Source organism: Manis pentadactyla, chromosome 2 (assembly GCF_030020395.1).
Source record: "Manis pentadactyla isolate mManPen7 chromosome 2, mManPen7.hap1, whole genome shotgun sequence".
Taxonomy (NCBI): Eukaryota; Metazoa; Chordata; class Mammalia; order Pholidota; family Manidae; genus Manis; species Manis pentadactyla.
The window spans coordinates 19,259,922-19,404,100 of NC_080020.1; the positions used below are offsets into that span (position 1 = coordinate 19,259,922).

Sequence of the window (144,179 nt, forward strand, 5' to 3'; positions counted from 1 at the left end):
TTTGAATTGTTTGGGTGTTTTTCTTAGATATTAACTAATAAAATAAGGAATTTCTAATACATGGGATTCTAAGGTTCTGTAGGGTTCTGAATAAGTGAAAAATCCACTTATTCAGTAAATATTTATGGAATGTGAGAAGCAGTAGCCATGTTAAACAGTGATGATAAAGCTGCAGATTGGGAAAGCTTCCATTCACAAGGAGGCTGCCGCCTGGGAGGGGTGCCTGACTGCGACAGGCTGCCGAGTTACAGCGTGGAGAGTGTCACCCTTTCAGAGGGAAGCACACTGATGGAGATTAATCTATAGATCATTTCATCTACAATGTACATAATAAATGGAAACTGGTATTTTAGAATTTAAAATACCTATGTTTGACATACTTTTATGTTAGCATATACAGTGCTCCCCTCCTTCAAATACTTCATAGAATTGTGGCAGCATTACAGGCTTTTTCTGATAAAGTCAAATGTAGAAGGTATTATAGATTTTTTAGCTTCCGTAGCTCTCCTGAGTTTCCACTAAGTCCTTCCTCCACTGTGCTTGGTAGATGGAGTGGGTGGGGGGCAGGGGAAAGGAAAGAAAACTTAAACACTTGCCAACTCACTGATGAGCTGTCCCTTCTTGATTCAAGAAGGTTTCTCTTAGTTTTAAAACCTATCTCCTTGATGAAGTCCGTCTCAGGTAGGTGGATGTGTGGTCTTTCAGGGCTTCTCCCTGTTGCTTTACAGGATGGCTTTCAGTATATCAGAGGGAGGTCAGGAAGGGGTTGCCTTGGGGGTGTCCTCCTGCCGGTCACTGGATTTCCCTGGATCTATACTGGGAGGAGGCCTGGCTGGTGTGGTTCCTGCACACCATGGCTGGTATTCAAAGAGGTGCATCCAGCAGGGCCGGACCCAGTTAGGCATTCTTATTGTCTTGGAATATCTTCACTCCAGCAAGTGTCACACTTCTTAAATATGGCCACATTCTCCCTCCAGCTCCTGGATTAGATTGCCTGTCCACCCCACACCTATCCAGCCTCTGGGGCACGATCTATTCAGATCCTTTAAAAGACCCCATGGAAGGGACCAACTGGTTCTCAGCTTAATGATGCTCTACATTCCTATAAGTTAGAAGCAAACTTGCCCTTTTCTGTGCTGAAACACTACTCCTAGGGGAAATACAGGGTTAAGTTCCTGTGAGCCTCTGGTCCCATTTTCATCAACTGACGAATACAGGACCTTGATTTTTGTGTCTCTGTTCAAACACATCTTATTTAATATATATTGTAAGTTCGTTAACATGGAATTCACATCCAACAGAACCGTAACTCATGCCTGATCAAAGCTTGTCTTACGTACTCATTCTCCATAAGGCATATCACAGCCTTCTTTCTTCAGGAATAGCAGACAGCACTTCAGCACTGTGCTTTGTCAGGGGTGGGTGTGGGTGTTAGGGGTTGGGGACAGGGGGCAGCAGCTATTTTAAACAGTGACATCACCAGCTAAAAGCACACAAATGCTGAAAATGTGACACTAAATAAACTGCAAGAAAGACACTTGTTTACAATATGAAAACTGCAGTAAAAAGCAGAGTGTCATTTTGTTTGACATCAGTTGAAGATGTATATTTTGGGCGGTACAGATTTTCACAGCTCTGGGCAGGTCTGCAGGTGACCTCACAGGACTGTGGGTGTTAAGGTGAAGGTCTTGGAGTGGAGATAGTGATGCAGGGAAGCCAGGTGTGCAGGACCGCCTCTACCTGCTCCACCAGAATCACTCATCTTTGCTTTTCCATGACCACCCCTATTTCTGTGGCCCCACACAGCATGGAATTTCTAGAATGCCAAATAGTGAGCGGATAACAAGCCATCTCTGCTTCCAAGTTTTCCCACAACTTTCCCAATACCCATTTCTAGGGTTGAGATTTAGCTGAGTATTTAGTATATAGTCAGTTATTCACAGATGAATTTATAGACTATTCATAGGTTATGTCCAGGTTTTAACTATTGAAAACAATTTTTCATTGGACATTCCTGTCTGTATTTGGCATCTTTGTGAGAGAAGAGCCATAGGAAAATTCTGACATTGTAACCACAGGATTAAAAAATTATATGCTTTTAAAATTTTCATAAATATTGTAAAATTGTCTCTTGAAGTAATATACCAATTTATTATATACTGAGATTAAAATACATAGAGCAAATTGCAAAAATGCACTAATACAACCTGTGGGTATTACTAATATATATACTCAGGAGTAGAGTATATGGATTATCTCACGATTTTGCCAAAAGTGAATATTACAAATTTTAAGTATTTTGCCAATTAGATAGGCAAAAAGCTAAGCCGTTTTGAAAATTTGCTTTTCTTGACATACGTAACTGAGGCTGAGTATCTTTTCATGTTACTCGGCTCTCTTTGGGCTGCCTTTCCTCATTTTCCTATTTGCCCAAATGTCTCATTGATTTCTGGTAAACTTTTTTTTTACATCAAAATATTCTTTTTCTCCCTTCATATTTAATTGAAGATGTGAGCTATAATATGAACACATTGGGAAAGTGCCAACAACACAAGATAATAAACATAGGTGTCAATTGAGTGGTACAGAAAAGAACTGGGACATTCTAGAGAAGCTTCAGCAGAGCAGTTGAAAATAAAATTTGTGCAAATCTGTGTGGCCCGGATTTGCACAGCCTGTCCTCTCCCATAATACCATAACATGTGATCACTTTACTAATGTGCATCCCATCTGGTGTATATGGAAGCCGTACGGAGGTCAGGAACCTGAGCATAGCCCATCAAACTCCACTGCCCAGCTGCCAGCTTCCATGGATGCAGCTCAGACCACTGACGGTGCACTTGCACTCTCCCCATAGCACCGCAGATCAGGAGGAGTAATTTTATTAGTATAACAGTAGTTCAAAACTCTCAGTAAACTAAGGTGGATTGGACTGGATTGGAATAGGCTGAGCTGGGAAGAAGTTATTGGTAGACATGGTGAGGGGTAGGGTTTCCTGGAGTTGGGAAATGAATAATATGTATGGAAAAAGAATTGATTTTAATAGGAGCAGCATGAAAGCAATACAAATGGAATAAATCTGGACAGTGGTAGGTTGTGTCCAGATTGTGGACCTTTGCTTATCTGCTTATGTATTTGGAAGTCCAAGGAGGAGCTCTCGTGACTTGGCTGGGGCAGTGGAAGTCAAGGCTTTGACAAGCAGCGTGATGTGGTAGTTTACATCTGGCCACTGCAATAGTGGGTCCTGAAGATGCAATTTGGAGACTTCGTCACTTTGGGAAATTTATTTAAACTCTGAAAGTTGGTTTCAAAATCTATAAAATTGGGATAATAAAATAACAATACTAAGATATAAGATTATCAGTAGCCTTTATTTAAAAAGGAAAGCAGTACTTCTATACTGAGATTCTACATTTTAACATATTATTCTCTTACCACATGGCATTTAAATTTTTTTAAGATTTCTAAAATTGTAACACTGGCTAACATAGCCTGAAGCCTCAAATATAATAAATGAGCACCTCTTAAAATACTAAAAAAATCCAAACACAGCCCCCAAACATGTGAAAAAGAGAAGCATCTCATATATAATGATGAAGAATTAAAACCAGCCTTTCTGGAGACAATAAATGAAATAGAAACGAGAGAAGAGGAATACAAAGAAGCTGAGGCACAGAGAGAAAAAAGGATCTCTAAAAATGAAAGAATATTGAGAGAATTGTGTGACCAATCCAAGCGGAACAATATTCGCATTATAGGGATACCAGAAAAAGAAGAGAGAGAGAAAGGGATAGAAAGTGTCTTTGAGGAGGTAGTTGCTGAAAACTTCCCCAATCTGGGGAAGGAGAGAGTCTCTCAGGCCATGGAGATCCACAGATCTCCCAACACAAGGGACCCAAAGAAGACAACACCAAGACACATAGTAATTAAAATGGGAAAGATCAAGGATAAGGACAGACTGTTAAAAACAGCCAGAGGCAGAAATAAGATCACATAGAAAGGAAAGCCCATCAGGCTAACATCAGACTTCTCAGCAGAAACCTTACAGGCCAGAAGGGAGTGGCATGATGTATTTAATGCCATGAAGCAGAAGGGCCTGGAACCAAGATTACTTTATCCAGCAAGATTATCATTTAAATTTGAAGGAGGGATTAAACAATTTCCAGATAAGCAAAAGCTGAGAGAGTTTACCTCCCACAAACCATCTCTGCAGTCTATTTTGGAGGGACTGCTATAGATGATGGAAGTGTTCCTAGGGTTGGATAGATGTCTGTCACCAGAGGTAGTAAAACCATGGTAGGGAGGGTGGAGCAGCTGATTGCGAGGCAAATGCAAACTTAAATTGACTATCCTCAAAGTCATTCAAGGGATAGACAAAAAGTCAGAATTTGATACCTAATATATAAAGAATGAATGAGGAAGAAAAAGGAGGAGAAATAGAAAAGAATCTTTATATTGTGTTTGTAACAGCATACTAAGTTAGACTCTTAGATAGTAAGGAAAGTAACCTGGAACCTTTGGTAACCATGAATCTAAAGCCTGAAATGGCAATAAGTACCTACCTATCGATAATCACCCTAAATGTAAATGGACTGAATGCATCAATCAAAAGACATAGGGTCACTGAATGGATAAAACAAAACACCCATCTGTATACTGCTTACAAGAGACTCACCTCAAACCCAAAGACATGCACAGACTAAAAATCAAGGGATGGAAAAAGGTATTGCATGCAAAAAACAGGGAGAAAAAGCAGGTGTTTCAGTACTAGTATCAGACAAAATAGACTTCAAAACAAAGGAAGTAAAAAGAGATAAAGACGGACACTACATAATGATAAAGGGCTCAGTCCAACAAGAGGATATAACCATTCTAAATATATATGCACCCAACACAGGAGCACCAGCATATGTGAAACAAATACTAACAGAAATAAAGGAGGAAATACAATGCAATGCATTCATTTTAGGAGACTTCCACACACCATTCACTCCAAAGGACAGATCCACCAGACAGAAAATAAGAAAGGACACAGAGTCACTGAACAACACACTAGAACAGATGGTCTGAATAGACATCTATAGAACTCTACACCCAAAAGCAACAGGATACACATACTTCTCAAGTACACATGGAACATTCTCCAGAATAGACTATACTAGGCCACAAAAAGAGCCTCAGTAAGTTCCAAAAGATTGAAATCCTACCAACCAACTTTTCAGATCAAAAAGGTATAAAACTAGAAATAAACTGTATAAAGAAAGCAAAAAGGCTCACAAACACATGGAGGCTTAACAACACCCTCCTAAATAGTCAATGGATCAATGACCAAAATAAAATGGAGATCCAGCTATGTATGGAAATAAATGACAACAACAACACAAAGCCCCAACTCCTGTGGGATGCAGTGAAAGCAGTCTTAAGAGGAAAGTATGTAGCAATCCAGGCATATTTAAAGAAGGAAGAAGAAACCCAAATGAATAGTCTAACATCACAATTATAAAAATTGGAAAAAGAAGAACAAATGAGGCCTAAAGTCAGAAGAAGGAGGGACATAATGAAGACCAGAGGAGAAATAAATAAAATTGAGAAGAATAAAACAATAGAAAAAAATCAATGAAACCCAGAGCTGGTTCTTTGAGAAAATAAACAAAATAGAAAAGCCTCTAGCCAGACTTATTAAGAGAAAAAGAGAATCAACACACATCAACAGAATCAGAAACGAGAAAGGAAAATTCATGAGGGACGCCACAGAAATATGAAGAACTATTAGAGAATACTATGAAAACCTATATGCTAACAAGCTGGAAAACCTAGGAGAAATGGACAACTTCCTAGAAAAATACAACCTTCCAGGACACACCAAGGAAGAAACACAAAATCTAAACAAACCAATTACCAGCAAAGAAATTGAAGCAGTAATCAAAAAACTACCAAAGAACAAAACACTCAGATCAGATGGATTTACCTCGGAATTTTGTCAGACATACAGAGAAGACATAATACCCATTCTCCTTAAAGTTTTCAAAAAAATAGAAGAGGAGGGAATACTCCCAAACTCATTCTATGAAGCCAACATCACCCTAATACCAAAACCAGGCAAAGACCCCACCAAAAATGAAAACTACAGACCAATATCCCTGATGAACTTAGATGCAAAAATACTCAACAAAATACTATCAAACAGAATTCAAAAATACATCAAAAGGATCATAAACCATGACCATGTGGGATTCATCCCAGGGATGCAAGGATGTTACAACATTTAAAAATCCATCAACATCATCCACCACATCAACAAGAAGAAGGGCAAAACCACATGATCATCTCCATAGACACTGAAAAAGCATTAGACAAAACTCAACATCCATTCATGATAAAAACTTTCAACAAAATGGGCATAGAGGGAAAATACCTCAACATAATAAAGGCCATATATGATAAACCCACAGCTAACATCATACTGAACAGCGAGAGGCTGAAAGCTTTTCCTCCAAGATCGAGAACAAGACAGAGATGCCCACTCTCCCCACTGCTATTTATTATAGTACTGGAGGTCCTAGCCATGACAATTAGACAAAACAAAGAAATACAAGGAATCCAGATTGGTAAAGAGGAAGTTAAACTGTCACTATTTGCAGATGACATGATATTGTACATAGAAAACAATAAAGACTCCCCTCCAAAATTACCACAATTAATATTGGAATTCAGCAAAGTTGCAGGGTACAAAATTAACACACAGAAATCTGTAGCTTTCCTATACACAAACAATTAACTAATAGAAAGAGAAATCAGGAAAACAATTACATTCACAATAGCATCAGAAAGAATAAAATACCTAGGAAAAAACTAACCAAAGAAATGAAAGATCTAAACTCTGAAAACTATAAGACACTCTGAAGAGAAGTTAAAGAGGACACTAACAAATGGAAACTCATCCCATGCTCTTGTCTAGGAAGATTTAATATAGTCAAAATGGCCATCCTGCCCAAAGCAATGTACAGATTTGATGCAATCCCTATCAAATTACCAACAACATTCTTCAATGAACTGAAATAAATAGTTCAAAAATTCATATGTAAACACCAAAGACCCCGAATAGCCAAAGCAATCCTGAGAAAGAAGAATAAAGTGGGAAAGTGGCAGGGGGATCTCGCTCCCCAACTTCAAGCTCTACTACAAAGCCATAGTAATCAAGACAATTTGGTACTGGCACCAGAACAGAGCCACAGACCAGTGGAACAGATTAGAGAGTCCAGTCATTAACCCAAAGATATATGGTCAATTAGTATTCGATAAAGGAGCCATGGACATACAATGGGGAAATGACAATCTCTTCAAGAGATGGTGCTGGCAAAACTGGACAGCTACATGTAAGAGAATGAAACTGGATCACTGTCTAACACCATACACAAAAGTAAATTCGAAATGGATCAAAGACTTGAATGTAAGTCATGAAACCATAAAACTCTTAGAAAAAAGCATAGGCAAAAATCTCTTGGACATAAACATGAGTAACCTCTTCTTGAACATATCTCCCCAGGCAAGGAAAACAAAAGCAAAAATGAACAAATGGGACTATATCAAGTTGAAAAGCTTCTGTATGGCAAAGGACACCATCAATAGAACAAAAAGGTACCCTACAGTATGGGAGAATATATTCATAAATGAAAGATCCGACAAAGGGTTGACATCCAAAATATATAAAGAGAACACACACCTCAACAATCAAAAAGCAAATAATCCAATTAAAAAATGGGCAGGGGAGCTGAATAGATAGTTTTCTATAGAAGAAATTCAGATGGCCAACAGACACATGAAAAGATGCTCCACATCGCTTGTCATCAGAGAAATGCAAATTAAAACCACAATGAGATATCATCTCACACCAGTAAGGATGGCTAACATCCAAAAACAAACACCAACACATGTTGACAAGGTTGTGGAGAAAGGGGAACCCTCCTACACTGCTGGTGGGAATGTAAATTAGTTCAACCACTGTGGAAAGCACTATGGAGGTTCCTCAAAATGCTCAAAATAAACTTACCATTTGACCCAGGAATTCCACTTCTAGGAATTTACCCTAAGAATGAGGAAGCTCAGTTTGAAAAAGACAGATGCACCCTTATGTTTATCGCAGCACTATTTACAATAGCCAAGAAACGGAAGCAACCTAAGTGTCCATCAGTAGATGAATGGATAAAGAAGACGTTTTACATATACACAATGGAATATTATTCAGCCATAAGAAGAAAACAAATCCTACCATTTGCAACAACATGGATGGAGCTAGAGGGTATTATGCTCAGTGAAATAAGCCAAGTGGAGAAAGACAAATACCAAATGATTTCACCAATCAGAAGGAACAAAACAGCAGCAGAATCAAAGAACCCAAGAATGGACTAACAGCTACCAAAGGGAAAGAGACTGGGGAGAATGGGAGGGCAGGGAGGGATAAGAGCCGGGAAGAAGAAAGGGGGTATTATGATTAGCACGTATAATGTGGGGGGTGGGGGAAAGGGGAGGTCTGTCCAACACAGAGGAGACAAGTAGTGATTCTACAACATCATACTATTCTGATGGACAGTGACTATAATGGGGTTGTGGGGGGAACTTGGGGTAGGGGAGAGCCTAGTAAACATGAGGTTCTTCATATAATTGTAGATGAATGATAACAAAAGTTTAAAAATTATAAATAAATAAATAAATTAATTAATTAATAATAGAATGCAGCAGCCCAATTTATAAAAGACATGTGCACCCCTATGTTTATCACAGCACTATTCACAATAGCCAAGCTAAGTGTCCATCAGATGACGTAGAGTGAAATATTATTAAGCCATACGAAAAAAAAAATCCTACCATTTACAACAACATGGATGGAGGCAGAGGGAATTATGCTCAGTGAAATAAGCCAGCCAGGTGGAGAAAGACAAGTTTCAAATGATTTCACTAACCTCTGGAGAAGGAGAACCAAGGGAAACTGAATGAACAAAACAGCACCAGATTCACAGAACCCACGAATGGACAAACAGTTACAAAAGTGAAAGGGGCTGGGGTGGATAGTTGGGAATGGAGGGAAAAGGGGAGAGAGAAAGAAAGCACGCATTACGATTAGCATGTATAATGTGGGAGGGGGGGTCACAGAGAGGGCTGTACATCACAGAGAAGACAAGTAGTGATTTTACAGCATCTTACTATGCTGATGGACAGTGACTGTGAAGGGGTATGTGGGGGGATCTTGGTGAAGGGGGAGTCTAGTAAACATAATGATACTAATGTAGTTGTAGACTAATGATAAATAAATAACAAATAAATTAGTAAGTAAATACATACATACATAAAAGAATGCAGCAGCACAGTTAAAAAAGACATGTGCACACCTATGTTTATCAAAGCACTATTCACAAAACCAAGCAAAGTGTCCATCAGTAGATGCATTAATAAAGAAGATGTGGTACATATACACAATGGAATATTATTCAGACATAAGAAGAAAACAAATCCTACCATTTGCAAACAACATGGATGGAGCTAGAGGGTATTATGCTCAGTGAAATAAGCTGGGCAGAGAAAGACAATTACCAAATGATTTCACTCATATGTGGAGTATAAGAACAAAGAAAAACGGAAGAAACAAAACAGCAGCAGAATCACAGAAACCAAGAGTGTACTAACAGTTACCAAAAGGAAAGGGACTGCGGAGGATGGGTGTGAAGGGACAGATAAGGAAGGGAAAAAGAAAGGGGGCATTACGATTAGCATGTATAGTGTGGGGGGGCATGGCGAGAGCTGTGCAACACAGAGAAGATAAGTAGTGATTTTACAGCAACTTACTACGCTGATGGACAGTGACTGGGAAGGGGTATGTGGGGAGATCTTGGTGAAGGGGGGAGCCTAGTAAACATGATGTCCTTCATTTAATTGTAGATTAATGATAACAAAATAAAACATAATTGTAAATTGAATTAAGAAATGGAGAAAAGTGAAGAGATGTTTCATAAAACAAGGTATACAAATGGCCAATAAGTACATGGAAAAACATTGAGCAACATTAGTCATCAAATAAATGCAAATTTAAATAACATTGTGAAATCACAATTACATCAGAATGATTAAAATTTGACAAACTGACACTGCGGGACATCAACTGTTGATCAAACTGGTGGCCATGTAAAATGGTATACTATTTTTGGGAAAAAGATCCGGCACTTTGGATAAACTTAAAAACATACAGACCTTATGGCCCAGCAATTCCACTTGTAGGCTTTTACCCAAATGAAAATGGGTGCTTATGCTTACAAAAAGACTTATACACCAACCTTCTCAGAGACTATATTCATAGTAGGCAAAACTACAAACAGACTTTTTAAAAAATCTGTGGTTTATTCATACAATGAAGTACTACTCATCAATAGAAAGGACTGAATCACCAATACAAGATGATTGAATCTCACAAACATGCTGAGTAAAAAACCTTATGCAAAAAAAATACAAAAAATTTACAATTGTAGGCACGCCGCTCGGGCGGTGGCACGGGCGTGGCTGAGGGCGCCACGGAGCAGAGGCAGGAGGCGGCGAGGGGCGGCCACACCGGGCGCGGGGAGCTGTCAGCGGCCGCTCTCTCAGGGCCGCCCCGCTGGCTGTACACTTTCCACCGTATGAAGGCTTTCAGGGAATTTCGGCGGCGGCAGTGGCGGTGGAGGTGGCGGCGGGCAGCCGCTTCCTGTGGAGGGAGGAGCGTTCGTCTGAGCGAGGCCAGGCAGGAGGCCTACCCTCGAGCGCCTTCCGAGCCCGCGCACGCACCCGCGGGTCCCCGGCCCGGCGGTTCCTCGCGGTCGCCCCGGAGGCGGGCCCTGGTGGCGGTGGCTCGGTAACCAAGCGGCATCAGGGTACCGGGGATGGCTGGGCCGCCGCGCAGGCGCCTTGGGAAAATGACCCCGGGGCACCGTGGCGCGCTGCCTGACGGGGGCGGCCAGGGAAGCCCTGCTAACCCAACCGGGAGAGCGCACCAGCTTGCAGGGACCGGCGGGACGCCCGCCAGGAGCTCACCCTGCTGTAACCCTCACATCTCCGATATTTTTTTTTTCAGGGTCTCATCGTTATCTAGTCAGGAATACACGGCTTTTATTTTCAGTATCATTAATCAACAATTATATGAGCAATATTATGCTTAGTAGACTCCCCGGATCAAGTGCCCCACATACCACATACCCTATTAGAGTCACCGTCCATCAGCATAGTGAGATACTAAGGAATCACTACTTGAATTCTCTGTACTACACTGAATTCCCCAGTGGAACCCCTCCCACATTATGGGAGCTAATCTTAATGCCCCCTTTCCACCCTTCTCCTTCCCTTCCCAACCAGCCTTCCTAGTCCCTTAGCCTTTGGTAAATTGGTGTTGTGATGAGTCTAGTAAACATAATGTTACTCATGTAGTTTTAGACTAATGAGAAATAAAGAAAGAATAAATAAGTACATAAATGAATACATATATACATACATACATAAAAAATAAATAATAGAATGAAGCAGCCCATTTTATAAAAGACATGTGCACCCCTGTTTAGTACAGCACTATTCACAATAGCCAAGCTAAGTGTCCATCAGCAGATAAACAGAGCAATATTAGTAGGCCATATGAAGAAAACAAATCCTACCATTTGCAACAACATGGATGGAGCTAGAGGGTATTATGCTCAGTGAAATAAACCAGGCGGGGAAAGACAAGTATCAATGATTTCACTAACCTGTGGATAAGGATAACCAAGACAAACTAAATGAGCAAAACAGCACCAAATTCACAGAATCGAAGAATGGACTAACATTTACCAAAGGGAAAGGGACTATGGTGAATAGTTGGGAGTGGAGGGATGGGGGAGAGGGAAATAAAGCACGCATTGCGATTAGCATGTATAATGTGGGAGGGGGGGGGTCACAGGGAGGGCTGTACAACACAGAAAAGACAAGTAAGTGATTCTACAGTATCTTACTATGCTCATGGACAATGAGTGCAATAGATTAGCTTGGGGCATCTTCGTGATGGGGGTAGTTTAGTAAACATAATGTTACTCATCTAATTATATATTAATGACAGAAAGAAAGAAAAAGATAGATAGATAGACAAGATACTTAATGGCAAGTATTAAAATTAAGAACTGAACACTAATGAAACATTATTGTTTAGTCTACAGATGTTCAAATTTGCTTAAGTGTCCCAACAATGCCCCTTTTAGCAAAAGAAAACAAGTTTTTTCCTGGCTGCGGATCAGTTGTTTCCATTCATCTAGAAGAGTACCTCTCAGTCTGTCTTTGTCTTTAGTGACTGACAGTTTTGAGGAGTGCAAGCCAGTAATTTTGTAGACTGTCCCTCAGTATGTGTTTGTCTGATGTGCATTCAAGAGGAAATTCCTGCTGTGTGAATATTGGTGATGTTTTAGTACCTTTTCACGAGGCACAGGCTGCCCGTCTAATTTCCAGGAGGTGCTTCTTTTCACCATAGGATAGTGTGTGCCGTGGTTTCCCACCACAACGTTAATATTTCGCTGTTTGAAATAGTACCTGTTGGGAGATACGTGAACACCAAATAACGTAAAGTTGTTTCCAGGGTACTTGCTCCCCCTAGTTTTGCCAAGGTTACAATGACAGTGGCAGACCCAGCGTGTCAGCTCTGGTGGCTGTTTCCCAGGGCCAATTTCTGTCTTCCCCCTAGATTGTATGCCTTGTATTAGCATAATGCCTGGCACACAGTAAATGACAGTTTCTTACCTGATTCATTTCTTTTATGTCAGCAGTTAGAATGTGTATTGTAATTATCTGCCTATATGTCTTTCCCACAGACTGAGCTTGTTGAGGGTAGTCATCACGACTTATTGCTTTTCTGTCCCCAGTGTCGGTCACATATTATTAGGTGCTTGAAAATTACATTTTTCAATTAGTGGCATGCAACAGACGCTAGGAGAGAAGGTAAGGGCTACAAGTCAATCAGCGGACTGCACTTTTCCTGCTCTAAGCGGAAGTGACGGCAGGGGTAGCGGAAGACGCGGCCGGTGCAGTCCGCGTGGAAACCCACACATCTCAGCCGCCACGCTGGCGGTTGGGCCTCAGAATTCCGCGGGTGAGGAGGATAGTGGTGCGGGAAACCGAAAACCGATTTCTATACTCCCAGCATTCCACGTAGACGGTGCTTACCTTTGACCCTTCGCTCCCTTGCTACATATCCGGGCTTCTGCTGCTACTAGTCCGGGGAAGATGGTGGGTGCTGCTGTCCTGCTTCCTGTCGAGTGGATAAAGAACTGGGAGAAATCAGGGAGAGGCGAATTGTGAGTGTCCAGGTTGGAGGCGGGCACGGGCCGGGGCGTCAACTACGCTCTCACCTGTGCTGGGAGGTTGGGAGAGGGGTGGCAGTGCTCCTTCCCCCATCGCGCAACGGGCGGGGATGGTTGTATTGTTGTTTCGAACTCGGAGAGGAGCGGTGCTGGTCACCGCCGCTGACCTCCTTCCTTCCCTGGTCTCCTGAAATTCCCGTAAAAGTCTTTTCCTGCGACCCCCGAGGTGGCGGACAGAAGAGACAGCAGGCACAGGGCTCGCAACAGGGTTTATTATCTGCAAAGACAAAAGTGGCTGCCTCAGAGCTGAAATGAGAGCAGCAGCTAGGGTAGGGGCTCCCTGGCCTATATACTCTCTTGAGGAGAGGAAGTAGGTCAGGTGTTTTCTGAGAAGCGTTGCCTTACAGGGAAATGGAAACAAGTTTGTTGGGGCTGTTTTTCTTGGCAGCTGGCTCTCGGATGTGGGTGTTCTCATTACATTCCCACTGTTTGTTGATGGTATTCTGAGAGGGAGTATTGGTAGTGGGAAAAATGGTCGGGATCGTGTTTTCTTAGCTACTTCTTGCGGGTTTAGGACGGAGGTTCTCTGCTGGTGTAAAGTTCTCTTTTGGTATGGAAAAGAAGAAAAGAGAAGTGGAGGGATGGTGTGTAAGTCTGCACTCGAAGGTCTCTCAGCAATTGGAGGTGGCGCCCGTGTCTGAGTCTCTGTGCATCTGGTCTTCTTGAGTCTTTAACCGTTAGTAGTCTTGGGTCAGCATTTGGTTGATGGTTTCATTGGTGATTTTAGAGATTTGAGTAAGGAGTAAGGCTCGGAGGCAGTTGAGGAAGCAGGGGGCTAGTAGGAGTAGGGCGCAAACAGCTAGTAGGGGTGAGAGAAGAGGTAAGAGAATATTTAGAAAATGGTCAGAAAAAGGCCATCTCGGGCTGCTATTGGGATTTCTTCTCTTATTAAGGAGTTCTTTTGAGAGGTTAGTTAGCTGCTAGATATTGTATTCAATTTTACCTGATTGGTTAACATAGTAGCAGCACTCTTGTAATAAGAGGCATGTTCCACCTTTTTCTGCAGTTAGGAGATCTAAGGCCCTCCTATTCTGTAGGGTAACTTCTGCTAGAGAGGAAAGTTGGAGTTGAAGAGACTGAATGGATTGAGCAGTGACTTCTACAGTACTTGCTAGCTTGTTGGTGAGGTCTAAGAGGTCTTGAGTGAAACGGTGGGAGGATAATAACGAGTGGGCTAGACACCCTGATGGTAGCCCAGCAGCTGTCATAGCTGTGATGAGGCTCGCCCCGACTAATCGGACTCGGTGTCTGTGCGCAACTGCTGCAGCGTTTTTGTGATGATAATTTTCCCTCTCCCGTCGGGGGGGTTGGCGTTGTGGAGGCCTACTGCTGTGATTCGGTCTGAGTGTCAGGATGTGGAGTTGTTAATGGTGAAGGTGACATTGGGTTGATTATTAGATGACACAGGCGGGTGGGATTTATTCCCCAGGCTCCAGTTTGTTTTACAGTGGGGTAGGAGTAGTGCTATTTACAGCTCCACGAGGGGCACCCCACCCACCCGTTGGGATCACTTTTGCAGAAGGCGGAGTCTTGGTCTTCTGCGAAGCAAAGATACCTGGCAAAGATGTTGTGGGCAGAAAGAGGACAGCTATGGTCTACGCAGGTTTCGAGGTCATTAAAGGTTAGGGAGATAGATGGGCAGTTTGAGAGAGGACATGAGGAGGAATTTAAGAGTTTAATTTTTTCTCCATCGTGAAGTTTCCAGACTTCAAAGGTGTACTGGCCAGGGGGGGAAGTACAGTGTTTTGGGATGGATGTGTGAATGAGAAGAGTGAGAAGGAGGGATGAGATTAGGCTAGATGGCATCTTTCTTTCAGGATAGGAGGACGCACGAGAGTGTTTATTCTTCGGCGATGGGTGCACGAGGAGTGGAGCGGATCTTCTTGAGTTTGAGGGTCAACGGTCCAGTAGAAGTAATTGAATGAAGGTCTGTGGGATGAGAGTGGGGAGGAGAGGACTGGTAAGGTTTGACATGAGAGTTATGGAGCCAGTATGGAAAGTTGGCTAACTTTACTGCTGTGGAGGTTGTGAGTATGGCTTGGTAGGAGCCCTGCCATTATTTGGGGGTTAGGGGGTTATGTTTTTTATGAGGAGGGGTGATAGAAACTCTGTCACCTATGTGATAGGTGTTCATGGAATGCTGCACTGGGGCAGGAGTGAGAAAGTTGGCACGAGACCATAGGAGGTTTCTTATAAGTTGGAGAAGAGGTGTCATGTAGGTGGGGGGCAGTTGAGGGGCGCTGGAAGGATTCCTGGAGGGAAGACTGGCCTTACGTATAGGAGCTGGAAGGGAGATAGGAGGGTGGGTTTTTTTGGTAAGCTACGTAATCTCAAGAGTGTGAGAGGAAGGAGTTGAATCCAGTCTAGGTGAAGTTCGAGGGATAGTTTGGTGAGTATACTCTTTAGAGTCCTGTTCGTTCTTTCTACTTCTCCTGCGGATTGGGGGTGATATGGGATGTGGAAATGCCAGGGAATGCCAAGTGATTGGACTAGGGATTGGGTAATTTCGGAAACGAATTCTGGGCTATTATCTGATTGTATGAATGTGGGAATGCCGAAACGAGGGATGATATCACTGAGGAGGAGTTTGGACGCAGTAGAGGCTTTCTTACTGGTAGTGGGGAAGGCTTCAGCCCAGCCGGTAAATGTGTCTACTCGGACTAGGAGGTATTTGTGTTTTCTATCGAGGGCATGTGAGTAAAATCAGTTTGCCAGTAGGAGCCTGGCAGATTCCCTCAGGCTTGGTGGGAGGCAAAAGTGGGTTTGTGAGATGAGGTATTAGGACTGGTTTTTTAGCAAACTTCACACGATGAGGCGAGATGCTGTAGGAATTTGATACTGTTCGGTGAGAGGGGGATGAAAGGTTTCACGTACTGCTGAAATGTGTGCATCTGCATGAAATAGTTTATGTAAGTAGGTAAAAAGGGATTGAGGCATAGGGATTGAAGAGGGGTATTTTTGGGAGTGGTGAAGAGGAGTTTTGCTGCTGTTAGGGTTGCCTTTTTTGTTGCTTCATCATCTTGGTTATTACCCAGAGGTGGTGGATTGGTCTGTTTGGTGTGCTTTGCAATGGACTAGGCCTATAGCTTTTGGGAGCTGTGATGCTTTGAGAAGTGTGGTGATGTGAGGGCGGTTTGTGATTGAGGTCCCTTTTGTGGTAAGGAGGCCCCTCTCTTTCCAGATGGCTGCATGGGAGAGAAAAATGTGGAAGGCATACTTGGAGTCAGTGTAGATTGTAAGAGAAGAATCACTGGCAACAGTAAAGGCTCTAGTTATAGCAATAAGTTCGGCTTGCTGGTTAGTGGTGTTGGAAGGAAGGGTTTGGGCCTCAGTAACTTCAGTGAGAGATACTACTGCATATCCTGCAATGCGGGTGTGTGGTTATGGGTAAAAGAGCTCCTGTCCATGAACCAGGTGTAATCGGCTTGAGGGAGGGCTCCCTCCTGCAGATGTGCGGGGTGAGGGACTCACTTGCTTAGGAGTTGCATGCAAGAATGGGAGTGTAAGGGGATGGGTGTTGTGTAGATAGAAGTTTGGCTAGATTGTGAGGGGGGCAGGTTTAAAAGGTAAGAGGGGGATCTTCAATGAGGGATGTTTGAAGGGTTAGGATTCGGCAGGGGGGTAGCGTTTGAAGTCTTCTGTAAGTGACAAGTTCAGTGAGGTGGTGTGGGGAACACATATGAGTGAAATCATTTGGTACTTGTCTTTCTCTGCCAGGCTTATTTCACTGAGCATAATACCCTCTAGCTCCATCCATGTTGTTGCAAATGGTAGGGTTTGTTGTCTTCTTATGGCTGAATAATATTCCATCGTGTGTATGTTCCACATCTTCTTTATCCATTCATCTACTGATGGACACTTAGGTCGCTTCCATTTCTTGGCTATTGTAAATAGTGCTGCGATAAACATAGGGGTGCATGTGTGTTTTTCAATCTGGGCTGCTGTATTCTTAGGGTAAATTCCTAGAAGTGCAATTCCTGGGTCAAATGGTATTTCTATTTTGAGCTTTTTGAGGAACGTCCACACTGCTTTCCACAATGGTTGAGCTAATTTACATTCCCACCAACAGTGTAGGAGGGTTCCCCTTTCCTCACAACCTTGCCAACATATGTTGTAGTTTGTCTTTTGGTTGGTGGTGATCCTTGCTTGTGTGAGGTGATATCTCATTGTGCTTTAAATTTGCATTTCTCTGATGACTAGTGATGTGGAGCATCTTTTCATGTGTCTGTTGGCCATCTGAATTTCTTTGGAGAACTGTCTCTTCAGCTCCTCTGCCCATTTTTTAATTGGATTATTTGCCTTTTTGTTTGTTGAGGTGCATGAGCTCTTTATATATTTTGGATGTCAACCCTTTATCGGATCTGTCATTTATGAATATATTCTCCCATACTGTAGGACAAGTTTTTGTTCTATTGATGGTGTCCTTTGCTGTACAGAAGCTTTTTAGTTTGATGTAGTCCCAGTTGTTCATTTTTGCTTTTGTTTCCCTTACCGGGGAGATATGTTCATGAAGAAGTCGCTCATGTTTTTGTCCAAGAGATTTTTGCCTATTTTTTTTTCTAAGAGTTTTATGGTTTCATGACTTACACTCAGGTCTTTGATCCATTTCAAATTTACTTTTGTGTATGTGGTTAGACAATGATCTAGTTTCATTCTCTTACATGTAGCTGTCCAGTTTTGCCAGCACCATCTGTTGAAGAGGCTGTCATTTCCCCATTGTATGTCCATGACTAATAGGAGCATTCTTATTCAAGTATCTTGGTGTACACATTGTGTGTTTTGTTAGGTATATATTGAGGTGTACAATTACTGGGTTCTAGATTGTGATTAACTTCAGGTCTGGTGGATACTGTCAAACTAGTTCAAAATGTACTCCCATCAGCAGTGTATGACAGACAGTTTACTTTGCTTCACATCCTGGCTAACATTTAATATTGTCAGACTTGAAATTTTTGGTCAATATGATAAGTATGTAATGGTATTTTATTGGGACTTTTATTTTCATGGGCATCTTATTATATGTTATTGGTCATTTAGATTTCCGGTTTCTTGTAAAAGGCCTATTTATATCTTTTTCCCACTTTTTTGTTGGATTGTTTTGCATTTCTCACATTGATTTGTAGTTTTTATGTAGTCTGTATTTGTGCCCTTTGTCGGTTACATTGTGTGTGGCAAATATGTTGTTATTCTTTGGCTAGCATTTCTGCTTTTATAATAGTGACTTTGGAAGAACAGAAGTTACTCGTTTTAATGTGGCCCAGTTTATCAGACTTTTGCAGTATGATTAGTACTCTTTTGTGTTTAGCAGTCTTTCCCCATTCCAACATTAGTGAACTTAATCCTCTTATGATTTTCTGGAAACACATTATTTTGCTTTTCATTTTTAGGTTTTACCTAACTAGAATTGATTTCACGTCTGCTGGGAAGTGGGAGCAGCAATACATTATCATTGATATATATGAAGAAAATCCACCCTCACACTGATAGTTGTTGGCAGAAGGAATTTAATACCCTTTTGAGATAATTGTAGATACCCTTCTTTGATACCATGTTAAAATTTGTCTAGTGGTAGGTTCTTAATGGTTTGTTGTAATGCCAGATCCAAAACCACATCTGTGAACTTTGTGTACTTTGTTAAATTTAAATGCATTTGTCTCTCTTCTACTGGGTGTCTTCTACCCATGCATTATTTTGCAACATCACTTATCAGTCCTTTGGAAAATACCGGTTCACTGAATGATGCAGCTCTTTCAAATACTGACACAGTACATCGTATTACATTAAAAAAACACATTGAACTAATCAGGAAAGTTGTTACCATCTGGGAACAAATCCATGGCTGCAGATACAAGTTTTCCAAAATTCCAGTTTTAGTTTGAAACCTTACCTTTTATCATTGGCAACAAATACTCTCATTTGCTTTCCTTGAAGTTCCTTTTTGAGAAAATGTCTGCGAAAGAGCCAAGTCTGAATAACCATAGTTTATCAGTTCTTTCTAGTAAAAATGGTATTCTGTGAAAGCAGCTAGTTCAGCTCACAATTCAAATATTGCATAAGTGATTTTCCTGGAGACAATAACAGTATTTTGATGTGCAGCAGAAATTCTTTATGTAATTTCCATTTCATTACATAGAAATTAAAAATGTACTAAAAAAGACGTTTTTAGGGCTGAAGATTTAATAAAATTAATAATTTTTACTGCATTAAAGACATTTTCTTTTTTTTCTTTTTTATTAAGGTGTCATTTATATACACTCTTATGAAGGTTTCACATGAAAAACAATGTGGTTGCTACACTCACCCATTTTATCAAGTCCCCCCACACCCCATTGAAGTTGCTGTCCATCAGTGTAGTAAGATGCCACAGAGTCACTACTTGTCTTCTCTGTGCTACACTGAAAGACATTTTCTTTATTGTAGATAAAACCCATAACAGATCAATCCCTAACAGTTTTTTAAGTAAACAGTGTGGTGTTGTATTACAGACCTATAGATCTTTTTCATCTTGCATGACTGAAGTTTTATGCCCATTGAGCAACTCCCCCATTTCTCTTTGCCCTTAACTGCCTAGCAGCAACTGAAATTCTGCTTTTTGCTACTATGATTTTGACTACTTTAGATCCTCATATAAGTAGAATCATACAGTATTTATTGTTCTGTGACTGATTTCACTCAGTCTCAGGGATCATCCATGTTTTGGTATATGATTGGGTTTCTTTCTTAATGACTGGATAATATTCCATCATATGTATAATCTACATTTTCATTATACATTCATCTGTTGATGGACATTTGGGTAGTTTTTACCTCTTGGCTACTATGAATGATGCTGCAGTGAACTTGGGAGTGCGAATAACTCTTTGAGATACTGATTTCAACTCTTATGTATGAATACCCAGAAGTGGGATTGCTGGATTGTGTGGTAGTTCTATTTTTTAATTCTTTGAGTAGCTTCCATACTATTTTCTGTAGTGGCTGCACCATCCATTTCACATTCCCACCAGCAGTTCACAAGGATTCCAATGTCTGCACATCTTTCCCAATGCCTTTTCTTTAAGAATTGAATTTTTAAAGCAGTTTTGGGTTCACAGAAAAATTGAGAGGAAGGTACAGAAATTTCTTATTTACTCCTTGCCCCCACCATATGTATAGCTTGCTCCATTATCAACATTCAGTACATCAGAATTGTGAACCTACATTGACACATTATAATCACCCAAAGTTCATAGTTTAACCTTTTACTTCACTGTTGATGTACATTCAGTGGGTTTGGACAAATGTCTGATGATGTGCATCCATCATTATAGTATTGGAGTATTTTCACTGCCCTAAAAATCCTCTGTGTTCTACCTATTCATCTGTTCTCCTACCTCCACCTCCTGGCAACCACTCATCTTTTTACTGTCTCCATAGTTTTGCCTCAGCCAGAATGCCATGTAGTTGGAAATATAAAATACGTAGCCTTTTCAGGTTGGCTTTTTTCACTTAGTAATGTGCGTTTGAGATTTCTCCATGTCTTTTCATGACTTGATAGCTCATGTCTGTTTGGTGCTGAATAATATTGCATTGTGTGGATGTACCAGTTTGTTTATCTAATCACCTACTGAAGGACTTGTTTGTTATTTTCAAATTTTGGAAGTTATGTATGAAGCCTCTTTAAAGATCGGTGTGCAGGTTTTTCTGTAGACAGAAGTTTTCACCTCCTTTGGGTAAATACCAAGAAGTGGGATTGCCACATCCTAAAGTAGAGTATGCTTAGTTTAAGAAACCACCAAAATGTCTTCCAATGTGGCTATACCACTTTCATTCCCTCTAGCAATAATTGAGAGTTCCTGTTGCACCACATCCTCACCAGCATTTGGTGTTGACATTGTTCCAGTTTTGGCCATTCTACTAACTGTATAGTGGTGTCTCGTTGTTTTAATTTACATTTCCCTAATGACATTTGGAGCATCTTTTCATATGCTTATTTTCCATTTGTGTATTGATGAGGTGTCAAGGGCTTTGTCCATTTTTAAATTGGTTTGGCTTATTGTTGAGTTTTAAGGTTTCCTTTTATATTTTGAGGAACAGTCCTTTATTATGTGTCGTTACTGTTTTTATAAAAAATTTTTATAATGGCCATCCTTGCAAATGTGAAGTGATAAGTTATTGTGGTTTTGATTTGCATTTCTTTGATGTGGTGATGAACATCTTTTCATATACCTATTGGCCATTAGTATATCTTTGGATAAATGTTTATTCAAATTCTTTGCCAAACTTTTTTTTTTTTTGGTAGATAATTATTTTTTATTGAAGGGTAGTTGACACACAGTATTACATTACATTAGTTTCAGGTGTACAACACAGTGATTCAACATTTATATACATGATAATTCTAGGTACCAGCTATCACCATACCAAGTTATTACCATATTTTGACTATATTCCTTATGCTATACATTACATCCTGATTACTTATTTATTTTACAATTGGAAGTGTGTACTTTTTTGTTGCTGTTGTGAGGGCATCTCTCATATTTATTGATCAAATGGTTGTTAACAACAATAAAATTCTGTATAGGGGAGTCAATGCTCAATGCACAATCATTAATCCACCCCAAGCCTAATTTTCGTCAGTCTCCAATCTTCTGAGGCATAACGAACAAGTTCTTACATGGAGAACAAATTCTTACATATTGAATAAGTTACATGGTGAGCCGTACAAGGGCAGTCATCACAGAAACTTTCGGTTTTGCTCATGCATTATGAACTATAAACAGTTCAAATATGAATACTCATTTGATTTTTATACTTGATTTATATGTGGATACCACATTTCTCTCTTTATTATTATTATTTTTAATGCTGAAGTGGTAGGTAGATACAAGATAAAGGTAGAAAACATAGTTTAGTGTTGTAAGAGAGCAAATGTAGATGATCAGGTGTGTGCCTGTAGACTATGTGTTAATCCAAGCAGGACAAGGGCAATAAAACATCCACATATGCAGAAGATTTCTCTCAGAACGGGGGGGGTGAGGCTCCAAGCCTCACCTCTGTTGATCTTTGCCAAATTTTTAATGTTTTTTTCTTGCTATTGAGTTGTAGATGTTCCTCATATAATTTGGATATCAACACCTTCTCAGATGTATAGTTTGCAAATATTTTCTTCCATTCCATAGGTTGCCTTTTCATTCTGTTGCTGTGCACCCAATTTTTAGTTTGATGTCCCACTTGTCTGTTTTTGCTTTTGTTGCATCTGCTTTTGGTGTCATAACCAAGAAGTCATTGACAAGACAAGTGTCGTGAACCTTTCTCCTTGTGCTGTTTTCCTAGGCATACAGTTTCAGGTCTTATGTTGATGTATTTAATCCATTTTGAGTTGATTTTTGTGTATGACATAAGTGTCCAGTTTCATTCTTTGGCATGTGATTGTCCATAATCTGTTTCATTCTTTTGTGTGTGTGTGTGTGTGTGTGTGTGTGTGTGTGTGTGTGTGTGTCTGTCTGTCTGTCTGTCTGTCTGGATAGTCCTTTTGTTGAAATTCTCATTTTGTTCATGTATCATTTTTCTTAGCTTGTTGAGCATCTTTATGATGAGTAATTCAAATTTTTTATTGGATAATTCATATACCTCTATCTTTAGTGTCAGTTTCTTCAGACTTATTTCGTTATTTTTATTGGACTGTTTCCCCTGTTTCTATTATGTTCCTTGTAATTTTTTGTTGGTATCATTGCATTTGAAAAAACACTCCTCTCTTCCAGTCTTTACGTTCTGGCTGAGTACAGAGAAAGGCCTTTACTAGTCAGCCTGGCTGTAGATTGTGGGGGCTTCGCCAGCCTTTTCTCTGGGTCTGTCTTCTCTGTACCTGTATATGTAGATTCCAAATCAGAGGGATTTTCCAGTTTTTTCTTCCTGCCCTGGAGGCTTGTTCTCTCTTGCATCTTCTGTACCATGGGTCCTGTGAAGGAGCACACTACCCAGCTCTTTTTGTTCCTAGTGGCCCCCAGATAGCTAGAGTATGCCAGGTACTGTTAGCGCCCTAAGTCAGGCTAGATAAGAGACCAGCCCCACAGGCAGTCCCACAGAAAACTGAAATGTTGGACACAGCCACCAGTCTTCCCTTTCTCCCATGAGGGAGAAGTTGCTGAGCTGTATTGGTCTGTTTGTTGTCCCGTGGGTTCTCTGGATCTGTAGTTAACCACCCAACTCCTTTTTTAGTTCTCAGTAGGCCCCAGGCACCTAGGGTGTGCCAGTTCTTGTCTGTGCTCCAAGAAGTGGAGAAAGAAGCTAGTCCCTCAAGCAGGCCCCGCACTCCCCTCCCCTCCCTGCCAAGTTAGGATGTTAGATGTAAAGTCCAGTCTTCTTTCCCTCCCCAGGAGAAATTTGGAGGCCAGTTTACTTCCAGTTGTGTGGTGCTGTGCTGGGAGGAGGGACTATGGGTGTCATGAATTTTCCTACCATCTTTGATGCAGCTGGTTTAGTAGCACCTGGGGTGCAGGAGCCTCTTTAACTGATTTCTGAGTTCTCATAAAGGGAATTGGTATGGGTATTGTTGAACAGGTGTTTCTGAGGGAGGAAGGAAGACCTGGGGCTTCCTGTTCTGCCGTCTTGCTGATGTCACTTCCATCAAGGACATTCTTAAGTGAAGTTGGCTTTTTTTGTGAATGGTCATGAAAAATAAAATGAAACAGTTTGCATCGTACCTGAGACTGGCTTTATTCTCTGATTTCTTTATCACAATGAATCAATGAAACAGTTTGGTGCTACTGCCCTGATACATTTTAAGGTGCCTGGAGTCCTGCCTTCCTTTGTTTTTGAACAATTAGTGTAAATGTAAACAGCAAAAAAGGAAAATGAAGTCTTGGTATTATGGATATAGTTTTGACCTCACAGAACTCCGGGAACTGTCTCTGGATCAGGAAGTTTGTGAAGCACACTGAACTACCGGTTTTCTAAGTGTCTTAAAAATAATAGTGAATGGATATTGAATTTTATCAAGTGTTTTTATGCATCTATGAAACTATCATGTAATTTTAAAAACTCTGTTTAATGTGATGAATTAATTAGAACAAATATTTGGGATAAACCTGCATTAGTCTTGATGTATTTCAATATTATTTTTCCATTTATATATTCTCTTTATATACTTAATACTACATGTTTAAATACCACAAAACACTATTATTATTATTGAAGTTAATATTCACTTAGAATTATCCATGTACTTGCCAGGTTTTTTCCTCATCATCATCTTGCTGCAACTGTAAGGTTCTATCTGGGATCATTTTTATACTGTCTAAAGTATCTCCTTAAGCATTTCTTCTAGTGTGAAGTTCAGTCTTTACCTTCCCTTAGAATTGTGTTTTTTGGGTACAGAATTTTAGGTTGGCAGATACTTCATTTTAGCACCTTGAATGCATCTTTAATAATCTCTGGCATTGTGTTCTTTTTGAGAAGTCATGTTGATAATATTGTCTTTTTTTTCCTTAGGTGCTTAAATGATTTTGTCTTTTTCTTACCTTAGATAAAACAAGTTTTACAATGTCATGTCCAGATGTGGATTTCACTTCAGTTCTGGAAAACTGAATTCTAATTACTGGCTTTTAATTCCTTCAAATATTATTTTTGCCCTGTTTTCTCTCTTCTTTCTAGGATTCCATTTAAGTATACCTCTTCACTGTATCCTGTATATCTTTCTTTACTTTACTTACTCTAATGAGGAAGTATTAAAAATACAAGTATTTTTTTTCAGATTTTCAGTTTTTGTTTTTAAACTTTATTATTGAAAAAAATTTCTAAACATATGAGGAAGTAGGATGGTATATCCCCCGTGAAATCATCAACCAGCTTTAATAGTTATCAACTGCTTGTTTCATCTGTAACCCCATCACCCATTTTCCCATTCTACTGAGGTAAATATTTCATCTGTAAGTATTTCAGCGTCTGTCTTTTAAAGATAAAGAGTCTATAAAATATTATAATTGACTCATAAATGTAAATTTTAAAAATACTTGCTTGAAACAGGATCCAAGTAAGGATCCATACATTGTGATTGATACATCCCTTAAGCCTTTTTTACCCTAAAGATTCCCCACTATCTTCTATTTTTCCTTGCAATGTATTTGTTGAAGAGATTGGGTTATTGTACCGTAGAGTTTCCCATAGTCTGAATTTAGGTTCATGCCTTTTTTAAAAAAAGACAACTTCACAGGTGGGTGGTGTGTTAATTCATTAGGATCAGGAGGCACTAATGTCAGATTGTCTCTTATGATGTGAATAGCCATTGCTAGATGCCTGTGTATATTCTTCAATTTTTAGGGATTTAAAATGATGATGTTCTAGTTCTAGCATTTTTTTATTAGCTGAAATACTTCAATACAGAGACATTTCTTATCAACTGTTGGTTCATATATGAAAGGCAGAGTAAGTACTTGGTTTTTATTTACCAGTTTTCAAAATAATCAATTGATTCACTAGTGTCCGTCAGTTCTGACCAGTTAGGGTTTTTAGATTTGTTTTATTATGGATTTAACATATATATTTCCAGATATTTTTAGTTGAAATGACTTTCTCTTTAAAGACATCTGTGGTAGTATTGAAATTAATAAATATTATTTCTGGTTTATTCTAGTTTGCATTTATGCCGTGTCCTGAGTGAAAATAAAAGCCATGATTGTTCATCTTATAGAGGTAAGACTTTCAAGAGTATCAAAGCTGTTATGTTTGGCTTGGCCAAAATTAATAAATATTGTTTTCCATTAAATTGTTGCAAACGAAAACAAAGCTATAAGATAGTTCACACTATATAAAGCTTTTATATGAATATATTACAGTTAGGATTAAAACCGTAAGACTAGAAATCTCTATATGGATGTCATTAACCTGTATAATAGTCATAATGATATTGCTTGACTTTATAATTATGACATGGAATATTTAGCTACATTTCAACAGTTGCTAGCTGTATTAAAAATTATATAAACTAGCTATCAGTCATAAACAGAAGAGAAAAGCTAGCATGGAAAGGAAAACTGTTTTGATATTGTTTGCACAAGGAAATTTCCAGAAACTGAGGTTCAGTGTTTTTACTAAAGCTGGTTATGTTTAGGTGGTATCTGGGGATCTTGTTAAAGGCAGTTGTCATGGAAAACGTTAAAAGCAAAGGAATTGTTTACGCACATCACAAATACTGTTTATTAGTAAAATGTTATGTAATTAACTAGGATGTGAACTTTAATTTTAAAGGACTTTACTATTTAACACTCATTAATTTAAAATTAGGCCTTTAAGAAATTTAGATTTAGAAAAGGTGGGGCAAAAACAAAACAATTATGTCCATTATGTTTAAAGAATTTTCCTGTGTAGCTTTCATTGTGGGTGGGAACCATGACATTTTTTCAATCTGGAAAAAATGATTTATAACAAGTGTTCTATTTTAGAGAAAAATTATTGGATAAAATTAATTTTATTTAAATTATGCTTTTGTGAATAGATGATTAAGAATAGAAAATACTTCTATAGAAATGTTTACTTTAATCAAAATATTACCTTGATGAAATATATGAAAGTATATACTTTTTAAAGAATATTTGAATTTTTTAATGGAAAGCATTCAAATGGGAAGACTTGAAACAAATGAATGAACCATTTTCCCCCTGTCATTTGAGTTAGATCTGTTGTAAGATTTAACATTTGTAAGCTCACATTCCCAAAGTTATTTTCCAGTTCCTCCTGCTTATAAAATTGTAAGATCGTTCATAAGGTTTCTGAGGTTGATAAAATGCCTTCTTTTTGAATAAATCAGTTCACTGAAAAAGTATAAGAACGTAAAAAAAGACTCTTTCCTAAAAGCACTAGGATACTTAATTTTTTTCGTTCCTGTGTTTGATACAAGTGTGTGACTTCTTGGTTAACTTTGATCTTGTTTACAATTGAAATCTTAAGTGGGTTAAATAAGAACTCTCAGAAGAACTATGCATAATATAACCTAGGGGATTACTCTTTTAGTTTTAAATGGAACTGGGTGGATCTTCTATCAGATCTAACTATCATATTATTGTTACTTTTTGAATGTTTGTTCTGATTCACATATGAAACGAAAAGTATTTGAGTGTGGCCTCATTGGCTGGATTGCCAGTGCTCTCTTGCTTGCCCTTGTCATTCTTCAACACGTTAAAGCTCTGGCTGATAGCTGCCACCAATCAAGCTTTGGTCTGAGGGCCCCAGTTTGTAGTCCATGCTGGAAATTGCATGTCATTTCTTCAGAATTTCTTTTGTTCTATCTCGGGGATTGAGTTTGGATAGGGTTCTCTCTACCCTTTCCCTTTCTGCTCCTCTCAATTGATTTCATTTCATTTCAGGCAGGCAGTTTACCTTGCACACACTACTTCCCTTGTTCTTTTATACATCCCTCTTCCCCAGTAAAATAACATTGTAATGATGGCTGATAAACCAGGGTAATCCTAGTGACATTCAACATAACAAAGAACTGTTATCTTCAATATTCAAATCCCACAAAGCACTTGTAAGAATGTCTAGAAGTTTTTTTTACTTGTGGCTATTCTTAAAACTGCTTTTTCTGAAATGTAAGCATTAAGATAAAATCCTTTGTTCATTTTTTTATGTATAAGGGCTTTAAACTTTCCACTCCATTGTAAATGCAAAGTTTTTGAACTTTAGTGTAGATTTTTTTATGATTTTGTGGAGCTAGCCATGGTAGTCTCCAGGTACCATTTACTATTTCTATGGACAAAATACAGTAGAAGAGGGAGAGGATTAAAGATGGCTGCATGAGAGGAGAGACAGAGGCTTCCTCCTAAAACTGGATATAACAAGAAAATATAGTTGGCGCAACTAATCCTGAGACAGCAACAAGAAAGAGGCCGGCGCCAGACTGCATACACCTGGAGAAAAGAGCAGATCTCGCTGAACAGGGAAATGTACTAGAGTTGTGGCTTGGCAGGACCCGAGCCCTTCCCTCACCCCAGCTCACCGGCAGGAGGAAGAGAAATGGAGCAGGGAGGGAGTGGAAGGCTTGTGACTGCTGAATACCTAGCTCCAGAGATCTGCTCTGGGAGCACAAACCTACATTTCATGGTGTTTTCATCATACTCTTCTAATTACGGGATTGGAAAGCTCGGACCGGTGGAGTTCCTGGGGAGACAGGGATTCCGGCCGCCTGTGGAAAGCAGGGATCCATATTCGGCTGCTCTGGCACAAAAGCATATCTCTGTGCTTGGCCCACTGGTTCAGGCAGCGGAGACAGGCACAGCAGCTGGGAAGCCGGGAACAGTTCTTTCCTCCACCCAGGCAGCAATAGCACTCCTCTGCGACGCCTGACATTCCTTCAGTGCTGAGCAGCTCCAGAATAGAGCTTCTGAATACTAGAGGGTGCCATGTACAAATATGCAATGCCAAAGAAACCTCATCCAGAGTAAAATGACTAATACAACTCCAGAGAAAGATTTAAATGATATGGACCTCGTGACTCTTCCTGAAAGGGAGTTCAAAATAAAAATCATCAACATTCTAATGGAGGTACGGAAAGATATCCAAGAACTCAGAAATGAATTCAGGTCAGAGATCCAAGCGTTGAAGACTATGATGGAGGGTATTAAAAGCAGGTTGGATATGGTGGCAGAGACGATAAATGAAATAGAAACTAGACAAGAGGAATACAAAGAAGCTGAGGCACAGAAAGGAGAAAGGATCTCGAGAAATGAAAGAATATTGCGAGAAATATCTGACCAAACTAAACGGAACAATATTCGCATTATAGTGATACCAGAAGAAGAAGAGAGGGAGAAAGGGATAAAACGTGTCTTTGAGGAGGTAGTTGCTGAAAACTTCCCCAATCTGGGGAAGGAGATAGTCTCTCAGGCCATGGAGATCCACAGATCTCCCAACACAAGGGGCCCAAGGAAGACAACACGAAGACACATAGTAATTAAAATGGGAAAGGTCAAGGATAAGGACAGACTGTTAAAAGCAGCCAGAGACAGAAATAAGATCCACATACAAAGGAAGCCCATCAGGCTAACATCAGACTTCTCAGCAGAAACCTTACAGGCCAGAAGGGAGTGGCATGATGTATTTAAAGGCATGAAGCAGAAGGGCCTGGAACCAAAATTATTTTTTCCAGCAAGAATATCATTTAACTTTGAAGGAGGGATTAAACAATTTCAAGATAAGCAAAAGCTTAGAGAATTTACCTCCCACAATCCATCTCTATAGTCTATTTTGGAGGGACTGCTATAGATAGAAGTGTTCGTAAGGTTGAACAGCTGTCACCAGAGGTAATAAAACCACAGTAAAGAAAGTTGAACAGCTAATTACAAAGCAAATGCACAATTAAATTAACTATCCCCAAAGTCAATCAAGGGATAGACAAAGAATACAGAATATGATACCTAATATAGAAAGAATGGAGGAGGAAGAAAAAGGGGGAGAAATAGCAAAGAACCTTTAGATTGTGTTTGTAACATCATACTAAGTGAATTAAGTTAGACTCTTAGATAGTAAGGAAATTAAGATTGAACTTTGGTAACCACAAATCCAAAGCCTGCAATGGCATTAAGTACATACCTATCGATAATCACCCTAAATGTAAATGGACTGAATGGACCAATCAAAAGACATACAGTCACTGAATGGATAAAAAAAACAAGACCCATCTACATGCTGCTTACAAGAGACTCACCTCAAACCCAAAGACATGAACAGACTAAAAGTAAAGGGATGGAAAAAGATATTTCATGCAAACAACAGAGAGAAAAAAGCAGGTGTTGCAGTACTAGTATCAGATAAAATAGATTTAAAAACAAAGAAAGTAACGAGATAAAGAAGGACATTACATAATGATAAAGGGGTCAGTCCTACAGGAGGATATATAACCATTATAAATATATATGCACCAAATACGGAGGAGCACCAGCATATGTGAAACAAATACTAACAGAACTACAGGAGGAAATAGAACGCATTCGTTTTAAGAGACTTCAACACACCATTCACTCCAAAGGACACATCCACCAGACAGAAAATAAGTAAGGACACAGAGGCACTGAACAACACACTAGAACAGATGGACCTAATAGACATTTATAGAACTCTACATCCAAAAGCAACAGGATGCACATTCTTCTGAAGTGCACATGGAACATTCTCCAGAATAGACCACATACTAGGCCACAAAAAGAGCCTCAGTAAATTAAAAAAGATTGAAATTCTACCAAGCAACATTTCATACCACAAAAGAATAAAACTAGAACTAAATTGCACAAAGAAAATAAAAAGGCCCACAAACACATGGAGGCTTTAACAACATGCTCCTAAATAATCAATGGATCAACGACCAAATTAAAATAGAGATCAAGCAATATATGGAAACAAATGACAACAACAACACAAAGCCCCAACATGTGTGGGACGCAGTGAAAGCAGTCTTAAGAGGAAAGTATATAGCACTCCAGGCATATTTAAAGAAGGAAGAACAAACCCAAATGAATAGTCTAACGTCACAATTATAAAAATTGGAAAAAAAGAACAAATGAGGGCTAAAGTCAGCAGAAAGAGGGACATAATAAAAATCAGAGAAGAAATAAATAAAATTGAGAAGAATAAAACAGTAGAAAAAATCAATGAAACCCACAGCTGGTTCCTTGAGAAAATAAACAAAACAGATAAGCCTTTAGCCATACCTATTAAGAGAAAAAGAGAATCAACACACATCAACAGAATCAGAAACGAGAAAGGAAACATCATGATGGACCTAACAGAAATACAAAGTATTATTAGAGACTACTATGAAAACCTATATGCTATGAAGCTGGAAAACCTAGAAGAAATGGACAACTTCCTAGAAAAATACAACCTTCCAAGACTGACCAAGGAAGAAACACAAAGTCTAAACAAACCAATTACCAGCAAAGAAATTGAAGCGGTAATCAAAAAACTACCCAAGGAAAAAACCCCGGGCCGGATGGATTTACCTCGGAGTTTTATCAGACATACAGAGAAGATATGATACCCATTCTCCTTAAAGATTTCCAAAAAATAGAACAGGAGAAAATACTCCCAAACTCATTCTATGAAGCCAACATCACCCTAATACCAAAACCAGGCAAACAGCCCAACAAAAAAAGAAAATTACAGACCAATATCCCTGATGAACTTGCATGCAAAAATACTAAATATAAGCATACTGAATTAAAAAATACATCCAAAGTATCATACACCATGAAGAAGTGGGATTCATCCCAGGGATGCAAGGATGGTACAACATTTAAAAATCTATAAACATCATCCACCGCATCAATAAAAAGAAGGACAAAAACCTTATGATCATCTCCATAGATACTGAGAAAGCATTTGAAAAAATTCAACATCCATTCATGATAAAAACTCTCAACAAAATGGGTATAGAGGGCAAGGACCTCAACATAATAAAGGCCGTAGATGATAAGCCGACTGCCAATATCATACTGAACAGTGAGAAGCTGAAAGCTTTTCCTCTGAGATCCGGAACAAGACAGGGATGCCCACTCTCCCCACTGTTATTCAACATAGTACTGGAGGTCCTAGCCACGGGAATTAGACAAAACAAAAGAAATACAAGGAATCCAGATTGGTAAAGAAGAAGCTAAACTGTCACTATTTGCAGACGCCATGATATTTTACATAAAAACCCTAAAGACTCCACTCCAAAACTACTAGAACAAATATCAGAATACAGCAAAGTTGAAGGATACAAAAGTAACACACAGAAATCTGTGGCTTTCCTATACACTAACAATGAACTAATAGAAAGAGTAATCAGGAAAACAATTCCATTCACAATTGCATCAAAAATAATAAAATACATAGGAATACACCTAACCAAGGAAGTGAAAGACCTATACCCTGAAAACTATAAGACACTCTTAAGAGAAATTAAAGAGGACACTAACAAATGGAAACTCATCCCATGCTCTTGGCTAGGAAGAATTAATATCGTCAAAATGGCCATCCTGCCCAAAGCAATACACAGATTCAATGCAATGCCTATCAAATTACCAACGGCATTCTTCAACAAACTGGAACAAATAGTTCAAAAATTCATATGGAAACACCAAAAACCCCGAATATCCAAAGCAATCCTGAGAGGGAAGAATAAAGTGGGGGGGATGTCACTCCCCAACTTCAAACTCTACTGCAAAGCCACAGTAATCAAGACAATTTGGTACTGGCACAAGAACAGAGCCACAGACCAGTGGAACAGATTAGAGACTCCAGACACTAACCCAAACATATATGGTCAATAATTATAAGATAAATGAGCCATGCACATACAATGGGGAAATGACAGTCTCTTCAACAGATGGTGCTGGCAAAACTGGAGAGCTACATGTAAGAGAATGAAACTGAATCATTGTCTAACCCCATACACAAAAGTAAATTCAAAATGGATCAAAGACCTGAATGTAAATCATGAAACCATAAAACTCTTAGAAAAAAACATAGGCAAAAATCTCTGGGACATAAACATGAGACACTTCTTCATGAACACTTCTCCCTGGGCAAGGGAAGCGCAAGCAAAAATGAACAAGTGGGCCTGTATCAAGCTGAAAAGCTTCTGTCCAGCAAAGTTCACCATCAATAGAACAAAAAGGTACCCTACAGTATGGGAGAATATATTCATAAATGACAGATCCGATAAAGGGTTGACATCCAATATATATAAAGAGCTCACACACCTCAATAAACCAAAAGCAAATAATGCAGTTAAAAAATGGTCAGAGGAGCTGAACAGACATTTCTACAAACAATAAATTCAGATGGCCAACAGACACATGAAAAGATGCTCCACATCGCTAGTCATCAGAGAAATGCAAATTAAAACCACAATGAGATGTCACCTCACATCAGTAAGGATGGCCACCATCCAAAAGACAAACAACAACACATGTTGGCGAGGGTGTGGAGAAAGGGGACCCCTCCTACACTGTTGTGGGGAATGTAAATTAGTTCAACCATTGTGGAAAGGAGTACGGATGTTCCTCATAAAGCTCAAAATACACATACCATTTGACCCAGGAATTCCACTTCTTGGAATTTACCCTAAGAATACAGCAGCCCAGTTTGAAAAAGACAGATGCACCCCTATGTTTATCGCAGCACTATTTACAATGGCCAAGAAAAGGAAGCAACCTAAGTGTCCATCAGTAGAGGAATGGATGAAGAAGATGTGGTACATATACACAATGGAATATTATTCAGCCATAAGTATAAAACATATCCCACCATTGGCAACAACATGGATGGAGCTAGAGGGTGTTATGCTCAGTGAAATAAGCCAGGCGGAGAAAGACAAGTACCAAATTATTTCACTCATATGTGGAGTGTAAGATCAAAGAAAAGCTGAAGGAACAAAAGAGCAGCAGAGTCACAGAACCCAAGAATGGACTAACTGCTACCAAAGGGAAAGGGACTGTGGAGGATGGATGGGAAGGGAGGGATAAGCGCTGAGAAAAAGAAAGGGGGCCGTACAATTAGCACGTATAATGTGGGTGGGGGGTCATAGGGAGGGATGTACAACACAGAGAAGACTAGTAGTGATTCTACAGCATCTTACTACGCTGATGGACACTGACTGTAATGGGGTTTGTGGGGGGGACTACGTGAAGGGGGGAGTCTAGTAACCATAATGTTCTTCATGTAATTGTAGATTAATGATAACAAAATGAATAAGAAAAATTACTACTATAGTATATCCACTGAAAAAAAATACAGTAGGACTTCCTAACCAGTTAAATGGGCATTTAAAGAATATGTGAGTTGGGGACTGTTTTTGCATCTTTGTGGATTACGTTGTGATTGTTTTTATGTCCTTTACTGTCAGCAAAATGACCTGGGCTCTTTGTTCTCTGTTTTATAGTCTCCTGTGATTAAGATTAGAATTCCCTCAGCCTCTGTCAGCTTGTATTCTTATGGAAATTTAGTTTGATATTCAGCTGTTTTTTCCTAAGAGTGATTGCTTTTTTAAGAAATCTTAGTTATCTGGATAACTTTACATGAGTATTATTTGCTGTAAAAGCATTTTATTGATGGAAATTCAAAGCATTAAGTTAACTTCATATTCCTACCATGCTAACAAGTTAGTTTTTATATAGTTTATTTTAAGCATAATTAAGGCATATTTGTGAAAAAGGTGGGATTATTTAATAATGAATTCTTCATAAGGAATTGGGACAATTGGGCTATAGTACATTAACAAATAATTTGAGGACAAATTTATTTGATTGTAGAATACTATTTCCATTGTTTAAAGGGGGATTGATATGTCTTGATTTCTATTATATTCTCTTTTTGTGACCAGTAAAACCAAGAGAGAAGATTTTAAATATTTAGTTTTTTATTTGCTGTTTTGCCCTGAAAACTTTTTGATTCCTTTTAAAAGGGGATTATAAATTGACTTTATTTTGCATAAATGTTTTTAGGGCTGCCTGTTTTCCTTTTGATGAAAGGAAGCAAGTTTTTATTGTATGAAACTAAATAAAATGATAGCTGGAAGGAAGTGTTTACCTAACCAATAACAACCCGCCCCCCACCCACACACACACAAAAGAGATTCTTCCTCCTGGAAAGGGGACTACTTGCTAATTTTTAATAGTGAATGATAGTACTTGTGGTTGACAGTTCTCATAGAGCTGCTGTTTTATGTATGTAATTATTTCAGTTTGAATTCTGATGGAAATAGAGGACAAAAAAGATTGATATTTGGGGAGAAGTTTCTCTGACCTTAGGATATGGGTAAAACTTGATTTTATATTTACTTCTATTCCTTACTTTTTGTCAGTGTAGCCCTGAGATTGAATTGACTATAATCTGAATATATTTAGAAAAATCTGTGAAATGTGCTGATGAGAGGAATGGCTAATTTAGTTTATATTCACATGGTGGAGTTCTATTCAGTCTTCTTCTTATTCAGCCATAAGAAGAAAACAAATCCTACCATTTGCAACAACATCGATGGAGCTAAGAGGGTATTATGCTCAGTGAAATAAGCAAGGCGGAGAAAGACAAGTACCAAATGATTTCACTCATATGTGGAGTATAAGAACAAAGAAAAACTGAAGGAAAAAACAGCAGCAGAATCACAGAACCCAAGAATGGACTAACAGTTACCAAAGGGAAAAGGACTGGGGCGGATGGGTGGGAAGGGAGGGATAAGTGCAGGGAAAAAGAAAGGGGAGACTTTGGTAATTTTGGAGACTTCTATAGCAAGAGAAAATGCTTTTAAAAGAGTTAGTGGGGTAATTAGAATACCAAATGATGTGCCTTGTGAATTCAAATATATAAAGTATGTTGACATAAAGGAAAAGATGGGGAGGGAATTCTCAAGCAGTAGTTATGTTATAGTAGTATAGTCAAGGTTCACTTTTTTTTACTCTTTTAGTATTTTGTTTTGTGAAAATAAAAGGAAAAAAATCTAGAGAAAAGTATTAGAAGTATATTTTTCATACCATTGTTGATGTTTATAATAATTCTTAGAAGTAGGAAATACATAGATCTAACCCTCGAGGGTCTACATTTCATGTTCCAGAGTCTGTGTTCTCACATTATTTCTATTATGTTCTACAGATTTCCAGCAAGCTCTTTATGAGTTATCATGCCATGTCGTTAATGGAAATCTCAAGCATGAACATGCATCTAATGTTCTTAAAGACATTAGTGTAAGTTGTGTGTGTGTGTTCTTTTTTGATACAAATATCCCTGAAGTGTATAAATTGGCATTTCATTTTATTCAGAATTATAGTGAGGTAGGGCAGGGACATGGGACAAGCATCATAACTTTTCCTACCTATGATGAAAAATTCTGAGATATAAACAGTATGGTAAGAACAGGAGGGACCCCATCTTAAAGCTAAGATTCCATTTTAAAAAGCAGAGAGTTGAAGAAGTAAGATTCCTAACATATTCTCTGGTAATGAGACAGTAGCCCAACAGCCTATCTTAAGGCAGGGCAGGCAGTCTTAACTGATATGTCCCCACTACTTGAGGGTAACCCTATCTTGGAGAAGAACTGGATAAATAAATTCCTTGTGTTGGGTTTATTTAGCAGAATTATCTGGAGGACTGATAAGAAAGGAAAGGAGACACGGTGTCTCTCACCAGAGATAAGCACCTTGAGACCACAAGTCAAGCCTATGCCCAACAATCCCCCTCTGCCGTTTTCCCCATTCTTGAAAGCCTTAAAAGGCAGAATCCCCAAACTTTCAGTGTGCCTTCTCTCTGAGGTCGTCCGCACTTTCTTTAAGTGTGTACTTTCAGATAAAGCTTTCTAACTGCTCAGATTATTGCGGTCTTCGCTACTCCTAATAAGTAGGAAGGGGCTGCTAAGAGATCAGATTTGGGCCTGCACGTTTCCAGCCCATTGCCTGGGTGACATGGACGGAACTGCCGCTGTGTGATCTGTTCTTAGTAGCCTGCCAGAAAATCTCCTTTCTTTGGGAAGTTCTCAGAACATAATCTTACTCCATTCTGTGCTCCGTGGCTCCCCAAAATCCTGGAGTCGTAGGGGCTAGTCCACATGCTGTGCAGATCCAGGTGGACGCAAGATGCCAGGTGACTCTGGCTTCAGGAGTTGGCAAGGGAATCTGTCCTAGGCCAAGAAATTTCCCTCTTTCCCTTGTACTTTCCTGTTCTCTGGTGCCTGCAAGGCAGCTGCCATTCCCTGCTGCTGTAGCTTTAATGAATTCCTTCCTTACCTACACTGGGCTGATCTGTTTGAGAATTCTCTCTCACCCAGAATTAAGTAGGCTTCCTCCATCCAGGTTGAGGTTTCTCCTAATTCTTCAACTAGCTGCTCAGCAACAACAGTAGTGAATGTTTTAAGGTAATAGTGATACGTCATTGTTGCTAGGCAGAAACACATTTTAATCTTTTGTCTGGTTGTGAGTAAAATGGAAAATGTTAGGTAAGCTGGGAGAGCAAGAAAAAAAAGCCTGCATTTTACTGAAGTCAAGGTATACTCAATTAAAAGTGCTAGTATAAAAAATAATTTGGCTAGAATATGTTTTTCTCCCAATATAGCATCTCTCAAGGTATTTTCTTTAGTTTGCCTTTATGTTTAGAAATTAAATGTAGTTTTTTAAATTGAGGATTCAGTGATATTGAATTGAGGTTGCATAGAGGACCTTCACTTGATACCAATTTTCATGTTTTTGCCATTTATTTTAGAAAATATTAACTAGATTTTCCCCCCAACATTTAAGTGGTTATTCTGTTTCACTCTTTTATTCTTTAGAGTATTTAAGTTAACTTCAGACCAGATACTGGTCATTGTGGTTTGATATTTAAATTGAAAGATGAATTGTCAAATTGTAGTCATGTTTATTGTAAACCAGTAGTTAAGTTTCAGTTTTTACAAGTGGTGTATTACTCTATTAGGCTGTATTTTAAACTGGCAGAAATAAAATTATCTGCCCAGTTGAGAACAACTTTCATAACTGTTACTGAGGTAGGACCTGGCACTTCTGGATATCAACATGCATTTTCCCCTGTGTTGCTTTAAGCTTCTGTGGCATTTTCATGCTAGCGTAGGTCATCTCCTTTATATTTTTGTGTTTTCCCGCGGATGGTTCTAAGGAACTTCTGTGTTTAGCTGTTGTGATTTTTTCCCCTCACATTGAGATGTATTTGAGCAGTAGAGGTTCAATATGCATTTCTCTTTTATCACTAAATTTTCTATATGGGAAAGCAACATTAGTTCATGTCTTTCAACAGTGAGTTTTCCATGTTTGAAAACTCTTGTCTTGCTCTATTATTTCTGGTCTTCAGGTATCCTGAGTACTTGCATTCAAGTAGACATAGCCAAAGTTCATAGCCATTTAAGAAATTTGAGGTTAAAATCTGGTTGACAGTTAAGGTTATTTCATTCCATTAATTGGGCATTGGTGTAGGGTTTAGTGTATTTATGGAATTTGATTATAATACTTTTCTCATTTATTGAAAATGAACAGTCTAAATGAACTTAATGTTTATTAAAGAAATTTTACTAAGTATAGTTGACATATTAGTTCTAGATGTATGACAGTGATTTCACATTTATGTACATTACGAAATGCTCACCATGACAAACAAGTGCAGTTACCATCTGTCGCCATAAAATGTGTGTTTTGTTCTTCCTTAGCTCACCCTTCCTTTCAGTCCTTCGTGATACATATTCTTCTGCAGCTGGATTGTCTTTGTCATGACCTTCTCATAGTACTGAATCTCACGGTCCCACTTCTTAGCCACAGGAGCATATCCTGTGTGTCTCTTACAGCTGCCAGGTTTTGCTTTAGAATTACATTTCTTTCTTTTAGTCTCTGAAAATAGGCTAGTTTCAGGGTTACTACAGTGCCAGCAAACTAACTGCGATAATTGAATTATGTCCTTCCTAATGAAAAATTGCTCTAAAATGGGGCATGGGAGTGGGAAGTTAGGAGACAGATCTGGTAAAAATGTTGAAGTTTTCATCCAGAAATGAGGGGACACTTTTGGGTCAGTTTCTCCAAAGGCTTACAACTGTTAGAGCATAAGGAAAATAAATATAGATTTTTGGTAATTATCTTCAGAGAATCTTGAATTAGGGAACACCAGCTTGTGATTGTTCTTGTATTTTTTAGATTTCTGTTCTGATACTACTATGATTTTTGCATAGGTCAGTGATGGGCACAATATTTGAAATTTTGGATGAGAAATAAACCATTTTTAACAGTTTTGCTTTAAGTAGGTATGAGGTACTGCAAATTCCAGTGGTTTCTAACATGAAAATTCATTGGAAAAATTTCAATCAGTTGTGCTCTTTAATATTTCCTGGTGTTTATTTTATTTAGGTTTCTATTTTATCAAGTTATTTAATGATAGAAATTCAAACATTTTTTCCAACTGTTGTCTCTTTATTTTCTCTATATTATGAAACATGAAGAATTTCATTACATGTCAACACAGTGGTGTTGGGGTTTTCTTATTCTGAAACCATAATACTTGCTGGTGTGCTATTGTAGTGTTTTATTATGAATAATTATATTTTTAAAATTAGGAATTTCATGAGGATATGCCTTCCATTCTTGCTGATGTATTCTGCATATTAGGTAGGTATTAAACCTTTATTTCACCTGTAAAAAGTGCTGTTTATTAAATTAATGTACTATGTTAAAATGTTTTCTTCCAAAGTAAGGATTTTACAATGTAGAAATGTTTTTATAAATCTAGAATATATATCTTTTTACTCTATAGAGACTATAGTATTTTAAGTCAAATGTGAGTATAATCACTGTTTATAAACTAGTGCTAGTTTTAGTTTATAATTCAGTTTTCAGAATGTATCTTTATATAAAATGAAGCTAAATTAAGTCATTTCAAATAAAAAGGCTAAGTTTTCTGAAGTTAGCTACATTGGCCAGGATATTGGAAAATGGCACTGTCCAGGAAGGGAAAATGGAGAAGGGCAAAGAAAACATGGGTATATTTCATGATAAATCCCCTTCTCTCAACTCTCACGGATGGTGGTAGAAAGTAAACCGAAACAAAGCGGTGGTAGGATGTCTGGGGAGAGCCCTACAATACTTAGAGGACAACTTTTAATACATCCCTAAAATCAGTGCTGCTTTCTATAGCACATTCTAAAGTATGAGTTGACTTTAAAAGAATAGTATGTAATTAGTTAAAGTAATAATCCTAAAATCAGCTTTGTAATCTTGCTAATTCTAGTTGAAATTTTTGATGCTTGGCATTTGGAGCTAATTGTTTTATTTCTTTCATACTTCAGAAAATTATTCGACAAATAAGTCTTTTTTTTATTGAAGTATTGTTGATATGCAATCTTTATTGGTTTCAGATATACAACAAGGAGGTCTCAGCTTTTAAAAAAGATTTCAGTAGGAAGAAAATGATGAAAATCTTGAATACATTTTTGTTTGCTGACTAGAATTATAACTCAAAATAGGATATTAAAAATATCTTTTAATACTGTCTTTTCATAGAACTGATGGCCAGGTAGCTTGAATAGAACATGGTACATGGTAACAAGGTGGCCATGGTCAAGAGTTTTGAACTTCCTGAGTAATAGGATCTTTAATGTCAGAAGAGATCTTTGTTGTCACCCAGTTCCACTTAACACTCAAGAAAGGAATTTCTTCTTTAGCATCTGTGACATGTGGTCATTTAAATTTTGCTTTAGTATTTCCATTTTTTAAAACAGTGGGGTTTTTTTGAAGCTTTGTTGCTTTTCCAATGCCATAGCACGCAGCTTCTGTGTAATCTACTTACCATTTTATGGGTTTACCATTTTATGGGTATGCCCTTGGTCACAGGGTCAGTCTCCAGTATAAGGAGAAATTAATTCTAAGCATTCATAAGCATATGGAGGACAGCTCATGCTTACCATAGTTTCAGATATTTTTTCCAAATGAGCATTTCAAAATTAGCTAGTTTTAAAGAAAATTAAGTATCTTATTTTAGTGTTGGAGAGAGTCTAGGAAAATATGTCAGACTTTCATCTTTTTTTTCCTTCACTGTAGATACTGAGACAAATTGTTTAGAAGAAAAAAGCAAGAGAGACTATTTTACACAATTGGTATTAGCATGTTTGGTAAGTTTTAAAAAGCACTTTCTACATTTTCCATTGAACACTTGTAATTGCAGTAAACACGATAATGGAGGAGGATGTTGACATCTAGTTGACTATTCATTTTAAGGTGAGATTGGGGTTTTGAAATGGAATGATTTGTAAAATTGGACATACTAATTATTTCTATGAAGTAGACATGCTAGCATATCATTTATCTATACATATAAAACCTTAGGTGGTATTCCTGACCTAATAAATTCCTGAGAGAAAGGTAAACATCTATCAAGTGAGTAGAAATTATGTGGACAGCTTTTAAACTGAGCAATTTTTCCTAAATGATTAGGTATGGAGAAAAGAAATGAAGGTAGTTTGAAAATAATAAATTCTAGAACTTGTCATAATCATTGTCTAATAAACCATTTTATGTTTTTACATTTAGAATCAAGGAGAAATGCCGTTACTCAGACCTGGAAGAATGTCCTTGTCTTTGCTGTGCTAGAATTTGACCGAAGTGCTGTATTATCTTAAAATACAGTTGACAGATTCAATTTTAATCAGAATTTCATCGGTTGTTCTTGTCATTTGTAGGCCGTGTACAGCATGCATTTAATTTTTTAGTGAGTGTTTTTTTTAAAGAGCTATGTCATATTTTTCAATATTTGCAGTCTTCATTTTTTCAATTGAAGTTCTAAGCTTTTTTTATTGTTACAAATTGATATGTTTTTGTGTTATTTTAGTATTTGGGAAAAGCTGTTTTGAATATATTGAAATATACTCAATATAGATAAATATATAATATATTTTAAATATTGTGGTTGTGTAGTTGGAATGCTAAGGAATAAATGGCCTTTAATATTTTTTAATGCAGTATTTAGTTTCAGACACAGTTCTAAAGGAACGCCTGGATCCAGAAACATTGGAATCATTAGGGCTTATCAAACAATCACAGCAGTTCAATCAGAAGTCAGTTAAAATCAAGACAAAACTCTTGTAAGTACACGTACCTTTCTGTTGCAGATCAAGTTACCTGAGTGTGTTTTCTTAGCTCTCATTTTGAATACTAGAATTTCTAAAGGCAGTTGAAGGTTTTTTATGTTGCTCTTACCATGTGTCTCCTATTTTTTCCTTTTAAAAGTAGCCTGTAATTACTGAGTCAGCATTGAACGTGGCCTGTGTGAAACCAGTATAAATTTGTTCCCATATTAGAAGTTGAAATAGTGTTCAGTGCTTTAAAATAATTTACAACTGGCTATATTCTAGGGTATATCCTGAGTGATGGAAATAGTGGTATGTTGTTGCTCCTTGGGATTAGCAATATCTGTTCTTTGTGTTACTCATTTTCCCTGTGTAACTGTCTCTTTGAACTATTGTTATCATTCTATCCTAAAAGATAAACAAAGGTAAATTTTTCAACAACAATTCTTAGTATTGTTATCTGAGAGAGAGATATAAGAATATTCAATGAAAAGAACAAAATACTCTTAATTAAGCTTGCTAATTGAAATTAATTTTATCCCCTGTATGATGTTTATCTAATTTCAGTTCTAAGCAGCAAAAATTCAATTTGTTAAGAGAAGAGAATGAAGGTTATGCCAAGATGATTGCTGAATTGGGGCAAGATTTATCTGGAAATATTACTAGTGATTTAATCTTAGAAAATATCAAATCTTTAATAGGTAAGACATGCGTAGTATGTTAATAAGAAATGAGTTTTTTAGTTATTGCAAGATATCCATAAAGACAAAATGAGTGCATTCCCTACAATTTTTTTTAAATTAAGAAATGAGAGCATGTGTTTTTAAACTTGTTCTTTTAAGATTTTATCAGTAATAAAAAATTTAAGTTGATGATGACAAATCTTTTTGTCACTGTTACCTGTGTGTTTGTATTAGTTTCTGCTTTCTCTGGTATTTCTCTTCAACTTTTAAGTATTTCTCAGTAATTTTATAGAGAGCAGAAAATAAAGTAAGCAGCTGAAACATCAATAAAGTCTTTGCTGAACTCTTGAAATGCAGAGATGTTTAGTTTTTGTGAACTTGATTTACAAAGTATCTTTATCAGGGACATTGAACACAGCTTATTTTATCTTTACAGCAGCCTGTTAAAGTAAGTGCAGCAGGTGGTATAAAAGTGTAACAGGAAAGTTATTTTTATATGAGAATTTTTAAAAATAAATATTTCTTTAGCATTATTCTTTTTACTTGCATTGAGTATATAGAGGAAATAGTTGGCTTCTATAAAAAGGAGGAATGAATGGTAGAAAAATAGGTAGTCCTGATTTTTCAAGAAAGGAAAGAATTGTCGCTCTTAATGGTTAGGTATTGTGCTAACTTAGGGAAGATTATCTAACAGCTAGATGTCTTAGGTTTTGAGACCTTTTGGAGAAGTTGTATTTCCTGCTTCTCTTTTTTTTTTTCTCTTTAGATATTTTTTATTCATTTAGTTATCATTATTATACAGTTACATGAAGAACATTATGTTTACTAGACTCCCCCCTTCACCTAGTCCCCCCCACAAACCCCATTACAGTCACTGTCCATCAGCGTAGTAAGATACTGTAGAATCATTACTTGTCTTCTCTGTGTTGCACATCCCTCCCCATGCCCCCCGGCATTATACATGCTAATCATAAGGCCCCCTTTCTTTTTCCCCGCCCTTATCCCTCCCTTCCCACCCATCCTCCCCAGTCCCTTTCCCTTTGGTAACTGTTAGTCCGTTCTTGGGTTCTATCATTCTGCTGCTCTTTTGTTCCTTCAGTTTCTCTTTGTACTTATACTCCACATATGAGTGAAATCATTTGATACTTGTCTTTCTCCACCTGGCTTATGTCAATGAGCATAATACCCTCTAGCTCCATCGATGTTGTTGCAAATGGTAGGATATGTTTTCTTCTTATGGCTGAATAATATTCCATTGTGTATATGTACCACATCTTCTTTATCCATTCATCTACTGATGGACACTTATGTTGCTTCCTTTTCTTGGCTATTGTAAACACTGCTGCGATAAACATAGGGGTGCATCTGTCTTTTTCAAAATGGAGTGCTGCATTCTTAGGGTAAATTCCTAGAAGGGCAATTCCTGGGTCAAATGGTATTTCTATTTTTAGCTTTTTGAGGAACCTCCATACTGCTTTCCACAATGGTTGAACTAATTTACATTCCTACCAACAGTGTAGGAGGGTTCCCCTTTTGCCACAACCTCGCCAACATGTGTTGTTGTTTGTCTTTTGGATGGTGGTGATCGTGAGGTGATATCTCATTGTGGTTTTAATTTGCATTTCTCTGATGACTAGTGATGTGGAGTATCTTTTCATGTGTCTCTTGGCTATCTGAATTTCTTGTTTAGAGAACTGTCTGTTCAGCCTCTCTGCCCATTTTTTAATTGGATTATTTGCTTTTTGTTTGTTGAGGTGTGTGAGCTCTTTATATATTTTGGATGTCAACCCTTTATCGGATCTGTCATTTATAAATATATTCTCCCATACTGTAGGGTGCCATTTTGTTCTATTGATGGTGTCCTTTGCTGTACAGAAGGTTTTCAGCTTGATACAGTCCCACTTGTTCAGTTTTGCTTTTGTTTCCCTTGCTCAGGGAGATATATTCATGAAGAAGTCGCTCATGTTTATGTCCGAGAGATTTTTGTCTATTATTTTTTCTAAGAGTTTTATGGTTTCATGACTTACATTCAGGTCTTTGATGCATTTCGAATTTACTTTTGTGTATGGGGTTAGACAGTGATCCAGTTTCATTCTCTTACATGTAGCTGTCCAGGTTTGCCAGCACCATCTGTTGAAGAGACTGTCATTTCCCCATTGTATGTCCGTGGCTCCTTTATCTTATATTAATTGACCATATATGTTTGGGTTAATGTCTGGAGTCTCAATTCTGTTCCACAGGTCTGTGGCTCTGTTCTTGTGCCAGTACCAAACTGTCTTGATTACTGTGGCTTTGTAGTAGAGCTTGAAGTTGGGGAGCGTGATCCTCCCCACTTTATTCTTCCCTCTCAGGATTGCTTTGGATATTCGGGGTCTTTGGTGCTTCCATATGAATTTTTTTACTATTTGTTGCAGTTCATTGAAGAATGTCGTTAGTAATATGATAGGGATCGCATCAAATCTGTAGATTGCTTTGGGCAGGATGGCCATTTTGGTGATACTAATTCTTCCTAGCCAAGAGCATGGGATGCGTTTCCATTTGTTAGTGTCCTCTTTAATTTCTCTTAGAAGAGTGTCTTATAGTTTCCAGGGTATAGGTCTTTCACTTTCCTTGGTTAGGTTTATTCCTAAGTATTTTATTATTTTTTATGAAATTGTGAATGGAATTGTTCTCCTGATTTCTCTTTCTATTAGTTCATTTTTACTGTATAGGAAAGCCACAGATTTCAGTGTGTTAATTTTGTATCATTCTGTTTTGCTGTATTCCGATATCAGATCTAGTAGTTTTTGAGTGGGTTCCTTAGAGTTTTTTATGTACAATATCATGTCATCTGCAAATAGTGACCATTTGACTTATTCTTTACCAATTTGGATTCTTTATATTTCTTTTGTTTAGTCTAATTGCCGTGGCTAGGACCTCCAGTACTATGTTGAATAACAGTGGGGAGAGTGGGCATCCCTGTCTTGTTCCGGATCTCAGAGGAAAAGCTTTCAGCTTCTCACTGTTCAGTGTGATATTGGCTGTGGGTTTATCATCTATGGCCTTTATTATGTTGAGGTACTTGCCCTCTATGCCCATTTTGTTGAGAGTTCTTTTCATGAATGGATGTTGAATTTTGTCAAATGCTTTTTCAGCATGTGTGGAGATCCTCATGTGGTTTTTGTCCTTGTTCTTGATGTGATTAATGATGTTGATGGATTTTCAGATGTTGTACCATCCATGCATCCCTGGGATGAATCCCACTTGGTCATCGTGTATGATCCTTTGGATGAATTTTTGAATTCGGTTTGCTAATATTTTATTGAGTATTTTTACATGTAAGTTCATCAGGGATATTTGTCTGTAATTTTCTTTTTTTGTTGGGGTCTTTGCCTGGTTTTGGTATTAGGGTAATGTTGGCTTCGTAGAATGAGTTTGGGAGTATTTTCTCCTGTTCTATTTTTTGGAAAACTTTAAGGAGAATGGGTATTATATCTCCTCTGTATGTCTGATAAAATTCCTAGGTAAATCCATCTGACCTGGGGTTTTGTTCTTGGGTAGTTTTTTGATTACCGCTTCAATTACTTTGCTGATAATTGGTTTGTTTTGATTTTGTGTTTCTTTCTTGGTCAGTCTTGGAAGGTTGTATTTTTCTAGGAAGTTGTCCATTTCTTCTAGGTTTTCCAGCTTGTTAGCATATAGGTTTTCATAGTAGTCTCTAATAATACTTTGTATTTCTGTTAGGTCCGTCGTGATGTTTCCTTTCTCATTTCTGATTCTGTTGATGTGTGTTGATTCACTTTTTCTCTAAATAAGTATGGCTACAGGCTTATCTGTTTTGTTTATTTTCTCAAAGGATCAGCTCTTGGTTTCATTGATTTTCTCTATTGTTTTATTATTCTCAATTTTATTTATTTCTTCTTTGATTTTTATTAAGTCCCTCCTTCTGCTGACTTTAGGCCTCATTTGTTCTTTTTTTTCCAATTTTGACAATTGTGATGTTAGACTATTCATTTGGGTTTGTTCTTCCTTCTTTCAATATGCCTGGAGTGCTATATACTTTCCTCTTAAGACTGCTTTCACTGCGTCCCACAGGAGTTGGGGCTTTGTGTTGTTGTTGTCATTTGTTTCCATATATTGCTTGATCTCTATTTTAATTTGGTCATTGATCCATTGATTATTTAGGAGCATCTTGTTAAGCCTCCATGTGTTTGTGGGCCTTTTTGCTTTCTTTGTGCAATTTAGTTCTAGTTTTATACTTTTGTGGTCTGAAATGTTGCTTGGTATAATTTCAATCATTTGGAACTTACTGAGGTTCTTTTTGTGGCCTACTATGTGGTCTATTCTGGAGAACCATGTGCACTTGAGAAGAATGTGTATCCTGTTGACTTTGGGTGTAGAGTTCTATAGATGTCTATTAGGTCCATCTGTTCTAGTGTGTTGTTCAGTGCCTCTGTGTCCCTACTTATTTTCTGTCTGGTGGATCTGTTCTTTGGAGTGAATTGTATGTTGAAGTCTCCTAAAATGAGTGTATTGCATTGTATTTCCTCCTTTAGTTCTGTTAGTATTTGTTTCACATATGCTGGTGCTCTTGTGTTGGGAGCATATATATTTATAATGGTTATATCCTGTTGTTGGACTGACCCCTTTATCATTATGTTATGTCCTTCTTTATCTCTTGTTACTTTCAGTGGTTTGAAGTCTATTTTGTCTGTTACTTATACTGTAACACCTGCTTTTTTCTCCCTGTTGTTTGCATGAAATATCTTTTTCCATTCCTTGACTTTTAGTCTCTGCATGTCCTTGAGTTTGAGGTGAGTCTCTTGTAAGCAGCATATAGACGGGTCTTGTTTTTTTATCCATTCAGTGACTCTGTGTCTTTTGATTGGTGCATTCAGTCCAATTACATTTAGGGTGACTATCGATAGGCATGTGCTTATTGCCATTGCAGGCTTCAGATTCATGGTTACCACATGTTCCAGGTTAATTTCCTTACTATCTAAGAGTGCAAGTTATCTCACTTAGTATGGTTTTACGATCACAATCTAAATGTTCTTTTCTGTTTCTCCTCCTTTTTCTTCCTCCATTCTTTATATATTAGGTATCATATTCTGTACATTTTGTCAATCCCTTGATTGACTTTGGGGATAGTTAATTTAATTTTGCATTTGCATAGTAATTAGCTGTTCTAATTTCTTTACTGTGGTGTTATTACCTCTGGTGACAGCTATTCAACCTTAGGAACACTTCCATCTATAGCAGTTCCTCCAAAATAGACTGCAGAGATGGTTTGGTTTGTGGGAGGTAAATTCTCTCAGCTTTTGCTTATCTTGAAATTGTTTAATCCCTCAAAATTTAAATGATAATCTTGCCAGATTAAGTAATCTTGGTTCCAGGCCCTTCTGCTTCATGGCATTAAATACATCATTCCACTTCCTTCTGGCCTGTAAGTTTTCTGCTGAGAAGTCTGATGTTAGCCTGGTGGGCTTTCCTTTGTCTATGATCTTATTTCTGTCTCTGGCTGCTTTTAACTATTTTTCCTTATCCTTGATCTTTTCCATTTTAATTACTGTGTGTCCTGGTGTTGTCTTCCTTGGGTCCCTTGTGTTGGGAGATCTGTGGATCTCCATGGCCTGAGAGACTATCGCCTTCCCCCGACTGGGGAAGTTTTCAGCAACTACCTCCTCAAAGTCACTTTCTATCCCTTTCTGTCTCTCTTCTTCTTCTGGTATCCCTATAATGGGAATATTGTTCCGTTTGCATTAGTCACACAGTTCTCTCTATATTCTTTCATTCTAAGAGATCCTTTTTTTCTCTCTGTGCCTCAGCTTCTTTGTATTCCTCTTCCATAGTTTCTATTTCACTTAGTGTCTCCTATACCGTATCCAACCTGCTTTTGATACCCTCCATCGTGCTCTTCAACGATTGGATCTCCATCCTGAATTCATTCCCGAGTTCTTGAATATCTTTCTGTATCTCCATTAGCATGTTGATGATTTATATTTTGAACTCACCCTTCAGGAGGAGTCACGAGGTCCATATCATTGAAATCTTTCTCAGGAGTTGTATTAGTAATTTTACTCTGGACCTGGTTTCATTGGTGTTTCATATTTGTACATGGCGCCGTCTAGTGTCCAGACGCTCTATTCTGGAGCTGCTCATCCCCTGAAGCAATGTCGGTGGTCGCAGTGGAGTGGTATTGGTGCCTGGTGGTAGGGAAGAGCTGTACCCCACTTCCCAGCTGCTGTGCCTGTCTCCACTGCCTGAGCTAGTGGACCAAGCACACAGATACAAGCTTTTGTCACAGAGTAGCCGGATATGGATCCCTGCTTTCCACAAGCAGCCGGAAACCCAGTCTTCCGAGGAACTCCACCTGCCCCAGCTTTCCAACCCCTGTTCAGTGAGGTCTGCTCTTCTCTCCAGGTGTGTGCACTCTGGCGCCGTCCTCTTTCCTGTTGCTGTCTCAGGATTAGTTGCGCCAACTATATTTTCTTGTTGTATCCAGTTTTAGGAGGAAGCCTCTGTCTCTCCTCTCATGCCACCATCTTTAATCCTCTCTGGTTATATTTTAAAAGATGTTTATGCCTAACTTCTTTCCCTGTTTTTTAAATTTATGTATGACTAAGAGTGGGGAGTATCCTGATCCTTACACAGTTCTTCCAATGTTATACTGAGTAGAAACTCAGATAAAACTAGGTTTAACTACAGTCATCTTTAGTAAAAATCATGTTTTTAGCTTATGCTTTTGGTATAGAAGGTAAGATGCTTTTAGTTTAAAATTTCTACTTTCCTTGAAGTAAGTTTAGTTTTTGCATCTGATTTACTCTCTCTGCTACTTCCTCCTGTTTTCACACCAAGACTTGTATTCCCCTAGGCCTGCAGGGCTCTTCCTTACCTGGGTGGCAGTGGCATGTGTAAAAAAATCCTCCTGTAGGGTTTCCTTTTCTCTTTCTAGGGTAGGCTGTACCTTTTTCCTGCAGCATTTTGTTCTAGCTTGAGATGCCTGTCAGTACTGCTTTCCTATAGGTTTGTCTTTCCTTATGGCCTGCTATGTACTTTCCTAAGATGGTGTTTCCCACGTAAGAATTTTGTGGTGTGTAAGTACCTGTTTTTTTTTTTTTTTCACTTTGTTTGCCTATATCTTGTCATCTCATCTGGCCTTGTTTCTTCTAGTCTTTGTCCTTGTGAATTTATACCTTTTTATTTTGGTCCCTTGTTATTTTGGCAACATTTGAAAGTGGGTTTTTCCTGAAGGTGTGCTTTTATCTAACTGGGAAAATGGATGCTACTTACATTTTTTTGAACTTTGCCCTCAGAGAACTGATTGTGTTATTGTCTCTGAAGTACAGTCTGGGAATCATAACTGCAAGCTCATGACATAATGGATATTCCATGAGTATGAACAATTAGCTTTTATGGGCTAAACTTCTAGTTCATCAAGCATACTACGATGCACAGAAACGTCACCTCCTCGGTGTAGCCTTTCCTGCCATCTCACCCAGGCCTGCCTCGTGTTCACTGTTCTTCTGAGCACTTACCACCATATAACATGCAATGCATTTTATTCTCCAACCCCACTGGAATGTAGGCTCCATGAGGACATGGATTTTTGTTTGTTTGCTTTAGTAGCTCTAACCTCAGTGCCTGCTATATAGGTGCTGGATAAATACTTGTTGAAAATTTACTGCATTTTCCCCCCTTTCTTGTACGGTTTGTAGTGATTCTTACCTTCCTTCCCCTGACATTGTGGTGGGGGAACAGGATGGTACTTAGTCTGATCAGGAGCATCCTTATTTATTACCCTGTAACTAAAGGGTAGTTACTTGTTCCCTACAAGATTCTCGTTTATCAAAATGTTTTTATCCTAAATATAGAAAAGTTTCTAGCCCGTCGATAGCCTGGGGTTGTTTACTGCATGAAAAAGCAAGGAAGCAGAACTTTTATGAGCCTGCATGTGGTTGTGTTTTCAAACCCGACACTAAATTTGAAAAACTTGTCAAATAGGAGTGGATAGGATAGTGATCAGTAAGTTCTTGGGCTGTCATGATAGATCCCACACAGACCATCCCTGCATCAAGATGGCAGAAAACATCTACAATAAATTAGAGACGAGGATATTAGAACTGGACTCCTTTGATTGCTGAACTAAACCATAAGCACTTTACTCTTCTGAATGCCCTTCAAAAGAAAGTAGTAGCTAGGTATTCTTCTAAATTAGTGGTCAGGAAACTTTTTTCTGTTAAGAGTGAGATAGTAATTTTTCTTTGTTTCGTCGGCCACGTGGTTTTTGTTGGAACTACTCAACATTGCCATTGTATTATGAAGGAAGCCACAGGCAGTATCTAAATAAATGATTGTTTCTGTGTTCCAGTACAACTTTATTTACAAAAACTGAATGGATTTGAGCCATAGCCTATAGTGTGCTAATCCCTGCTCTAAATCAAAAGTGCTGGCTAACATTATTTATTGACCTAGCTTACTTGAGTTTAGTTTTAAAGAATGAAAATGGTTCTTCCTGGTTTTGGGTTTAGTGGTTCAGGATCTCTTTGGCCTAGGCTCTAGACCTGTCCTACTCACCCTCAGTCAGAGACCTCTTCATCAAATTTCAGGACCTTCATTTGTTGCCTGGTGTCCAAGGTTGTAGCTTTGGCTGGGGGTAGGGTGAGAGTCTCTGCCTCTTGAGTCTCACAGGTTAAATGTGGTTGCTTGTCAAATGACCACAAAAACATTAAACACAAAATAAAAACCCAAGCCAAATTATTTTATTCTTGGACAGATTATGGGACATTTAACCCCCTTGACTATGTTATCTCAAGTATGCTTAATATTTTGTATTGGGTCCAGTCTGAATATAAGGGCCCTTCAGCCTAGAAACATCTTACTGTGTTAGCTGTCTGCTGTCCCTTTGAAAGGGAAGCCAGTTGACTGCCTCCTCTGCTTAATTTTTTGCTTTATTGAAGTTTCTTAACTGTATACTAGTTATGAAGAGGTTGTTTTTCTCTACTATGAAAAAGAAGATAGCAATTGGTGTTCTCATCGTTAGTTTTTTATAATTATACTTTCATTTTGTTTGTTTTTTTTGCAAGGTTCATTTTTCTGCATCTTGGTTCCTTGGTTCTTGCCTTGATCCTATGTGCAGTTTTTTGCAAATACTGTTTCTTAGCAATAGTCTAATACAGGTTTTTATTTGCCTGTTTTAGTCCGTTAGGGCTACTGTAACAAAGTACTACAGACTGGGTGGCTTTATAAACAACAGAAAGGTATGTTTCACAGTTATTGAGGCAGGAAGCCCAAGATTCGTCAACGGCATCTTTGGTTCTTGCCTTGATCCTATGTGCAGGGTTTTGCAAATACTATTTCTTAGAAATAGTCTAACGTAGGCTTTTATTTGCCTGTTTTAGTCTATTAGGGCTACTGTAACAAAGTACCACAGACTGGGTGGCTTTATAAACAACAAAAAGTTACGTTTAACAGTTCTTGAGGCAGGAAACCCAAGATTGGGCACCAGCATGTTTGGGTTCTGATGAAAGCCCTCTTTTGGGTTGCAGGCTGCTGACTTCTTGCTGTATCCTCATATGGTTGGAGGGGCAAGGGAGTTCTTTTTTTTAAAGGGCATTGCCCTCATTTATGAAGGCTCCATTCTCATGACCTAATCATCCCCTCCACCCCACCCCATCCTCGCTATAGGTCCCACCTTCTGATACCATCATATTGGGCATTAGAAATTCTACACAGGAATTTTTGGGGGGAGAGGTGGAGGACAAACATTCAGACCATGATATAGCCTATTTCTAAAGTGAATTCTAGATGCCAGATCATGTTGTTTTATTCAAAATATGTTTTTTTCTGTATTGGAAGGTCTGTTACATCAGAAACATGGTTACTGGAGCTATCATATTGTTTGACATTATGGGCTAGAAATCTCTCCCAATCATGTTTGCAGTATTACATTGATTTTTTTTTTCCTGTTAAGAATCTCAATTTGGCCTTTTCCTAAAACAACCATTGTCAGTTTAATTATATTTTTGCCTCTAGTTAAAATCACTTGGTCTAATACACTGGCTGTCTTGTCCATCTTTGAGGAAACTCCAGTTACTTTTCAGTGCATTTTTTCAAAGATGTATCACCCAAAAGTTGTGAAGTCCTCAGGATTTGAGAAGGCATTTTATTAATCTCTGTATCACAAGCATCTGGTATATAGAAGGTATTTATGTTTATTTAAATGAAGGAATTTCACCATTACAGATTCACCATTTCTGTATTTTTCCACTTGTTCCCTTCTGATATGGTTCCTTTGTTTGTTCCTCAAAAGTCATAAAGATATTATATGTGCTTATAAATATTCCTTAATGTAGCTGGTGAAAGAGGTAGGGAGCTAAGCTTATGTTCTCGTGTAAGGTCACATGACTACTGATGGTTAGGGTGGACAAGAGCCTTATAAGATGCTTGAGCACAAGAGTGCCAATGTTCTGCCACAGCTGCCATTAGAAAAAAATTACTTTGGACATTCAAGATTACTGATTGTTACTAGAGTCCCATTGTATATGAAATAGCTTAGCTGTTACTTAGCAAATCTGTAAGGTTTTAAAAAGCATTTTAAAAATCTTTGGTTTGGTTACATTTTCTGTCTTATGTAGCCAAGGTCACTCCAATTGATTGGTCTAACTGATGGCATTTGAGACATTTAGTAGTAAATTCATTAGCCAGTTCTTCTTTTTGAAAGATGCAAGGTTGATACCTGTTATAAATAGAAGTGCATATACTGCCTTTTCTAGATTACTGCCTTAAATTGCACCTAGAAAGAAGTTAGTAGATAGTTGACAGTGCAGGTCATTGATAGAAGTCTCAATAGAGTAATACTGCTTCATAAAACATGTCATTGGTTCATATTATAGGAAACTAAAAATGTGAACTTTAATGTGAGTGAAACAACATTTCCATGTAACATGTTGCTGTTCTAGTTCTTATATACACGTTTTGTATATGTAGCTTAATGGGTAATTAATTATAAGCCAGCCATTTTTTTCAAAATTATATTCAGTGTATCTTTTGTCCCTTCTGTTAGAGTATTATTCATTTTATATAATGATTGAATCTTTACATTTAGTAAATGTAGGAGTAGGTATAAGGTTGGAGAATTTGCTAGATTTTACTTTGATAATCTTTATTGTCAATGTTACTAGCAGTTTGGAGGCATTTTTCCCAACTTTATTGAGGCATAGTTGACATATAATAAACTGACCAAATTAAAGTGCATGTTGAGTTTTAACATATGTATACACCTGTGAAAACCTCACTGCAACTTAGATAATGCTTGTTTCTATTACCTCCTCCCCCACCCCCCAGTTTCCTCCTTTTTTATTTCATTCCCCTTCACTCCCTCGCCAGGCAACCACTGACTTGTTTTCTGACTCTATAGACCAGGTTGCATTTTCTAGAATTCTTTTATAAATGGAATCATATAGAGAATATTCTATTTTGTCTTGCTTATTTCATTCAGCATCATTATTTGCGATTCATGCATGTTTATATTAATAGTTCTTTCCTTGTTATTCCTGAGTGGTAGTCCACTGTATATACTACAAATATACTGTACCACAATTTCTTTACCCATTCATATGTTGATGGACATTTGAGTGTGTCCTGTTGTATATAGAGCTTCTAGGAATATTTGTGTACAAGTCTTTGTGTGGACATAGATATTTACTTCCCTTGGGAAAATACCTTGGATTGAAATGGCTTGGTCATATAGTAGGTGTAAGTTTGACTTTTAAGAAAACTCCTAGTTTTACAAAGTAGTTGTACCATTTCATATTTTATATTTCTTCTAGTAGCATTTAAAAATTCTAATTGCTATTTTGGAGTCACTTTTACATTTATTTTACTTTTTCAGTTGTTATTTTAGAGCCATACTTTTTGGGGATACAGGGAAGGGCTAAAATATTTAGACATTTTCTTCCCAGAACTTTAAGTAAACATCGTTTTGGAAAATTTGTGAAAATTGGAACTCTTTTCAGTAAGCCATGATCAATGTGTTAGTCCATTTTTTCCTTAGTATGTGAAATGGAAAAAAATGTGTTCTTAACTTCAGATTTCATAAAAAGTGGAAAGAAATACTTACAGTATTTGAAGAATTTGGTTTTCTAAGTAATTGCCAAGATAGTGTGAATCAGACATTTGTTTTATAGCGTTTAATATAGCTGCAGAGTTAATAGGAGTAACTCTGGAAATCTTATAAAATAGGTTATGTAAGAATTTTCTTTGAAAAATCCCCAAAGTCATCTGTTAGGTACAGTGTTTGACATAATGCCTCTCCCTAAGTTCAGCACAGTTCTATTTTCTGCTGCATTAGCCAGTGTTTATTTGCTTGCCACTGTGAAGTGGTTAGCTAGCATGTACGGGTTGTGTCTAATGAAAAAATATGTAATTTAAAACACTAGAATTCTATTTGGCTTAATGCATAAGACATGTGGGAACTGATATAAGCGGCATAGCAGATTAACATCTCATGCTGACTTTGGGTCATAAGTATACATTTTATTGAGAGGAATGGTGGGTAGAATTGCCTGTATCATTTAATTTAATTTTTATTTCTATCATTTTTTTTGCTGTGTGTAAATGTTTGTATTCTCATAAATTAAATGCATACGTGATGTCACTGCACTATAATATAATAAGGCAGCAGCTGAAGCTGAATGCAAATAGAGGTAATAATTTACTAAGAGTAGGGTGGCTGATAGGCAGGTTTATTAAATCTGTGTCCATTGGCCCTTTTGAGCTTACCTTAAGGGATTAGCAAGGATAAGTAGCCGTCTGCACTTACTCAGTGCTTCTTTCCCTTTTCCTGCTCTACCTTATTTTTTTCTTTCTCTCTTGCTTATCTTTATAAATGCTGCCCAAAACCATAAGTATAAATCAGTGGTACAATTATTTTCTGTAGCTTTGTTGTGTATGTAAAATAAACTAAAAAATGATTCTAACAATATGTTCTGCTTTCATGAATCTGAGCTTTTAACTGTTTGTAAGCTTTCAAAGTACTTCTGTATAAAACATTAAAAAATCTCCTTTAGTTGCTTAACTTGTAAAATGCATTGTTTGATTTTCATATTTTGCTAAGAGTTAACAATGTTCATCTCTTTCACTAGTGAGAGTAATCAGTAACTGATGACACAGTGAGGCAAAGAGGAACGTTTGCTTGACTTAGTGTTGCAGATCCTGAGCTTCAGCTCTATCACTAACCCACTTTGTAATGCTGGGAAAGTCACATTTCTTATCTGTAAAATGTGGGGAATGGACTTGATGATCTTGAAAATTATGGAGATATTCTTCTGGGGAAGGGGAAGCAAATTGATAAAAGAAGTTGTTTTTAGAAACATTTTTATCTTGTTATGTAGGTTTTCCCTGGAAGTTAATGGCTTCAGTAGAAATGATGTATAATCACTTTTGAATTTGTGTGTATGTCATCTCTTGCAGGATGCTTTAATCTGGATCCCAATAGAGTTTTGGATGTCATTTTAGAAGTGTTTGAATGCAGGCCAGAACACGATGAATTCTTTATATCTTTATTAGAATCTTATATGAGTATGTGTGAACCGCAAACACTGTGTCATATTCTTATATCCAAGTTCAAGTTTTATCAGGTAATAAAAAAATGTGTATATGTGTATCCCTATATATCAATGGAGAAAGAGGGGGAGGTTAATTTCATCATTTTATATGTACGGTTTAATTTGATTTTGTTTGTAAATGATTGGCTCCAGCTCAGCCATTCAAGCAGAGGAGAGAAGATAAACGGATAGGTAACAAAGCAATATGATCAGTGCTATATTAGTAGGGTGAATGGTTTGATGTGAAAGCCTAGAGGAAAGCATAATAAATACTTGCCCTTCAAGAGAAGGAGTCAGGGAGGACCTTACAGATACAACCTTTTTTTCACCTGGTTCTTGGAGGATGAGTAGAAGTTTTTTGAGAGTTGTCCATGCAGGCGTAACAAGTACTGTGAGAGTGAGGACATGACAGTATGAATGTATGCAACAGATTGAAGAAATGGTACATAATCTGATGTGGCTGGATTGTAAGATGGGAAAAGAAGGGACCAGAAGTGAAGTTGGAAAGTTAGGTGCACTTTAGATTGTCAAGGTCCCTTGATATCTGTGCTGATTTAGAATTTTACTGAATAGATAGTACCCATCGCAGTGACCTTTGGAATTTTTTATGGATGTGAATAAATTCTTACGGTATATCTTAACATAATTTTTCATTTAAAACACTATAATAATTATCTAACAAATCTATGCTTTAGATTATTTCTATTTCAATCCATTATTCATATTATTACTATTACATTCTGAAATAGATGTAATTGACACACTGCACAAAAACCTTTGCCTGCAGACTGAAATTCAAACTTCCAAACATGGTAGAAAGGCTCCTCACAATCAATCTAGCCCCATTCTTTCCTTCCACCCTCATCTTTAGTGATTTTATTTTCTTAGACCTAATATTCTCATCATAAGAAATTCCTAGCCATTTCCTGCATTTAGGTAAAGACAGTGCTATGTATAAACCTTTGTTTACATGCAGTTCTTTATAACTAGAAAAGTGTTCTTACCCAGCCATCTCACCTGTCTTTTCATCTTGTGAACTCCTATTTATTCTTTAAAATCAAGTTCTACTTGTTCTGTAATTTCTTCACTGACACCTCACCCATGCAGAATTAGTCACTTTTTAATCTCTATTCTCATAAAACTTGGCACAGAATTCTAGTACTTATCAGGTTATATTAGAATAAAACATATCTACATCCTTTGCAAGATTGTAAGCCACGTAGGAGAAGGTCTGTGTTTTACTAATTTTTCTGAATTAATTTACTACTTAGCCTATAGTAAATGCTCACTAACTGTAAATGAGTGATCTATGTTTTAGGAAGATAACTGTTGATAGCATGGAGGATTTTAACATAATAAGGCCTCCATTGTCCTGTTGGTATAGCTTTCCTAATTTGTTTTCCTGCCTGGGGTCCTTAGCTAGTCAAGAAATACTCATTTATTGAGTGTTTATGATAATGGTGTTGCTTTGCTAGGCACTGAGGATACCCCGGTGAAGAGTGTGTATTCCTGTTGTCTGAAGGTCAAGTTTAGGATAATAATACAGTTTTTTAAGGATTTTCAAATGATAATATCACCTACTGCCTTTGCTTATCTTTGATTTCCAATTTTTGGGGATGTTCCAGAAGAGAAGTCAGATGAGAACTTGAAAGCGTATACCATTTTGATACCAAACAAGACTCATGGCAGGGTTTTCAGGCAAGAGCACTTTATCTTTGTTCAAGAATTGATGATAGCAGCTGTCCCCTGTTTCACCAGCAGCCAGGGAGGCCACTGTTAGTACAGGCAAAGAGAAGTTCAAGTATTTAATCACATTTTAAGAGGCACTGTGATTGCTTTGGGTTTGAGAACATGAAGCCAACTGCTGACATGACAGGGTAGCTGAAATTTAACTTGAGCATGCATGACTAGAGTATAGGTTAGGGCTTTGGAAATTGTAGGTCTTGGACCATATTGCAGTGAATAATGAAAATCCACTGCATAACATTAAGTATTGTTAGTTGAATGCAAGTTTTAGAACTAAAATTTTTATATGAAAATATTCCTCATAATGGTAACCTAACACTTTTTGGGATGAATTAAAATATCCCTGGGGGTGTTGAAAATGTTGGAATAATCCTTTTTTCAAAAATAGAATGTCTTTTTCTTATATGAGAAATGCCCAACCAAAAAATACTTGATTTAGAAATAACCTATTATCAGAAAGAATAACCCTCAAATTATAACACCATTCCCTTGTTTCTATTGCCCAAGTTATCTTGTTGTGACAGTCTGCAGTCTTAAGGACCATTGAGGTTAAGGGAAGAAAAGTGTTAGTGTTAGAAGTTTTATAGCGTGGGAGGTAAAGGAAGGAAAGTCATAAAAATCAGGAACTGCTTAGGGGCTACACCCCTGGGAATTGGTTCCTGGACATGTATGGTCACCCTGTTTATTGGTCCCTTAATTTACTCCTCCCTCCCCTCTTCCTATCACTACCTGAAAATGTTCACTCCTCCTGTCTACAGCCCATATTTTCACCAGTTGGGAATTATTTGGATTGACAGGCTTCTTCCCACTCCCCCCATTGCTAAGACTTTTTGGCACAGCTCATTATTTCGCTGTGAAGTCAGTGAGAGTGATTTTATTCTGGATTCAACCTGCTCGTACTGGATGTTTTGACTTGGAATGATAGTAGGGGATATAGGCAGTTTTAGTGCACACGACCATTTTGGAAAATTGGGCAGGCACATTTGATTGATTTTCCTAACGGGGATTACTGTAATGGAGGGTTTAGGGACAACATGAGGGTCAGCACAAAGGACAGGAAGGAAGGAGTACTAGAAGGTGTGAGGGTACCCCAGGACTCTTGGGCTGGAGTTGTCTTGCCATCAGAAAGAGGAGCAAGATGATCACTCTCACCCATATCACAGCCCCTTCATTCATGGATTCAAGACAAAATAATAATAGTAATAGTGGTGCCATGGTTAGGCACTATTATAACTGAAATTCATTCATTTAAGAAATAATGATTGAGCACCTCTTGTGTGCTAGGCAATGTTTCAGGTGCTGGGGTGAACAAATAGAAATCCTTGCCTTCATGATCCTCACATTCAAAGTAAGTTACATTGTATGTCAGAAGATGATCATTGTGATGGGGCAAACATAGAGTAGGACAAGGAAGACTGGGAGTGTTGGGAGTGGTAGGCTGCAATTTTGAGTAGAATGGAGAGAGTGTAGCTTGTTAAAAAGGTAAGATTTAAGCAAAGATACAAAAGACGTGAGGGTGTAAATGTGCACAAAATCTGGGGAAGAACCTTCAGGTTAAGAGAACTGCCGGTGCAAAGGCCTTAAGGTGTGAGCATGCCTGATGTGTTGAAGAATAGCAAGAAGACCAGTGTGGGTGGGGCAGGGTGATTGAACTGGCAGAGCGGTGGGGATGAGGTCTAATACGAGGGGCCACGTTACACAGAGCCTAGTGCAAGGTTTTTAACTTTGATGCTGGATGAAGCCAGTGGAGGATTTTGAGTAGGAGAGTGATATGCTCTGACTTTGTGTTTTCATTTTATTTCTCTTTTACTTTTTCACTTTATTATGAACATTTTCAAACACATAGGGAAGAGTGAATAGTGAAATAAATACCCATAGGCCATCACTTAGAAGCGAGTTTATTAACATGTTGGTACACTTTTTTGGAAATAATTATTTGTATTGCTGATATCATGAACATTTACTCCTACATACGTTAGTGTGTGCTTTTTAAAAGGTCATTTTTCTGTGTACCATAATACCAATTTCATATCTAACTAGATTGCCATTGTTATAGTGAACTCAGACCACATTCATATTTCCCAAATTATCCCTGAAATTTTATAGCTGGTTCATTCAAGTGATAATCCAAAGACCAAACATTACATTTGATTGTTAGGATTCATTAGTCACTTTTAGTTTAGAATAGTGCCCGCCTTACCATTAATGGCATTGACTTCTTGAAGAGACCATTCCCATAGAAGACTCTGCCTTTTGGATTTATGTAATTACTTTTTCATGATTGGTTTAATTTGTTCTTTGTCCCCTGTCTTACATATTTGGAGTTAAGTCTAAAGTCTTGACTGTGTTCAGGTGAAATTTTTTATCTCAGAAATATTTCATAGGTTGTACTGTATATTTCACATAACATAATGTCTAATATCTGTCTGACTTTTAACATTCCAGAATACTGGTGACAGTCTAATCTCTCCATTATACAATAATATTTCCGTCCTTGTCAATAGCAAGTAATCTGTAGTTTGTCACTTTTGTACCATGTGAATATCCAGTTTTTCATCAACCTTACATTAAGTGTCTTAGAATAATGGATGATCCTTTCCTGAATCACTTACTTCCTTAGTAGTTCCAAATTTTTCATTTACTAATTTTATCACGCCCTCTATATTTATTAGCTGTCATTCTTCTATAAAGAAGAGTTGTCCCTTATAAACTTGGGTTGTTTGGTTACCCTGAAATGAAGTTCCTATGAAAGCCAGGGAAAATGCTTTAGTTTTTCCCCCATTAGTTACTAGCTGGCAGAGTAAGGAGCTTCTTTAGTAGCCACCTCTGATGGTGACATGAGTGGTGAGTGTGTGAGAAAGAGACAAAAGAGACAAAAAGACAGAGTGCATTTGTGTTTTGGCTTAGGTTTTCAAAGAATCAATATGGTTATGGTAGCAGTAGAAATTGACGAGATCCTGAACATATTTTGAAGGTAGAGCCAGTAGTATTTGCTAATGGATTAGATACAGAATGTGAGAAAGTAGAGTTAAGGATTATGTTAACATTTTTTTTGCACTGACCATTTAAAAAGGTGATGTTGATGTTGTCATCATTGAGATAGGGTAAATTTTAGGTGGAATGGGTTTGGAGTGTTGGGAATAGGAGTTAGGAATTTGGTTTTGGACATGTTAAGTTTGAGGTTGTGTTAGATATCCAAGTGCAGATGTTGAGTAAATAACTGGATATATGAATCTGGTGTCCAAGAGAACAGAATGGGCTAGTGATAGAATATTGATGTCAAAAGCATGTAGATATTTAAAGTGGTGATACTGTATAAAATCACCAAGGGTTCAATATGGAGAGACAAGAGGAGAGAATCAATGGCTGAGCCTTGGGGTACGCCAATGTTAAGGGGCCTGGGAGAAGAGGAGGAACCAGCAAAGCAGGTATAGCAGGAACATATAAAGTAAGAGGAAAACAGAATATAGCATCTTTTTTGTGAGCTAGATAGAAGAAGGAATGATGAACTCTGTTAAATGCCTCTGGGAGGTCATTTGAGATGACTAAAAATTGATCATTGGATTTATCAGCAGAGAGGTCTAAAGTAGCCAGTTTGGTAGAGTTAGGGTGGTGTTAAGAGAGAATGGGGAGAGTGAAATTAGAGACAGAATAGATAACTGTATAAAGGAGTTTCTACAAAGAGGGACAGACAGTTGAGGTTATAGCCGGCAGGGGAATGTGAGCTTGAGGGCATTTTTGAATATGGGAGAGAGAACATATGTATGCTAATGGGAATGACTGAGTGGAGAGGAGGAAAACTGGAGATGTAGGAGAGAGGAGAGAATTATTGGAATAGTGTTTTGAGTAAGATAGACTGGAGTCTATGGCATAAGTGGATGGATTGGCTTTAAATATGAGCATAGAGAGTTCATCTATAATAATAGGTGGAAAGGCAGCATATGTAGGTACAATTGTTGGTAGTTGGGTAGATACGGTGGTGAAAGTTTATAGCAGTCCTGTTAATTGCTCCCGTTTTCTTGCGGAAATAGGAAGCAGGGTCAGGCTCTGACAGAGAGGATGAAAGAGGAGGTATGGAGGTTAAGAAAGAGGGTAGGAAATAGTTGTGTAGGACAGTGAATGGATAAGAGAAAATAGAGTATGATTGGCCAGCAGCACTAAGGACCCACTTGAGGGTGGATACTTGAAATTAGCATATCGGAGGGGTTGTAGCTATTGGTAATTTTAAAGTTTAGGATATGGAGCTAATGGCTGAAATAGTGTAGAGGAGAAGGTCTTTGGAAGAGAGGAATTCAAGGAACTGAGAAGGCAGCTCGATGGAAGGATCACTTACATATGTATGAAAATCTCCAAAAATTAAGAAATGAATAGAGTTAAGACAGTGACAGTGAAGGCCATTGCTAAATGAAGGATAGTGACCAGGGGTCCACAGATAGCAGCAATACGACATCACTGAAAATGGCTTAGTAGGGAAGTCCAGAACTCTGTCCCTCCATAAAAGCAACCAGTGAATTGGCAAAAACTCTCAGTCAACTTTTACAGAACTCTGGAATTTAGCAAAAAACTTGAAGCGACCAAGAAAAGGCTTGGTGAAGAAAGAAGATGCTGGTCTGGGGTAAGAGAGCACTGTGGTGTCTTAAATTGCTTGCCTACTATCGCTCACACCCAGATTGGTGGTGTCTGTGAAGACGATAGAAGTCCACATTCCTAGTGCAGATTGCTAATGCCAGAGGATACAAAGAATTGTTCTCAAAGAGCTGTGGGTTGTGACCTGTCTGGCTGCTTCCTGAAGAACTGGTGTAAGGGCCTGTCTTTGTTTCACCAGACTGGCGCTATCCCCAGGGCTGGGGTAGTTTTGACAAAAGCATTTAAAAGCACAACCATTGGCTTTAGCAGCCTGGAGCAAGAGACAACAATCAAATAAGCAATAGAGAGACTTGAAAGCCTAGAAAGGAAGGAGTTGAATAAGGAGATATGTGGGAGAATAAGGATTTTTAAAACGCTCCTGCATATACCAGGGAATTGCAGACAAAAAGGCCACGTACATGCTCAGAACTGAAGGCGGGCTCAGAAAAGAGCTGAGAAGACCCCTAAGCCTTTTCCTCTGGCTGACCTTCAGGCTCTGCACAAGTGGGAAGTGAAAACTAAGGCAGAGTTGCAAATGACCTGGCCGAGTGTTGAGGAGTGCCCTAACAATACAGCCAGTGTGCAAAGCCCAGAAGAGTATTTTTTTTTCTCTTTTTTCTTTCTTTTTGTTTTGGCTTCAGGCCTTTAAGAAAATTCAAAGTTAACAACACAGATTTAATTAGACACACAAGACAATAAAACAGACTTTACAAAGTGAGTTTAGAAAAGTCACTAAAAAAGCAAGCAACAATAACCCATAATAAGCAGCATCAACAAACCCTTCAGAGAGGCGGTAGGATCTGATTTTAAGAGTTGTCACATGATCCTCAAAATGTCTGGTTTTCAGGAAGAAATGAGGTATGCAAAAACAAAGCATGGCTCATTCACAAGGAAAAATAAATTAGTAGAAACTGTCCCTGAGGAAGCCCAGGTGATGGACTTACTAGGTCAATTAAACTAACATTTCTAAATATGCTTATGATCTATAGGAAACTATGGGCAAGGAACTAAAGCAATCCAGGAAAGCACTGTCTCACCAGGTAGAGAATACCAATAAATAGAAATCATAAAAAAGGAACCAAATAAATTCTGCAGTCAAAAAGTATAACTGAAGTGAAAAATTGACTAGAGGGGTACAAGAGCAGAGTGGAGGAGGCTGAGGAAACAATCAGCTAAGTTGATAAGTCAATTGAAGTAGATCAGGCTGAGGAGTTGAAATAGAAAAGAATGAAGGAAAATGATAGAGCCTAAGAGACCTATAGGACACCATCAACTGTACCAATATGTGCATTACGGAGTCCCAAAAGCTGCGGACAGAGAAAGGGACAGAAAAAATAATGGTTGAAAACTTCCCAAGTTTGAAGAAAGAGATGAATGTGCACATCTAAGACTTTCCATTCATACCAAGCAGGATAAACTCAAAGGATATCTTCACTGAGACCCACTTTAGTCAAATCATCAGAAGACAGAGAATCTGGAAAGCAGCAAAACAGGTGACCCATTGCATACAAGAGATTGTCATAAGATGAACAGCTGATTTCTCTTCAGAAGGCAGTGGGATGGTGTATATAAAATGCTAAAATAATAAAACTGACAACCAGGAATTGTATACAGAACAAGATTGCCCTTCAAAAATGAGAGATCATGAGCTGGACTAGTAGACCTGCCCTACAAGAATGCTAAAGGGAGTCCTTCAGACTGAAATGAAAGGACACTAGGTAGTAACTTGAAACCATATAAAGAAATGAAAAAGAACCCTGGTAAAGCTAACTGCATAGGTAAATATAAAACCAATATTACTGTATCTTTTAGTTGTAGGCCTTCCTTTTTTCCTATATGATTTAAAAGACAAAGGAATAAAACAGTAATTATAAATGTAATTGGCACACATCGTGTAACACTGGAGGGATAGAGATATATACGTGCTTTCTGTATACTATTACATTGAGTTTTCATATAGTGTTAAAACTAAGTTGGTATTAATTCAAACTATGTTATTACAAGTTTAAAATGTTAATTGTAATATCCCAGGTAACCACTAAGAAAATAGCTAAAAAACACACAGAAAAGGAAAGGAGAAGGGAATTAAATGGTACATTCTAAAAAAACAAGCACAAAAGAAAGCAATACTAGAGGAAATGAGGGACAAAAAATAATGTAAGACATGGAAAACGAATAGCAAAATGGCAGAAAGCCTTCCTTGTCACTACAGTTGACCCTTAAACAACATGGGTTTGAACTGTTGAGATACACTTACATGGGGAATTTTTCCAATAGATATATTGGGAAATTTTTTTGAGATTTGTGACAATTTGAAAAAAAAACATTTTGTTGTAATAATACAGTATATAATACATATAACAGAAAATATGTTAATCAGCTGTTCATGTTAATGGTAAGGCTTCTTGTCAGTAGGCTATTAGTAGTTATGTTTTTGGGGAGTCAGAAGTTATGTGTGGATTTTCAACTGTGTGGAGGTCATAACCCCTAACCTAGCCATCCTGCATTGTTCAAGGGTAAACTATAACACTTTAAATGTAAATGGATTAAACTTTGCAATAAAAAAAGACAGTTTGATATAATATATGAGAAAGCATGATCCAACTTTATGCTATCTGTAAGACTCACTTTAAATACAAAGATACAAATATGTTGAAAGTGAAAGTGTGGGCATTGGTATCCCATGCAAATAACACCCAGGAGAGAGCTGGGTAGCTCTTCTAATATCAGGCTAAATAGACTTCACTCTATAAACCAATTAGAATTGACAGGCATATATAGAACACTCTACCTAACAATAGATGACACATTATTCTTAACTGCACATATAACATTCTCCAGGGAAGCCCCTTGGATGGCAAAGTAAGTCTCAGTACATTTGTACAAAACATATTATTTGACTATGATGGAATAAAACTAGTTAACAGCAGTAGTGAGTGATAAGAAATCCAAAGCTGGGTGGGTTTTAGTGAGGGTGCAGGCGAAAAAAATAGACTGAAAACAACTATTAAAAGCAAAGATGATTCATACTTCACCTCCAGGCCTAGTAGTGTGGGGCCTGGGGAAAATAGCCCCCAGGTTACAGTGGGAGTGGTGTTCCTAGAGAGTGCTAGGCTCTGTTCAGGCATGAAGGTGGAGGGGACATTTAGAGGAGAGGTTCAGATATAGGGGGTTTTGCTGAGGATGAGTCATGAATTCCAGAGGATTCCATGGAAGTTTTTTGAGAATGTGGAAAGGTGGGAAGGACAGGACAGAACAAGGATTGTGCAGGGCAGTATCAGGAGCAGAGTATGGAAGCTGACGTATGGCTGGGAGTTGGGGGCTTGTGGTGACTCATTTAAATAAAGATAATGGAAATAATGAGAATAATACCTGGTGGATTCAGGTCAGGTAGTGAGCTTTTGTGGGTTTGCTCTGAAATCCTGACTACCATTTGTTTTTATGGGAACATGTTTTGATACTAAGTAACCATGTACAAAAGTTTAGAATTAAACTCTTAAGTTGATGACATCTCTTATCTGTCTTAAAAATTAGAGTAGAACAATGCCTTTTTTTAAGATAAACCTATTTGCTTTTTTAGGTTCATATGGTATGTGCAAAACACCTGTCACAGTTGTGGGGGAAGCCTTACAAAGATCTCATTTTCAGTTTTGAGAAGCAAAACAGTATATTGTTACCTGTTTGCTTTTTATTTTCTTTTGGCCATTTAGTAATTGCCAATTGTCCTCACTTCACTCTTCCATTCATCTGACCACAAGCAGTTTAAAAATTAGGGTAAGATCTTCCTGACAGCATTCAGATATCCTTGTTTCTATGCAGGGTCTGCAGGGCTGGCCTAGAATTGACCGTTTTTATTTTAAAATGTTGATTTATCCATGTGTAATATGCATAGAGACCTGTTTTGAAGGGGAAATCTGCTGATTTACATAGCACAAAACCAAGAAATAAAAGAATAGGGAGAAAAAATTAAAGCAGACACAGAAAGTGCTGCACTTACCAATTTGTTAGTCTATCTGCATCTCCACTGAGAATACCTAAAAAAGCCAGGTAATAAAACACAAAAACAGAAACCCAAACTAAGTATTATGCAGTATAAGATGTTACTCTATTCAATTTCCAGATTTTATTAAACTATTATCAAGCATTGTATAGTGTATCCATTTTGAAATCCTTCCTCATGCTCTTTAGAAGATGTTCTAATATGAAAAGGGATCTTTGTCCTGCATTCAGATGTTATGTATGATCAGGAAGAAGAATGAAGCTTATTGTTAACCTAGAGTTATTTAGTCTCTTTGTTCTTAATTATTGGTAGGTAAAGGATATGATTTTAATTGTATTTTGTGCACTAAGAAGAAACTTTTCTTCTGTTCTTCAAGGAACTAAATGGAGAGACCCCTTCATCTTTATACAGAGCTGCAGCAGTACTTCTACAATTTAATATTGTTGATTTAGATGATCTTTATGTACATGTAAGTCAATAGGCTGCTAAGAATATTTAGTTGTCCATCCCAGGGGTGCGGGGAGGAGTAGACAGCCTTTATAGCACTCCAAGGTTGGTCCTAGGCTTTCACGTCTTAATTTTTGAAGCCCTAATGCTTTATTGCTTCGTGTTTACTTTATAAAGGGAATGAATTTAATGCTTTGACAAACTGTGGAAATCAGATACTTTAATCATCCTTGCAGGATTCAAAGTTGGATATGACATTCTCAATTGTCATCAAGGCATATCTCATGGGGGAGAAGCCAAATTCTAATCAGTGTGGTTTTAGACTTCTCTATTACATGTAAATCACAGGAAATATGGGATTACCTAGATACTTGTTCCTTTTCCCCAAAATGTTAATTTTAGGCATTTAGGATGAGTTGCCGGATCCGGGATCTAGAAGAGTATGTATGAGATTGTGATTGATGGCCTCTAGTTTAACAACAATTTAGCCTGTCAGTTTAAATAAAACTAAGTTTGTAGTATACCAATTACTGTTTTATTAGGTTGTGTGCTAGGATATCTATGAACTTAAACTTGTCCAAATCTGACATAACTTTCACTGCTTTTGCAGTCACTTTCTGACTTTCTTGCTTATCATGTACTGTGGTTTACAGAGTTGACTACAACTTGGTCTTTACCTTGGAGGCAGTCATAGTCTAGCAAGGGAGAAACATTTTGCATTATATAGTAAGTACTCTGCTGGAGGTATTCACAGAGTGCTGTTAGGTCTTAGAATAGATAGTGACTCTCTGTGTTGGAAGGCTTTTCCAGACTAGTGATGTTGTACTGGGATCTTGATAGATGTGTAGGTGTTGGCTAAGCTTACAAGGTAGGAAGCTTTGTAAGTAAAATTAACTGGGTATGAAGGTGGAGGTTTGAAAGGGCCTTATCATCACCTCAGGGGAACATCAGGAAGCTCAAAGTCATTGGACCCTGGGCTGGTATGTATGGGAAATGAAGATGGAGAAATAGATTGGGGCTGAACTGTGATCACTTCATAATAAACATGTGTTCACTAGCAAGATGTGGCATGGCAGTTGTAACTTTATATGCACCTAGTAATACATTCCCAAAATAGACAAAACTAGAAATAGAAATTTAAGAAGCTTAAAGTTCATCCATTGTAATGAGAAACTTTAGAGACAATTGGCAGTACTCTATATAAAAGATGGGGACCATATAAAAGATGGGGACCTACAGCAGATATATAGGAAAACAATAAAAATAGAGGGCATAAAGAATAAGCAGTGGAGAGCATAATGAATGACAAAAGTTTGTTTAACTCCTTGTACCAGTCTATAGTGACTTTTCTTCCACCCCCTCTTTTGACTAATGGGACGAAGTCTACAATATGTAGTTTATTATTTCACTGTTGACTTTTTTTATTTGCTGCTGGTTTACATTGCATTAGATTTAGCTACTGAATTATTAGATTATGCATTTCTTGGGGCAGGTACACTTTTATAGCTCACTATAGTGCCTATCAGAAACTGCTAAATAATGGATTGTTGGCTGTGTTTTTCTTTGTGTCTGGGTTACTTTATGAAATGTCCACATTAACCGTCTTCCATGCATACAAGATGGCTGTATTTGAGATACTCAATCCTTTTCCATGTTGGAGGGTCAGCTATACGCATTACTTTCCCTTTTGTAATAAACTAGAAACTAGTTTGTGACTTAAGTCATATAGTTATCTAGGAAATGACAACTAAGATGTCAAATTGTTTATAATTTTTCTACTTTAGATTTTTCATTTAGAGGAATCAAATTTATGCTGTTACGTAATTCAGTAGCTCACCTCTCCCAAATTGTATCTGTATGTAGTACTTTATTTAATTTGGAGTTTGTCCTTTAGAGGGGTAATCTGATATTTTTAATGGAACAGGTATACATTTGTTGGGTAAACCAAGTTCGGTGGTAAGCATCACTGTTATAGTATTGTGTTAACATGAAACTTCGAACTGCTACCAGATGTTAAAAGGTATACAAAATTTAAGCTCTTAATTAGATTATAAAATTATAATGGAGAGAAACTTACTTAGAAGGGATATCATGGTCATGAATAAGCTTGACTTTGTTATTTTCAGTTTTATTAATTGAGTGTAGTGTTTGCTTTTTATGTGCAAATAGTATTACCTGTTACATGAAATTTTAATGAACCATTTTTAGCTTCTTCCAGCTGATGATTGCATTATGGAGGAACACAAACGAGAAATTGTGGAAGCTAAGCAAATTGTTAGAAAACTTACAGTGGTTGTATTGTCTTCCAAAAAAATTGATGAGCGAGGGAAAGAAAAGGAAAAAGAAGAGGAGAAAGTAGAGAAGGTATGTGGTTCATTCTAGTAAAATCAACATTGTCTTCTGGATTTAGAATTATTTAATTAGTTAATCAACAATTTATTAATTTTGATTGTGGTGAAGAAAGGTGGTTTGATTTCTTACATACATTTCAAAATAAGTTCTAAGTGAAACCACAAATGTATTTGTGACTTTTATTTGTGCTCTGTCTCTTAAGTCCCAAGGGGTTCTCAAAGGTGAATGAGTTCTAGTTTGCTGTGGCACAGAACATTAAGTACAGTGTAGTATAATCCCTAGTCTACAAACTGTCACACTGTGTCTGCTAAATGAAAAAACAGATCCTGTTTTTATTTCAGGTGGTAAGAAGCTTGATTGTATTTTCTGGAAAATACCATTGCATTTACCATGAATGGCAGCCATAGTTGACATACATTGTTGTATTATTTAGCTCAATTTTTTTAAAATAAAAAAAATTAGGATTTATTGGTGTCTGGTCTGTGTTCTTACTGTAATTGTTTATTTTTAGCCACCTGACAACCAAAAACTTGGTTTGTTGGAAGCCTTGTTAAAGATTGGTGATTGGCTGCATGCCCAGAACATTATGGATCAGATGCCTCCATACTATGCAGCTTCACATAAGCTAGTAGCCCTTGCTATTTGCAAGCTTATTCACATAGCTATTGAGCCGCTCTACCGAAGGTATGTTAGCATATGCTCTAGTACTCATTGAGGTAGGATTAGTTTAGGACTATAAAAAAATCTGCATGTTTATCGTGTCTCTTCAAACCAAACATATATTTTAGTATGTTTTATCAGAAGATACAAATTATTCTCAGTGTATCGGTTTGATATGTGTTAATTAGTGACTTGTCTCCTAACGTCTATATCAGGTGTTACAGAATGTGTGCTGCAGTGTCGTCTAAAAAGTATAGGTTAGACTTTTAGGTTGAGTTTGTTCCATTGAGAGTGAAAACTCCATTCTTCTGTTCTTTACTTTTCCTCCTATCTGAGGGGTAGAGAATTCTAAGGTTTTTACTTAGTGTATTTTCCTCTATCCTGGGTTGAGTGGCTCTGAGTGAGGCCTTTGCCGCTCTTCTTGCCTTACCTTTCCTGGCATTTAGGCTGCTGTTGGGGAAATTGCTAGTGCAGCCTCTCTCATCATCCCTAGTTACTGTGTCGACCAGTCCTCTAGTCCTCAGCCTACTTGCAGGATACTTAGGAGCAGTATTGGCAGAAGCTCTGGCTTCCGCCCCAGAGAGCAGAGCCTGCCTCAAAAGCCCCAGCCTTGTGACTTGTGGATAGCGGCTGGCGGCTGGCTGCTGCCTTCAGTGCCACCTGGGCTGTGGACCATGAAGGCTTCTTCTCAGAGAGTGACCCCTGTGACTCCACAGCAGGTGAGAACTCTGGGCATGCTGTGCTTTTTAGTGTGACACACTCTTTCATTATGCCGCTCACCTTCCCTCCCACCACCTATCTCGTACTCCGTCTAGCTAGTGGAACACAGATTGAGGAATGTTTATTGACTTAAATCAGTGTTGTTTTATCCATATTTTTCTGTTTCATCTTCCAGTGTCTCTGACATCCATCCCTTGTTCCCCATGCCCATATTCAAATTCCTGATACTGGCCAAGTTTAACTAAAAGCAAATTCATATGATGTATGTTAAGTGTTACTTGAAATTTGCATTTTTCTTATTTCCTTTTGTTACACAGTAAATTTAAAGCGTTCTCCTCTGAGTTCTTGATTTTTTTTCAAATGAGTATTGGTTTTGTATTTTCTACTAGTTAAATTATCTGGTAGAGTAAAGTTAGGCACGGTTGAAATATAGAAAGCAAATATGAGCAAGAAAGGTTTTACTTACTGATTAATATGACTGTATTAATTTAAAATGGGCTATTCAATAGTATTAATAAGAATTTTACTTCCTTTTATAGAGTTGGTGTTCCTAAAGGTGCTAAAGGCTCACCTGTTAATGCTTTGCAAACTAAGAGAGCACCAAAACAAGCAGAGAGCTTTGAAGACTTGAGGAGAGATGTCTTCAGTATGTTCTGTTATCTTGGTCCTCATCTTTCTCATGATCCCATTTTATTCGCCAAAGTGGTGCGCATTGGCAAATCATTTATGAAGGAGGTTAGTAAGAGTCTTTTTTACCAAGCAGAAAACTAAGTTGTGGAGTGAACATGTTCTGAGCTTATTTGTTTTATGTATTTCTCTTGAAATAAGAATAACATGAACTTAAGAAAAAAAGGTTGATGGTTAAAGTTTCGGGGAAAGTCCATTGTATCCTCTCTCTCTCTCTCTCTCTCTCTCTCTCTCTCTCTCTCTCTCTCTCTATATATATATATATATATATATATATATATATATATATATATATATATGTATGTATGTATATATACACATATATAGATATATAAAACTTAAATTTAGCTAGATTATTAGTTGTCGCCCACATAGGAAAATATGCTTTGGAACAAGTGATTGCTTTTGAATCACCTTATAATTAGTTCCTCTTGCTTTTCTTCTGCTCAGTTATTTTCTTAGCTGCAATTTTGAATCATTGCCATGATTTGTATGAAGCCAAACTGTTGAGGAGGACCCATTCCTTAATTTTTATAGTAAGCTTTTCATTGAAATAAAGTACACAGATCATAATTGTACAACTCAGTGGCTTCCTCCAAACGGAATACCCATATGTCCCCCACCCAGATTAAGAAATACAACAGTACTGGTGCACCAGAGTTTTCCTTGTACTCCCTTGTGGTCGCTACTCTATGAGTAACCATTTGTGCTGCTTTATTTTAAATCGGCTTTGAGTTATTACTGACATACAGTAAACTTCACTCATCTTAAGTGTATAATTTGATGAGTTTTAACAGATGTGCACACGTTGTGTGTTCACCACCACAATGATGACATTAAATATTTTCATCACCCCAGGAAGTTCCCTCTTGGTCAATTCCTTACCCTTCATTTCTGGTTCCTGGCAACCACTGGTAGGCTTTCTGTCACTATAGTTTTGCTTTTTCTAGAACTTCATGTAAATGGAGTTCTATAGAAAATACTCTTTTCTGTCTGGTCTCTTCCACTTGATGCTTTTGAGATTCGTCCAAGTTGTTGCATAGGTCAGTAGTTCCTCGACTGCTGAGTAATATTTCATTATATAGACATACCAGGGTTTATCCATTGACCAGTTGATAGGCATTTGGGTTGTTTCTAGTTGGGGGCTATTATAAGTAAAGCTGTTGTGAATATTCTTGTACAAGTCTTTGGGGGTGGAAGGCACATTTTTTCCCCAGGAATGGGATTGCTGGGCCATACAGATAAGTGTATATTTAACTTTTTGCCAAACTATTCCAAGATGTGTGTATCATTTTGTATACCTGGAAGCAATGTATATGACTTCCAGTTGCTTCACATACTCATCAACACTTGGTATTTTCAGTCTTTTTAAATTTTAGTTATTCTAATGGGTGTGTAGTGGTATCTGTTGTGCTTTTAATTTATGTTTCCCTGGTGATCCATGCTGTTGAACATCTTTTCATGTCCTTCTTTGCCATTTGCAATCATCTATATTGAAATGTCCATTTAAATCTGCAACCCATTTTTAGCTGGGTTGTCTTCTATTATGACTTTTCACTTTGATTTGCCTTTTCATTTTATGAACTGTCTTTTGAAAAGAAAAAACTTTTAATTTTGATTCCAAGTTAGCAGTACTTTTATGGTTTGCTTTTTATAGTCTAAGAAATCTTCGTGTAATCTAAGGTCCTAAAGCTGAAAAGGATACACAATTTCTTTTCAGTTGTAAAACAAGGCAGCCAAAAGACTGGTAATTGTTACAAGCACAATAGCAGTTTTCTCCATTGTTTGGTAATTGCATCTAATTTTGATTTATATGTGTGTATATATATATATATATATATATATATATATATATATATATATATATATATATATTAATTTTGGCATCATTAATACACACTTACATGAGCAACATTGTGGTTACTAGACTCCCCCCATTATCAAGTCCCCACCACATACCCCATTACAGTCACTGTCCATCAGCATAGTAAGGTGCTATAGAGTCACTAATTCTCTGTGCTATACTGCCTTCGCAATACCCCACCACTACATTATGTGTGCTAATCATAATGCCCCTTATCCTTCCCTTCCCACCCATCCTCCCCAGTCCCTTTCCCTTTGGTAACTGTTAGTCCATTCTTTGGTTCTGTGAGTCTGCTGCTGTTGTCTTCCTTCAGTTTTTGCTTTGTTCTTATACTCCACAGATGAGTGAAATCATTCAATACTTGTCTTTCTCCACCTGGCTTATTTCACTGAGCATAATACCCTCTAGCTCCATCCATGTTAATTTTTATTTTTGATAATAGTAACTGCCTAGAAAATTTAACAGCTGTTGTATATCAATCCTTTGGCTACTGAAATATTTGATCTACCATTTAATACATAGTTGGTCAAATTTTTTTGATTTATTTATTTTTTATTTTATTTTTGAATCATTAATCTACAATTACATGAGGAACATTATGTTTACTGGCTCCCCACTTCACCAAGATCCCCCCCAAACCCCATTACAGTCACCGTCATCAGCATAGTAAGATGCTGTAGAGTCATTAATTGTCTTCCCTGGGTTGCACATCCCTCCCCATGCTTCCCCCCACATTATGCATGCTAATCAGAATGGACCCTTTCTTTCCCCCCCTTATCCCTCCCTTCCCACCCATCCTCCCAAGTCCCTTTCCCTTTGGTAACTGTTAGTCCATTATTGGGTTCTGTGATTCTGCTGCTGTTTTGTTCCTTCAGTTTTTTTCTTTGTTCTTATACTCTATACATGAGTGAAATCATTTGGTACTTGTCTTTTTCCACCTGGATTATGTCACTGAGCATAATACCCTCTAGCTCCATCCATGTTGTTGCAAATGGTAGGATTTGTTTTCTTATGGCTGAATACTATTCCACTGTGTATATGTACCACATCTTTATCCATTCATCTACTGATGGACACATGGGGTGCTTCCATTTCTTAGCAATTGTAAACAGTGCTGTGATAAACATAGGGGTGCATCCGTCTTTTTCAAACTGGGCTGCTGCATTCATATGGTAAATTCCTAGAAGTGGAATTCCTGGGTCAAATGGTATTTCTACTTTGAGCTTTTTGAGGAACCTTCATGCTGTTTTCCACTCTAGTTGAACTAATTGACATTCCCACCAGTAGTGTAGGAGGGTTCCCCTTTCTCCACAACCTCGCCAACATTTGTTTTTGTTTGTCTTTTGGATGGTAGTCATCCTTACTAGTGTGATATCTCATTGTGGTTTTAATTTGCATTTCTCTGATGATTAGCAATGTGGAGCATCTTTTCATGTGCCTGTTGGCCATCTGGATTTCTTCTTTAGAGAACTGTCTGTTCAGCTCCTCTGCCCATTTTTTAATTGGATTATTTGCTTTTGTTTGTTGAGGCATGTGAGCTCTTTATATATTTTGGATGTCAATCCTTTATCGGATCTGTCATTTATGAATATGTTCTCCCATACTGTAGGATACCTTTTTGTTCTATTGATGGCGTCCTTTGCTGTACAGAAGCTTTTCGGCTTGATATAGTCCCACTTGTTCATTTTTGCCTTTGTTTCCCTTGCCCGGGGAGATATGTTCATGAAGAAGTCACTCATGTTTATGTCCCAGAGATTTTTGCCTATTTTTTTTCTAAGAGTTTTATGGTTTCATGACTTACATTCAGGTCTTTGATCCATTTGGAGTTTACTTTTGTGTATGGGGTCAGACAGTGATCCAGTTTCATTCTCTTACATGTAGCTGTCCAGTTTTGCCAGCACCATCTGTTGAAGAGACTGTCATTTCCCCATTGTATGTCCGTGGCTCCTTTATCGTATATTAATTGGCCATGTATGTTTGGGTTAATGTCTGGAGTCTCTATTCTGTTCCATTGGTCTGTGGCTCTGTTCTTGTGCCAGTACCAACTTGTCTTGATTACTGTGGCTTTGTAGTAGAGCTGGAAGTTGGGGAGCGAGATCCCCCCCCCCCACTTTATTCTTCCTTTGCAGGGTTGCGTTGGCTATTCGGGGTCTTTGACGATTCCATATGAATTTTTGAACTATTTGCTCCAGTTCTTTGAAGAATGCTGTTGGTAATTTGATAGGGATTGCATCGAATCTGTATATTGCTTTGGGCAGGATGGCCATTTTGATGATATTAATTCTTCCCAGCCAGGAGCATGGGATGAGATTCCATTTCTTAGTGACCTCTTTAATTTCTCTAAAGAGTGTCTTATAGTTTTCAGGGTATAGGTCTTTCGCTTCCTTGGTTAGGTTTATTCCTAGGTATTTTATTCTTTTTGATGCTATTGTGAATGGCATTGTTTTCCTGATTTCTCTTTCTATTAGCTCATTGTTAGTGCATAGGAAAGCTACAGATCTCTGTGTGTTAATTTTGTATCCTGCAACTTTGCTGAATTCCGATATTAGTTCTAGTAGATTTGCCGTGGAGTCTTTTGGGTTTTTTTATGTACAATATCATGTCATCTGCAAATAGTGACAGTTTGACTTCTTCTTTACCAATCTGGATTCCTTGTATTTCTTTGTTTTGTCTGATTGCCGTGGCTAGGACCTGCAGTACCAGGTTGAATAACGGTGGGGACAGTGGGCATCCCTGTCTTGTTCCTGATCTCAGAGGAAGAGGTTTTAGCCTCTCGCTGTTCGGTATGATGTTAGCTGTGGTTTTATCATAGATGGCCTTTATTATCTTGAGGTACTTGCCCTCTATGCCCATTTTGTTGAGAGTTTTGTCATGAATGGATGTTCAATTTTGTCGAATGCTTTTTCAGCATCTATGGAGATGATCATGTGGTTTTTGTCCTTCTTTTTGTTGATGTGGTGGATGACGTTGATGGATTTTCGAATGTTGTAACATCCTTGCATCCCTGGGATGAATCCCACTTGGTCATGGTGTATGATCCTCCTGATGTATTTTTGAATTCGGTTTGCTAATATTTTGTTGAGCATTTTTGTATCTACGTTCATCAGGGATATTGGTCTGTAGTTTTCTTTTTTGGTGGGGGTCTTTGCCTAGTTTTGGTATGAGGGTGATGTTGGCTTTGTAGAATGAGTTTGGGAGTATTTCCCCCTCTTCTATTTTTTGGAAAACCTTAAGGAGAATGGGTGTTATGTCTTCTCTGTATGTCTGATAAAATTCTGAGGTAAATCCATCTGGCCTGGGGGTTTTGTGCTTGGGTAGTTTTTGATTACCACTTCAATTTCGTTGCTGGTAATTGGTCTGTTTAGATTTTCTGTTTCTTTCTGGGTCAGTCTTGGAAGGTTGTATTTTTCTAGGAAGTTGTCCATTTCCCCTAGGTTTTCCAGCTTGTTAGCATATTGGTTTTCACAGTATCCTCTAATAATTCTTTGTATTTCTGTGGGGTCCGTCGTGGTTTTTCCTTTCTCGTTTCTGATTCTGTTGATGTCTGTTGACTCTCTTTTTCTCTTAATATGTCTCACTAGAGGCTTATCTATTTTGTTTATTTTCTCGAAGAACCAGCTCTTGGTTTCATTGATTTTTTTCTACTGTTTTATTCTTCTCAATTTTATTTGTTTCTTCTCTGATCTTTGTTATGTCCCTCCGTCTGCTGACCTTCGGCCTCATTTGTTCTTCTTTTTCCAATTTTGATAATTGTGACATTAGACTATTCATTTGGGATTGTTCTTCCTTCTTTAAATATGCCTGGATTTCTATATACTTTCCTCTTAGGACTGAGTGCTTTTGCTGCATCCCACAGAAGTTAGGGCTTTGTGTTATTGTTGTCATTTGTTTCCATATACTGCTGGATCTGCATTTTAATTTGGTCATTGATCCATTGATTATTTAGGAGCATGTTGTTAAGCCTCCATGTGTTTGTGAGCCTTTTTGCTTTCTTTGTACAATTTATTTCTAGTTTTATAGCTCTGTCGTCTGAAAAGTTGGCTGGTAGGATTTCAATCTTTGGAATTTACTGAGGTTCTTTTTGTGGCCTAGTATGTGGTCTCTTCTGGAGAATGCTCCATGTGCACTTGAGAAGAATGTGTATCCTGTTGCTTTTGGATGTAGAGTTCTATAGATGTCTATTAGTTCCATCTGTTCCAGCGTGTTGTTCACTGCCTCTGTGTCCTTACTTATTTTCTTTCTGGTGGATCTGTCTTTTGGAGTGAGTGGTGTGTTAAAGTCTCCCATAATGAATGCATTGCATTCTATTTCCTCCTTTAATTCTGTTAGTATTTGTTTCCCATATATTGGTGCTCCTGTATTGGGTGCATATATATTTATAATGGTTATATCCTCTTGTTGGACTGAGCCGTTCATCATTATGTAATGTCCTTCTTTATCTCCTGTTACTTTCTTTATTTTGAAGTCTATTTTGTCTCATAGTTGTATTGCAACACCTGCTTTTTTCTCTCTGTTGTTTGCATGAAAAATCTTCCTCCATCCCTTGACTTTTAATCTATGCATGTCTTTGGGTTTGAGGTGAGTCTCTTGTACGCAGCATATAGATGGGTCTTGCTTTTTTATCCAGTCTGTTACTCTGTGTCTTTTGATTGGTGCATTCAGTCCATTTACATTTAGGGTGATTATTGAAAGATATGTACTTATTGCCATTGCAGGCTTTAGATTTGTGGTTGCCAAAGATTCAAGGTTAGCTTGTTTACTACCTTACTGTCTGACCTCACTCGCTTATTGAGCTGTTATAAACACAGTCTGATGATTATTTCTTTCCCTTCTTTTTCCTCCTCGCCCATTCTTCATATGTTGGGTGTTTTGTTCTGTGTCATTTTTAGGAGTACTCCCATCTAGAGCAGTCCCTCTAAGATGCCCTGTAGAGGTGGTTTGTGGGAGGCAAATTCCCTCAACTTTTGCTTGTCTGGGAATTGTTTAATCCCTCCTTCATATTTAAATGATAATCGTGCTGGATACAGTATCCTTGGTTCAAGGCCCTTCTGTTTCATTGCATTAAATATATCATGCCATTCTCTTCTGGCCTGTAAGGTTTCTGTTGAGAAGTCTGATGATAGCCTGATGGGTTTTCCTTTGTAGGTGACCTTTTTACTCTCTCTGGGTGCCTTTAATACTCTGTCCCTGTCCTTGATCGTTGCCATTTTAATTATTATGTGTCTTGGTGTTGTCATCTTTGGATCCCGTCTCTTGGGAGTTATGTGTGCCTCTGTAGTCTGAGCAACTATTTCCTCCCCCCAGTTTGGGGAAGATCTCAGCAATTATTTCTTCAAAGACACTTTCTATCCCTTTTTCTCTCTCTTCTTCCTCTGGTACCCCTATAATGCAGATATTGTTCCTTTTGGATTGGTCACACAGTTCTCTTAATATTGTTTCATTCCTGGAGATCCTTTTATCTCTCTCTGCATCAGCTTGTATGCGTTCCTGTTCTCTGGTTTCTATTCCATCAATGGCCTCTTGCATCTTATCCATTCTGCTTATAAATCCTTCCAGAGTTTGTTTCACTTCGGTAATCTCCCTCCAGACATCTGTAATCTCCCTTCGGACTTCATCCCTTAGCTCTTGCATATTTCTCTGCAGCTCTGTCAGCATGTTTATGATTTTTATTTTGCATTCTTTTTCAGGGAGTCTTGTTAGGTCTGCCTCTGCAGATCCTTTCTCAGGTGTAACTATCTTGGACTGGACCAGAAGTTTTTGCCTTTTCAGTGTGATAGCAATGGCTGTAGGCAGGTTGCGGGTGTGTCAGCTGGGAGAAGAAAGTCCTTTCCTGCTTGCTGGATGCCTTGCCCTTCTCTGCTGCCTGTGACGGTTACCTGCACTCCTGGAGCAGCCACCGGGTTAATCCCCTAAGCTCCTGTGGGCGGGGTGTCCATCAGAGCAGTGTGGGGCCCTGCGGGGAGTGGCAGGCACTCCAGGTGCACTCCTCCGTGCTAGTGGCGACCCTGCCAGTCAGCTGTGTGACAGCATCAGCCTTTGGGTCTGGCCCTGGTGGCTGTGTGCTGGGCTAGGATTCTGGTCGGCTGCTGGGAGCATGCCTGCTCCCTCTGGCTCCGCTGCAGGTGCGCGTGGGGCTCTTCCACACAGGCTTCTACCGGGCTCTGGCTTCACTGCCACCGGTGCGTGCGAGCCGTGCCCCGGCTGTTCGGTCATGCCGCTGCGGGCTAGCAAATGCCTCTCCTGTGGCACATGGATCTGCTCTCGGTTCCTTCCGGCACTGCTGTCCCTGGTGCGCGCTGCCACTCTCCTGCTACTGGGCCCATGTTTCGGGGTCCGCACCAGTTGGAGGAATGACTGGCAGGCTGCTTATTGCTGTGAGGGGCTTCAGAGCTGCCCTGCCTCCGTTTGGGTCTCCTAAGTTTCCCCAGTATTCCCAGCTGCCGGGACAACTTCATCCAGCTATGGGGTCCCTGTCTCTTTAAGACTTGCAGAAAGCACTTGCTTTTCTTTTGTCTCAGGGACGCCGGTTGCAGGGACCTGCCCCCAGGTTTTTCTTTTCTGCTTCTCTAATATCCAGCACACCGTGCACCTTGTGTCTGTGTTCTGAGTGCAGATTTCTAGAGCTGGTTGTTTAGCAGTCCTGGGCTTTCACTCCCTCCCCGTTCCGACTCCTTTCTTCCTGCCGGGTTTTGGGGTGGGGGAGTGTTTGGGTCCGGCCTGGTGGCGGCTTGTATCTTACCCTTTCGTGTGATGCTGAGTTCTCACAGATGTAGATGTATCCTGGCTGTTGTACTGCATCCACTGGTGTCTCTTTTAGGAATAGTTGTATTTATTGTATTTTCATAAATATATATGTTTTGGGGAGGAGATTTCCTCCGAACTACTCTCGCCGCCATCTTCCCATGATGTAGGATGCCTTTTTGTTCTGCTGATGGTGTCCTTTGCCATACAGAAGCTTTTTAGATTGATGTAGTCTCACTTGTTCATTTTTACTTTTGTTTGCCTTGCCCAAGGAAATGTATCCAGAGAAGAATTGTTCATGCTAATGCTCAAGAGACTTTTGCCTGTGTTTTCTTCTGAGAGCCTTATGATTTCATATCTTACATTGAGGTCTCCAATCCATTTTGAGTTTACTTGTGTGAATGCAGTTGCACAGTATCCCAGTTTCATTCTCTTGCATGTAGCTGTCCAGTTTTCACAACACCAGTTACTGAAGAGACTGTCATTTCCCTAGTGTATATTCATGGTTCCTTATCATATATTAATTGGCCATATATGCAAGGGTTTATTTCTGGGATTTTTATTCGGTTCCACTGATCTGTGGGTCTGTTCTTGTGTCAGTATGATACTGTTTTGATTACTGTAGCTTTGTAGTATAGCTTGGCGTCAGAGAGCATAATCCCCCAGCTTTGTTTTTCTCAGGATTGCTTTGGCTATTTGGAGTCCTTTGTGGTTCCATATGAACTTTAGACGGTTTTAGTTTGTTGCTGGTGTTTTTTGGGGATTGCATTGTATGTGTAGATTGCTTTGGGAAGGATGGCCATTTTGACAATAGTAATTCTTTCTATCCATGAACATGGGATAGATTTCCATTTATTGGTGTCTTCTTTAATTTCTCTCATAAGTGTCTTGTAATTTTCAGAGTATAGGTCTTTCACCTCCTTGGGTAGTTTTAGTTTTAGATATTTTATTGTTTTTCATGCAATTGTAAATGGAGTTGTTTTCCTGATTTCTCTTTCTGCTAGTTTGTTGTTAGTATATAGGAATGCGACAGATTTCTGTATACTGATTTTGTATCATGTAACACTGCTGAATCCAATTATTCTAATAGTTTTTTGGTGGAGTCTTTAGGGTTTTACATATATTATCATGTCATCTGCAAACAGTGACAGTTTTACTTCTTCCTTACAATTTGGATACCTTTTATCTATCTTGTCTGATTGCTTTGTCTCTTATATTGTGAGTACTTATATTGTGAATACTTCCAGTACTATGTTGAATAAAAGTGGTGAGAGTTTTTGTCATCCTTGTCTTGTTCTTGATCTTAAAGGAGCTTTTCTTCATCGAGTTTGATGTTATCTGTGGCTTTGTTGTATATGGACTTTTTTATGTTGAGGTATGTTCCCTCTGTACCCATTTTTTTGAGAGTTTTTGTCATGAATGGATGTTGAGTTTTGTTAAATGCTTTCTTAGCATCTATTGAGATGATCATACAGTTTTTATCTTTCCTTTTGTTTATGTGGAGTATCACAATATTTACAAATATTGTGGCATCCCAGCAATAAATCTCAAGTTGGTCATGATGGATGATGTTTGATGTATTTTTGAATTTGGTTTGCTAATATTCAGGATTTTTGCATCTAAGTTCATCAAGGATATTGGTCTAAAATTTTCTTTTTTTGTAGTGTCTTTGGTTTTGGTATTAGAGTCAAGCTGGCCTCATAGAATGACTTGGGAAGTATTCTGTCATAACTTTTGCAATGCTCTAAGAAGGATGGGTATGAGCTCTTCTTTAAATGTTTGGTAGAATTCAACTGTGAAGTCATCTGGGCCTGGACTTTTGTTTGATGGGAATGTTTTGATTACCAGTTTATTTTTTTTTAATGGTTATTGGTCTGTTTAGATTTTCTGTTTCATCCTGGGTCAGTCTTGGAAGGTTGTACTTTTCTAGGACTTTCCCATTTCTTCCAGGTTGTACAATTTATTGTCATATAATTTTTCATAGAGTCCTCTAATAATTGTTTGTATTTCTGTGTTGTTAGTTATAATATCTTTTTCATTTCCGATTTTTTTTGTTTTGTCTTTTTATCTTGATAAGTTTGGCTAGGGTGTCTTTCTGCATTGTTTATTTTCGCAGTGAATCAACTCTTGGTTTCATTGATTTTTTTTTTCTATTGTTTTACTCTATTTTTTTCTGCTCTGACCTTTATAATGTCCCTCCTACTGCTAACTTTGGGTTTCATTTGTTCTTTTTCTAGTTACTTTTGTTATAAGTTTAGACTGTTTATTTGGAATTTTCTTGTTTTTTGAGGTAGGCTGGTATTGCTATGTACTTCCCTCTTAGAACCGCTTTTGTTCCATCCCACATATTTTGAACTGTTGTGTTTCTGTTTTCATTTGTCTCCATGTATTGTTCGATTTCCTCTTTGATTTGTTCATTGCTCCATTGATTATTAGAAGTGTGTTGTGTAGCCTCCATGTCTTTGTGGGGTTTCATTGGTGTTCTTGTAATTGATTTCTAGTTTCATAACATTGTGATCTGAAGAGGTGCTTGATACAGTTTCAGTTTTTTTTTAGTTTATTGAGGCTCTTTTTGTGTCCTAATATGTGATGCATTCTGGAGAATGTTCCGTGAGCACTAGAGAAAAATGTGTATCCTGATGCTTTTAAATGGAACATTCTGTATATATCTGTTAAGTCCATCTGATGTGTCATTCAGTGCCTCTGTTTACCTATTCTGTCTGGATGATCTGTCCATTGATTTAAGGGGTGTTAAATCCCCTAATGAGATTGTATTTCTGCCTGTTTCCCCCTTTAGTTCTGTTAGTATTTGCTTTCAATATTTAGGTGCTCCTTTATTAGGTGCATAGATATTTACAATTGTTATATCCTCTTTGTGTACTGATGCCTTTATCTTTATGTTATATTCTTTTTTGTCTGTTGTTATTTCTTTGTTTTGAAGTCTGTTTTGTCTGATATAAGTACTGTTAATCCTGCTTTTTTCTCCCTTTTATTTGTATCTAATATCTTTTTCCATCCATTTCTTTTCAGTCTGTGTATGTTGTTAGGTCTAAAATGAGTCTCTTGTCAGTACTGAATAGTTGGGTCTTGTTTCTTTATCCATTCTGCCACTGTCTGTCTTTTGATTGGTATGTTGCGTCCATTTACATTTAAGGTAATTATTGATAGGTATGTACTTATTGCCATTTTATTAGTTGTTTTCTGGTTGTTTTTGTAGTTCCTCTCTGTTTCTTTCTTCCTCTCTTATACCATTCTCTTTGATTGTTTTCTTCAGTGTTATGCTTGGATTTCTCTTTTTGTTTCTTCATTTTTTTGTGTGTTTGTATTATAGGCTTTAGGTTTGTGGGGGTACTATAATGTTCATAGTTTCCTAAGTGTATAATAGTCTATAGTAAGTTGATGGTCTCTCTAACACATCTAAAAGTACTACTTTTTTATTCTTCTTCCTCCATACTTTACGTATGTGATGACATAATCTACATGTTTTGTGTATCCTGTGACTGATTTTGTATATAGTTGATTTTACTGCTTTTTTTAAATCTTCATACTTTCTTAGTAAGTAATTGGTTTACTACCTTTACTGTATGTTTATTTTCACTGATGAATATATTTGGGCTTAAGGACATTTGTCTACAGAAGACCCTTTAGCATATACTATGAGGCCATGTTAGGGGTGTGGATTCTTTTACCTTTTGTTTATCTGGGAAACTTTTAATCTCTCCTTCAGTTCTGAATGATAACCTTGCCGGGTAGAGGATTCTTGGTTGTAGGTTCTTCCCTTACAATACATTAAATAGTTCATGCCACTCCCTCTGGCCTGTAAAGTTTCTGCAGAAAAATCTGCTGATAGCCTGTGGAGTTTCCCTTATAGGTAGCTGTCTGCCTCTCTCTTGCTGCTTTTAAGATTCTCTCTTTATTTTAATCTTTGTCATATTAATTACTGTATTTCTTAATGCTTTCCTCGGTTTCCTTTTGTTAGGGGCTCTACGTGCTTCCAGGAACCTGGGTGTCTATTTCCTTTCCTGGATTGGGGATGTTTTCAACTGTTACTTCTTGTAAGAGACTTTCTACTCCTTTGTCTCTCACTTCTCCTCCTGGGACCCCTATTATGTGAATATTGTTTTGTTTTGAGTTGTCACACAGCTGTATTAGCATTTTCTCATTTTTAGAGATTGTTTTTTTCTCTCTGGTCCTCAGCTTCATTGTTTTCCTCTTCTCTAATATCCATCTCATTGATTATCTCCTGTACTTCCAGCAGTCTATTATTCATGCCTTCCATTATATTTCTCATTTCAGTTATTGCATTCTTCAGCTCTGAGTAGGTGTTTTTCAAATCTTGTAATTGTTGAAGTCTTCTCTGAGAGTGTCAGTACTTTTCTGTAGATCAGCAAGCATCTTTATGACAGTTACTTTGAAATCTTCAAGAAGATTGATAATCTCCATTTCATTTAGCCCTCTTTGTGGTGTCTTATCCTGTACTTTTTTTTGGACCATATTCCTCTGCCTCCTCATTTTGTCAGGGTTTCTGTGTTTTTTCCTTTGTATTAGATGGATCTGCTATGCTTCCTGGTCTAGAAAGTAATGGCTTTATGGAGAAGGTGTCCTGTGGTGCCCAGAAGCTCAAGACTCTTTGCTCTCACCCATGCCTTGTTCAACTTTGTGGTGGACCTGCAGTTGCTGTTGGTGGGCTGTGGGTGGGACCACCTTTCTGCCTATCTGCTGGCAGTAGCTGATCTCTGTCAGCAGAGGCTGATAGGTGCCCCTGTGGGCCCTTTGAGTGCTATGAAGCACTTCTGCTTGGATCGTTGTGGGAAGGCTGCCCTCTGCTTGCCAGGCAGCAATGGTGGTTGCTGTTGGGTTAGTGGGGTGGGTGTGCAGGAGATTGTGACATGGGGCTGAGCTGCCAGCAAGGGAGATGGAGTGTTTGGTGCTGGCTCTGACAGGTGCCTCACCTATTCGGCTGAGAGAGGGCCAGGAAAGCTGGGGAGGCCTCCCTCTGCCTGCCAGGCAGCAAAGTCTAATGGCTGCTAGGCCAGGCTGGCCAAGCAGGCAGGTGGGTGTGCAGGGAAATACATAGGGGCTGAGCTGCCAGTGAAGGAGATGGATCCTTTAGAGCTGGTTTCCCAGATCATTTGGGCTAAAGGAGGAATGGGGAAGCATCAACCACCTGCCCTTTCTCCTCCAGAGAGAGCTCCCTCTGACCTCCGTCTGTCTGGTACACTTCCCACTGATGGTTAATCTTTCAGACTGCTGCCTCTGTGTTGGGTCCCAGGAAGACTGAGGGAGCATTCCTGTCCTCCACAAGTGCCTGGAGTCTCAGCCTCTCAGAGTGTTCCAATGCGCCCTGGTGTTGAGCCCCACTAATCACCACAACCCAGTGCAATGTGGACTCGTGTTCTCTGGGGCCAGGTGTGCAGAGCTCCTGAGTGCTTGCTTATCCCCTCTCCCTCCTGTTTGTGGGATGGGGTAAGGGCTTGGGTCCTGACCGATCCTGGCCCTGCCACTTTACCCTTCTCCGTGTAGTCTTCTCTTCACCAGGTGTAGGTGGCCTGATCTGCATGCAGTCTTCAGGTCGTTTTCAGGGTTAGTTGTGTTTGCTGGAGGTGCTTCCTTGGTGGGCCTGTGGGAGGTTGCCACTTTGCCTTCCTTCTCCCTCTTTTCCATCCAACATCAAATTATGTATGTTTTTTTAGAAAGAAGCTTATGTATTTAACACCAGATATTATTTAAATGAATACTCTTCCAGCCTGAAGTTATTTGTAGTCATTTCTCTCTCTGATTGTGTGTGTATTCCTTAAATTGGAGGTGCATAGTTGTAGGGAAGGCCCCCCCCCACTTTCTCTAGTGTTCTATGAGGACAGCTGTCCGCTGCTTCACCCCAAATATATCTGGCCTTGTATGGTGCCAGGTACGTCTGGCCTTGAGAAACCTGAAAACACAGCATGTTGTGCCCGTGAAGGAGCTAATAAGGGCCCTGAAGGCCAGGCACCTGGCCATGAAGGTCACATGCATACGCGTCTTCAGTACTTCTGTAACCATGACTTAGCACTGTAGCATATAAGAGGTACAGCTTTGTGCAGAATAAAGTGATCTCTTTGAGCACCCTCCATGACAACTCCCGCTGCCACCTTTGCTCTTTGCATTGCCCCAAAACCTCAAATGCAACCCCTGGACTCCGACAGTAGTATAGGGCTTTCTAATAGTGTGCTGATCCTCAAACCTTAGCATGTATCAGAATCGGCTGGAGGTCTTCTTTTTTTAAAATTTTTTATGAAGGTATTATTGATGCACACTCTTTGAAGGTTTCACATGAAAAAACAATGTGGTTACTACATTTACCCATATTATCAAGTCCCCCACCCGTACCCCAATGCAGTCACTGTCCGTCAGTGTAGTAAGATGCCACAGGTTCACTGTTTGCCTTCTCTGTGCTACACTGTTTTCCCCATGATCCCCCACACCATGGGTACTAAACATAATACCCCTCCATCCCCTTCTCCCTCCCTCCCCACCCACCTTCCCACACCCCTCCCCTTTGGTAACCACTAGTCCCTTATTGGAGTCTCTGAGTCTGCTGCTATTTTTTTCCTTCAGTTTTGCTTCACTGTTATACTCCACAAATGAGGGAAATCACTTGGCACTTGTCTTTCTCTGCCTGGCTTATTTCGCTGAACATAATATACGTGGAAGTCTTCTTAAAACACATTTTTGGGCTATTATTTCTTCAAAGACACCTTCTATCCCTTTTTCTCTCTCTTCTTCTTTTGGTACCCCTATAATGTGGCTATTGTTCCTTTTGGGTTGGTCACACAGTTCTCTTAATATTGTTTCATTCCTGGAGATCCTTTTATCTCTGCATCAGCTTCTATGCGTTCCTGTTCTCTGGTTTCTTTTCCATCAATGGCCTCTTGCATCTTATCCATTCTGCTTATAAATCCTTCCAGAGATTGTTTTTCATTTATGTAGTCTCCTTCTGGACATCATCCCTTACCTCTTGCATATTTCTCTGCAGTTCCATCAGCATGGTTATGAGCTTTATTTTTAATTATTTTTCAGGGAGATTGGTTGGGTCTATCTGCTTCTCAGGATTTGCCTCTGTGATCTTGGTCTGTATCAAATTCTTCTGCCTTTTCATGGCGATAGAGGTATTTGTGGGGAGCTGGCATGTGTGTTGGCTAAGAGAAAGTCCCTTCTTGCTGGTTTGTGGCCTTCCTCTCCTGGGAGGACAGCGACCCCTAGTGGCGCGTGCTGGGTAGCTGCGAGCAGCCGGGGTATCTAATTCTTGCCAAGCTGCTGTGGAGCTCTGCAGTTGCTGTGGTCGTGGCCAGACTCAGGCTGCTTCTCCAATATGGCGGAGCTGCATCCAAGGGGGAACGGGCGGTAGGCTGTTTATCGTTAGGGGTCTCTGAGCTGCGCTGCCACCCAGGGGGTTAGGGCGCCCAGAATTCCCTGGGATTCCCAGCTTCTGGGCTAAGTTTCCTGGGATGCTTCCGTCCAGCTGTGGGGTCCCTGTCCCTTTAAAAAACTTTCAAAAAGCACTCGCTTTTCTTTGTCCCAGGTGGGCAGGCTGCAGGGACCCGCTCACACGTCTTACTGTCCCGTTTCCCTAGTGTCCAGCACACCACGCACTGTGTGTCTTTGCTCTGGTGCGGATGGCTAAGGCTGTGTGTTTAGCAGTCCTGGGCTCCCTCTCCCTCCCTGCTCCGACTCCTCTCCTCCCACCCGGAGCTGGGGTGAGGGGCGCTCGGGTCCCACCGGGACCTGGCTTGTATCTTAACCCCCTTCGCGAGGCATTGGGTTCTCACAGGTGTGGATGTAGTCTGGCTGTTGTCCTGTGTCTTCAGGTCTCTCTTTTAGGAATAGTTGTATTTGTTGTATTTTCAAAAATATATATGGTTTTGGGGGAGATTTCTGCTGCTCTACTCACACCACCATCTTGGTTCTCCCCTCTTGATTTATTTTTGTCTTCATCGTTGTTATAATTAATGTTTGATAAAAATGTTTCTTAGCTGCTCTTCTAGATGGTTTTATTGTGCTTTCTTTATTTTTCTTTCAAATTTTCCTACATATGAAATACAGAGAATTGACATACAGACTTTTGAAACTCATAAATATCTAGTAGGGAATTAGGACAGCTTAGAACTAAGAAAATGTTTTATTTCTATGGAGAAAACTGTGTAGCTTTATTAGGTTTCTTCACATTGTTGTATACCAGGAAAGGAGTAGCTTAACTGCCTTTATATCCAACATAATATACTGTAAACCTAGTTCTTCAAATTATGGCCTACCCTTATTTCTGCCTCCCAACATATACTCCATATGCCGTGAGAATTATCTACCCTCCCCACCCCCAACCAAACAGAAGAAAACAACAACCTAGTTTGTTTTCTGCCAGGTCACTCCTTCATAACCTGATGCCTTATTTGCTGAGCAGGATATATGTTGATTTAGTAATGGTTGCTGTGAAAGGGCCTTATATCTTTTTAACCTGCCAGTTAAAAAAATGAAGTGTCTTTTCCCATCAGGGTAATGCAGCAGTCTCTAAATGAGGGTATGTGAAGATCTTGCACGGAGGTTTGACCTCCCGGTAGTAGCACCTGTTAAATTATTCATGCATGAAAACATACATGCACAGAATTCCTTAATCTGCTAAGGAGATAAGCTTGTTAGGTGCATTATCAGCTTTTCCCCCTCCCTGACTTGGTATTTAGCTCACTCCTTCCCTGAAATCAATTGTTCTTGAGTATCAGTGCTTCAGTAGTCTTGCTGGCCTTTGCACAATCCTCTGACCTCCCACCTGCCTATATACACAAGTGTTACTACTTCATTCAGAATGACCAGTCAGCACTGTCAGACGAGGCGCTTCTGGCTGTCATGCAAATCACTGGTAATAATAACGACCACGTCATTTTGGTTCAGTCTGTTGAAGTTAGGCAGTGGTTTTGTCTTTTTTTCAGCAGTGTTATTAATATTTTTGGCTTATTTCTCAGTGATGGCTAAGTATTGTTGAATTGAAACATAGCTTTAAATTTCTTAGGGTTTAATTGTTTTTAATTGTTGCCTTAGTGTTAGGTTTTATTCTGTAGAGGCAAAACTAGAACATCTAGATGGGAAAATGCAGATGCATCCCAACTAAATTACATTGGCTGTGGTTTTAGGATGCTTTCGTTTGTGATAATGAGGTTGAGAAAATAATTGGCTTATAAAATTGACATTTAAAATTCATGAATGTCCCAAATTATTTGGAGGTTAGAAATATAGATGGAGTCTAAAAATGTTCATTGGTAGTGCTGGCTATTTAAAATCTATATGTGTATAAAAAGTAAGAAAATAATTCACAACCCTGTGCAAATTAATTTTTTCATAATAGAAACTAAATTGTGACAGCATAATCTTAACCTTTTTGCATTTTATTTATATATATTTTTTAACTTTTAGTTTCAGTCTGATGGAGGCAAACAAGAAGATAAAGAGAAAATGGTAAGACTAGAAAAATCCAGTGTGTCGATGTTTGTCTGGGTGCCACATACTGCAGATTTTCCTGTGAGTCAGCTTTCGTCCCTTGTGAATAATCATTTTATACATTTCTTACTGAATATAGCTTTTGGCATATGATACGGTTATTTTGAGAGTGGTAGCCTCCTGTTCTTGAGGACTACCATGTTGAGAAAGGAAGAGGGATAAAAATCCCTTGTTCTCTTGCTACCCCTTTCCTTCCCTCACCTCATTTGCTCTGTTAGATGGAGAGACATAACGAGCCACTGTGGAAAGGACAGTGATAGTGTGGGAAAGTAGATGTGGCAGTTTTTCCAAGGCTGACATAAATTTATTTGGGGAGGGGGGACTAATATGGACCTGGTACTGAAATAATTTTTCCTCCCTTCTTCTTAGGAAGTTATCCTTAGCTGTTTGCTTAGCATTACTGAGCAGGTACTACTTCCATCTCTTTCGTTGATGGACTGCAATGCTTGTATGTCTGAGGAACTATGGGGATTGTTTAAAGCATTTCCATATCAGCATAGGTAAATACATAATATATGTTAACTACTGTTCTAGTGCATTAACCTCTAAGTGTTTAACTTTTCCTAATTCTTCATCTCATCATTTTTTAAGATATCGTCTGTATGGCCAATGGAAGAATGAAACTTATAACAATCATCCACTTTTAGTAAAAGTTAAAGCTCAAACAATAGACAGAGCCAAATATATCATGAAGTAAGTCTTAATTTGTTTTTCTTCATATTAATCTAAAGTATATCTGAATCTATTTTACTTCCTTTCAGTCAGTTTGTGTGTGAGCCTCAATTCTGAGGGAGCCCAGGAGTATTTGCTAATGGTATAACTGATTGTATGGATACTGCAGGTAAAATGACTATCAATTTTTGTGGTATTTTGATTACCAAGATTTTGTAGTTGTCATGTTTGCATAGTTATAAAATCTAATGAAAATCCTCTTTAATGCATCATAGGATGAGTTTTTTTAAAGGACAGCATACTGTGGCCATTGCTCAGTTTACAAAATACATTTAGTGGTTGGTACTAGATAGTCAAGGTTCTGCAAATTTCCTCTGCTAAAGTTATAGTGATTTTCTTTTTTTGGAAGGTCTAATGGAATTATGTAGAACTGTTTCCACAGGGAGTCAACTTTTGAAAGTTTTCTGTTTTTTTCATTTGTGTGCTTTATTTTCATGTCATTAAAAACTTACTAGTTATTTTATTCTACTTCCTGGTAAACTGAGAAGTTTAATTGAAAAATTATATACTTCAGATTATTTTGGTTTAAGATACTAAACACACTGCTGTATTCCCAGTGTTTTCAGCAAGGCTGTTTATTGTCTTTTCTTTCACATTGGTGGTATGGCTATTCTCATTAAAAGTAGCGCGTGCTGTAGTTTTAACTAGATTTAACAGTATGCAGTGATACTATCTTTGCCCAGTTGTGTTGTCTTTGGTCACCGTCTGTGGGGGAAACATGTATGTACAGTCATAATCTGGTTTAATAGGTGCTGTTGTACAGTATGTATAGACTTAGGGGAAAGAAAAGAGAGTGAATCATCTGATCCTGTGGAAATGGGGAGAGCATGAAAGGAGATGATCTATTAGAACTGATCCTTCTGAAAGAGTTCCAGTCTTAAGAATTTCTCAAATAGAGGTTCTATCTTAACAACAGCAGCTAATATTTATGGAGCCATTACTATATGTGCCAGGCATTGAATTAAGTGCTTTATATGGATTACTTAATAATATATCTAATATTATTAAATCTCTTAAATTTGTCTTTTCCATTCCTCGCCATTAACTTAGTTATTTTATTTGGAGTATTACAGCACCTTGTATTACTCTCTTTGTTCAAACCCTGCAGGTTATATGTCAGACTTTGTGGCATGGCGTTGTAAAGGAACCTCCATGACCTGTCCCTTCCTATTTCCAACCTCATTTCCCACCAGTTCTGCCTCCAGTTACAGTGAGGCCACTTATGTTTTCCTGAAATGTGCTATGATCTCCTTTTCATTTGCATATATTTTTTGTTTCTTGTGTACAGATTTTACCTTATATCTGTTTCCTTTCTCCATTTGGTGACCTCATCCTCAGAGGGTGGGCCTCTGGTGGCACCTCCTCTGTGAAGCCCTCTGTTTGCACAAACCACCAAGCACAATTGATTCTTTATTTGTGACACCACTGTCCCAAATGCATATAGTGGTATCATACCCCTTGATATATTATGATTATTTTTCTTTTAAAAATCTTCTAATTGTTTGAATAGTTTATCCATTCACACGGTTTGATTTTCAGTAAGTATAAACAGGTAGACAGTAAAATGTCTCTCAGCCTATTGCCTGTCCACTTGGTTCTCTCAAGGAAAAAGAAGTAGTCACTGTTTATTTTCTTACTGATCCTTCCAGAAATTTTTATTTATGTGAAAGTGAATACAAATATATTATTCCCCCCTTTTATAGTATTGACAGCACACAATAAGTACTGTTCTATAATTTGCTATATTTAAGAATATAATAATTTTTAAATGGTTTTAAATCTGTCTACCCAGCTGGACTGAAGTTAAGAGAGGATCTATTATTCGTCCTTGTATCCCTAATGCTTAGCACTTGGCCTCTCATAGAAGACATTAATATGAATGAATGAAGGGACTGACTAATTAATTAACTAAAATCTTTATCACAGAAGAATATGTGTAGAATTCTTAATACACTTGAATTTTTGTTGCATTTTTAAGCTGTAACTGTTTCACCAGGCTTGAACAATGTGATTTTGCTATTGATTGAACCTTATGTTGAGAATAGAATGTATTAATGTATTACTTCCAGAATTTTATAAGTTTTTAATTACTCTTTAAGACATGAATTTGCTGTAGGGAATCCAGTAATTCATTCCATAAATTCTCATTGATTGTGTTCCATATACAAGACACCATGATAGATTGAGGAGAAGACATAATCAAGAAAGTATTCCTTTTATTTTTGTTTTTTTCCCCCCAGGGTGGTGGAGGCAGAAAGGAATGTGATAAAAAAATGTATGGAGAGCAGAGGTTAGCTTTTTCAGGTAGTGAGGCCACCTGAAATAGTAGGGTTAAAAGTAAGGACATGTGGTATTACGTTTGAAGGTAGAACAGAGAGTATCACCAAAGTTTAAAACTTGATGGGTCTCTCTTTACCATGGCAAAAAAGAAACTGGGCCATGGAGAATGGGAAAGAGAAACACTTGATGAAATAATTTTGATTGATGGGTCAGTATTGTCATAAGAAACTCCTTAAGGTATATCAAGTTTTCCACTTCCAGAATGGTCACATTCCTTGAACTATCAACTGAATTGATTATTTGCTTCATTATATTTTCTGTCTAGAAAGCTTCTTGTCACGTGTATGCTTTTTAAGTTTCTAGATTTATTATGTAATAATCTCACCAGAAGAGTTGAAGGTGCTGTATAATAATTGTTTTGATTTCTAAGTACTTCATAGATATGAATTTCCAGAATGTTAGTAAAAGAATACTGAACAGAGGAAAAATTAAACAGGAAGAAAAGGAGTAAAATTTATTTTTCAAAAGTTGTTTACTTTGAATATAAAAACCAGAGAATTTCCTTTATCAAGGAGTGCAGCTTTCGCTATTACTCTTTTGGGGTCACTGAGACAGATGGCACAAGGTGGTTCATTGCATTACACCAAATTTGATATCTTAATCCCTAAGGTGATAAATGAGCCTTTCTAAATGTAAAGTAATGATTCTCTATAAGAAGAGTTGTATGTACTTGTAGGGCACATTAAGAGTTGTAATGCTTACTACTATTACTATATAAGGAAATGTATATATTATAAATATTAAGCATTAGTACAAAATCTTAATATCCCCTGGGAGAATGCCTAATTAAAATAGCCCAAGTCCTGCAGTAAAGTATATGATGAATGTGGTTGTTTACATGGATTCATTTTGGATACTTGGGAAAGAATTCTTTTTTTCATGATGTAACAAAGTTATCAACATTATAGGGAAAATTATGTAAGATGATCCCTGCCACCTTTTTCTCCCCTTGTAGGCGTCTAACCAAGGAAAATGTGAAGCCTTCTGGAAGACAAATTGGAAAGTTGAGCCACAGCAATCCAACCATTTTGTTTGATTATGTACGTTTTGAGGTTAACATTATTTTAAGGGACTTTTCTGTTTGTTATCTTTAAATCAGCAGAGGTGGAAATGAAATAATGTAGTTTTTAAAATGTGTGGTAGTCTTGGGGTGGAACCTTTAGCAAATGGTTATTTCAGAAACGAAACTTGATACACAATATATTTAATACATTGATATATTTTTCTAGTAATATGTAACAGTGCTACTGTTTAAAACACTCTATCAGTCATTTTGATTTATTGAAACATAGTAAAGAGATGGATTAGTTGTTGATTTAGTTATTAGAAACATCTGAATAACATTTCATTGTGATTCAGATACAACACTTTCATATTTTGAGATCTCTAAAACATTTAGCATGAAAGTAGCCTCTGTAATTCCAGAATTCAAGTTTAGATGCCCTGGAATTATTTGCTAATTGGAAAATACAGCCTAACAAAGTATTTTCTAAGTAAATGGTAGAATAGTAGGTTGTATATAAATACAAAATGGAAGGAAACAAATTTTAAGCATTACTTCTTTTGAAAAATAAAAAGTGTAGCCATTATTTAGATAGCACCAAGTTCTCTTTTAATTAGTTAACGCCATCTATTCTTTGTTGCTGTCTTCCAGATCTTGTCACAAATACAAAAGTATGATAACTTAATAACACCTGTAGTAGATTCATTGAAATATCTCACTTCGTTGAATTATGATGTCTTGGCCTGTATCCTTTTGAGTGAAGTAATGCGTACATTTCATTTTTCATAGGTGTTAATGATGAACATTTTATTTTCATTCTGAGTTCCTTTAGAAACTATTTGCATATGATTCTGTTGGCTGATCTGAAGGTGGGCCAGTCAGGAGTGAGTGAGTGAGTGAGTGAGTGAGTGAGTGAGTGAGTGAGTGAGTGAGTGCATTATATAGAGAGACACAATGTTAAGTTTACTAAACACCTTGAAATAGGTGGAATCTGCCTTGCTTGCTGAGAGATGGAAAAGAAGCTAAAAAAGAAAAGTTGGTACTACAGTGTGTGTATTTTTCAATAATTTGTAATAACTTGAAGCTTAGTTTTTCCCAAGATGCAGCATTTGTTGTTGTTTTAAGGGTCTTTGTTAGAGATATAGTGACTTAAAATTATTTCTTAATGTATGAAAGATTGTATCATTGAAGCGTTAGCTAATCCAGAGAAGGAGAAAATGAAACACGATGATACAACCATCTCAAGCTGGCTTCAGAGTAAGTATTTTTATTTTTCCGAGGATGAAATTTTCATCTGTCATGACTACCATTCGATGTATTCTACTACCTGTACTAAGGACCTACTTGTCAAGAGCTCTTTAGAACATCTAGCCACTTGATTTCTACTGAATGTCCAAGTCCTTGGCTGTGTTAGGATGTTTATATGTTATGTACTTCCCAACTCAAGAGGCCGATATTGGCTGTGGTAGTATTTGGGTAAGCATTGGTAGGGAGATGAAAATTCCCTTCTGGTCTATTATTTTATAGGAATTAATCTTAAAGGAATGATTATCTTTACCATCCTGAGGTTCCAGTCATCTTAAAAGAAATAAAAATTTTCTCTTGTTTAACAAAAAACCTAGTCTTGTTTCATATATTTTTTATTTCTTGTACCTTAGCAGCTAGTTCACTTTTCTTTCAACCTATTGTGTCTGATAGCTGAATCTTGCAATAGATCCTCATTGCCCTTTAGAATCTGAAATCTGTAGAAATCATACAAGTAAGTTCTTTCAGAGTTGGGTCCTTACTCACTGTACTAGCCTCGTCTTTTGCCTCTTCCCTAATATTCTAGGTTCCATTAATACTGAACTACTTGCACTTTGCATGCCCTTTTGCACGTGTTATTCCCTCTACTTGGGATACTCTTCTGTGCCCACTCATCTCCTCCACCACATCTCTACTTGCTCATTAGATTTCAGTTTAGAGGTCAGTTTCTTTGGAACTCTTTCCCTGTTAATGCTCCCACCAGAAGTCAGTATTAGGTGTCCCTCTTCTGTACTCCCATGGAATCTTTTATTTGTCATAGTGATTTCAGTTTACTTTTCTGTGTCCCTCACTAGACTGTAGGCTCCTTGAGGGTAGGACCTAGGTTTGTTCATTTAGGTGCTCAGCAAATAATTGTTGAAAAGGCTGTGGATTACTTGACTCAGATCTCCTCCTCTTGTCTTGACTGGGGTTTTCTCACTATTCAGTGATAATGGATTGTTGGCTAAAATTGGTCTTTGTCTGCTTCTTGCTCTGGCAATGCTTTACCTGTTTCCTTGCCTCTCCACAACTAGTAGCATGTTCCCAGATAAAAAGATTTTTGTGTGTGTATGACTCAAACGTTTTAGAGGCGGGTGTTTTGTTGATCATACAACTCTATGGAGCGATCTGCAATATCATAAGCCCTGGAATCAGGCCAGATAGGTTTGAATCACTTTTCCATCCCATACCAACTCTGCGACCATGAACAAGTTACCCAAATTTTCCTCACTGATAGGTTTGTACCAACCTGAGATGATTATTGCAAAGATTAAATGAGATAATTAACAAAGGGCTTAGTACAGTGCTTGGCTTATGTATGTATGTTCAATAAATATTAGCTATTATTATAAAATTCCATTCAGTGGCATTAGCAATACAATTATTACAGCCTCATTTTGTTTTAGAAATTGAGTTAGTTGAAGAAATCACACACTTAGTATTGTGTTTTTTTGTTTAATGAACTGTTTTTAAAAAGCCCTATTTTTTAATTTCATATAGGTCTGGCTAGTTTCTGTGGTGCGGTTTTTCGTAAATACCCAATTGATCTTGTTGGTCTTCTTCAATATGTGGCTAATCAGCTAAAGGCGGGCAAAAGGTATTCTTAGCAAATTATATGTAAATGAAATTAAGTAATTTGAGTTCTTCTGGTGGTATTATTGGGATATTGAGATTGCTATTATCCTGAAAATGTATTTGTTACAGTCTTATTAGAATAGTTGCTCACTTATATTGAATTCTGTAACTAAAACTGTAATTTAATACATAAACTTTTTTTTTTTTACAGAAAGAAATGTAATATTTGGCTACATATGTGATTAAAAAGACTAACTTGTTTTGACTACCTGTTAGGCTTTTGAATAAATAGTATAGTGTATTGTAAATCCTCTTAAGACAAAACATATTGTACTATTGATTATTGCTACTGGACAGTAATTGACCTTTACATTAAGCATTTGGTTAAGGACATGTTTATTTTGCAGGTGTGGTATCTTTAAGACACTATTAATTATTGAACTTGAACTTTAGAGATATGTAAAGCTTACATACCTTCTGGACAGTGTCCCATTTTCTTTGTAAATGCTGAGGTGTAATATTTTATTCTGGACCAATACCAGTGCTAAAAGTTTGAATTAGTATGTATGGGAATTAAACCTCATCTGCAGTAGACTGACTAGAATCAAGGAACTGAAAATTGTTTCCAAAAGCTTTCTGGTAGAAAATGAAAAAATTTATAAAGCTATCTGGTGTTCCAAAGAAGTATTACCTAAGTAATTCTTGACAGATTATTACTTTGGTTTAGGGAAAACCTTTAAAAAAAAGTACTGTTTAGATTCAGGATTTTATCAGCGTGTCATTCATACTGTGCTCATCTAGTGATCATTCCTATATACTCTATTTACTCTTTGTAGGCCAGGAGAACATGTTATTTGTAAGTCCGTAACTCGGTTCTCTGTCCTGTGAGTATAGTTTTTGTGACCATCTAATTAAAAGATAGTTTAAAGAAGAATTAAAATATTGCATTGGTACTTGTTGCATTCTAATTTGCATGAGGGCCCTCTTCGTTTCAAAAATCATGTTAAGGGAAGTCAAGTCAAGTTGCAAGATAAAACAACAAGAATCTTAGAAAATTCTTCCTTTGTCTATTTAAACTTGCGTCTTGGGTATGTGTAGCTTTCCCTTTGGAAAGACATCTATACTGGTTTTGTAGGAAATAATGTTTTCATTTTATCTTCATTACTTAACTAATTAAAGATCTTGGAAGTTATAAGGTGTTATTTCTGTTGAAAGTCCTAAGCTTTGAGAATTAAAATGCATGATTGTCAACACAGTAATGAATGTGGTTAAGGCTGACCACCAAACTTCCACCTTAGGCCCAAATACCACAACTTGATACTTTTGTTTCCTTCCTTATTTCCTTTCTCCTCTCCTTCCCTCCCTCCATTCCTTCCAAGTGTGTGATTATTTAGAGATGGCTCTAGCCAACAAGAATACATATTGGCCATCCTGTACTGGAGGATTAAAAAATTCTATGAGACATTCCTGGGTCAACTGATAAAAATGGAATAGGAACTTAGGTTAGATAAAAGTATTGTATCAGTGTTAGATTTACTAAGTTGGTAACTATGTTGTGGTTATATAAGAGAATAGCTGTGTTCTTAGGAAACACATTCTTAGGAATTGTAGGGGTAGAACGTACCCCTAAGTGATGTTGCTAAATAAGTAAGTTATTAGGTGGTTCAAAAAATTGTGTGTGTGTGTGTGTGGGTGTGTGTGTGTGTTTGTGTGTGTGTGTGTGTGTCTATAGAGAGAGGGAGGAAGAGAGAACAAAAAATGATAAAGCAAACAGGAGTAAAAGTGTTAATAGGTGAAATTGGGGTAAAGGGTGTATCAGTGTGCTTTGTACTATTATTATCTTTGCATCTTATCTGTAAGTTTGAAATTAGTTCCAAGTAAAAAGTTGAGCATAAACACATTACATGCCCCAAGTATTTTTCAGTATAGTTCTAGGAGTGCAGTTTTTCCATATAAACTGCTTCAGCCCCTCACCCCTATATTTGTGTGCAAATAATTTAGGGATTTTCAGTATGTTAATTACAATATATTCTTACTTTTATGTTTGAAGTTTCAACTATAAACTGTTTCTTATTTTTCTAAATAGTTTTGACCTGCTTATATTGAAAGAAGTGGTACAGAAAATGGCAGGAATAGAAATTACAGAGGAAATGACCATGGAGCAACTAGAGGCCATGACTGGTGGAGAGCAGCTAAAAGCTGAGGTGAGAGTTGCTATTTTTGTCTATTGACTTTTTAAATTCAAAATGTGTGCATATTCTCACAGTGAAGAATCCAAATACGTAAGTATAGAAAACCAAACAAAACCATAGTACCCTTCTCTCCTAACCACCCCCACCTCCCCTTAAAAATTGAGGTAAACTGGTTGTTTTGATTTTTTTTTCAGCCGAAGCAAAGTATAAAAGACAGTAATAGATGTGTAAGAGAAATAAATACCACCTTCTGTGGTCCTTGATATAACTGGCATAAATCTGAACATAGTTATTCTGTTGTTGAATATGCTCCACTTGGAATAAAGAATATTCCTTTTCCTTTGTAAGGGACCGCAAGGTATAAAATGGAGAATGCGCAGAAGTTTTAATTCAGTTATCAGTTATCTTTCAGCCACTGACTATAATCAGTAACACTGTCACTGAAATAAATTTGTGAAGAAAGGGAAGGAATGTTGCAAGTATGTGAGTTCTTAATCTTCCTGAACTGAATTGTAACTGAACTTTTTCTTCTTTCTGTCTTCAAACCAGATGGCCTGTGTTATGTACTGTATGCTGGTAAATTTTGTCTTCTTTTGTGCAGGGTGGCTATTTTGGCCAGATCAGAAACACTAAAAAATCTTCCCAGAGATTAAAGGATGCACTATTGGACCACGACCTTGCTCTTCCTCTGTATTTGCTTATGGCTCAGCAGAGAAATGGGGTCAACTTTCAGGAAGGTGGAGAGAAACATTTGAAACTTGTGGGAAAGCTCTATGATCAGGCAAGTTAAAGTGGCTTTTGTATTTATGTGGATTTTTAAAAATCCTAATACGGGAAAATATGGAATGTTATATAATTTGAAAAATGCCATTTTGCACATCATAGGAATGTGAAGCAGACCTAATGTAAAATAGATATTTTGGAAATATAGGGGCTATTTGTGCAAATTATGTTTAAGAGATGGCCCTTGGATAATGTGTTTATATATATATATATATATATATATATATATATATATGTGATATATATATGTATATATATATATATATGTGTGTGTGTGTGTGTATGAATATATATATATATATATATATATATATATATATGTATTATGTATAAGGTTTTCAGTCAAGCATATAACTTCAAGTTGTTTGCTTTCATATCTTACCTGATTTCTGGAAATCTGACATTTCAATCACAACAAAGTAGATGTGATCTTAATAAAATATATTTCTGCATACTAAGCACCAAAACCTATGATTAGCCTACAAGGTGTTTTTTTAATCACCGACTATATTCCAAGAGAAAAAGAGATCCACATGTATTTTATAAAGTTTTCATCTATCAAGGACAGTAGAATTGACTTCTATATACATAAAATTGTTGTATGTGATTTAGGTAAATATATTCTGCTACTAAAAGTGGTCAAGAATAGTTTGAAACTTGAGATCTTGTTGACTGTTAAAGCCTTAGATTAGTCAACTTTTCAGGGCCTTGGCGTTTATTTTCTTTGTAATGTGAGTATGTTTGTAGATTGTCTCTAAAGTTCTTTCAAGTTGGAACTTTGAATTTGTGATTGTTAACCAAAATATTGTTAAAATGACATATCTTAATCGTTTTGGAAAATGTTTACACTGGTTTTGTAAAAACCAGTAGCATTCGTCTTTTGTCTTTTTTTAAATTTAGTGTCATGATGCCCTGATGCAATTTGGTTGGTTTTTAACATCTAATCTAAGCACAGAAGATTACATAAAGCGAGTACCTTCAATTGATGTGCTCTGTAATGAATTTTATGCACCCTACGATGCAGCATTTTTCCTGTCTAGGCCAATGTATGCACAGCACATTTCGGTAAGATAAATAAATACTCTCTGCTGCCGTTCAGGAATGACTTCAAATTATTTCTTACCTGTTTTATTTGTAAATGCATTTTAGCCTGACATAGATGTAGATCGTGTCTCTTGGAGTTACTCTTTGTTAATACTCAGCTCTGAGCAGTATACAATGAGAATGCCCCTTTAAGAAAATAAGCCTTACTTTTTGTGTGATTTTACTGTTACTGCATCACCAGTTGATCAGATTGATGTCTTGTGGACCCTCTAGAACTACAGCTCTCAAACATTAGTGTAGATGAAAATTACCAGGGAAGCATCTTAAAAACTCAATCCCATGTTCCCAAATTGTAATTTAGAAACTTGAATAGTACCCGGGGGAATTTGTTTGTTTGCTGTTTGTTTTTTTAACAAGCACTAGATCGTTCTAGGCAAATGTGGTACATTATTGAAAAACACTCCTGTTGAATACAGAGCCCTTTTCCTTCACTGATAATATCCTGTCAGATAACTGACTTGTTGATATGCAGAGTGCTTTGAAAGTCATAAAGACAGATGGAGAGAAAGACTTAACCACCGCAAGTACTCTAAAAACTCTTGCAACCTCAGTGGTGTAATACCTGGGAAAGGTGTATTCCTGGTTCTTGTTTTATTTATCTCCATATAAATGAAATAACAACAGAAGTAAACTAGAGCCTTCCTAGCAGGATAGCCCAGTAATGACTGTATTGAAATTCAAGTAAGGATGTGGGCGAAAGGAGACAGCCTGCCCTCTCCTCTACTCCTCTATGCCACCTGCATGCTTTCCTGCAAAGCAGTGCCCACTAATGGTGATTCACTCTTCCTTTTGCCTTGGGCCATGGCCAGTGCTCATTTGGAAACTGTGATACTTCCCCACTCTGACTGGAGCCCCAGCAGACTCTTCACTTTTGTGCAGGCTTGGATTCTTCCCCTTCTGTTTTATTTGTTGTTTTAAAGTCTGTAACTGTATGGGTTGGGGAAAGAGCTCGGTCTTTTCTCTTAAACTAGGATTCCATGTTTGTTCCCAGTGGGAATACAGGGCTGTGCGGTAGAAGTGGGGGGGGGGAAGGCCCTGAGAAATTCTGGGTTCTCATTGATTAGGCAATCAGCGGGCAGCTATTCGTATTTACATATCAGCTGCTGCAGTCTCACACTTCCCTTTAAGAATTGACTAAATGCTAATTGATTTAATTATCACTTCAGCATTGTGCAGCAATTCTGTGCTATACTCTTTAGGGGAAGGGGATAAGGCCTCTTCTTCCTCTTAGAATTTCTCAATCCCAAAAATGGTATGCTCCCTTTGCATAGTTATACCCGGTGTTGTTGCTCCCCCTCTTCCCCAAGAAGATCAGTTTCAGCTATACAACAAGGGACCTGATTTCTTGAAGGAGTGAGGTTAGAGGATTGCTTCATCTCAGGAATTCTGCCCTGCCCTGTGCTGTACTGAGAAGTGAACACACTAATCTGTGATAGTGAACACTTTGGCTGCCTGAGGTTGGCTGAACTTTTCCAGGTCAAAAAATGGAGCCAGTCATTCATACCAGTAGCTACCTTTTCTGTAGCCTGTGTAAAATACTGTGTCTTTGTCATTTAAGAATTACAAAAATCTAAACAATAAATGTCGTTTGCCTGTCAGGGTTGAGGAGGAAAACAACTATACAGAGGTGGCTAGATAGCTCAGTCAGAGCTAAGTCTGTTCCCCATTGGCTGTATTCTGTCTTCTGGAAAGGGAGTTCTTGGCAACCTTGCCTGCACTTTGGAGGAGTATCCAACCTCCTGGGGATCCTTGCTTTCGCTTCTTGAGTGAAAGCCTGTCTTGTAAAGCCTTTGATGAGAGAATGAGTATTGGAGGACTGCTGGGTCCCTTCCATAAATTAACTACTGATTTCTCTCCTGGAAATAATTCAGCTGACCAAACACTGCTCAGAATATTGGGCCAGGAAGAGCTTTCTGAATAGTAATTAGAAGTACAGCAATAATTGTGGGTATCAGTTCTGTTCCATAGATCTAGGGTCCCAGTGCGTTGAGCTGTAGAGCTGTTATGCCTCTCCGCTTGACTGAAGATGTGAGCCTGAAGAGGGAGTTAAACTGACTTTAGACAAATACTCATTGTAGGTAAATACAAAGCATAGATATCTTTTCTGATCAAAACTGTTGTTGTTTTTTAACAAGATAGGGACTAGGGGAGTACCTAGTAACAAGTCACCGACTTAGAAGAGGATTGGGGAGATGGGCTATCCTATAACCCTCTCATTCCTATAACCTAATTTTCACTTATAATTATTGAGACTCACCTTGCAATGTGGGTCTGAAAAAAAGGCTCTCCCCCATTTCATATTCTAGATCTTGTCTAAGTCAGGTTGCTATAAACAATCTTATGCAGGTTGTTTCAACCCTATGCTATGTTTTATTAGAACCTTAGATGATATCATTCTGCTCACATAGAGTCATTATTATTTACTCTTGATAGTACCTACCCTCAAATTTTTAAACCCTTTCTTATCCCAGCTGCTCTGCTCTTAGGTCTCTGTTGTAATTGGGACCTCTCTCTTGTAAGCAATGTTCTTCATAGTCACCTGTGTAGTCTCAGTAGTTATCAGTGTGCTTTCTAAAATGGGGTGGGAGGAGGTAAATCTTCTCACTTCCAGAATAATTTTAAGATTCTCAGAGCCTGCTTGAGATACCGTCTGGAACCAAAAGCACTTGGTATTTCTTCAGTCTCGTGAGCCTGGGGTATAGACATACTTAGGAGGGAAGGCAGCTGGACTGTGGGGAGTCAAGACTGTTCTGCCATGATGGAAACTGGAAGTGGATCCTTTGACCTCTGACCTTCTAGTTCTGGGTTCCATGTTTAGCCCAAACAATGAATGATTTAAGTGTTTTTCTAACATAAAGAAGAAACTCTTTTTGGGTCTCCTCCTAGGTTCATCTTCAGGATTATGCCTAACCCAAACAAAATTTTTTGGGTGAGAGCTCTTGTATCCTCAAGAGACTGAGGGACATGAGACAATTCTTTGTATTATATATATATATAGAGAGAGAGAGACAATTCTTTGTATTATATATATATAGAGAGAGAGAGAGACAATTCTTTGTATTATATATATATATATATATATATATATATATATATATATATATATATATATATAGCATAGAGCATGGGTGTGGTGAGTACTTTGTATTATATATATATACAACTCTACTTTGTATTATTTTCTTCTTTGCATTTGGCATGCACACTGTAGTGTCCCATCCTTTACCCCTCCCACCCCCCTCTGGTACTAACAGGTTCTTCCCTTGTACAACTAAGAGTATGGCCTCCCTCTGGCATGCCCCCATCCCCCATCACACACCCCCTCAAATTAGGGTAAACCAATCGGGCCACAAAATAAAAACCCACCATAGTGTCAGTTCCCACACCCTTTAAACTCTAATATACCACAGCCATTCACAGGAAGTCGTGTTTAGCTTTGCAGTCTAGTGACCAGTTGGTTCCAGTTTGCCAGGGACGTCCTAGTACTAACACTAAAGTCTTGCATCCCTGGAAACCTCGTAGTCACTGGCAAAACTGGGCAGTTGGTCACCCTACTTATCAGTCTTATGATAAATTTTTCATAACCTTTCTTAGCATTGATCCAGCTTCATCAAGAAATTGTAACAGGCAATATGGGTATGTGTAGTGATAACACATTCTGTCCAGATTGGCTGTTATTAGTTCCATTCTGCCTCTTCGTTAGTGTTAAGACCCGCTCCTTGGTTCCCTTGACTATCTCAGAAGCCGGAGTGGAAACCCTGTATGTTTAATCTTTGTGCAGCAGTAAGAGAGAGTATGGTTGGGGGAAAGGGCAAGAGGCACACATACCTATCCCCTTACTGAACAGGTTGGGTTCAGTAACAATTTCCTGAAAAGCTCCTAATGAGCACCCAGGAGCAAAGATTAGAGCAGTTTCCAGGGATGATTTATTTTAAAATCAATGTTGGTAAGGAAGTAGAATTCCTACAGCTGTTTAGATTGGTCATCTTTTGACTCTTGAAAAGGGAACATAGGTTTTTATACTATGAAAGTGACCGCTGTAAAAATGTGTGTGTGTGTGTGTGTGTTTATCTTTAGTCAAAGTATGATGAACTTAAAAAATCAGAAAAGGGAAGTAAACAGCAGCATAAAGTTCATAAGTACATTACATCATGTGAAATGGTGATGGCTCCTGTCCATGAAGCAGTGGTCTCCTTACATGTTTCCGAGGTCTGGGATGACATCAGCCCTCAATTTTATGCCACATTCTGGTCATTGACGATGTACGACCTTGCAGTTCCACATACCAGCTACGAACGGGAAGTCAATAAACTTAAAGTCCAGATGAAAGCCATTGATGACAATCAGGAAATGGTAGGTTTTTGTTCTAGTAGCTCAAGTGTAATAACTTTATGGTATTAGTTCAGCATTTCCCATAGTTTAAACTTGTACTAACAAGCTATGATCTTCTTGCTACATATGTTCTTAAGTGGGTTTAGTGGTGACCTCTCACTGGGTAGGAGCATGGGTATGGATGAGTACTTGGAAGTTAGCATCAGTCAAAAGTTTTTGAGTTTGCTTTTCTACTGAGAGCTGGGTTAGCAACTTTACATGGTCTGTGTGATCATTTTACAATTGCAATTGCAAGAGCAATAGGAATTCCTAAAAGGAGAACTCTTTCGGAGAAGACTTTACTGAAGAGGTAAGTCTTGAGCTGCATGGGCCTTGAAGGTAAATTAGGTTTGGAAATTTGGAGGCAGACTGGCCACTCTAGAGCTCCAGCAACGGTGTAAAGTAGTCTAAGGTTTAAGGAGACCACTTCTACTGTAGTGAATTGGCTTAGGGATAATTTGAATAGAGTCAGATTATGTAGAGCAATGAAAGTTAGAAGAGAAGGCTTGATAAAATTGAGAGCTATTTTAAATTCCTGAGCAGGGAAATAATAATGGTAAAAATGGTACTTTAGAAAGATTACTTGTGACAGCAGCATAAAGGATGCATTTAGTGGGGGAAACGACTAGCATTAGGCTGGAAACCAGCAAAGTGGCTTTTTGGGTATTTCATTGTGAGAACGTAGACTGGTGGAGGTATACTGGGAAAGCACAGGACTTGTAAGCAATTGGGATTTTGGAATGAATAAGAAGGAAGAGTCAAAGGTGATTCCATGCCTTAGACTAAAAGTACCAGTGTTGGGAAGGTAGCCTGTTTTGATGGTGTATGAGGACTGGATGACTTTGTCTTAGATTTGTTGAATGGAGGTAAACATCCGTAAATATCCCTGTTGACATAATATATCAGCATTTATCTCTGCTTTTAATTAAAAGAAAGGGAGGTAATGTGCCTGTACTTAGAGAAGTATCTAACTTATACTTTGTAGCCTCCAAATAAAAAGAAAAAAGAGAAGGAGCGCTGTACTGCCCTTCAGGACAAGCTTCTTGAAGAAGAAAAAAAACAGATGGAACATGTACAGCGAGTTCTACAGAGACTGAAACTGGAAAAGGACAACTGGCTTTTAGCGAGTAAGTTAGAATGGTTACATTCCTGCTGCTGCTGAATTACGAAAGCAAACCTTAATAATTCTGGAGGTGTTGAAGTGTATTGTGTTTTTATTTCGACTCAGTGTTCACTATCCCAATTTTTGGTTACTCATAATTCAGAGTCGACTTCATATGTTCACTAAATGAACCGATTTAGCTTGCTGGCGAAATTAACTTACAACTACAATATTGGCAGCTTATCATTCAACTTTTCTGTATAAAATCACACTTCTGGAGAAATTACAGGTAGAAAAATATCCTCAGAGTGAAAACAAGTCTCATCCCAGGCATGACCTTTAGTTACAAACTATAGTTTGTGGTTCTATAGCATTCTCTACGGTAAAATTAATATGTTGTTATTATGTTTAGTGGCTTTGAGGCACTTGAGGACGAAATTTACCACTTAATATATTCTTTCCTTATTTTTAGAATCTACCAAAAATCAGACCATCACAAAATTTCTACAGCTGTGTATATTTCCTCGATGTATTTTTTTAGCAATTGATGCTGTTTACTGTGCTCGTTTTGTTGAACTGGTGCATCAACAGAAAACTCCAAATTTTTCCACACTTCTTTGCTATGATCGTGTAAGTTCTTTTCATTGCAACCTTTAAAAAAAGTCTCACACAAAGATAGCTAAACATTATAATCTATAGAGGTGTTACTGTGTGTCTGGTTAAAAGCATGAACCCAAGAGCCAAGTGCCCTGAACTTGAATCCTAACTGCCACTTTCTAGATACATGATCTCTGGCAAGTTTTTAACCTCTTTGTGCCTCAATTTTCTTATCTGTGAAGTGGGATAATAACACCTGCTTCATAAGATTCTTGTGAGAATCAAATGAATCACTATACGCAAAAGTACTTTGAATAGTGCCTGATATGTAATAAGCACCTCTAGTTAATCTTTTAACATTTGGGTTTATATGTTTGTCATAATAGGTAGAACTCTCTTCTCCACTCTTAACTTTACCCTCAAAATACACCTTTGCACCTACATAAAAAAGCAGGGACGCTTTTCAGTATGATCACATTCACAATTTTTTGCATCTGGCTTTTTCTTTGTAATAAATTACTGCATTTTCATGGTTTAAAAATGTACTATACGTTACAGCATGTCAGCTGCCTATTTCTGTTTTCTATTAGCCTTTTCTCTCCTTACTGTTCCTTTAACCCCAGGTAGTATCTGTGTCTAAGTCTCTGTTAAAGCAGTGAATGATGTAATAATAATGGTAGTTTTTTTCTTCTGTCATTGTTAATCAGCTTTTTAAATAAAAATTTTGTTGTCATTGCTTTATTAATGTGCTGTTCCCTCACAAAAGCCAAAATATTTAAAGGTCTCAGAAATTGTGCGTATCAAAGGGGACAATACATTGTGACTAAAACTTATCTGTTAGTTAATTATGATTTGCTATAGCATGATCTTTTAGTATTTTGAACTAATTTTGACCTTGATTTGTTTTTATTTTTCAAATATTTTTTCTTGTAGGTTTTCTCTGACATAATTTACACAGTCGCAAGCTATACTGAAAATGAAGCTTGTCGATATGGGAGATTTCTTTGCTGCATGTTAGAAACTGTGACCAGGTGGCACAGTGATAGAGCCACATATGAAAAGGTAGGACTAATAAATATCATTATTTTATCCATGTCTCTAATAGCCACTTCTAGTAATTGCTAGGTTGTTCAGTTTTTAAAGGAAACTGAGTTTAAGACTCAGCTGTAAAACAATGTTTAAAATTTAAGCACAATTTGTTCATTATTAAAAAGTGCTATTTTTAAAAATCCTACCTTATGTTGACATTCCAAAATTAATATCATCGACTAAGCTGAACCATCCTATGAACACTACCTATCATTCAAATACGCATCACGTTTTCACATGGAATCATTAATCTAGTCTACGTAAGTTTCAGCTTCTGCTATTTTGAGGAACAGAACTTTTCTTTGAAAAGTAAACCTTTTTTTCCCCTTAGGAATGTGGAAATTATCCAGGATTCCTCACTATATTACGGGCAACTGCATTTGATGGGGGAAATAAAGCTGATCAATTAGACTATGAAAATTTTCGTCATGTTGTACATAAATGGCATTACAAATTAACCAAGGTAAAAAAAAAAGAATTTCTCAAAGGTGTTTTTTTCTTCTCCATACTTAGACTTTTATAATGACATATCTTAAAATGTTTGTTGTAGGCATCGGTGCATTGCCTTGAAACAGGCGAATATACTCACATCAGGAATATCTTGATTGTGCTAACAAAAATACTTCCTTGGTACCCAAAAGTACTGAATCTGGGTCAGGTTTTGGAAAGAAGAGTACATAAAATCTGCCAAGAAGAAAAAGAGAAGAGGCCAGATCTATATGCATTGGCTATGGGGTAACACAATTATACTTTAATGTGATTTATGAGACTGGATGACAGAAGGATTCTGAAGACTTTAAAATGATTTAGTGTTGAAGTTTATCTTCTGCCTTACCTCAGGAAATTATGGGAGATTATGCGTTCATGTTCCCACAGGCTGGTGAGAGTTGTCACTTCCAAGTATCAGCTTCCAGTCTATACTGGATGATAGTTTCAAAAGTCACATCCAATATATCTTGGTTTGAAGGAAATGTCATTTCACCATCAGTTAATCAGCTCATCGATAGCAAAAAAAAAAAAGCGTCTTCATTTAAGGATTAGTTTACATTGAAAAATTTTTTTTTAGGAGAGGCTTTTATTGAGAGATACAGTGAGAGGACAGAGCTCTGCCAGGAGGGGACCAGAGAGCCTGGGGTGGTGCTTGTCTAGGGCATTTATAGGCAGTTGAGGATTTTGGGGAACTGATAAAGGGCTTAGGGGTGTGGACTTGTTAAAAGTGGTCTTAGGATGTTTGTCCTTGATGAGACATTAAGTCTCTTTTAGCATGCTAAAGTGAATCTTACACATGATTGCAAATGATTAGCATAATAAAAAACAGGCTACTTTCCTTTATCTGGGGAATATGAACTGATCTCACAGAAGAATGACTCTAGAGCTTAATGTTTAACACAGAGTTTTGGTAGGGGGTTTCCTTGTATGTAGTTACATTGCTCTGAGTGTAAATATCCTGCCTTGCTTTTTCTGGAGGTCCTCACCCTACTCTGACTACACCCAAGGTCCCTGTCTCATTTCCCCCTCTACAGATAGAGACCCTAGCTGCTGCTAGGAAAAGGGGGCAATGACCACTCTGGCTGCTTCATGCTGAGAGGGGGTGCAGTAAAGGGTGCAGTTAGGTCCCCATCACTGGTCAGTCGAGAGGGCCTCAGAATATGGGCACTTCTATTCTGGGTTCCATTTCTATTACTAGTTTCAGTTTTATGGCTTCTCCAAGGCTATCCTGGACAAGCTCCCAAAGATGGTGCTGGGGTTCTTGTTCGCAGAGTCAAAGAACAAACTTAGCAAACACCCAAGGTAGAGCCAGGGAGAGGCTTTTATTGAGAGATAGAGTGAGAGGACGGAGCTCCTGGCTCCTGCCAGGAGGGGACAAGAGCCCTGAAATTTTTATTTTTAAGGAAGCATCTAGGGCTCCTATAAAGACCTTCAATAACACTGAAAATTAATATTTTTTATTTTCTGGAACCAAGTAGCGGAGTGAATAACTTGATAATTTTATTCTTTTAAACCCCATGTTTGTATTTTTTTATTTGTATTTGTATACTTAAACCCTTTGTGTGACCTCCAGCTACTCGGGGCAGTTGAAAAGTAGAAAGTCATACATGATAACTGAAAATGAGTTTCATCACAAAGACCCCTCTCCGAGGACTGCAGTTGCCAGTGTACAAAATGGGCCTGGTGGTGGGCCTTCTCCATCATCGACAGGAAGTGCATCTAAATCTGATGAAAGCAGTAATGATGAGACTGGTATGCTTGTTTATCGAAATTTATAAGTAACAAACTGAAATGTTTTGTATCACATGACAAGTAAAATGAAAGCTTAGTATTACTTTTTATTCCCTAAGTAGGAGTATGTAACTATCAAAAAGTAATCAGCCCTTTATTTCCTTCTAATTAATCTGTAATCATTTTGCTGTGAAATTATAGTTTATTTACATTTAGGGAGTGGTCAAATAAATCCTTACCTTTATTTCAGATAAATCAAGGGAGAGATCTCAGTGTGGTGTGAAAGCTGTTAATAAAGCTTCTAGTGCTACACCAAAAGGAAATTCAAGCAATGGAAATAGTCGCTCTAAAAGGTGGGAACACTGTGCTATATGTCAAAATTCTGAATTCTTTTTATTTCATTTTATTGAAGTGTCACTGATATACAAAATTCTGAATTCTTACATGATGAACCTCATTAGACATGAATGAAAGGTAGTTGAATGCTGTGAAATGAAAGTCATCTATGTTGGGCTTTGAAATTTTGTATCTACCCTTGCTTTGGTTATGTGCTTACCATCCTCATTATGTTTTGTATAAGCTGAGACTGACTCTGTTTTCCCTGCTGTGGCATGCAGGAGAAGGTAGGTGATGAAGTTAAAAAACATTTTAGGATTAAGTGTTTGCTGTAGACAGTCTGGGTAAGGATTATTTACATAAGAGAGGCCTGTGCTGATTTAGACCAGCAAGTGATTCATCCAGTCAAGTAATCCACTTCCTGATAGTAGCACCTTCAGTTGACTTGTGGGATAATTTTTGGTTATGTTCATTTGTAATCTCCCAAGGTTATGAACATATGCAAGAAAAGGGCCTGACATCACTTAAATCATTCTTTTTAATCTGCTCTTCATGAATTTGGTTATTTATTACTTACTGGATAAAGAAGTACTTTTTCATTTAAAGTTGTTCTTTAGTTTTCAAAGGGCTACTCTTCTAGAATTTTTGAAGCCACTAAGAAACCTTTGTTTATGATTTAAAACATTCCATGGAGTGTATTTTATGACCATTTGTCCTAAAATCTCATATTTGTATTCCTAAGCAGCAAAGCTGTTAAAGAAAATGACAAGGAGAAAGGGAAAGAGAAAGAAAAAGAGAAAAAAGAAAAGACTCCAGCTACGACTCCAGAAGCCAGGGTACTTGGTAAAGATGGTAAAGAAAAACCGAAGGAAGAATGGCCAAATAAAGATGAGAAAGCAAGAGAAACGAAGGAAAGAACACCTAAGTCTGGCAAAGAGAAAGAAAAATTCAAGAAAGAAGAAAAAGCTAAAGATGAGAAATTCAAGACCACCGTCCCCAATGTAGAATCAAAATCTGCTCAAGAAAAGGAAAGAGAGAAGGAGCCATCCAGAGAAAGAGATATAGTAAAGGAAATGAAATCAAAGGAAAATGCTAAAGGAGGAAAAAAAGCACCAATTTCTGGGTCCTTAAAGTCACCTGTTCCCCGATCAGTCATTGCAGTGCCTGAAAGGGGCAAGTTTACCTTTCTTTATATTTGTTTACCTTTGCATGTTGTAATGCATGGTTGTTTTCAATTTCCTTGTTTTGGCAAGTTATCTAGGGACTTTACTGGGGGAAGTAATACTTAATTACCTAAAAGTTGGTGGGTTTTTTTTTAAGTATTTGGAAAAAGTGGAAATATACCTTATTGTCACTATTTCTTTTTCCCAACAGAACAAAAACGCTACAAAATTGATACACACCATTCTCCATCGTATTCCTTGACAGTAAAGGTTAGTATAGCCTGAGGAAGGCAGCGTCCATGTTAGGCTCACCTGTTTGGAATACGTGTCCTGACTTCCTTCAAGTCTTGTGCCAAGTATTCACTGGAGCCACTGGAGGTTTTATGTTGCATTAGAAAATGAAATTTTTACGTATTGGTGGACTGATATTTTTTCTTATAGAGTATTTTTATTAGAAAAATATTAAAACTTCAAGGACCTAGCACTAATTTTGTAGCATTTCAAAGTGCAAGAGAAATTTTACCCAGAAGTGCCTCACTGCTTAAAGCAGTCATTTTTGGGGTGCAATGGTAGCTATAAGCAAACGAGTCTTTTCAGCAGAATGAAGCATATTTTTCAGCATAAATATTGAAGAATTTATAGCACTGAAGACTTCCTGGATGGTACAGGATAAACAAGATACCTCTGAATTCATCAAGCTTCTTGATGAGCATCCTACCGATGTGTGCCTTCTAAGAAGGAGTCTTGAAAGGAGTTCCATTTTAAAGTCTCCTTGGTGATCAGTTCTCCTGTAGTTGTGTGTATTCAGTGAGCACGCAGCTTCTGTTGTATCTTCCCCTGGAGGTTTGTTTATACCCATTGGTTTCCCAACAAGTTGAACCTTGCGGTACGATAAAAGCAGATGTGGCATCCAGTCCTACCACCCAGCAGAGAAATCCCAGGCATTCAACTGCAGCACAAAATCGTGGGTGTAGACTTCTTGAAGACTCGGGGTAGCCATTCCTTGCTCCATATTTAATTTTAATTCTAAAGTCATCTAATTTCATGGAATATTTGAATTTGCAGTATGTTGAACTTTTAAAACTGTAAGTTAACTAATTCTTTGTCAAGAGCACTGTGGTGGAATACTCTAATTGGTTTCTTTTTTTTAAGTGCTTTTTTTTGTGGGAGGTATGAGACTCACCATCAGAGTCACTTTGCAAAAAAAGTGATTACTCTCTTATGGAATACCTTTTTGTTTTCTTGTTACTGTAATGCCACTGAGTTTTCTGGCAAGGATAAAAAATGTGTATGGTAGAGTCACAACTGAAGTAAAATTTGAAGCCTCCTGATTACAAACTATGAAAATGTAAGATAATGTTGTTCTTCCACAGTGACCTCCACTATTTTAAACATTTTGTGCAGAAAAATGTTTTGCTTTCTTAAGACTCTTAATATTACTTATAATAAGTACAGTATTATGAAAAATGTGGCATTGACATTTATTTTTGAATTCTGAGCAGAGAAAGAGTTTTGTTACATTGAGTGCATACAATTGTTTTTTCAACATTACAATTCCATTACATGGTTTTGCTTTTGCTTTTTATTGTTGATATTCGTATAATAATGACATCATAAGATTTATCCTTGCAAGAAGTAGCTGGTTTATTTCCAGCTTACAGCCATATTTCCCAAAGTTCCTCTGGGTTCTGAGAACTATGGCAGCTCACCTGTCATCTCCATTCATTTTCTGCAGGACAGTATCATCGAACTCAAGAAGTCTTCAGCAAAGGTTTGAGTCTTTTAAAATCATCACGCCTAAGTAAAACAAAAAATTATTTACTTCATTTATTTAGTAGATGACCCTCGCCCTAGTAAGTGTTCAGTACGCTAATAGAATAACCTTTAAAAATTCCTATTACAAACAATGGATGAGAGTGGCCTCTTTTACTGAGATTGTTACCAAATGTGTGTGATGTGGGGACATTCCTATAATCTCTCCTTACTTGCTGTGTTATGCATTATCCTATTATGCTTCAAAATCTGGAAATAAGTTTAACATTTGGGGAATGGGTTGTTGGTTTGTTTTGGGGAGTTGATTTTGTCTTTAGACAATGCAAAAGACCAAAAAATAAATTTGATGCATTCACACAACTTTCTAAAAAGTGAGCCCATCTCAATCCATAAAAGTCTTATATTATTGCCTCTGCCAAGCTACCTTTTTGGCAGTTGTGTAATATCAAGAAATATGGTTAATGTAAACCAACCTTTCTCCAGGAGTTGAATACTCAACTTGATGGTTGTGTTTACATGTCAGTATTAAGTCTTGCCTATTATTCTACTTTCTTGAGTATTCTGCTACGAAGAATAATGTGCAGTTTGTGTATCTTATTACGAGTTCATTTTATTGCAGTTGAATTGTCCATTTTTCCTGTTATTTTGTCTTTATGGTAAAACTTGTACCCTCTTTTCACTCTGCTTTTCTACTTTGCCTCCTTTTCTATCTGCTAAGTATGATTTCTTACTGGTGGACCGATGCAAAATGAAATTTTGAAACAAAATCAGTTGACATTACTGCTTTTAGCTCTGTAGCTTTATAATGAAATATCAATGGCAAATGAGGACTAATTTTTAACACTTTAGCCAAAGTGCCTGTGTTCTGAACTCATAGCATTGTTTTTAGATTGTCCTGTCCTGTATTAATCAAGACTATCAGCTGTACTGCGAATGCTTTCTTTTAAAGTAACTTTTTTATTGGCTGAATTAAATATGTATTGCAATATAGTAGGTTTTCATAACCAGATTGTTTGTGTTAGTCTTAACCATCAGTGGCTTGTGTGGGCTATTTAAAATTCATGGATTAACAATGTTACCTTGTGAGTATTTATTCCCTGAAACATGCTTTAAAGCAGTTTGAAAGCTGCTGTTACAGGTGACTGGATTTTCTGATCGTTGATGAATATTATAGTTTCTTATATTTGTGAAAATCTTTTGAAAATAAAACCTATGTGAGATGAACATGTGTTATCTCATTTCGTGCTATAACAGCGCTGTGAGGTAGATAGAGCAGGTGGTAGCATCTTTTTCGACAAACTAAGTTCTTGATCCTTTCTCAGTGGCATATAAGTTGTTAGTGCCAAATCTTGGACTAAAATTAAGGTTCCTCAAATGTTCCTACCACAATGAAAAAATGCTGCAACAAAAATTATAGCTCCTTGATCCTTAGCACCTGCTTCAACAGTAGTTGAAAGGGTTCCTAGCCGCTGTAGTGAGTTCATCTTGTTTAAATTACACTGATTCAAGTCGGTCTGTCCTCCCCCTTTTAAAAAAGATGGTGATTTTTGTGGGCATTTAAAATTCAGTAGTTTTATTCCACATTCAGTCAGAAAAATTAGAAAATGGCATATGAATACGCTTCTAACAATTGTGAATCAACCACTTTTCAGGTCCTTAGTGCTTAGTATATAGTACCTTGACAATATGGTTAGGTGATCAGTAAATATTTGAGATGAACTCTTAATGCCTTTGGCCTTTGGTCAAACATCCAGTGTTTACTGGTCTGCGTAGGAGTTGATGTTGCGTTTTCATGTGTCTAGGAAAATTTAATAGCATATGAATGTCTTTACAAAATTTTGCTGGGCTTTGATCTCTAAAATCGATGCTCTATATAAACTCACTGTTTCCTGGGGTAGCTCTTACTTTTTAGAGGATTTGAAAGACGTGTGTCTGTTTTTTCATGTTACCTTGTCACTCATACATATAAAATTGTTTCCCTCCTTTGTTTAACCTTTTAGTTATGTTTTGTCCCTGGGACCCTCTTTTTTATTAAATTATTTACTATTTTCACCTTCTAATCAGTGGTAAAAGTAACATGGACTTGTCCTTTCAAGTAAGATTAATTAAAGGGAGAAAAGCCTAAGTCTAATTCAGTATCTAAATCTTTTCTCTCAGTTCACCTTTTAACCCCCAAACTCCAGCTGACATATTTCCACTTTTCGTCAGTTATGTTTTCACCTAGCTGTTCCAGCAGCTATACTGATGAAGAAAGTGTGAGGAAAGCTTGTTACTTTAACCAGGCTGCTCTGTAATGTTTTTTATTAAGGCCTCATTGATATACATTCTTATGAAGGTTTCACATGAAAAACAGTGTGATTCCTACATTCACCCATATTACTGAGTCCCCTCCATGCCCCACGAAGTCACTGTCCATCAGTGTAGTAAGATGCCACAGGCTGCTCTGTAATTTAAGAGGGCAACAATAACCACCTTAAAAACAATTCAGCTTTGAATTCTGAGCCCATCTTTATACATTGTAGCCTAAGTAAAAGCAATGTTCTCTTAAACAGATTTTGAATTATCAAATTGTTTTTTGGACCTAATGATCCCAATGCCGAAACTAAAAGCAAATCAGAAACAAAACCCAACAATGCTACATGCAGATCACTTTAACAAATCAATGATTTTATTTTGCAAACTTGTATTGAGTACTCACTGTGTGTACAAGGCACTGGGAAGTGTGTAAAGGTAGAAAAGACATATTAGCTCCCCAATCATATGGAAACTATGTATGGACAAAAACAAAAGCCATGAAATTGATAGGAAATAACCTATCACAAAAAAGTTTATATGAAATAATACAAGAGTTCACCGGAAATTGAGTTGAAGGATGGTTGAAGTGTTAATGGCTTTTGAGCTGTCTTTAGTCTTTGGAGATTAAGATAAAAGGGAGCACCTGAGAACTGCTGGGAAGGACAGGGTGTTAGGAAGCAGTGGTAGTCACAACACGAATACATTGAATTGCTTCATAGTAGGACATAATTGTGCAAAGATTGTGAAGAACTTGGAATGTCCATGCTAAGTTGTATGCATTTATTCTCTATGCAGTGAGAGATGATATGTTTTTGTAGAAAAGGGTACTGTGATCCAAACTGTTCTTAAAGGTTAGAAAGAAGAAATAGAATTGGGTACATTTCTAAACTAAGAATTTCTAGTTTTCTCAATTCCTTGCAATACAGAATTCAAGTTAGACAGTTAAAAACTTCATTCTTGTGGAGGCTGTGTGTGCATGTGCCTGCTCATTTGTAATAAAAAAAAAATTTTTTAATCAAGAGAATTGGGCAATACTTCCCTTAGGGAAATCCTTGAGTATTGCAGTAATATATAATTTCCTTTGTCAGTTTCATAAGTAATATTAAGACATGAATAAGCATTACAGTTATAAAATCTTGAGTGTCATTTAGGTCATTATACCCAGCAGGAGTACCTTTTGGACAAGCACTTTGATGATTGTTTCTCATTCTCTTGCTCTTTGTTATTAATAAACATTTTGTCTATTTCATTTGATCAACAACTTTTCCACAATGAAATTTTAAAGAATCTACTTCTGCGTTGCTATGGCAGTATTTCTGAGCCAACTGAAATTGGAAATATTTGATGGTGTTAAAAAATGTGTTTCTTTCAATTTTCAGACTGATGGTTGTCTCTTTTCATATATTCCTTTGAATATCAAAGGATTTCCTCATGTAAAAATACTTGACTTTTGCCTCACCTTTCTTTTCATGCCTAAGGTGTATCTAGAATTGTGTAGTTACGTAATGAGTTCTAGTCCGTATTCTGCTGACTAATACATATAATGTCTTTAAAAAGCTTGTAGCACAGTTATAAGTGCCATAAGGTTAGACATCTGATTACTTCCTTCATATTTTCTTTTATAATGGATTTCCATATTAACAGCTTGCATAAGTAAGGTCATCTTTTTAATTATTTAAAGTTAGCATATCTTTGATCTTTGTCTGTTTTTATTGCCTCTGGGCGTTTTGGCAGAGAAAGAATAGGCAGAGAACATTATTTCATCATTTTCCAGTCTTTTTGAGTTGTTTCATCATTCTCAGATGACGATATGGTTTTCTGGGCTATTTAGAACCAATAGTTAGACAAATTTCATAGTCAGTTGTGATTATTTGATGTAAATTGGGGCACTTTCTGAAGTAAAGAATGTACAGCCTTTACATTTGTAAAAATAATTTAGGATAATCTATGCATGGTGTATGCTGAGGCAGAAAAGACCAGTAAACTTACAGCTTGGTTTTATTTTTATACTTCTGTTCACTGTCATCGATTGCCTATCAGTGGATGGGAAAACTATTCAAAATTTCTATGATTGTGTAGAGGCTTGTATTTTTTTCACAGTAGAGAAAGTCTAGTTACTATTTTTCATATATGGACTCTTGTAATGGTAGTTACAGGTCTTCATAATAGAGCTGTATAAGGAACTGGAGCTATTTACTAATTTACAAATTTACTAATGAGTCTCAGTTGAGGCAAGAATTCACTGATTGGGTTTAAATGATCATTTTTATACAGCCAGGAATCGAAATCTTTGCATAATTTGTGTCCTGCTCTTTTTATTTTACCTCTCATAATCCAGACTGCTGACCAGTTTTGACTTTGGGTCTAACTACCAATTATCTTTCATTAAATAAACAATCAAGCAAATGATGCTAATACTGGCAAACTAATAATCTTTAGTAATATTGCCTTAATTTAACAGCTCTACATTAATCATGCTCCACGGCTGTCCAAGAGTAAGGGGAGAGAAATGGACAAGAAAGATTTGGACAAGTCAAGGGAAAGATCCAGAGAAAGAGAGAAAAAAGATGAGAAGGACAGGAAAGAGCGGAAAAGGGTTTGTAATTTTTTTAAAACTAGTTTGGAATGCTATTATATACAGTAGCATGTTTTGTTGCCTTTTTAAAAGTACTAGTTTGTTGCATGGCAGTCTGATAACTGGTATTTTCATCTTAAAGTGTGAATCTTCTGCAGTAATAAGCATCTTCAGCCTAATAATTTCTGCCAGCTCTGCTTGTCTTTCATGTCATTTTACCAAGTATGTGAAACTATGGCAGATACTCTCCAATGCTAGTTAGCTATGCCCTTCTTGTGTAAGAGTAATATTTTATTAAAACAAAAACATAAACTCTTGATCAATGTAGTTCACGATTCTTGGTTCTAGGATCGCTCAAACAATGACCGTGAAGTACCACCAGACTTAACCAAGAGACGAAAAGAGGAAAATGGCATAAGTAGGTAGACTTATTAATACTTTCAAAGCAGTCACCACCCTCAATGAGAAGAAGCTTTCATGATTCTTTTTTATAATTTTAGTGGGGGTCCCAAAGCGCAAAAGTGAAAGTCCGTGTGAGTCTCCTTATCCAAATGAGAAAGACAAGGGAAAAAATGTCAAAATCTTCAGGCAGAGAAAAAAGCGGCGATTCATTTAAATCTGAAAAGATGGATAAAATCTCCTTTGGCAAAAAGGTAAATTAGAGAAACAAAGGAACAATATAGTTTTTCTTAGAAAGCCAACTCTGAAAAGTTAGCAAATACTGAGGGTTTTTTTGCAGTCACAAATAGTCTGTTAATTATTTGGAGGTGGGAAGAGGAGGCTTTGAGGGAGGGCAGGTTTTTGGGGAATTAGAGGCAGTTCAGTCCCAAATTACTGGGAAGGTAGAATTGGTTTACTTGTAAAATTCCTTTCCTCTCCATTCCACTCCCACCTAGTTCTCTGTTCATGGTTCAGCCTTTCTTTCTGTGTTCTCTTTTTTCTCTGCCAGCAGTGCTTTTAGTTTCTCTTCATTCATGAGATTAAAAGATGGTCACATGTATTCTCCCTGATCCTTACATTGTCATAAAGTCTTTATTAACCGTGGTTTTTAAACATATTTCTATAACATTTTCTCCCGATAAACTTGTTGGCAAACTTTTTTTGATTTTCAAATTAGGTAGTGTGCATTTTCTTAGATACTAGTGGATGATATTCAAAATATATCTCATGCATTTGCCATAAAGTAATAATTTAGTAATAAGCAAGTCATTACAAAAGTTTAAAGTGTTTATTAAGCATTATTATGGTACATATTAAAAATGTATTCCATATATTAATAGTTTCTTAAGTGGGAGTCTGCTCCTTTTAATAAGTATTTTTTCAATTGAGGTAAAATTCACATAACATAAAATTAATTATTTTGAAGTGTAGAACTCAGTGACATTTAGTATATTTATAATGTAATGCAATCATCTCTAGTTCCAAAATATTTTCATCACTCCAAAGGGAAACCCCATACCCCTTAAGCAATAATTCTCCATTTCTCCCCTCCCTTTAGCCCCTGGCAACTACTAATCTGCTTTCTGTCTCTATGAATTTACCAATTTTGATTATTTCATATAAATGGAATTGTATAATAATGTAGACTGACTTATTTCACTAGTCATAATGTATTGGGAATTCTTCCATTGTGTAGCATGTATTAGTACTTCGTTTCTTTTTCATGGCTGAATAATATTCCCTAGTGTGATGTACAACATTTGTTTATCCTCAGTTGATGGACTTCTGTGTTGTTTTCCACCTTTCGGCCATTGTGAATAGTGCTGCTATGAACATCTGTGTGCTGCTGTGAAGTATTTGTTTGAAAGCCTGTTTTCAGTTCTTTTGTGTGTATACCCAGAAGTGGAATTTCTAGGTTACATGGTAATGCTATGTTTAACTTTTTGAGGAATTGCCAAACTTCCACAGTGGCTACACAGTTTACATTTCTGCAAGCAATGTGTGAGGGTGCCAATTTCTCTACATCCTTGCCAACACTTGTTATTTTCTGTTTTTGTTCTGCTTTTTATTATATCGATCCTCATGGGCTTAAAGGGGTATCTCATGGTTTTGATTTGCATTTCCTTAATGGCTACTGATGTTGAGAATCTTTTCATGTGCCTGTTGGCCATTTGTATGCCTTCTTTGGAGAAGTCTATTCAGATGCCTTGGCCATTTTTTAATTGGATTGTCTTTTTGTTGCTCAGTCATAAGAATTCTTTATGTAGTCTGGGTACTAGACCATTATGAGATACATGATTTGCAAATGTTTTTCTCCCATTCTGTAGGTTGCCTTTTCACTTTCTTGTTAGTGTTCTTTGATGCATCAAATTTTGCACTTTTGATGAAGTCCAATGTTTTCTTTTGTTGCTTGTGCTTCTTGTGCTTTTGGTGTCATATTTTTTAAGTAAGTTTTTGAAGAAAAATTTGTGACTGGTGGGTGATGAAAAAGGATTTTGAGCTGTTTTTTCATAATTGGTTTTCCCTTCCCGAACTAATTCCGCCACTCCTTAGAGGAGTCTAGGCATGATAAAGAAAAGATAGAAAGGAAAGAGAAACGGGAGAGTTCAGGAGGAAGGGAAGAGAAGAAACAATATCCTTTTCATCTTATTGATGTTTTTAATCAGTAGAATGGAAAGCTTTGATACTGGTCATGTTTAGAATTGTACCCTTATAGTATATGGCCCAAATGCTGAAAGGCTTATTAGCTTTTAAGTGGTCTCTCCAGTTAACCCTCTCAAATACGTGAAATATGGAAGTGGGACACTTGATTACTTTTTCACTTCTGTGGTGACTGAGGTTGTTTTATGCCACGAAGGGATTTAGATGCCCTCTGGCTGTATTAGCACTGAGAGGAGGAAAATGAACCAAGCCCCTTAGGCTTAGGGCATGGGGAATAGAAGGGCAGGATGATGGGGCAGATGAGCAGAGCTGGTAGAGTGTAGAGTTGGAGGCCACCAGGCTGGTCAGAGCCAATTAGGCCTGCGGACTGAGGGATTGAACTAAAAGATGAGATGCTGTTCTCTCTTTTTTTCTTTCCCAAATTGTTTTCTCTTAATTTGTCGTCTACTCATAAGTCCTCCGACAAGCACAGAAAATGAAGACTTTGAGTCAAGGTGAGTGTTCTCTCACCTTCTTTTCATTTAAAGATAGAAATATAAAATAAAGGTCTGAGAATGTTGAAGAAACTAGATCCATTTTGCCAGATATAACTAGAATTTTTCATGTAAATACGATGACCAGGTGTTTGGGTATAGATGCAAAAGAAGATTCACAGTTATTTTTAAGCTGTTTTCATTTTAAGCTTGCACATTAGCCACACTTTTTTTTGCATCAAGATGTATTTAAGAACACCTGCTTTACTTCTACACTCATTCCCATCATCTCTAGATAGTTTATTACCTTTTTAAATTACCTATATATATATAGCCTTGTAGGTGGTGTTAGTATCTGCATTTATAGGTGAAGAAACTGAGGCAGAGACTAAGTTGAAGAGGGTTACAGAGATATTAGCTGACAGAGCCAGAACTCAAACGTAGGTCTTCTTGCCCTTTACCTGTTCTCTGTTCTTCATTTTGCTTTTTCATGAAGATGTTATGCAGAGATTTTTAAGTTTTTGTGCCTCTTTTTCTATCACTGCCCATGTGTTTTCTAAAGTCTAAAAATATGGTCCATGCTTTCAATTCTGGAATTTTGAATAGGCGGCTTTGTTGTCGAGGTAGTTATATCTTACGAAATTTTAAAAGCGTTTTAGCCATCTTAAGTAAATTGTGTGTGAGCAATAGTCCACTCTATCTTAGTGGACAGAGTGTTCAGAACCTAATTTAGTGTTTTTTGAGCACTCAGATCACCATCTGAACGGTTCTTATTTGGTGATGCCTTAGGATTATGGAGGTATGTAGCATGATTTGCCCTCTTCTTTTAATGGTTGGAGATGGCTGTATTTGAAGTTGTTGACTTTTTTTGTACCCTATTTTCTTGCTTCCATATTAGCTGTCACCACTGAATGATATCACGTATGCTTGCTGTCTGTACCCTCCCCCTAATATTATCTGCTGCTTCTAATCTTTTACAAAACCAGGTAGATAACCAAGGCTGTTTGCAGTTGCTTAAATTAGGAGTGAGAAATGTCTGAGAGCCCATTCTGTGTAAGAGTATGTGAGCATTAGGGGTTGCTTTTTGTTGTATTTATTTTAGCTGCCAAAGCAGGGTTTTGAAGCTGCCAGATAGGAAACTTCCTGACAAGTGGTGTGCTTTTTCTGCTCTGTTACTGTGTGCTTGTTAGCTGAATACTAGAGGAGGGTAAATGAGAGTTAAGACAGAGCATTTGGACTTCAGTAGGTTCTTTTTTAAATTAGAGAGATTGAAAAAGATACATTAATTGCCCATTCTTCAATTCTACCCATCCCCTGCCCCAACAACTTTGCTTTCTTCTCTAGTTAACTATAAACTCTTAATCTTTCTTCGTTTTTTAATTTAAATTTTAGTTTTTATTAATTTTGATCCACTGCTTTGATTTTTTTTCAGACTTCAATTATGTGTATTTGGTACCTTCTCTAATAAGATTATGCTGTAGTTGTCCATGTATGGGCTTCATATACTAGAGGTACCATTCTGTGTTCCTGCCCAGATATCATTTAAAAAATGATTTTCTTATTTATTTCTTTTTCTCCTCTTGCTCCCTTGTTCCCCCTCCCTCATCTCCTCCTCTTCATCAGCTCCAAAGTTCTGTCCTCTTTTGCTAGAGCCATGCCAGAGCTGGTGCTTACAGAGTATAGCATTTCACAAGCAAGGACAAAGGTGGTTACTTGTGAAATGCAAATTGGTTTTATTGAGATTGCCAATAAGTGATTCTCTCTCAGATTACAAAACCAGTAGTCTGGTACCATGACAGATCATCCATTATAAATGTCTGCATACTTATTTCTGCCGAAATGGTGCCATTTGGTGGTGGAGTGCTAAATTCAGACAGATCTGAGTTTGAATTTGGTTTCCATCACTTACTACCTAACAGGTCTTGCTCAGCTGTTTCCACCTTTCTCTCTACCTGTTTCCTCATTTCAAAAATAAGGGGATAGTAGTTTCCATGAGGTTTTGGGGGGGATTCAGTGTGATAATGTTTATGAAGTACTTAGCTATCAAATGGCCAATCTTCTTTTTTTATTACTTACCTTAACCTTTCTTTTAGTTTGCCATTTTGCTTTTTACTTTCACATGGCCTCTTTATTAAAGAAACAGGAAAACCTCCCTCTTAAATCTTCATTAAGAATGGCCCAACCATTGTCACTGAGAACTTTCACTGTGATTTTATACATTGCTCTTCGCTCACTGCCTAATTGATGTTATGAAGGTTATGCTGTAGATTTCTTGGGAGTTCTTATTTGCGTGGTCCATGGATTTGTGCTTTACTTGTCTATATAATCTCTCAGGACTAAAGGCATGAGAAGACTGGCCTGGGTGTTAGGTATTAGGTTAGAGGTCTTGTAGTAAAGCTTCTGAGTTCAGATAACCTTTAAAGGTACATTGAGCTTGATGTTCATCCTGTTCAATTTCTTGTTGACAACTATGTCCTATACTTTCTTCTTGAGTATACTTTTAATTTGTGAGGTTCTTCTTGATTTTTTTCCTTTTTCTGGCTGTTCTGGTCGCCTCGTATTGGATACATTCTGGGGTTGGTCAGGTCTTTCTGTTTTTCTTCCTTTTATTTTCTTAGAGTTCTCAGCGTTCCTGATTGGCACCTTTACTTAAACTCAGGCTACTTCAAATAGCTGCTCTGTTTTTAATTTATGTTACATTATACAGAAAGGAGAGCTGCTGCATATGACACATTCTCATGATTCAAAGATATCATTAATACTAAGATTCATTGTTGATTTCTAGAACTGTTTTTGGGGAAGGGTGAGTAGGAAAATAACATTGATTTGCAAGCATTACCCTGGTTTCAGAAACATTAATATTAGAGGTATGGAAATGCACTGAGAGGAATCAGTGGCTCTAGACTAAGATTAATTCCTTCCAAACTCTTCTGTATTCTTTTCCTATCTCATAATTTTTACTTGCAAAGTCCTTTATGCTTGCTTATCCTCTGTATCTTTACTATTACTTATTATTGCTAAAGTCCAAATTCATCTTACATATCCTTGATTTAGTCTCTTGAACACTATTAGCTGCTTTGCCTTTAACCTTTTCTCATAGTTTCATCTTTTTTTTTATTTTGGTGTCATTAATCTACAGTTACAGAAAGAACATTATGTTCACTAGGTTCCTGCCTTCACCAAGTCCCCCCCACATACCCCTTCACAGTCGCTGTCCATCTGCGTAGTAAGATGCCATAAAATCACTACTTGTCTTCTCTGTGTTGCACAGCCCTCCCCGTGCCCCCCACGCTCTCTACATGCTAATCGTAATGCCCTCTTTCTTTTTCCCCGCCCTTATTCCTCCCTTCCCACCCATCCTCCCCAGTCCCTTTCCCTTTGGTAACTATTAGTCCATTCTTGGGTTCTGTGCTTCTGCTGCTGTTTTGTTCCTTCAGTTTTCCTTTGTTCTTATACTCCACATATAAGTGAAGTCATTTGGTACTTGTCCTTCTCCGCCTGGCTTATTTCACTGAGCATAATACCCTCTAGCTCCATCCATGTTGTTGCGAATGGTAGGATCTGTTTTTTTCTTATGGCTGCGTAATATTCTATTGTGTATATGTACCACATCTTTATCCATTCATCGACTGATGGACATTTAGGTAGCTTCCATATCTTGGCTATTGTAAACAGTGCAGCGATAAACGTAGGGGCGCATCTGTCTTTTTCAAACTGGAGTGTTGCATTCTTAGGGTAAATTCCTAGAAGTGGAATTCCTGGGTCAAATGGTATTTCTATTTTGAGCATTCTGAGGAACCTCCATACTGCTTTCCACAATGGTTGAACTAGTTTACATTCCCACCAGCAGTGTAGGAGGGTTCCCCTTTCTCCACCATCTTGCCAACATTTTTTGTTGTTTGTCTTTTCCATGATGGCGATTCTTACTGGTGTGAGGTGATATCTCATTGTGGTTTTAATTTGCATTTCTTTGATGATTAGCAATGTGGAGCATCTTTTCATGTGCCTGTTGGCCATCTGAATTTCTTCTTTAGAGAACTGTCTATTCAGGTCCTCTTCCTGTTTTTAATTGGATTATTTGCTTTTTGTTTGTTGCGGTGTGTGAGCTCTTTATATATTTTGGATGTGAATCCTTTATCGGATCTGTCATTTATGAATATGTTCTCCCATACTGTAGGATACCTTTTTGTTCTATTGATAGGGTCCTTTGCTGCAAAGAAGCTTTTTAGCTTGATATAGTCCCACTTGTTCATTTTTGCCTTTGTTTCCCTTGCCTGGGGAGATATGTTCATGAAGAAGTCGCTCATGTTTGTGTCCATGAGATTTTTGCCTATGTTTTTTTCTAAGAGTTTTATGGTTTCATGACTTACATTCAGGTCTTTGATCCATTTGGAGTTTACTTTTGTGTATGGAGTTAGACAGTGATCCAGTTTCATTCTCTTACATGTAGCTGTCCAGGTTTGCCAGCACCATCTGTTGAAGAGACTGTCATTTCCCCATTGTATGTCCATGGCTCCTTTATTGTATATTAATTGGCCATATATGTTTGGGTTAATGTCTGGAGTCTCTATTCTGTTCCACTGGTCTGTGGCTCTGTTCTTGTGCCAGTACCAAATTGTCTTGATTACTGTGGCTTTGTAGTAAAGCTTGAAGTTGGGGAGCGAGATTCCCCCAACTTTATTCTCCCTTCTCAGGATTGCTTTGGCTATTCGGGGTCTTTGACGGTCCCATATGAATTTTTGAACTATTTGTTCTGGTTCATTGAGGAATGTTGCTGTAGTTTCTTAGGGATTGCATCAAATCTGTATATTGCTTTGGGCAGGATGGCCATTTTGACGATATTAATTCTTCCTAGCGAGGAGCATGGGATGAGTTTCCATCTGTTAGTGACCTCTTTAATTTCTCTTAAGAGTGTCTTGTAGTTTTTGGGGTATAGGTCATAGTTTCATCTTTTAAAAGTCTGCCTATTGAAGTTTTCCTGATAGAACCATCCCTTAGCTTCTCAGTTTTACTTTGATGTGTGTGGTTTTCAATTCATGAGTCCTTTTGTGAAGTAGGTGCTGTGCTAAACTGAGACTTGCTCACAGACTTTGAGAAGCTCAGTCTTCTTGGACTTTGATTCTTAGTTTCAAAGAACATAAGCAACTAGCTCTAACCTTTCCATCTGTGTTTATAATATACTACATTCCTATTCTAATCCTTCACTCCAGTGAGGCCTAATACATTTTGCAGGTCCATCTTTCACCTCTGGTTTCGTATGTGTCCTAATTCTCTCACCCTTTAAAACCAAGGTTGAAAATTCTCAGACCTTGGGCAGAATGTGGCTTGTTAGGTGTACCTTTTTGATCTCACACAATATTTACCATTTTGTAAATTGGTTGCCTTTAAAAATGAAGAGTTGACAAAATCCAAGTATCAGTTCCTCTTGAAGAACTGGAGAATCTGGCAACATCGTGTCCTGAATTCTTCATAGCACCAGTCAGCAAGACCCACCTAGGTACTTGTGCCTCTCATATAGAGTGAGTCTTTATTTTTTATAGTTTACCTCAGTCTGTCCCCATCCAGCTCACTTCGTTTGTTTCCATTATGAACTGACTCCTGTAAACAACTGATTTGTAATTCCTGTTCTGAGACTTTTTTCTTCAGTCTGTACTTGGAAACTGGCCTACTAAGTGCTCAAAGATGGCTTATTTTAGGAATGTTTGCCAGTTCAAGGCATAACCCTAGATGCTGGTAATATGTGTTGGAGTAGGGAGTGTTCAGTTAAGTTTCTTTCTCAGTAGTTCCCCATTGCTTACGTGTGTGTGTGTGTGTGTGTGTGTGTGTGTGTGTCAGCTTGCCTGCAGAGTCCTAGCAACTGATTCCTGTGTATATACAAGTGTGTCATATGACCCTCTCCTTAGATTGTGATCTTGTTGAAGGCAGTTACATCATCACTTCCTTCCAATCAAACAGTCAAGTATTTTTCTTTTTCTTTATTACCTGCTGTGTTTCAGATACTCTGTTAACTTTAATAGAGACATGTACATCTCTTGGGGATTGATGAGACATAGCACTGGCTTTTTTTGTTTTGTTTTTGCCCTCAAAAGAAGATTCAATCTATTTACAGCATTTGATAGTATACTGTATAAGGATAAATTGCTTTGTGTGCTGTACCATATTTTTTGAGCGTAGGTTTATTATGCTTGCATTTGGTTCTGTGTGTAGTAATCATTAAATGTGTGTGAAAGTTTCATTAGGAGATTGGAATGATAGACAGAAACTATTTTTCCCTTCATTATCATCCTTTATACTCTTTAAAGTACTTGGTGTGAGTTCTGTGCACTGGTATTCATGGACACCAAATAGTTGGAGAGAACAAGAGGATTTGTCTGTTTCTGTTCCTCCACTTACGGTAGACCAAATATTTGCTACAGTGTGCTGTGCTGTTTTTTATCTAGACATGGGCGTGAGCATTTAAATGGTTCCCCTGCCACATTTACCTCTAAGTGGCACTATCCCTACACATGCATTTATCCTGAGTATGCTAAGATTCAGTTTGTTTTAACTGTGACATATGTTATCTACATGGAACATCTCAGGGACTGTGTTTGTCATGATAAGGATTTCTAGATAGTAGTATATAGGTAAATGAAGGAATAATGAGGAATTAGGAGGGTTGTCCCTGTCTTTTTCCTATAACTTCTTTCTTCATTTTTTTAATTGTCACCTTCGCCCATATATGTCTTTCTACTCGGGGTGGTGTGGGTGTATGTGTGAGAAGTAGGATCATGAAATCCTGACAGCTTCAGACACTCGTGCAAATGAAGGGAACTAAATTCGGGGATACTTCCTTTGAGGTGAAGACACTGAACCAAAAATAATGAATTTGGTGGGCTTGTAGTTTATGGCTTCTCTAAAAAAAATCTGTTGCCATCACGAGGGCTCTTTTATGAGGAATCTGAGAACTGTTGAAACATTTATTAGGACCTTGTTGGTGAATGCGATCATCAAATTAGAAAGAATATGTGCGTGTTTATGAGGTATACCTCTGATAAGAAGGCTGGTTTTATATTTGCTTTTCTTCTCGGTGTTGATCACCAGTCTAGCTGCTCTTTTCTCCAGAGCACTGTAACTTTTCAGACTTGCTTCTTGATGTCACCACTCTATAACATCATTTGAAATCAGCTGTCTCAACTCTGAGAAGGTGCTCTTTGAGGGCATTTCATGTAATAGTTTCCTGATGCCCTGACAAAGGAAGAGGGCATGGTGGAATATAGGGAAATGACTTTACTAGTATAATAAATAGGGCCTATGTCTGGCCAAAAAAAAGGGCAGGGTGTGGGGGAAGCCCAAGGATGCCCAGAAAATTCCCAGTAGAATGTGATGTTTACAGATATAATATTGTCTTCGCAGAGTGGAAAGCCTGCTTTTTTGGAATGTGTCCTGCAAACATGGTATTTCCAAGGCAGTTTATAGCCCTGGTAGAATAGAAGTGTCTAGGATGGAGGACACCCAGCTCTGAACTGAAACCCTTTGAGAAACATCAACAGGCCTAGGTGTGAAAAAGAGAGATCTCTGTGATCTCTTGCATTTAGAGCCTTTTTCTTATTTACAATGCTTAAAGTAGCACATATTTTTTAAAAAATAGTTAATTTAAAAAAAACCTTGGAAGAATGTTCCAGGCAATGTGGTATAAATTCATTGTTAATGAGAAGAAAATACTACTCTGCTGGAGGACAGAGTCCTGAAGGCTGGGTTTGGCACTGTTTAATCACTGTGGGACTTTCTTCTTAAGGGCAGTTCTTTCTGAAGTTCACTGACTTTGAGTGCACTTTTCAAGTTTGTCATCCCAACACTTCAGCATTATTTTATAAATATGCTCCGGACACTGCTGAGAGACTGACCTCCCATATCTTCTTTCCACTTGCTCTTGTGCTTGCTGACTTGCCATTCCAGCATATGGACAGACCCCTAAGCTGAAGGTCTCCCAGAGGAGGATGCCAAAGCTCCATGCGTCACTCTCAGAACGTTCTCTCCCCTAACTAAGAGCTTCTGGTGCTGTCCATTTAATCAGAGTCTGCTTTAGGTCAGAAGATGAATGCACACCACCATCCTCTTGACAGGACATTCCAAAGTCACTGATTTTCACAATATTGTTTTCACCTCCAGGCAGTTTCTTGCAGCAAGGTCCCTGTGTGTACAATTTTTACTCAAGATTCACCATCCAGAAGCGGTGTCTAATGAAAATTTCACTGTTTTAGTTATCCTGTCTCAGAAAGGAGAGGAAATCACCTCCTGGAAACAATTCTTTAATGTTGTAGATAGGCGGTATTTGTGTGTGAACTCCTATAAGCTTGACAATATTGGGACGATTATATTGCTTGAGGATTTTGGAATCATGTTAACATTTTAATTTCAGTTCCTGGGAAAAAATCATCTTCATGTATTTTAACAGGAACAACAGTTTTATCCTTTGATATGTCCCTAAATATGTCATCAAAACTATCATTGATATAATTCCATTGTGACGTCTTGATGACTGAAAATCGATTTATTATTCTACTTACGGCCCTATATGTCTACTGACATCACAATACTCTTTATTAGAACATTGACTTTTTGGGAGGTAATTTTTAAAATTTGAGATAAAATTTACAGAACATAAAAATTGCCATTTAAAAGTGGTTTTTAGTATAATCACTATGTTGTAACAATCACCAGTAATTCTAGAGCATTTCCATCACCCCAAAAAGAGACCCCAATTCTCCACTTACCCCAGCCCCTGGAACAAATAATGTACTTTTTGTCTTCATGACTTTGCCTGTTTCAGATATTTCATAAAAATGAAATAATGAAATATGTGACCTTTTGTGTCTGGCTTCTGTTATTTAGCATCATGTTTTCAGGGTTCATCCATGTTGCAACATGTGTCAGAACCTCATTTCTTTTTATAACTGAATGGTGCTTCACTGTATGAATGTGTACAACATTTTGTTTATCTGTCATAAATGATGGACATGAACAGTGGATTTTAGGTATTAAAATTGTAAGTTCAACTTTAGTGTATCTACAGCTACAATTGGTAATGTCAAGATTGTACTTGGTATAAACAGAATGCTGTATAGAAACTATGTAAATTATTTGTCAGCATATCATGCATATGATTTCTAAGGCCCTGGTAGCTCTGGTTTTATGAAATATTTGAATGTAGTATTTTGTCAGTAAAGTTTAATGCATTAAGCATTAGTTTAAAATTTGAGAACAATGTTAGGCAGATATGAAGCTATTTGCCACATGTTGTAATGATCATGTTTTGAATTTATTTCAATATGCAGTATTTGAAAAATGTCAATACATAAAAGTAAATGACTGTAATTAAGCAAGATATTTTTAAAGCAATTTTTATAATTTAGCAGACACTGCATCTTAATGTAAGTCACTGTTAAAATTGTGTCTTTGTGAAAAATGAAATGTCATTTTTTTGTTGTTGATCATGTAAAATTAATTCCTTTTCATTGCTGTGTGTTCTGTTTACTTTTGACAAGCTGTTGCTTGCCCCTGTGGGATGTTTTACTTCTATATCATTTTTCCCTCCTTTTTCTCTTCTGATCCCTCCCTCTCATAGCCAAAATATTCACTGGTTTTTTTAGAAGTCGTCATCGTGTGCCCTGTCTTTAATGGTTTCTAAGAGTAGATGATCAAAAATACACAGATATTTTTCATCATCATTGAGAGACTTTATTCAAGCCTTTGTTACTGACAGAACTCACCGATTTCTTTCTTAAATCAATCTTCCTTTCTTCCCCTCCCCTCCTCTCCTTCCCTCCTGCTTTCCCTCTTCCCCGTCTATCTCCCCCCTTCCCCTCCTCTCTCCCTCCCTTCTTCCTTGCCTTTCTCCTCCTTTCCTGTTTTGTCTGTCAATATAATCACCTTCTTTCTTTCAGATGAGATTGGAATGGAATTGTTCAGCTGCGCCAAGAAATTAATTTTCCTGAGTAGATTGCCAAGAATTGTGAATGAAGAGGTCCGGTCCATTTGCATCTACTTAAATTATTCAGTTACCTGCTTTATTGCTCCGTGCTGAAAACTTGGAAGTTGAGTTGTGCATTAAAGTTTTTAACTTTTTGCTTAGTTTCTACATGTTTATTTCCAGTAAATGACTGAAAGTGTTAGCTATTCCATACTTTTAGCACAATGTGCTGCATACAGTTCCCAAAAAGCAAATCAGGTTACATGTGTACAGAATTTCACTTTAGGTTAACTAAGCATTGCCTGGGTTGAGTTGGGGTTTTTGTTTGTTTGTTTCAGTCTGAAATGCTTCCTTTCCATTGTTTGAAACAAAATGAACAATATTGAACCATTTTGCATTTACCTCATTTAATTATTTTTTTTTTCATTTTGGTATCATTAATCTACAATTACACGAAGGACATTATGTTTACTAGGCTCCCCCCTTCACCAAGTCCCCACCACATCCCCGTTCACAGTCACTGTCCTTCAACATAGTAAGATGCTGTAGAATCACTACTTGTCTTCTCTGTGTTGCACAGCCCTCCGCATGCCCCCCCAACACTTTACATGCTAATCGTAATGCCCCCTTTCTTTTCTTCCCTCCCTTATCCCTCCCTTCCCACCTGTCCTCCCCAGTCTCTTTCTCTTTGGTAACTATTAGTCCATACTTGGGTTCTGTGATTCTGATGCTGTTTTTTCCCTCAGTTTTCTTTTGTTCTTATACTCCACATATGAGTGAGATCATTTGGTACTTGTCTTTCTCCACCTGGCTTATTTCACTGAGCATATTACCCTCTAGCTCCATCCATCTTGTTGCAAGTGGTAGGATTTTTTTTTTCTGAGGGCTGCATAATATTCCATTGTGTATATGTACCACATCTTCTTTATCCAATCATCTACTGATGGACATTTAGGTTGATTCCATATCTTGGCTATTGTAAATAGTGCTGTGATAAACATAGGGGTGCATCTGTCTTTTTCAAACTGGAGTGCTGCATTCTTAGGGTAAATTCCTAGAAGTGGAATTCCTGGGTCAAATGGTATTTCTATTTTGAGCATTTTGAGGAACCTCCATACTGCTTTCCATAATAGTTGAACTAATTTACATTCCCACCAGCAGTGTAGGAGGGTTCCCCTTTCTCCACAACCTCGCAACATTTGTTGTTGTTTGTCTTTTGGATGGTAGCCATCCTTACTGGTGTGAGATGATATCTCATTGTGGTTTTAATTTGCATTTCTCTGATGACATGTGATGTGGAGCATCTTTTCATGTGTCTATTGGCCATCTGAATTTCTTGTTTAGAGAACTGTCTATTCAGCTCGTCTGCCCATTTTTTAATTGGATTATTTGCTTTTTGTTTGTTGAGGTGTGTGAGCTCTTTATATATTGTGGATGTCAACCCTTTATCAGATCTGTCATTTTCTAATATATTCTCCCATACTGTAGGATACCTTTTTGTTCTATTGATGGTGTCCTTTGCTGTACAGAAGCTTTTCAGCTTGATATAGTCCCATTTGTTCATTTTTGCATTTGTTTCCCTTTTCCGGGGAGATATGTTCAAGAAGAGGTCACTCATGTTTATGTCTAAGAGATTTTTGCCTGTTTTTTTCTAAGAGTTTTATGGATTCATGACTTACACTCAAGTCTTTGATCCATTTTGAATTTACTTTTGTGTATGGGGTTAGACAGTGATCCAGTTTCATTCTCTTACATGTATCTGTCCAGTTTTGCCAGCACCATCTGTTGAAGAGACTGTCATTTCCCCATTGTATGTCCATGGCCCCTTTATCGAATATTAGTTGAACATATATGTTTGGATTAATGTCTGGAGTCTCTATTCTGTTCCACTGGTCTGTGGCTCTGTTCTTGTGCCAGTACCAAATTGTCTTGATAACTGTGGCTTTGTAGTAGAGCTTGAAGTTGGGAAGTGAGATCACCCCCATTTTATTCTTCCTTCTCAGGATTGCTATTCGGGGTCTTTGGTGTTTCCATATGAATTTTTGAACTATTTGTTCTGGTTCATTGAAGAATGCTGTTGGTAATTTGATAGGGATGGCATCGAATCTGTATATTGCTTTGGGCAGGATGGCCATTTTGACGATATTCTTCCTAGCGAGGAGCAAGGGATGAGTTTCCATTTGTTAGTGACCTCTTTAATTTCTCTTAAGAGTGTCTTATAGTTTTCAGGGTATAGGTCTTTCACTTCCTTGGTTAGGTTTATTCATAGGTTTTTCATTCTTTTTGATGCTATTGTGAATGGAATTGTCTTCCTGACTTCTCTTTCTATTAGTTTATTGTTAGTGTATAGGAAAGCCACAGATTTCTGAGTGTTAACTTTGTATCCAGCAACTTTGCTGAATTCCGATATTAGCTCTAGTAGTTTCGGAGTGGAGTCTTTAGGAGTTTTTATGTACAATATCATGTCATCTGCAAATAGTGACAGTTTAACTTCTTCATTACCAATCTGGATTCCTTGTATTTCTTTGTTTTGTCTAATTGCCGTGGCTAGGACCTCCACTACTCTATTGAATAACAGTGGGGATAGTGGGCATCCCTGTCTTGTTCCTGATCGCAGAGGAAAAGCTTTCAGCTTTTCACTGTTCAGTATGATGTTGGCTGTGGGTTTCTCATATATGGCCTTTATTATGTTGAGGTACTTGCCCTCTATACCCATTTTGTTGAGAGTTTTTATCATGAATGGATGTTGAATTTTGTCGAATGCTTTTTCAGCATCTGTGGAGATGATCATGTGGTTTTTTTCTTTCTTTTTGTTGATGTGGCGGATGATTTTGATGGATTTTCGAATGTTGTACCATCCTTGCATCCCTGGGATGAATCTCACTTAGTCATGGTGTACGATCCTTTTGATGTATTTTTGAATTCAGTTTGTTAATATTTGGTTGAGTATTTTTGCATCCACGTTCATCAGGGATATTGTTCTTTAGTTTTCTTTTTTGGTGGGGTCTTTGCCTGGTTTTGGTATTAGGGTGATGTTGGCTTCATAGAATGAGTTTGGGAGTATTCCCTCCTCTTCTATTTTTTGGAAACCTTTAAGGAGAATGGGTATTATGTCTTCTCTGTGTGTCTGATAAAATTCCGAGTTAAATCCATCTTTCTCGGGTTTTTTTTTTTCGATAATTATTTTTTATTGAAGGGTAGTTGACACACAGTATTACATTAGTTTCATGTGTACAACACAGTGATTCAACATTTATATACATGATAATTCTAGGTACCAGTTATCACCATACCAAGTTGTTACAATATTTTGACTATATTCCTTATGCTATACATTACATCCCGGTTACTTATTTATTTTACAATTGGAAGTGTGTTTATATATATATATATATATATTTTATGAGGGCATCTCTCATATTTATTGATCAAATGGTTGTTAACAACAATAAAATTCTGTATAGAGGGGTCAATACTCAATGCACAATCATTAATCCACCCCAAGCCTAATTTTCATCAGTCTGCAATCTTCTGATGCATAACGAACAAGTTCTTACATGGAGTACAAAGTCTTACATAGTGAATAAGTTACATGGTGAACATTACAAGGGCAGTCATCACAGAAGCTTTCGGTTTTGTTCATGCATTATGAACTTTAAACAGTCAGTTCAAATATGGATATTCATTTGATTTTTATACTTGATTTATATGTGGATACCACATTTCTCTATTATTATTATTTTTAATAAAATGCTGAAGTGGTAGGTAGATACGAGATAAAGGTAGAAAACATATTTTAGTGTTGTAAGAGAGCAAATGTAGATGATCAGGTGTGTGCCTGTAGACTTTGTGTTAATCCAAGCTAGACAAGGGCAACAAAACATCCACGTATGCAGAAGATTTCTCTCAGAACAGGGGGGGTGAGATTCTAAGCCTCACCTCTGTTGATCCCCATTTTCTCACCTGATGGCCACCTGCGACTGTGCCTGTCTTAGGTTGTTCCTCCCTTGAGGAATCTTACCCGTCTCTGGCTAACCAGTCATCTTCTGGGGCCATACAGGGAAATGTTAAGTTGCTAAGTGAGTGTCCCGGGGGTTTTATTCTTTAGTTGTTTTTTGATTACCGCTTCAATTTCATTACTGGTAATTGGTCTGTTTATATTTTCTGTTTCTTTCTGGGTCAGTCTTGGAAGGTTGTATTTTTCTAGGAAGTTGTCCATTTCTCCTAGGTTTCCCAGCTTGTTAGCACAGAGGTTTTCATAGTATTCTCTAATAATTCTTTGTATTTCTGCGGGGTCCGTCGTGATATTTCCTTTCTCGTTTCTGATTCTGTTGATGTTTGTTGACTCTCTTTTTCTCTTAATAAGTCTGGCTAGAGGCTTATCTATTTTCTTTATTTTCTTGAAGAACCAGCTCTTGGTTTCATTGATTTTTGCTATTGTTTTATTCTTCTCAATTTTATTTATTTGTTCTCTGAACTTTATTATGTCTCTCCTTCTGCTGACCTTAGTCCTCATTTGTTCTTCTTTTTCCAATTTTGATAATTGTGACATTAGACCAATCATTTGGGATTGTTCTTCCTTCTTTAAATATGCCTGCATTGCTGTATACTTTCCTCTTAAGACTGCTTTTACTGTATCCCACAGTAGTTGGGGCTTTGTGTTGTTGTCGTTTGTTTCCATATATTGCTGGATCTCCATATTAATTTGGTCATTGATCTATTGATTATTTAGGAGCATGTTGTTAAGCCTCCATGTGTTTGTGAGCCTTTTTGCTTTCTTTGTAGAGTTTATTTCTAGTTTTATGCTTTTGTTGACTGAAAAGTTGATTGGTAGGATTTCAATATTTTGGAATTTACTGAGGCTCTTTTTGTGGCATAGTATGTGCTCTATTCTGGAGAATGTTCCATGTGCACTTGAGAAGAATGTGTATCCTGTTGCTTTTTTTTTTTTTTTTTTTTTTTTAATAATTATTTTTTATTGAAGGGTAGTTGACATACAGTATTACATTACATGAGTTTCAAGTGTACAACACAGTGGTAGAACATTTATATACATAATTCTAGGTTCCAGCTATCACCCTACCAAGCTGTTACAATATCTTGACTATATTCCTTATGCTATACATTACATCCCGGTTACTTATTTATTTTACCATTGGAAGTCTGTCCCTTTTTTTTTTTTTTTTTTTTTTTTTTGTGAGGGCATCTCTCATATTTATTGATCAAATGGTTGTTAACAACAATAAAATTCTGTATAGGGGAGTCAATGCTCAATGCACAATCATTATTCCACCCCAAGCCTAATTTTTGTCAGTCTCCAATCTTCTGAGGCATAACAAACAAGTTTTTACATGTAGAACAAATTCTTACATAATGAATAAGTTACATAGTGAACAGTACAAGGGCAGTCATCACAGAAACTTTCGGTTTTGCTCATGCATTATGAACTCTAAACAGTCAGTTCAAATATGAATACTCATTTGGTTTTTATACTTGATTTATATGTGGATACCACATTTCTCTATTATTATTATTTTTAATAAAATGCTGAAGTGGTAGGTAGATACAAGATAAAGGTAGAAAACATAGTTTAGTGTTGTAAGAGAGCACATGTAGATGATCAGGTGTGTGCCTGTAGACTATGTGTTAATCCAAGCTAGACCAGGGCAATAAAACATCCACGTATGCAGAAGATTTCTCTCAGAACGGGGGGGTGAGGTTCTAAGCCTCACCTCTGTTGATCCCCAATTTCTCACCTGATGGCCCCCCTGCGACTGTGCCTGTCTTAGGTTGTTCCTCCCTTGAGGAATCTTACCCGTCTCTGGCTAACCAGTCATCTTCCGGGGCCATACAGGGAAATGTGAAGTTGGTAAGTGAGAGAGAAGCCTTATTGTTTGAAAAAGTTAGCTTTTTACTTCTTTGCATATTTATGCCCTGTGGCTTCTATGCCCAGCATTTGTCTTGAGGTATCTTTACCACTTGGAAGAATTATGATACTCGGTAAATTTGATATGAGGCACGAATTCTATATAAGGGTTGTAATTAGGAAGGAAGAAGAAAACCTATAGAAGTAGCAGGCGGAAGAAAACATGGGAAGATTGATTATTTCTTTGATATATCTTCTTGTAGAGTAACTTCAGCATGTATAGGTTTTAAGCTACTACTTAAATTGCACACACATTAACATAATAGGAGTATAGTTACATAACCAAAGCATATCTGTAATTACTAGCCATCTGCAGTGAAACCAAGAAAACCAGTTAGGCACCTTAGGCATTTGTGAAAACTTATCTATGATATGGTGGATATTGTCCAAATGAACTTGAACAGTCTGAGAAAAATCAGACAAATTAAAACAACCCATTCCTGGGGACTGTTCACATGCCATATGTTCTTTTAACAATAAATAGTTTATAGTTGTAAGACTTTGGAGCACTACAATTTGCACTTCTCCAACTTCTTCGTTGAGTTCCAACAGTATAGATCCAGTCCAATTTTGTTGTTTTACTGTATGCACAGGCCAGCTTAGATATCTCCTTCCTCATTCCCATGGCAAGTCCAGGAACTGGTGGGATGAGTGCATCTACAGCTGTAGCAGTGCGTGGATCTTTGTTGGGGTTTTTTGATGATCATCTTCTGGCATGAGTCTTCCAGAGAGTGCAGATGTTGGAAGTTCTTTTTCATATCGTATCTTAGTTCATTTTCGGGGTAGCCCAATTAGGCTTTGATCCTCTGTATAAACACAAACAGACCCTTTGCCTACACTTTTATATGCCCTTTATACCCTTGTGTAGAACTCGTTGGAGGTTACCACACAGGAACTGCCCTTTTTTTTTTTTTTGCTATCACTAATCTACACTTACATGGCGAATATTATGTTTACTAGGTTCTCCCCTGTACCAGGTCTCCCCTATAAACCCCTTTACAGTCACTGTCCATCAGCATAGCAAAATGTTGTAGAATCACTACTTGCCTTCTCTGTGTTGTACAGCCCTCCCTTTTCTCCTACCCCCCCATGCATGTTAATCTTAATACCCCCCTACTTCTCCCCCCCTTATCCCTCCCTACCCACCCATCCTCCCCAGTCCCTTTTCCTTTGGTAACTGTTAGTCCATTCTTGAGTTCTGTGATTCTGCTGCTGTTTTGTTCCTTCAGTTTTTCCTTTGTTCTTATATTCCACAGATAAGTGAAATCATTTGGTATTTCTCTTTCTCCGCTTGGCTTGTTTCACTGAGCATAATACCCTCCAGCTCCATCCATGTTGCTGCAAATGATTGGATTTGCCCTTTTCTTATAGCTGAGTAGTATTCCATTGTGTATATGTACCACATCTTCTTTATCCATTCATCTATTGATGGACATTTAGGTTGCTTCCAATTCTTGGCTATTGTAAATAGTGCTGCAATAAACATAGGGGTGCATCTGTCTTTCTCAAACTTGATTGCTGCATTCTTAGGGTAAATTCCTAGGAGTGGAATTCCTGGGTCAAATGGTAAGTCTGTTTTGAGCATTTTGATGTACCTCCATACTGCTTTCCACAATGGTTGAACTAACTTACATTCCCACCAGCAGTGTAGGAGGGTTCCCCTTTCTCCACAGCCTCGCCAACATTTGTTGTTGTTTGTCTTTTGGATGGCAGCCATCCTTACTGGTGTGAGGTGATACTTCATTGTAGTTTTAATTTGCATTTCTCTGATAATTAGCGATGTGGAGCATCTTTTCATGTGTCTGTTGGCCATCTGTATTTCTTTTTTGGAGAACTGTCTATTCAGTTCCTCTGCCCATTTTTTAATTGGGTTATTTGTTTTTTGTTTGTTGAGGCGTGAGAGCTCCTTATATATTCTGGACGTCAAGCCTTTATCGGATGTGTCATTTTCAAATATATTCTCCCATACTGTTGGGATCCTTCTTGTTCTATTGATGGTGTCTTTTGCTGTACAGAAGCTTTTCAGCTTAATATAGTCCCACTTACTCATTTTTGCTGTTGTTTTCCTTGCCCGGGGAGATATGTTCAAGAAGAGGTCACTCATGTTTATGTCTAAGAGGTTTTCGCCTATGTTTTCTTCCAAGAGTTTAATGGTTTCATGGCTTACATTCAGGTCTTTGATCCATTTTGAGTTTACTTTTGTATATGGGGTTAGGACAATGGTCCAGTTTCATTCTCCTACATGTAGCTGTCCAGTTTTGCCAGCACCACCTGTTGAAGAGACTGTCATTTCGCCATTGTATGTCCATGGCTCCTTTATCAAATATTAATTGACCATATATGTCTGAGTTAATGTCTGGATTCTCTAGTCTGTTCCATTGGTCTGTGGCTCTGCTCTTGTGCCAGTACCAAATTGTCTTGATTACTATGGCTTTATAGTAGAGCTTGAAGTTGGGGAGTGAGATCCCCCCTACTTTATTCTTCTTTCTCAGGATTGCTTTGGCTATTCGGGGTCTTTGGTGTTTCCATATGAATTTTTGAATTATTTGTTCCAGTTCATTGAAGAATGTTGCTGGTAGTTTCATAGGGATTGCATCAAATCTGTATATTGCTTTGGGCAGGATGGCCATTTTAACGATATTAATTCTTCCTAGCCACGAATATGGGATGAGTTTCCATCTGTTAGTGTCCCCTTTAATTTCTCTTAAGAGTGACTTGTAGTTTTCAGAGTATAAGTCTTTCACTTCTTTGGTTAGGTTTATTCCTAGGCATTTTATTTTTTTTGATGCAATTGTGAATGGAGTTGTTTTCCTGATTTCTCTTTCTGTTGGTTCATTGTTAGTATATAGGAAAGCCACAGATTTCTGTGTGTTGATTTTGTATCCTGCAACTTTGCTGTATTCCGATATCAGTTCTAGTAGTTTTGGGGTGGAGTCTTTAGGGTTTTTTATGTACAGTATCATGTCATCTGCAAATAGTGACAGTTTAACTTCTTCTTTACCAATCTGGATTCCTTGTATTTCTTTATTTTGTCTGATTGCCGTGGCTAGGACCTCCAGTACTATGTTAAATAACAGTGGAGAGAGTGGGCATCCCTGTCTAGTTCCCGATCTCAGAGGAAATGCTTTCAGCTTCTCGCTGTTCAATATAATGTTGGCTGTGGGTTTATCATAGATGGCCTTTATTATGTTGAGGTACTTGCCCTCTATTCCCATTTTGCTGAGAGTTTTTAACATGAATGGATGTTGAACTTTGTCAAATGCTTTTTCAGCATCTATGGAGATGATCATGTGGTTTTTGTCTTTCTTTTTGTTGATGTGGTGGATGATGTTGATGGACTTTCGAATGTTGTACCATCCTTGCATCCCTGGAATGAATCCCACTTGGTCATGGTGTATGATCCTTTTGATGTATTTTTGAATTCGGTTTGCTAATATTTTGTTGAGTATTTTTGCATCTACGTTCATCAGGGATATTGGTCTGTAGTTTTCTTTTTTGGTGGGGTCTTTGCCTGGTTTTGGTATTAGGGTGATGTTAGCTTCATAGAATGAGTTTGGGAGTATCCCCTCCTCCTCTATTTTTTGGAAAACTTTAAGGAGAATGGGTATTATGTCTTCCCTGTATGTCTGATAAAATTCCGAGGTAAATCCATCTGGCCCGGGGGTTTTGTTCTTTGGTAGTTTTTTGATTACCTCTTCAATTTCGTTGCTGGTAATTGGTCTGTTTAGATTTTCTGTTTCTTCCTGGGTCAATCTTGGAAGGTTATATTTTTCTAGGAAGTTGTCCATTTCTCCTAGGTTTCCCAGTTTGTTAGCATATAGGTTTTCATAGTATTCTCCAATAATTCTTTGCATTTCCGTGGGGTCCGTCGTGAATTTTCCTTTCTCGTTTCTGATACTGTTGATTTGTGTTGATTCTCTTTTCTTCTTAATAAGTCTGGCTAGAGGCTTATCTATTTTGTTTATTTTCTCGAAGAACCAGCTCTTGGTTTCATTGATTTTTGCTATTGTTTTATTCTTCTCAATTTTATTTATTTCTTCTCTGATCTTTATTATGTCCCTCCTTCTGCTGACCTTAGGCCTCATCTGTTCTTCTTTTTCCAATTTCGATAATTGTGACATTAGACCATTCATTTGGGATTGCTCTTCCTTTTTTAAATATGCTTGGATTGCTATATACTTTCCTCTTAAGACTGCTTTTGCTGTGTCCCACAGAAGTTGGGGCTTAGTGTTGTTGTTGTCATTTGTTTCCATATATTGCTGGATCTCCATTTTGATTTGGTCATTGATCCATTGATTATTTAGGAGCGTGTTGTTAAGCCTCCATGTGTTTGTGAGCCTCTTTGCTTTCTTTGTACAGTTTATTTCTAGTTTTATGCCTTTGTGGTCTGAAAAGTTGGTTGGTAGGATTTCAATCTTTTGGAATTTTCTGAGGCTCTTTTTGTGGCCTAGTATGTGGTCTATTCTGGAGAATGTTCCATGTGCACTTGAGAAGAATGTATATCCCGCTGCTTTTGGATGTAGAGTTCTATAGATGTCTATTAGGTCCATCTGCTCTACTGTGTTGTTCAGTGCTGCCGTGTCCTTACTTATTTTCTGCCCAGTGGATCTATCCTTTGGGGTGAGTGGTGTGTTGAAGTCTCCTAGAATGAATGCATTGCAGTCTATATCCCCCTTTAGTTCTGTTAGTATTTGTTTCACATATGCTGGTGCTCCTGTGTTGGGTGCATATATATTTAGAATGGTTATATCCTCTTGTTTGACTGAGCCCTTTATCATTATGTAGTGTCCTTCTTTATCTCTTGTTACTTTCTTTGTTTTGAAGTCTATTTTGTCTGATATTAGTACTGCAACCCCTGCTTTCTTCTCACTGTTGTTTGCTTGAAATATGTTTTTCCATCCCTTGACTTTTAGTCTGTACATGTCTTTGGGTTTGAGATGAGTTTCTTGTAAGCAGCATATAGATGGGTCTTGCTTTTTTATGCATTCTGTTACTCTGTGTCTTTTTATTGGTGCATTCAACCCATTAACATTTAGGGTGACTATTGAAAGATATGTACTTATTGCCATTGCAGGCTTTAAATTCGTGGTTACCAAAGGTTCAAGGTTAGCCTCTTTAGTATCTTACTGCCTAACTTAGCTCGCTTATTGAGCTGTTATATACACTGTCTGGAGATTCTTTTCTTCTCTCCCTTCTTGTTCCTCCTCCTCGATTCTTCATATGTTGGGTGTTTTGTGCTGTGCTCCTTCTAGGAGTGCTCCCATCTAGAGCAGTCCCTGTAAGATGTTCTGTAGAGGTGGTTTGTGGAAAGCAAATTCCCTCAGCTTTTGTTTGTCTGGGAATTGTTTAATCCCACCGTCATATTTGAATGATAGTCGTGCTGGATACAGTATCCTTGGTTCAAGGCCCTTCTGTTTCATTGTATTAAATATATCATGCCATTCTCTTCTGGCCTGTAGGGTTTCTGTTGAGAAATCTGACGTTAGCCTGATGGGTTTCCCTTTATAGGTGACCTTTTTCTCTCTAGCTGCCTTTAACACTCTTTCCTTGTCCTTGATCTTTGCCATTTTAATTATTATGTGTCTTGGTGTTGCCCTTCTTGGATCCTTTCTGTTGGGGGTTCTGTGTATTTCCGTGGTCTGTTTGATTACTTCCTCCCCCAGTGTGGGGAAGTTTTCAGCAATTATTTCTTCTAAGATACTTTCCATCTCTTTGCCTCTCTCTTCTTCTTCTGGGACCCCTATAATACGGATATTGCTCCTTTTGGATTGGTCACACAGTTCTCTTAATATTGTTTCATTCCTGGAGATCCTTTTGTCTCTCTCTATGTCAGCTTCTATGCGTTCCTGTTCTCTGATTTCAATTCCATCAATGGCCTCTTGCATTCTATCCATTCTGCTTATAAACCCTTCCAGAGTTTGTTTCATTTCTGCGATCTCCTTTCTGGCATCTGTGATCTCTTTCCGGACTTCATCCCATTTTTCTTGCGTATTTCTCTGCATCTCTGTCAGCATGTTTATGATTCTTATTTTGAATTCTTTGTCAGGAAGACTGGTTAGGTCTGTCTCCTTCTCTGGTGTTGTCTCTGTGATCTTTGTCTGCCTGTAGCTTTGCCTTTTCATGGTGATAGGAATAGTCTGCAGAACTGGGACGAGTGACGGCTGGAAGGACTTCCTTTCTTGTTGGTTTGTGGCCCTCCTCTCCTGGGAGAACAGCGGCCTCTAGTGGCTTGTGCTGCGCAGCTGCGCGCAGACAGGGTTTCTGCTTCCTGCCCGGCTGCTATGGAGTTAATCTCCGCTGTTGCTGTGGGCGTGGCCTGGCTCGGGCAGCTACTCCAAAATGGTGGAGTCGCGTTGGAGCAGGAGCTGCTGGGAGGCTATTTATCTCCGTAAGGGGCCTCCCTGCTCCCTGCAGCCCAGGGGTTAGGGTGCCCAGAGATCCCGGATTCCCTACCTCTGGATTAAGTGACCCGTCCTGCCCCTTTAAGACTTCCAAAAAGCACCCGCCAAAACAAAACAACGACCACAAAAAAAAACAAAAAAAAAATTTTTTTTAATTAAAAAAAAAAAAATTTTTAATTAAAAAAAAAAAATGTGGTCGTTCGTTTTTCTTTATTCTCCAGTGCCAGCCTCAGGCCTCTGCTCACCGGTCTTTCTGCCCTGTTTCCCTAATATTGGGGTCCCTATCCCTTTAAGACTTCCAAAAAGCGCTCACCAAAACAAAGCAGCAAAAAAGCAAAAAAAAAAAAAATGGTCGCGCGCTTTTCTTATGTCCTCTGTCGCCCAGCCTCCAGTGCCTGCTCACTGTTCTTGCTGCCCTGTTTTCCCAGTATCGAGGGCCCTGCACTCTGGCCCGGATGGCTGGGGCTGGGTGTTCGGCAGCCCTGGGCTCCGTCTCCCTCCCGCTCTGCCTGCTCTTCTCCCGCCGGGAGCTGGGGGGAGGGGCCCTCGGCTCCCGCGGGGCCGGGGCTTGTATCTTACCCCCTTCGCGAGGCGCTGGGTTCTCTCAGGTGTGGATGTGGTCTGGATATTGTCCTGTGTCCTCTGGTCTTTATTCTAGGAAGGGTTGTCTTTGTTATATTTTCATAGATATATGTTGTTTTGTGAGGAGATT

The 144,179-nt window shown here is 37.9% G+C and overlaps 1 protein-coding gene across 1 annotated transcript; it reads left to right on the forward strand.

Moving 5' to 3' along the window:
* The first annotated feature begins 13,232 nt into the window (after positions 1-13,232).
* On the forward strand, positions 13,233-118,730 carry LOC130682649 (THO complex subunit 2-like). The gene is made up of 35 exons (XM_057497495.1): positions 13,233-13,328; positions 26,008-26,066; positions 35,997-36,088; positions 39,442-39,493; positions 40,922-40,992; positions 41,840-41,961; positions 42,514-42,647; positions 56,082-56,248; positions 66,964-67,056; positions 69,243-69,398; positions 69,898-70,070; positions 71,306-71,501; positions 89,497-89,538; positions 89,950-90,080; positions 90,172-90,273; positions 93,608-93,692; positions 94,307-94,400; positions 94,832-94,912; positions 96,440-96,536; positions 98,601-98,718; positions 99,308-99,487; positions 100,390-100,554; positions 104,671-104,946; positions 105,950-106,091; positions 106,539-106,696; positions 107,597-107,725; positions 108,084-108,215; positions 108,303-108,487; positions 109,815-109,993; positions 110,223-110,325; positions 111,054-111,481; positions 113,148-113,242; positions 118,001-118,135; positions 118,463-118,532; positions 118,615-118,730. The coding sequence occupies exons 1-35, from the start codon at positions 13,258-13,260 to the stop codon at positions 118,728-118,730; spliced, it is 4,629 nt and encodes a 1,542-aa protein (XP_057353478.1). The 5' UTR covers positions 13,233-13,257.
* The last annotated feature ends 25,449 nt before the right edge of the window (positions 118,731-144,179 follow it).

Bases quoted from the DNA above. Each gene is read 5' to 3' on its own strand.
- LOC130682649 (XM_057497495.1), top strand. From the start codon at position 13,258: ATGGTGGGTGCTGCTGTCCTGCTTCCTGTCGAGTGGATAAAGAACTGG. The intron at 99,488-100,389 runs GCAAGTTAAAGT...TTTTAAATTTAG, and splicing joins TGGGAAAGCTCTATGATCAG to TGTCATGATGCCCTGATGCA. The intron at 107,726-108,083 runs GTAGGACTAATA...TTTTCCCCTTAG, and splicing joins ATAGAGCCACATATGAAAAG to GAATGTGGAAATTATCCAGG.